The 144,179-nt window shown below is 42.7% G+C and overlaps 1 protein-coding gene across 1 annotated transcript; it reads left to right on the plus strand.

Moving 5' to 3' along the window:
• Nucleotides 1–9,486: 9,486 nt before the first annotated feature.
• SLC7A11 (solute carrier family 7 member 11) lies at nt 9,487–89,887 on the plus strand. The gene is made up of 12 exons (XM_056134499.1): nt 9,487–9,721; nt 13,173–13,299; nt 18,177–18,292; nt 28,175–28,300; nt 31,976–32,075; nt 38,923–38,967; nt 72,928–73,051; nt 76,297–76,400; nt 77,438–77,534; nt 79,556–79,705; nt 81,088–81,265; nt 88,362–89,887. Exons 1-12 carry the CDS (start codon nt 9,487–9,489, stop codon nt 88,427–88,429), a joined length of 1,470 nt encoding a protein of 489 aa, XP_055990474.1. The 3' UTR covers nt 88,430–89,887.
• The last annotated feature ends 54,292 nt before the right edge of the window (nt 89,888–144,179 follow it).

Below are 144,179 nucleotides of genomic sequence, written 5' to 3' on the forward strand. Positions count from 1 at the left end.
GAGGTGGTTGGTCTTCTCCATGATGGTGAAGACTCCAGCGAAGGCATTAGTGTGGGTTGTTCCAGGTTGAGAGTAGAGTTTACAGAGCACTGGATCCTAATTGATGAAAATTCAGGGTCTCATGGGAACACTGAGGTCTGGAGAGGTGTTGAGTTATAGCAGATGAAACTGGAGAAACTGAGGTGAAAAGAGGTTCATGGGCACTGGGTTGGCATGTTAGGACTTTGGACCGTGGAGAATGGCATGGTGGCTTTGGAATATAACTCCTGAGTGAGGAAGGCTGAAAATTCAAAGCCTCCCCTGGAGCACCTGGGTTGAGTAACGGCGAGGAGAGGGAGTGACCTGAGACTGTCCAAGGCCACTGTACTGCAAACAATGACAAATTGGCCAGTTTTAGCAGCAAGAAGCCACCTATTAGGAAAATCTATGGGAATATTGTATAATTAGTCTGAAAATATATGGAAAAAAAGCCTTCTCTAGCAGAATAAATCAGGAGTGACTAGAATGCTTCTACACAAAAACAAACAACCCCTCTCCCCCCAACGAACAAACAAAATATTCCAGCAATAACATCCAATACATATTAATTAGAAAAGATCTCCCTTTGAGGTGTAGACTGCTATTAGTCATTCTCACCCAGTCGAAATTTCTCCAGTAAAACTACTTTAAGAATTATATATAAAAGATATAGCAGCACGTGAAGAGCAATGCCACGAATTATATATAAAAGAAAGGGCATTTTCTTTGCAGAAAAGATTATTTTGGGTTATCAAGCACTTTAGAGAAAAGTGAATTCAGTTGAATGATTTCAATAGATCAAAAAGGAAGCAAAAATCTTCAGCTAGCAGGAGTGAAAAAGATGACTGAAAGATGCCAGCAATATATGTTCCCCCAATTTACCCTTCCCCTCAGTGTGCCACTGAAAATGTTCTCTCTGGAAGACTCTGAGCCACAGATGGCCTGCACTTCATCTTTTAATGCAGCAAAAATATTTTGATTCTGTCAAATCCATAATATATGCTTGTCTCCCTCTTCTTTTCCTCTTATGTTTAAAATGTGTCAGAGAAACATGAGTTATTATAATTGGATGCTTTTTTCCCCCATGGCATTTTCAATTAAAATGACCATAAAATACCCAGCGATGTACAAATATAGATGTCATCCTCCTCCCCCTCACCTCCCCCGCCCCTTTGTCCCTTCTTTCCTTAAAAAGGTGAACCAGTGTGAAATGATGGGAGATGGTACCCTCTGAACCTCCATTTCATTACGATGTTGAAGCTTCAAAGCTCTAATCGATCCAGTTTTCATACCGTTCTTATCAGGAAATCTGAACCACAAAAGTGTGGTTCAATAACCAGTTTTGGCAAAGGCACAGAGGGTGGCAGCTGGGTATTGAACCAGATTAGTGGCCTCCAGACTCGACATTAGAGGGAAGGAAAGAGTTTCCTGGTTAGAAACTCCCAGTGCAAATTTGTCATTGCCAATCATGTGGTGTTTGAGTGTGTAATCCCCACGCGGGGCAGAAATGCCTGCATGACTTCACGGTTTTCAGTGCACTCTCTTGGAATCTGCTGGACGGCGTTCCCCATCTGGTTGGCCTGCTCACGCTCACCTGTCAAGGCTTGTTGCTCTCTTGAACTCCTCTTTTTTTCCTCCGTGTTGGTTCCACTGCCATGTGTGTTTCCCATGACACCCTGTCTGTGTTTGCCTGGGGTTCTTCTCTACATGATATATTGACCTTCGCGGGTTGCCGAGGAATTCTGCTAGGTGGCTTTGTGCTTCTTACCTTGGTAGGCTGATGAGTTGAGAGTTTGGGGACAGGCAGAAAAAACGTACTTGCTGATGTGTTCTGTATGCCTGCTTCATGTTTTCAACAGACACACAGATGCACAGACACACAGACACATAGACACACACAGACACACAGACGCACACACACACACACATACACACACAGTCTTCTTGACTTCTCTGTATCAATACTGGCCCTGTCTTTCTGAGGTTTCCATTATTATTCACCTGTTAGATGGTCATGACAATTTTTTTTTTTTAGTATTTACTTTGTGTAATGTCACGCATTGGTGTTTTGTCATAAGACTGATGGTTTCACAGCCCTTGTTCTGTGCTACTTGTTAAAGAGGGTTCCCATAGAATTATCTCAATAAGGCACAGTGACTCGAAGACCAGGAGTTTCAGTCCTATTTCTCTGATAGATTTTACCTCCCAACACTCCTTGCTCTGTTTTTATACTTGTTTGCTGATTAGGTTTGATTTTGGGCCACTCCTGATACTGCTCAGGGCTTATTTCTGGTTCTGAGCTCAGGTTTCACTTCTGGTGGTACTCTGAGGAACCATTTATGGCACCAGGGATCAATCAGAACTGATGTGCAAAACAATTGCCTACCTCTATACTATTTCTCTAGCTACTTTTTTGTTGTTGTTTGATTGAATAAATAAGGTGAAATAGTCCCACCTTGTATAAAGTGAGAGACATGGTAAATATTCACTCAATGTTTGATTATGGAAGGAAGGAACGGTCAGATAGGCAGTTTAGAAAAAAGCGAAAAAATGGAATTTAATGAATCAGGTCTGTTTTTACCAAAGTTAATGTTTTCACTTAAAGTTATACACATCGAGCAGAAGTGACTTTACCAGTCATTTATATGTTTTTGAAGGTCGGTCAAATAGAAAGAAAATTTTCTTAGTGAAATTGATCCAACTCCTTATCAACCCAACATAAACAGATCGAAATAAAATGCAGTATTAGGGAAATCATTTGAATTGAATTTTTAAAACTTATTTATGATTCACTGTGATACCTGCTTTTGTGAGTTACTGATTTAGTAGAGATTTTTTCCAAAGGGAAGAGTTTCATGTAACGCCTGAGGGAATCTAACTAGGTTTGAACTCATAGTTTATTACTTGGTTAGTTTCTTAGACAAAGTGTGTGAATGTGTTTATGTGAGAGATGGGGCTTCTGTGCTCTCTTTACAGAGATGCTTCTATTTTACAATAACTATCATTTGGGAAATTCTTTTAATATGCCCTTTCCCAGTAAAAATGTGAAGTGTATGGTCTCTAACAAATTATTCTAGTGCATGTTGACATAAATCATATTGTAGGTACGTTCTCAGCAGTGCTGAAGAGTGTACCTTTCTCAGAGATTATAAGATTTCCTGCTTCTGTAAAGAACAAGGAGTGGGAATCCAAGTAGAAACTTGCCTCTTGTTCTATTGTGATGAGTCATTATTTTGACTGAAGTCAAAACACCCAATTCCTCTTATAGTTTTTTTTTTTTGAGGTGGAAATACCCTAAGAACCATGGGTTTTGGGTTGGACCCACCAATGAACCATATTTGTATTCACAACTTATAGCTATAAGTTGTTTTCATTGCCATTGAATGTTTTCTCTGGAGTGCACACATTTCCAAAACATTCTAGTACAAAAAAAAGCTAAAGAGTCTAATTACTCTGGGTGTTATGAAACTGCTCTTTTGTGAGTGATTTTGGTAGACTGTAACCACAACCATCTGTTAGGAGGGGACGTTGTCAGGCTTTCCCTGGAAGATGGATACAAATTTCTGTTACATGAATTGATTTCCAAAATCTCTTTCGTGTCACCCTGTAGGCTTAGCTGAGTAAAATCTTGCAGGGCAAGACTGGACCTGTTGTTGATTCCAAGGATGCCAGGCTTCTCCTTGGGACATGTCCTGTGAATCCTTAAGCAAGCTGAGGGAGCCCTCCGAGACAGCAGGTACAGGTGGAGACGTCGTAATCTTTGATTACATGATTCAGTTAAGTTTGATGGATGAGAGAATTTAACCATGTGGGGGTAAAGAGAAGAGAAGAGAAAACAGGGTGCAGGAATCAGACCCAATGGGTGTGCCCTCCTGCCGGGTTTCTTTGAGCCCTTTCACATTTTATTCCAAAAAAGAAATCATTTATTTATTTATTTCTTAGTGAGATACTTTTATTTATTTATTTTTTAATTAAACTAACTTTATTTTTTATTTTGATTTAAATTTTTTTTTTTATTAGTGAGACACCATGAGGTACAGTTGTAGACTTACAAGTTTTGTGCTTGGGTTTCACTTATACAATGATCAAATACCCATCCCTCCACCAGTGCCCATTTCCCACCACCACGGATCCCAGTATCCCTCCCACCCCCCATCCCCCCACCCCACCCTGCCTCTGTGGCAGGGCATTCCCCTCATTTAGGACATCAGCAAGGCCTCCTCCCTACAACAACCTCTTGCCTTCTCAAGGTCATCACTCTTCCACAAGTGCCCCGAGTGGTTTTGTCCCTTGACTCTCTATGGAATGCATTCACAAGCAACATGCAGAATTCTACTGAATTCTGACTTCAGACTTGATACAAATGGTGTCATAGGGTGACCTACTGAAAATTGCCTCCCCCACCCCAACCTGAACTTACGTTTCTGAGCTCTTCCTGTGTGCATGGAGTTCAGACAGGTGACCTGTGATTGCACGTTGAATGGAATGGATCCCTGTTTAGCTGTTTCTGGCTGATAAATAGTTTGCAAGCCCCCCCACTTTTGCTGTTAAAGACATTACTGCAGGGTAAAGTTCTGGGGCTTGTCTCCTTGGAGTACTTGTTTGGACATTTCTTTAAGACAGATTTCTGGGAGTGAAAGCTATAAGTCCTGGAGCAAGTATAATGTTAACTTTTCTAGACACTTCTGAGTTGTTCTCTAAATGTATTGTGTAAATTTATACTCTTGGGTCAATATTTAAGTTTCTCTTCCAGTTTACTCATCAACAATGTAGATGTTATTCATCTTAAATATTTGTCAACGCCACTCGGGGTGAAATGCCAACTTTGTTCATTTCACTGTGTACAGTAGCTTGACTAAGGTTTGTTACTGTGTGACCAAAAGGTAAAATTACTTCTGATTATTTTCTTTAGGGTCTCAGGAATAAGTAATTATGTTCCTTCGATACCTGGGTTAATTTTGATGTGAAATAATTATTAGTTCATTAGCCACATCTTTATTTACCTTTTTGTTTATGACTAAGGTAATCGGTATCCATAAACTCTGAAGTCCTCTACATACCTTGGCAATTCATAATTCCAAAATTTAAAATGCTTATCATTTTCTTGTCTTGTAAGAAGCATGTGTGTGTGTGTGTTTTGTTTGTTTTTGAACTTCTTAAAAATGTTTCAGATTAAGTGACTTTAGGGACTGGATTTTACTTAATACTATATAATACTCATCTGTAAGTTTACATGTTCTATAGTTTCTTCATTTTTGTCTCTACATAATCAGACATATACATGCTGTTTAAATTTTTTCCCTGTGGTTTTTAATAGTCTTTGTTTTGGTTTTCTTTTTTCCTATTATTTGAAATCACTGTATTTAAGAGATCAGATAATTTTTAGGTGCTGTCAAGCAGTGTTCCAGTGACCAAGAGTTAACTCCCAGAAGTGCTTGGCCATTGAACTGAATGGTTCTATGCCAGGCCGGGTGATTCCCACATGAGGGACCATGCAGTGCTAGGAATTGAACTTGTGTTTTGTGCACTCAAGAAATGAGCCCTAATGTCCAAGTCCTCTCCCCAGACAAGACTAGATGTTTGACTATGATATAAATACTTCATTCACATTTTATTTGGGGACTTCATATATTTCTTGTCACATGGATTTTAAAACTTAGCTCTTTTTAAAGTTATTATTTCTTGTGGCTTCTGAACTGTAGCTGTTCACTAAGCCTTTTGTACTTTCATGTTCTAAAATAACTATGTAATGTTTCATTATTGGAGGTTTTTGGTTTCATTTTCATGTTTATCTTTTAGGATTGTATTCTTGTTGTGTGGTGTGTAAAATTGATTCAACTTCATGTATTTCTAAATGATTATAGATTTCCTACATCATTATTGAATAGTCCTCCCCTAGTTGAAATGACACTCTTATCATTTTGGAAAACCATGCATGGGTCACTTTATGGGCTTTGTCTTCTGTTCTATTAGTCTGTTTTTAATTTATGAAGCCATAGAGTTTTACATCGTAAAGCGTTGCAATATATTTTGAAATTCTAATATTCCTGAAATGTTTTCATTTCAGAATTCAAAAACAGTGTTCTTGGATAACTGCAGAAACACTTTTCCTAGTTTAAAAGTAAAGCATCAAACTAATTCTTAAAATTTTCATATGGACCGTATTTATGAATATACAATAAATTGACATCTTTGTGATTTCAGTCTTCCTGTCTAAAGACATAATGTGTATTTTTGGTCAAGCTGATTTTTGTAAAATTTATATTTCAGAAATTTCTTTTAAATTATATTTTAAAATTCATTATGATAATGAGGCAAACAATTTCCAGAGGCAATTATGCATCACATCTGTTTTTTTCATGAGACACTCTCCATGAACTGGGGCTTGTCCTAGTACACAGTGAGTGCTAAAACAATATTTCTAAGCGGCACTAGAATCGTCTCCTAACTGGAGAGGATTAAAATTAGGCCTAACATCGGAGGAATTATATAATAAATGCATTTTCCAGGAAGTCATTTTTATGACATGCATATATTGGAAGACAATCTGAATTCTTAGTATATAAGTTTGAGAATGTTGGTTAAAGGGTTTGTTGACATGGAGGATAACTATATTTTCTTTACAACCTACAAAAATAAAAAAGTAAAACATTCTGGACAGAGGAATCGTCTTTGGTAATTGCAGCTTTGCACAATTGCTGAGTGGGGTCACGTTCCTTGATATAAAGACAAAATTCTTTTGGCTTATAATCGAACCTCAACAACTTCTTCTCACAGTATATGCTTTTAAATACTGCAAAGAAGGAAACTGTTATTTAATATTGAAATCACATTTTTTAAAACCGCCTTAAAATGTATCTATCTTATAGCCTGGGTGGGTCTTTCTCTACATTCATTAGGACACAGGTAAATTGTGGCATGTCTCTGTGCCATTTAGAGACAGAAAGTTGGACCCTGGAACCTTGATGTTCTACATTTTTGTTTGTTTGTTTTTTTTTTTTTTTGGGAGGGGGAGTCTCACCTGGCAGTGTTCAGGTTTTACTTCTGGCTCTGTGCTCAGGGATCATTCCTGGTGTGGATCAAAGGACCATATGTGGTGCTGGAATCAAACCTGGATCCACTCTGTGCAAGGCAAACTCCTTCCCCACTGCACTATTGCCGTGCCCAGTCACTTCTGGTTTTACATAACTCACCTCTTTGCATTTTGGGGATTTAAGGGCTCTTCTCTCCGTCAGGTGCACTGATCCTAAGGTTTGTCTGTATAATAGGAATGTAGGAAGAGAAGAGATAGAAGGAAAATCTCCCTTTGATTTCTTTCATTTTGGCTTCTCAAAAAGTGTGAGGAAAATTATCCATTCTTATTTTGGGAAAGACGCAGCATTTGGGAATATTTTGACTGGATAGATATGCTGATTCGCTATATGTAAATACAGATTCTGCGGGTTTTAGGTAAGAGGAAATGAGTTGACATGACAGACTTGTGACTACTGTCATTTTTTTGATGAGCCAACATAACAGAACATGGTTCTGACCTTCCTACATACCTTTCTAGTTCTTTCTAGTATCATCTGGAACCTTTCCCATCCCTAACACTCACACTTAAATTTTTTGTCTATTGTGTGTGTGTGTGTGTTCAAAAGTTCAGGAACATAATGAGTTGGTTTTGTTTTTGTAGCTCTAGAATTGTGATAATGTCCGTTCTTTTTACGGCGCCCAAACCACCTGTCTCCAGCATGCTATCCAAGATTTCTTTGCTTTGGATATTTGCTATATGAACACTGGGGTTGAAATGGATGTGGGGTTTAAAATGATTTTGCATTTATCAGATGATTTAATATCTCTGATGAATATATAATTATATTAAAACGAAAGATAGAGCAAAGGAATGGTAAAAAGCAAGCCAAAATAAAGTTTTGGCCTGGCTGCAGAGAAGAGGTTAACAGAGGGTGAAGCAACTCCAGGGGGAAGCTCTAATGGGCTAGGATTGAGGAATGTTGGTGCTTTGGGGGTAGGTGTGATATGACACACCTTTGAAGAGAAGTGAACCCTGTACTCCTGTCCCCCTAAAACACATCCAGTGTGTTACGCTGAGGTTATCCCAAGAAAACCTTTTCCTTCTTCCTGTTTCAAAGTAAACATTGTATTCTTAGCTTGCTCTTCTAATTCATCACAGTTATAATCACGACTTCATAGTTCATTCATGTTAGGAGAACATACATAGCATCACTTTCTCCGATCATGCTGTCTATACCTTTTTAAGCATTAGCTTCACGCCTAGTTAATGTCATTGCGTTTATTGTTTTAGTTTGAAATTTGTCTTTCGGGGACAGTTGGATGGAATCTCTTGCAAATGAAGAATGCAGACTTTGACTTCATGTCAGGAGGTAGTAACTTAGTGCTGATGAGAATCACAAAATGATTCGTTACCAGAGTCACTGGATTTTGTCATCTGTCACACACTGATGGTGCTTTTCGAAGCCAATTGGTCATGGACAGGAAGAAGCAACTTTTATCCTTTAATGCTGAGTCAGTCTCACACGCTTACCTGATCTACGTTACACATATCTACACTGCGGCGAGCCTTTCCAGCTTCGTAAATATTAGATTTGACTGTGTTGCTAGGAAACACCCCTGACCCTCCTGAAAATACACAGGAAACATAATCAAAAATTTGACTGTCACGAGGAACAGTGCAGCGTCGTCGTCGGGTGAGGTTCTCTGATCAAAACAGTGTGTCACGGGCACAGACGTGCATCAAAGAGAAGAGAAACTACTTACAGGGCGGCGATCATTTCCTGTTTCATTTTACATTTTCTTTTCGCTCAAGAGCTTTTGTCCCTGGCCAGGAGCTGCTTTCAAGCCCTGGGAAAGTCTGTTCCAAATTTCCTACTTGTGGATTGGTTCAGATCCTTTTTTAAGTGTGGGCTTTGTTCTCTGCAAAGCTCGGGCAGTTGAGCAACATGCAGCTACTGTTATAAAAAAGAGAGAGAGAGCGAGAGAGAGGGGGGAAAAAAAGCTGAGTAATGCTGGAGCCTTCTGCGGCTGATGCAAACCTGGAGAATTTGCATCATCATTTAGCTGGAATAAGTTGGTGTGACAGGCAGGAACTTAAACACAAGCCCACGAGGAGGCTGCCTGGTCTCTAATGACAGCAGAGACTCAGCTGCGGCAACAGAGGTTGGAGGAGGAGGAGTAGTAGGAGGAGGAGGAGAAGGAGGAGGAGTAGGAGGAGGTGGAGGAGGAGGAGGACGAGGAGGAGGAGGAGGACGAGGAGGACGGGAGCACCATGCCCACACAGGTGTTTCTCAGCACTGATCACTGAGCAGGCAAGGAGCAAACTTTTACCCGTCTGAGTTTTTCTCTTGCCTGCAAGACATCACCTGAAGGTCCCAGCAAGAGACCAGTCGGTCTCAGGAGCAGAGTCCAGCATTGAAGTTTGGGGAAGGGGCGTGGGGGTTTGTGGGGAGCATGGTCAGGAAGCCCAGCCTGGCCCAGGGCAGGCTCCTGGGGGGCAGTGCGAATGGGGGGCCACCCGCCGTGGCCCTGAAGAAGAAGATCACGCTGCTGCGGGGGGTGTCCATCATCATCGGGACCATCATCGGCGCGGGCATCTTCATCTCCCCCCGGGGCGTGCTGCAGAACACGGGCAGCGTGGGCCTGTCCCTCACCGTGTGGGCGCTGTGTGGGCTGCTGTCCCTGTTTGGTGAGTGTGGCCTGGGCCGGGGTGGGCGACTGGGAGGCGAGGAGAGGGGGGTTGGCTCCAGCCAAGCCAAGGAGTGAGCACATTCCTCAGCTTACCGGCTGATCTTTTGTGCATTTGGGGTGCAGGCGCCCCGCAAACCCTGTATCCACGGCAGGGGGTGCTGAATTCTTTCCAGCAGGCTGTTCTCTGGCTGACTCAGATGACCCGGTGTAACACACCGGCGAACCCTTGGGTGTGGACACAGGCACCTGCGGCAGCTGCTGGGGCGCCCTGGCAGCTGGCATATGCTGCAGGCGACTACAGGCCACTGAGTGCCCACAGCTCTAATCAAGGGACAGTCAAGGTTTCACTGGCCGGTGACTGGCAACCCCAGCTGGGGGCAGACTTTTCCTTCCTAGATTTTGCTCTGGTGCAGGCCCGTCCCTGGTGTCCTCCGAAAGTCTTTGATGTGAAGAGGACTGGGGATGCCCCTGAATGTTCCTGAGACCACAAGGGGCTGAACATTTTTCAGATGTTTCCATTCTTTCATCTCTCCCCGGTGCCTCTAAATTTTGGCACCAAGAGACCATTAACACCGGGCCTGGGCGTGAGTTGGCCCCGGCTGGCTCAGAGCTGTTTTCTTCACCTCCAGCTCTTCGGGTCTCCAGGGACACAGAGAATCTGTTCCCACATTCCTTGAGTTCAGCTGCACAAAATGGGGAGATGAAGTGGGATTGTGGATTTTTGTTTGCTTCCGAGAGTCTAGTGATTTGATTCCTCATAGAAAAGGAGGCAAATTCCTTCAGGAAAGTCAAACTGTTAGAAACCTACCTGACTTGTCCAAGTGATTAAAACTGGTGAATTGTTATTAAAAAAAGGGGGGGGTGAATTTTATTGATGCCTTGGAGTGAATGGTTCTTATATATTTGATCTTTGCTGCAAATAGTGGGTTTTAATTCCAAAAGACACTGTTGTTTAATGAGACTCACTTACTCTGTGGCATTTGGGCCCATTCAAATGTCATGAGTTTTAGGGTCTGGGCCTGAGCCTATTTCTAGAGCATCTAAATTTCCATTATTTGGAAGAAGGCATTAGAAAAAGAATCTGCCTTAAGAATCCTTATTCAAGAAAGATCTTTAGAGTTGCTTTTAGGGTTTTCAAAAGAATTAGTGATGTTCTCTATGTCCTGACATGTCCATCTACAGAGAAAGAGCAAATGAATAGTTTGTTTTAATGACCATGCGGGCTCAGCTTTGAATCTTTAACACTTGGTCTGTTCAGAAAAAATGAGTGTCTGGTAGGAAAAGCGGGAACCAGTTTCCCGACCTTGCGTCCTGGTCTGAGTGCAGCAGCTATATGGCCATCTGAGTCAAGATTATGATGACATCATGAAACGGGTCCCTCTGAGCATTGAACAAGGGATGTGGACATGTTATCTGAAACGTTAGTTCTGTATAAACCTATCATCAAGAAAAGAATGCAGAAAAGGTGAGAGGAACTAGCTAAGTTGAGTTGGTGTTCTTGATTTGGAAGGTTGGGGTGCTCCCAAGTAAAGATCAGGAAGCCTGGGGACCAACCTAAGATTTTTGGCCATCTAGTGGCTATACTATTTAGGAAGATGTCCTCCTGGATTGGAGACTACTAGAGTAATACTGGCAGTCCTAAGGGCCCCTCATGGCTGTACCCAAGATGCTTGGGGGATCATGTGGTGCCAAGAATTGAGCCCAGGCCTGTCATGCACCCTGACCACTGTACTATCTTGAGGTTTTTGAAAGAGTGCTTCCCATTAGGAAGCAAAGCAAAATGAAAAAGGAAGAAAATTCCCTTCTCTTAAAACTCAACTCTGAAGTAAAGAGTAAAGAATCTGTATATTTGTTTTACAATTGTTTTTTATAGTCCGGGTCGATACATAGATTTTTTTTCTTTTACATCCAGTTTTGAACTTTTTTCATTGGAGTAAAATAGGTATAGAGCTGGAGACCTTTAAATGAACCTCATTCCTCCAGAACTCAATTTAAACCTGGGGCAACCATCCTGGAGTTTAAACAAAGCATACACAGGTCTAAGTATCGATTTGTTGGCAATAAATTCGGCAGTACTTTTCAATAACATTTTATATTGGATGTTCTTCCATATAACCCTATCGCATGGCAGGTCTCCTTTAGAGAGTGATTACAATTAGTTACAATTAGTCATAAGTAGGCAGACTCTCTCAGTGGTTTCCAAATGTCACATCTGTGGGCATTATTTGAGAATCACTTCAGTTTATGTTAAAGTCGTAAGTTTTCTCAAATCCTGTTATTAGCATCTAGACCCTCTTGGGTAAGTGTGAGGGTGTCTGGGGTTGCCCTTAGAGTCTGTTTTTAATTTGATTGTTTTAAAATGTAATAATCTTCTCAGTGATTCTGATAATGGGGTAAATAAACAAAACCAAGATTTCACTGAATTTCTGGATTATATTCATGCTGGACAGTTCTACCCAGAGCCTTACTGATGAGTGATCATTTTTCAAGTTGAAGTAGCTCGGGGGAAAATTGTGTATTACTTTTGAGCACTTAGACTATGTTAGAACTTCTCGCAATACATTTTTTATTCTCAGTATTTAATTACTCATATTAATAGCATAACCATATTTAATGAACAAAACCTATTTCTAAACTGGAATCTATGATCACATTTATATATTTAACTTTATTAGATGAGAATTGAGTTTGGGGAAGTTACAAACCTTGTTTAAGTTTATGTGACCCAAATTACTGAATTACAAAAGTTTTGTTTTATAATTGAGTTTGCTAATACACATAAATATAATAGCATCTTTCTGTGTGGTTCTTTCAACCACACAGAGCACCGCACTTCAAAAACATCAAAGAAAACCTTTTCTAAGATAGAATACCCAAGTCATAGTTTATTTTGTTGACAGCAGAACATCCTAAAAATTAAATGAATTTTGTAAAGTCTAGCATCCACACTATTCAGGGGAAAGAGATATGTGTTACTTTTTTTTTTTTTGGTGTATCCCAAAACTATCATTTCTTAGAGAGATTCTTAATATAATAAGATGAAATCAGATTGGTTTAATTCCTCATCTTGGTGTGAAGGTATGTTCTAAAAATGGGTTAATAATGATATCTGGCTTTATTAGAATCTGTCTGCTTTACTTTCCTTGGTCTGTGTTTGAGATTCAAACTCATCAATAATATATTGTTTTAAACAACGTTTGTCTTTACTCTCTCAGTTGAACTTATGTTGATTGCATAAAATTAAATATTAAATCGAGGAAGTTACAGGGTGAGTTTGGTGGCTCTGGGCAACTAGATGACCATTAGTCATCTTGAAATAAGGTGTTGACGCCGCTCTTGATGTAGCCCCTTTCATGCAGTGCAAACATCTTTCTGTCAATTTTACTGCCTGATGAGTTTGTTATATTGTTATATTCTCACTGTCTCCTTGCATTACAAACATTTCACAGGAGCCTTGTCTTATGCTGAATTGGGAACCAGTATTAAAAAATCTGGTGGTCATTACACGTATATTCTGGAAGTCTTTGGCCCATTACCAGCTTTTGTACGCGTCTGGGTGGAGCTCCTCATAATACGGTAAGAGCTTAAATCGAATGATAGGATGGAAAAATAAACCCATTCCTTATACCCCTCTCTGGATCAACGTAATTATTTTTAACTTACTAGAAATATGTGTCACACATGGCTTTGTAGTAAACATGTCTAATTCAGGACATGAAATCCACCTTTGCTTAATGAACATCCATTATTTTTATTGGGGGGATTAAGCTGTTAAGTGGTGCTGAGAAGGTCCTGGAGTCCCTCCCAGATATTCTCAGCTTGGGGCTTGAGGATGCCATGCAGGCGAGGGTGCTAAGGATTATCCAGTACCAAGGCCAACCTTGATGATGCTTGGGGGGACTCCAGGACTGCACTGGAAATGCTCTGAAGACCATGTGTTGCAGAAGCTAGGGACGGGGGTCAACTGCAAGCTAGGCAAGCACCTTAATCTCTACACTCCAACTCCTCTGTGAGCTTCCTTAATTCTGATTTTTCCAGCAATATTCCTCCCTTGTCCAATTTTTCAGGTATGTACCTTTCCTTATTCTTCAGTTATTTTCTAGGACAAATCCAGGAAAGATAGTGGCTTGAAAGAATAGGAATATTCAAGACCCACCTTGATCTTTAAGACCTTTTGGTAGATAAGACAAAATGAAATGAGTTGGAATTCCCCTTCCATAGATGATACCATTGAAGACTCTTGACTTCCCTTAGTGACTTGAAAATTTCAGTGCCTCAAGGCATAGTGTGTCACCAAGTTCTGTACTTTGCAGAAGAAGAAACTTGATTTGATACGAATGACTCACTTCCTCTCCTTAAAGAAATCAGTGAACTATGGTTGTGAACATCTTTGTTAATCTGACTGTTGTGGGAAGAAGTCCTCTTCCTGATTTTCTTGGTCTAAAATCAATAAAATAGTGCTAAGTCATTCTGAATAGCAAATATCCTTTTGCTCTCTGGGAGACTGGTGATGATGTCACAGGGGAAGGTTCCAGTAGCTTGCTTAGTTTCTTAAGGCTGCCTGGGCTAGTAAGGATGACTTGTACTTTCTGGTTAGAGTTTGATTGAGATCACCTGAGAAATTCACTTTCACCATAAACTGAGCAGACACATTCAGCTCAGGGTACCTCTGAGCAATACCCTATCATTTGCAGCTAAGTGGCAAATGCAGAAGTGCTATGTATTGACTTAACACTAATCATTAATTTTATAGTTCTAGGAGACTTTTCACAAGGAATTTGAGAGTGGTACTTTCTTCTTTGTTAAATTTTTTTTAACATTCTTTTCTCTTTAAAACTTGTTATAATGAAATAATGATAAGAATTTTGTTCCTTTTCTGAAATCTGGGATTTTCCTGGGCTCTGCCCTTCCAATCTCTTCTGACAATTGGAAGCTTTCTTTTCAAAAAGCAACGCGAAGCATCACTTTCCCACAGTTAATCTCGCATTCACCCTAGTTTCTGACATTTCTTTGATCTCTTAATTCTTCTGAACAATGCAATTCCTGCTTTTCATCTGGCATTGACCATGATGTCTTGTGTTCTCACTGTTTTGGCTGTCTCTGTTTTCTTTTCCTGTTAAGCCACAAGCATTTCAAGCACATAAGATCAGGATTTAGGATTTGGAGACATAGTACAAGGGTTAAAGTGCTTGCCTAAGCAATCTTAGAAAACAAACATTTTTACTTTTCTACATATATAAAGGGCTGAAGTGATAGCACAGTGGGAAGGATGTCTGCCTTGCACGCAGCCGACCCAGGTTGAATTCCTCCATCCCTCTCGGAAAGCCCAGCAAGCTACTGAGAGTATCTCTCCCACACAACAAAGTCTGGCAACCTCCCCATGATGTATTCGATATGCCAAAAACAATAACAACAAGTTTCACAATGGAGACGTTACTGGTGCCAGCTCGAGCAAATTGATGAACAACGGGAGGACAGTGCTACGGTACAGTGCTACATATTTAAAAGGCACACAAGGCTCAACATTTAGCAACATGCTAGTGATCTCTTATAGAAGGGCTTAATGGTCCCTGGGTGAAATACAACAATCTTCACACCCTTTCCTCTAAGGATACTTTTTTTGGTAGCATTTTTAGTGGTTTTTCATAACAAACAATACAAAATATATTATTTTGGTTCTGCTTTGGGGCAGGGATTGGGGTTCGGGGTGGAAACACTCGAAATATGGTGCTGGGAAGGTGTAATGATGGTGGGATTGGTGTTTGAATATTAAATGTAGTCAAATATTGTGAACTTCTTTATAAATTTTTTTTTAAAAAGGGCTTACCTTGCATACAGCCAATCCCAGTTTGATTTCTGGCACTGCATATAGTTCCCTAAGTTCTGCTAGCCAAGAGCAAGCCCTGAGTACAGAGCTAGGAGAAGCCCTGAGCACTGCTAGGTGTGCTTCCCACAAAAAGAGTTAAAAGAAAAAGAATATCAGAGCACGCACGTTTTATAACTCTACACTTCTTCTTTCAGTGCCCTAATGACCATGAATAAAGGTAAAAGGTAAAGGCCCTCCCATTGATCGTTCATTTGCTCTAGCGGGCCCAGTAACGTCTCCATTGGAGACTTTGTTATTACTGTGTCTGGCATATCGAATACTCTCGGTAGCTTGCCGGGCTCTCCGAGAGGGGCGGAGGAATCGAACTCGGGTCGGCCATGTTGGCCACTTGTAAGGCGAACGCCCTACCTGCTGTGCTATCGCTCCAGCCCTATGACCATGAATATTCATTTCAAATTAGTGGCTGAATATCTATTCTTTATAAGAGTGTAAACACTGTATGTTCAGATTTAAATGGTGTACTCCTAGTATGTATAGTTTGCCCTGGACAGTGGGATATGGAGTTTTAGATAAAAGTAGATGTGAACCCCCACCGCCATCCCCATAATTATGTCTGGTATGTGTGGCTAGTGTTGATGCTTGGCATTAAGATGAGGTGAACTTTCTATTTGTCGTAGTGCATATGTGTCACTCATTCATTGATTCATTTATTTCACAAGTTGCTACTGAATGGTGAATGGCAAGTTAAAGAGATCTCAAAATGAGTCCTAATTTCCAGTTCCCTACAGTCGACCATTAAGAGCTCCTTTAATTGTAAGAGAGATGCGATATGGTGTTTATGTGTGCGTGTATTGACTGATGAAATCACCTAGAGAGATATCGTCAAAGCTTTTATAGTGATTTAATGTATTTGTTTGTACTCATATTGCTCTAGTGGTCTTTCAGACAGAGTAATGATTTTTTTTAAAGGTGACAGGATACCCAGACACTTTAACTCTTCTCTTCCTTTGTCAGTGCCCCCACTGCTCAAACCCTTACTTTTAAAACTGCCCTTCAGATTACATCACTCTTGCCAAAAGTCATCTGTAACACACAGATTTTTGGGAAAGAGATATCACCCACCTAGTACATAGCGGGGATCATGAGATTGAATTTACACTTTCACTCTAGCTGCAGTATTTATTGGGTTGCTATTCTACGATACACACTTTACTAAACACTAGGGATAAGACCATGATTAAGATGGACATCGTCTTGAACACAGAGCTCAGAGGCAAGCAAGGGGAATAGTTATCAATCAAGAAATCTCACAGGTGAACATAAAGTTGCTATTTAGGCAGTAAACACAGTGAGGACTGGGATTCAGTAGCAAGAGATGGCACTCATACAGCAAATGAGAGAAGCTTCCTTGGACAAAGGAAGATGGAGGAATTAAAAACAACTGTCCCTGAGTTGATGAGGTTCCAAGAAAAGATGATTCAGATCTTTTTATCGGAAAGAGACGAATGGAAGAGATAGGGAACACTTAGACCAGATGGAGCCTTGAATTGAAAGATCTGGGCACGTGTACGCATGTTTTGAAAGCACCAAAATGAGATGATTAGATTTTAATTTCCACATCAAAACATTTATATAGGATGGAGGCCAGGAGGAATGCGCTTGTTTGGGGGAGGAAGCAAAGTTCTCCAGGAAAAGAAAAGCAGGGAAATGATGGGGCTGCTTAGTTTCAGCAGGTTGGAACACAAAGAGGCTGGTCCATTAATGACCATCTAGGAATGGAGCATGGACTCCACAAGGAAGAAGAGTAGCTGAGGGGAAGACTGCTAGCAGAAATTATGATTCCACAGTTTATCTAGAAATATGCACTAGAAATATTTACATATCTTTTAACTTACAAGACGGACAATCTTCTAATAGAAATATTTGAAGAATTATAGTACAATCTCCTAATAGAAATATTGGAAGAATAATAGATTAGTTTATCTGTTTTACTATATCTCTAAACTCAATTCATTTTCTTGTATTTTTTTCAGTTGTATAAAATGATATAAACTTTAACTTTATAACCTATACATTGTATCTAAATATCTTCATGTAACAAAAGTCACTTGACTCTTCCAAGTTTTGTATAGGAGAACTCAGAGTAAAATACCAAATATACTTGCTTCTATTTGCAAAGGATGCTCAGTAATAAATTTTTAAGTTTCATATTCATGGTTTCTGACTATGCCTTGATTCATTGGTCTGTGAAATGGGTCCTTTCATACTATGGGTGAGTTTCACTGCTGACCGAGAAAGAAGGTGCTTCCCTGGAGGCCTAGCTCTAATCAACTAGATTTTTAGAGCAAAAGCTCAAATGTGGGAGATCAGGGACAGAGCAGGTGGTACCCATCCCCTGCTCTCTGGGATAGGCAAAGGTTTCAAAGCTGGCCACCAAAGATTCTGGGCATTATTTGGAGCATTTATGAAAATTTGTTTAGATATGAAATTCCAAAAATTATAGTTCTACTCTTCATGGTCCTCAGGCTGAGTACCATGGTCGATCATTCAAGGCAGACCAAGTTTAGTTAGGATGCTATGAATTTGTCTCCTAGTTAACCTAAACATGCTTCTTCTCTCCCCTCAGCCCTGCAGCCACTGCTGTGATATCCCTGGCTTTTGGGCACTACCTTCTGGAGCCGTTTTTTGTCCACTGTGAAATTCCTGAACTTGCCATCAAGCTTATTACAGCTGTAGGCATAAGTGAGTATCCTATGTGTAAAGGTGAAAAGGAGGGGGGAAAGACACAAACACTTTGGAGAAAATTTCTTCAGACTGTTTGCCAGTTTGGGACAGTTTCCAAACTGTCCTTTTAGCTTATAGCTCTTTGCCAAGTATGTTAGAAAAATCAAGAAAAGAATGAGGACTTGGAATAATCTCTGATAATATGCTAGTTATCAGCATTGCATTGGGTCAAGAGATTATATGTTTCATCTTTAAAAAAAAATGGGCTCTGGGGCTGGAGCAATAGTATAGCGGGTAGGACATTTGCCTTGCATGCGGCCAACCCCTGTTCAATTCCTGGCATCCCATATGGTCCCCTGAGCACCGCCAGGAGTAATTCCTGAGTGCAAAGCTGGGAATATCTCATGTGTATTGCCAGGTGTGGTCCCAAAAGATAAAACAAACTTAAAAAAAAATAAAGAAGATATGGGCTGAAGAGACAGTACAAAATTTGAGGCACCTCTCTTGCCTGTAGCCAACCTTTGGTTTGATCCTTGACACTGCATGTGGTCCATGAGCACTGAGTACAGAGCCAAGACTAAGCACAGCCATGTATGGCTCCCCAAAATGCTGAAATGTTTTATGCATGGAACCCTACCACATAATAGTATTGTAAATCACAGTGCCTAAACTAAACTAAAATTTAAAAAACTCCTATCTAAAAATGTTTTTAATTTTGGAGGGTGAAATTAAATATCTTTAATGAAATATAAAGCTCCATCGATGTCGGTTTTTGGTTTGCTTTGGGGCCGAATAAACACCTGACAGTGCTCAGTGCTTATTCCTGGGTCCGCACTCAGGAAACACTTATGGTGGGCTAGACAATGTGGGTGCCAGAGATTGAACATGGGTTGGCTGCATGAAAGGCAAGTGTCCTTCCTGCTGAACTACTGCTCCAATCCTTCTTCGATGTCATGTTTTTAGACATCTTTAATAAGTATATTTAAACAATTAAAGAAAAGCAGAGAAAAAGCATGAAAAGTAACTTTTCTGGTAAAACAGTAACTGCATAAAAAGAGAGGTTGAAGGATGAAAAACATCTCATGGAATTTTTGAATTAGAAGTTATCCTTTGGTGACTACCCTGAATTATAACTCATCTGTCCTGCTGGAGTGATGTTGACACCGTGGGTGTGTTCAGTGCTTGTACATTTTATGGCTGTCGCTGTTGTCACTTCCTCAAGGAGACATTGAGCTGTTGATTTATCATCATGATAATAATATCATTTCAAGACATGATCCTTTATTGAGAGTTTCTTTATGGCTTGCAAATTAGTAGGTAGTTCATTTTTTATCAGAGGACACTGCGATAGACAATCTGAACAACTCCAAAAAGTCCAGCGCTCCTTAGGAATCTCTGAGTTGCATACCCAGAAAGCATTTGTAGTTAGGGATGCTTAAGGAATCTGTAGAAACAGAAGAGATGGGCCAACATCTGGCAGCAGAGAGCTGAGTGCTCCATGCAGGATGAGTTTGGAATGACAAAATATCTTTGCCTAGATATGTACGTTTCTGCATTGAAATGTATTCTTCTTAGATTTCCTACTTTCTCTGCCAAAGACTTGAGCTTGATTATTCTGTGAAATTTCCGGGGGGAAAAAAAGACAAAGAAGAGAAGACATTTTTGAATTCTGGACAGCTACGGGGCCTGAACTCATCTTTCCCTTAATCCCTTAAACACTTTCCAGATGTGAGACTTGGGGTCACAGTGTTTAGCCTTTGTGTGCTCAATAGTCTCATCAGGTAACTATGCCCAGTCTCACGGGGCATTTTGTGAGGATCCAAAAATGCTAAGGAGGCACTATATGTCGAGTGTTTTGGTCATGCCTGCTACTTATAAAGAGCAAATTAAAAATGGTAGCTCTTTATATACTTTAGTGGGAAGGCAGCATCTGAGGTTCTATAAGACCGAGGGCCTATTCCCTGCTGTGTTTCGGATCCCTGTTGGGCCCCCATGTTATGTGTGCTCGGTGGATATTTGTCAGCTGACTTATGTGAGAAGAGGTTGTCGAGTTTATCTGTGGCAGAAAGATCTGTGGAAGACCTTCTTGTTCCACTTGCAGGAATCTAAGTTTTCCTGTTCCTCAGCCTGCAGGGAAATGGGGTGACTGGAAGTCTCTTTCTCAGGTCTCTTTCCATGGGACTCTGTGGCAGGGCCATCTCACAGGGGGGCCATCTCAGCTCAAGCTGAACACAAACAATGGAGCCACTTCCTGTCACTTTTTTTCTCAATTGTGTCATTTGGAGATGAACATTGCAACCCCCTTCCACAGTCGTTTTATGTATACTGAGAGGATAATCTACCTTGAATGTCTGTAGAAAGATGAAATTGTGTCTGATTTTGGAAACCTTTAGAGTGCTTTGTTCATAGGAAGTCTGGAGTTTTTCTGAGAAGTTGGGTTAACAACAATTGTACCCATTATATTTTAGTCCCTCAGTGACTTAGGCATATCCTCATATCTATTTAAAAAGAGAATGGCCGGCATAGCATTTTTTAAAAATATTTATTTATTTATTTATTTATTTCAAATACCCATCCTTCCACCAGTGCCTATTTCCCACCACCACGGATCCCAGTATCCTTCCCACACCCCATCCCCCCAATTCCACCCTGCCTTTGTGGCAGGGCATTCCCCTTTGTTCTCTCTCTCCTTTTGGGTGTTGTGGTTTGCAAAAGAGTTAAGCCTGATTTTCAGGGAGAAATATTGGAGAGCCCAGTTAGTTGACAAGAGAAGCTACCGATTACAAGCTATATCCAGCATAAATTCACAATGAACTTTGTGTAGATGTTAACAAATTCACCAATATTTCCTACTTCGGATTTCATATGAGGTGGATAATAATAATATTACTAGTTTTGATGGGTTTAGATGAATCTCTTCTCTGTTGTCATTATTAGATAGCGTGCATGCGTGCGTGCATGCGTGTGTGTGTGTGTGTGTGTGTGTGTGTGTGTATTTGTGTTTTCCAAAGCTTCCCTAGTTGAGCTTGGTGAGAGAAGAGTTAACTAAAAGCCTGAGTAAATGTTGGGTGGCTCCAGACATTTCCTTTCTGTTCTTTTCCTTTTCTTTTGCCACTGGTTATAACACACGTTTACAAAATTTGATGTTCCTTTTGTAAGTTTGAGGTCTTGAGGAAACTGAGTTCCTATAATCGGAAGCAGGGAGAGAGAAATCTGCACATTCTTATGACTCAGTGGTAGGTAATATAAATCAGTGGCCTAATTGGGAAAGTCAAACTGTCTTTGAGAAGAATTTTACTTTAATGGAGCAGCAGGGGGGAGGAAGATGGAGATGGAGAAGGAGAAATTTACCTGGGGGCAGATCTCTCTCCTGTATCCTTTCAAAGTGAGACTGGGTGGTTTTCTCCCTGAGAGGGGTGGAAGGTTAGTGAGCGGTAGAAAATAGAGTTTAATTGCCTGGATTGCTTCCCTGTATTCCCCGGGGAAGGAAACAGTTTGTGGTAGTTTGAAATCTCTAGTTCAAGTGCAGAGCAAACCTGAAGGATCTTATTAGAATCAAGTGGTGGAAAAAAGGAATGCCAAGTTTTGTAAAATAGCCACCAATCAACTCAACAGTGACAGTGGGCAAGATGGGGAGTTACTAATTACTCATTTACTCCCTCCTCTCATTTAAAGCGCTTGTCCTCTGACTCCTCCAATAAAGATGAGAGGTTTCATTGAGCCCAGTCCTGCCCTGCTCGTGTTCCTGGTGTGTGACATCAGTGGAAGGGGCTTTCTCTAGTCCAACACTGTCTTCTCTTGACCTTCAAGGAATTCCATCTTTTCCATTGCCTGTGGAGCTTCAATTAGTATCTAACAATGTTCATTATTCAAATGGTATCTAGTCTGCTCTTTTGTTCTCCTGAAACTAGAGCCTATGAAAGTAGACGCTAGAATGGCAGAGTACTAGCATATTTTAATGAAAGTACTTTAAAAAAGATTTGAGATGTTGAGCACGAGAGTTTTCATAGCCAGAAGGGATTACATATGGTAGACGTGAGTTTGATCCCCAGGACCACATACGGTCCCTGAGCCCTGTCAGGAGTGGTCTCTGAACACAGAGCCTGGAGTAAGCCCTGAGCACTGCCAGGTGTGGTCCCCTAATCGAACACCAAAACAAAACAGAATGTGAGGTGTCAGTGCAGCCTCATTTTCGAACCCTGAATTTTGGTTTCCTTGCTTGCTCTGGGGTTAGAGATGAGAGAATGCTAGCTCTGCTGCTCAGACCTCGGGAGTGGGAGTCTTCGGGGGAAATCAACAAAATAACTTTTGTGATTGCATTGGGAGAGAAGAGTAGTCAATTCTACAGAGAAAATGCATTGAGAAATGCATTGCAGTATTTTCATTTCAAAACGGTATTTTCCTGGCATCATTAAATGACTCAAAAGAAAACCTAGGATTAACTCTGGGTTGACATTTTATCAGGGCATGTGAGGTGTCTCTGTTTAAATCTCTAACCTGGACATCTCACTGTCGCTTTTCCTTTTCTCCCAGAATGAAATCAGCCAGAAAGCTCATCATTACATAGATGTGCACAGTATTAAGATAGGCAAATGCACAGATCAAAAATTTTCCCATAGGACTAAAAATAAAATGGGGATCTAGGTGTCCTGAAATCCCAGCCAAGATAAACTCCAAACCTTAGCAAAAAAAGAGAAAAGAATCTGGTATAAGAGTGAAATCATCTGTCTTTGGGGCTACTTCCTCCTTGTGCCTGGCAATTCCTGCTGAAAGTTCAACCTGGAGCCAGTTTATCTGGGCTTCAATCCTATCTTCCCAGTTACTACCTATATGTACACAAGCAAGTTAAATAGTTGCCCCGGTCTCAGGTGCTCGGTTGAAACAAGAGGGCAGTGACTGTGAACATGGCCTGAGATAGGAGGATTAGATAAGGCAGCATTAGCCTTGGAAAATCTTTGCACTGTGTCTCTGCTGCAGCCACAATTCACTTACTTAATGCTTCTAATTCTTATCCCCCTGCAGTCAGATCTCAGATATGGTGGGTCTCTGCCTGTTTAAAGGTGTTTGTGGCTATACACCTGCTTTACAATGCGTGTATCCGGGCCCTGAATGCTAATGGAGAGATAAAGGCAGCTAGAACAGCTTCGACAGCAGCAGAACCATCTACCTGAATGCACCATTCGGAAGTCATATATTTTCTCAGTTTAGCACAAAGCACTCAGAAGTCAGAAGTGAGGGCGAATTGGAGCCCGGGAGAAAGACCATTATATCCAGGCCCAGTAATCTCCCTCTGCAAAAACCAAAGGCAGGCGTGAGTTATCGAAGTGCAGGAAGAACTAGTTGCCGTCCTTAAATCTCGGGGCCAGCAGCCCCCAGCCCTCTTCTTAACATCCTCTTCGAGCCGTGCTCCTCAGCGGTCTCGGGCTTATCCCCGGGATTTATACATACAGCCTCCGTCACTGTCTTTCTGGGCTCTGCAAATGGCATCATAAATAAGGAAATAAAAACTTTCTGCCCCGTATTTCCATTTGGGTAAGATAGAAGGCACAGCCTCGAAAGAAAACAAGTAAATAAGTCAACAAGCCCAAAATGACGACTGAACCAGTCTTAATGAGTGAAATTAGCAACTGCTAGTGAAAACAAGAAATGGGTACAAAATTGGTAAAGAGTGTATGTGTGTGTGTGTGTGTGTGTCTGTGTGTCTGTGTGTGTCTGTGTGTGTCTGTGTGTGTCTGTGTGTATGTGATATTGTTTGTTCCCTAAACTCAGGAAGCTCTGACAGGTAGTATATCCTAAATCCCTCTATTCTATATTGGGTAACTACCCACACAGACTGCACACACTACCCAGAGTCTGCATATGCCCACAGCAGTGCTTCTGGGGGCCACTGCACCGACTGCCTGGTGTGACTCTTGTCTGTCAGGGTTATGGGGGCATCTCTCTACTGGCCTCTGGCATCCCAAATAATTAGCACAGGGACTGAATTCTCCGAGAAAACAGGGTTTTGAGAAACCTCTGAGAGAATTTTGATTGCACCTGTCAGTGAGGAAAGCCAGATGAGATGATCCGCTCATAACATTTGTTTGATTTTTATTTTTCATTTTTGAAAATCTAAAAGAAGTTATGGAAAATCCCCAATACCCCTTTATATATATATATTTCAGTAGGCATCAAGTATATGCACTCTTTATGGATGTTAAAAATCTGTTTTCCTCAAGTTTATAGATAAATGCCCCTCAAATAAGAAAAGTATATCTCCTATCTCTTTCCTTCCTTCCTTCCTTCCTCCCTCCCTCTCTCCCTTCCTTCCTTCCTTCCTTCCTTCCTTCCTTCCTTCCTTCCTTCCTTTTCTCCCTCCCTCCCTCCCTCCCTCCCTCCCTCCCTCCCTCCCTCCCTTCCTTCCTTCCTTCCTTCCTTCCTTCCTTCCTTCCTTCCTTCCTTCCTTTTCTCCCTCCCTCCCTCCCTCCCTCCCTCCCTCCCTCCCTTCCTTCCTTCCTTCCTTCCTTCCTTCCTTCCTTCCTTCCTTCCTTCCTTCCTTTTCTCCCTCCCTCACTCCCTCCCTCCCTCCCTCCCTCCCTCCCTCCCTCCCTCCCTCCCTCCCCCGTCCCTCCCTCCCTCTCTTCCTTCCTTCCTTCCTTCCTTCCTTCCTTCCTTCCTTCCTTCCTTCCTTCCTTCCCTCTCTTCCTTCCTTCCTTCCTTCCTTCCTTCCTTCCTTCCTTCCTTCCTTTTCCTTCCTTTTTTTATTTCCATTTTCCCTTCTTCCTTCTTACCCATTTTCCTTTTTTCCTTCCTCCATTTCCTCTTTCCCTTGTTAGATAGCACCTCTTTTCTCTTGTGGAGTACTTTTGGAATAATGTTTGGAGTTTGGGGACTTCTATTTAAAAGAAAACAGTACTCTTTTGTTGGTGGTAGGAACATGAGAACATTTTTTTTTCCCTTTCAGACTAATGCTGAACCTCCCTAAGTTTAAAAAAAAATCTTTTCATATGATGACCCATTTATCACAGAGCCATTTGCATAGAAAAAAGTCATTGGATGAAGAAGGGGGAGGAAAGTTGCATTTTTCCCTATATAAGTGCTTTATATTGGGGAGAGATCATTTTGCCTTTTATCCTTCTGAGAACAGAATGCACTTGGCCATTAGCAGGGAACCTCAGCCTTCATGTTTGCAGCTTCAAACACAGATCAGATATTCCCGTAGTCTGGCGCCGCGTGGGCTTGGGCTCAGCCATTCTGAGATGGCACACGGCCCTTTGACCCCCTTCATCGCAACCCTTTATGAGCGTGCAGGATCTAGTGGCCCTTTGTGTTTGCCACCTTTGAATTTCTTCAAAAATGACTATAGCTGCATGCATGTTCATTATAAAAATTATTAAAGGAATGCAGAATGTAGATAAGAAAAATGGAAAATGATTCCATCTGTCGCAGGTACCTTGTGTGAATGTTTTAGTGAGTTTAATATCAGATTTTTTTTTCTTTCTTTGCCTCTCTCTCTCTAACTTACTGTATTGGCCAATAATATATCATGAGCACGTGTGTATGGGGTGGATATAACTGTGTCATAATATTTAATGGCCGCATAATAGACCATTAAAATATATATACCTGAATTACCCTTCCTTTGCAGGGTGTAGGTTACATTAACGGATTTTGACATATATTTATATGTTGAAGACATTTGCACCGATCCTTAAGGTTTTTTTAGTTTGTTTTGGGCCACAGCTGGTGGTTTAGAGTGATTTCTCTTGGCTCTGTGCTCTGGAGTCACTTCTGGTGGTGCTAGGAGTTGAACCGGGGTTGACTGCATATACAGCAAGCCCCTTATCTCCTGTATTATGAGAAATCAGCTGGTGGTGAAACCAGGCAATAGAAATGAGCCTAACTCATTATGGTCTCTCAGGAAAACTCTGTATTGTAGCTCTAATTCTGAGAATTTTGTGTTCTGTTTCAGTCCCTTAGAGCTACATTTATCCATTTTGGTCATTTCCTTAGGCTGGCCATTCCTTTTTTTTTTGCTTTTTTGGGTCATACCAAGCGATGCTCAGGGGATACTCCTGGCTCTACACACAGGAATTATTCCTGGCGGTGCTCGGGGGACCATATGGGATGCTGGGAATAGAACCTGGGTTGGCCGCGTGCAAGGCAAACGCCCAACCCGCTGTGCTATTGCTCCAGTCCTGGCCATTCCTTTTTTTAAAAAACAAATTTTATTGCTGTCACAATGTCATTGTCATGTATGAAGTAACATTTGGGAAATTTGAGTCTTCTGACATGAAAAGACCCTGGAGTTGAAATCCTTCGACTAGAGTATCTCCTGCCATCTCAGCACTCACTATACGTCAGGTCTAGGGATCTCCTTTTTCATTTCCTGCCTCCCAGACGGAAGGTGTGTTTTCAGTTTGTTTGAACTTCAGATTCAGCTGAGTCATTCATTCAACAAAACCATCTGATCACCCTAGGCTAGATACAGGCTGGAGCCTCAGGTGCTAACCGGTCTGGCAGTGCATGACTCCTCTTCCCTCCAGTTCCTAAGGGTGAGGAGAGGAGGGTAAGACCTGCCCCAGGAGCTGGAGAAGCAACCTTAAGAAAAGACCTTCTGGGCTGGGGAAAGAGCTCGAACGGCTGGAGGAAATGCTTGCATGAGAGAGTCCCTCAGTTCCCTTCCTCACCCTGCATAGTCCCAGCACTATCAGATGTGACCCACCACTCCCACACAACCAACCAACAAAAAACCAGAAAACCAATTCTCTTGACCTCATACTCCCTGTGCATCCCTGTAAATGATTTTGGATTCATCATTGTGACATTTACCCCGCAAAATCAGAGCTTGGAAGTTGGTATATTTGGGATCGGTTGAAAGTCACCCCTTGAGGGACCAAAGTGATAGTACAGCGGATAGGATGTTTGCCTTGCATGCACCTGACCCTGGTTCAATCACTGACATCCCATATGGTCCCCCAAGCTCTGCCAGGAGTAATTCCTGAGTGCAGGTCCAGGAGTAACCCCTGAGCATTTCTGGGTGTGACCACCCCCCAAAAAGAAAGAAAGTCATCCCTTGAGGTCTAAGTGGGCAGTGGAGAGAAAAGGCTCAAGTGGGCTGGGCTCGGGCTGAGAGTGAAGATTGAGGTTCCAGGCCACCAGGCACCTTCTCAGCATGTTAGGCCCCACAAGTGTGATTGCAAACCCCCAAATGCGTGGATTAAGGGGCACTCCTTCTCTGGGTGGCAGGAGGGGGTGAGTGGTTCTGCCTTAGCCGGCTGGAGTCAGCAACTGGATTATGTAGTAGAAGGATTTCTGGATTTTATTCGATACTGTTATTGGAGGGGAAGGTTTCCCACCTGGTGCTTCGATGGTCCCAGGGACCTCACCAGTGGTTCTTGGCCAGCTGTGTCATCAGTTCAGTGCTAGGGCCTGAGGATGCCATGTGTCTGTGTCGGATACACCTGGGCCATCCCAGCACTGCTTGGGCCTCAAGGGCTGAAGCAGAGATGCTTGGAGCATGTGGTACAGGATGTGGGCATGACTCGCATGTCGCTGCACTGTCTCGGGCCCCTAAACTGTATTTTCACGCAGCTGTTAGGGCTCTGCTCTACGTGTCTGCTCTGACCCTCTCATTGGCATGTGCAGTGAACAAGATGTGACTTCCCACTGTCCTGAGTTCCCAAGGATCCACATTTCTCAAACTTTATGCGCAGAAACATCCCCCCAGGGGTCTTGATGAAATGCAGATTGTCTTCACTAGATCTTGTGCGATGCTCACAGGTGTTGCAAAAAAAAAAATACTCTCCCTGGCAAAGCTAACACTGCAGGTTCCTGGAAGGCACATGGGGGCCTCAAACCGAAGAGGTGTTTGTGCCAAGGAGGATGGGCCTTTTGTAACAGCGTCTGTTTTGTTTGCAGCTGTAGTGATGGTCCTAAATAGCGTGAGTGTCAGCTGGAGTGCCCGGATCCAGATTTTTCTAACCTTTTGCAAGCTCACAGCAATTCTGATAATTATAGTCCCCGGAGTTATGCAGCTAATTAAAGGTATGGACTGAAAAGTAAATGCTTTTCCAAATACCTCTCTGCTTTCGGTCTCCTCTAACTTTCGCTTGTACCAGCAGAATCCCTTAATTAGTCTCTGCTTCTAGAACTTTCACTCTTGCCTGTCATCTCAGTGATTTGAAAGGCGGCTTTTTTGGGGGGGGTGGGGCATTGGGGTAGGGCTTATTGACAGCTGAAAGGCAACAGGAGGATTGAGAGAGGCCAAGCCCCCAAGGAGTGCAGGAGAAACTCCCCTGTCAGGACTGGGAGCGTACAGAGAGGAATGCCCGGTGTGGGCTAACTCCACCTAAGTAGACGCTCACATTTTTGACTTTAGAAGAGTGCAGTGAGAGCAATTAGGATGAAAAGAGACACGTGTTATCCGAAAAATAATGAAAGGTGATCAGTCCTTCTTTGGCTTCCTGTTAATTATTCCTTTTACCTTGTACATCATCCATGGAAGAGTAGCCACGGGAAGGGAGAGTGCTGAGGATGGCCCTATAGCACAGTGCTGGGAACTTTAGTCTTATGGCTACATCCCTTGTAATGTCAGAACCTGCATCTCTAAGTCAAGGCCACGAGAGCTAAAGGTCCCTGGGCGTGCTTGTCTGAGCATTCACCGGCTAATAGGGAAAGGTGAGCCAGGAGTTCTGAGGTCCGAGGACAGAAGGCACCCGGCTCCCAGGGGCTCTGGAGAGGAGCGCATCCCTGGACAGACTGCTGGGGTGTAAAGGAGGGACCTAGCACCTGGTACGCTCAGCATTTCATGTTTGCAGTGATGCCCTCTGTTCCCAGAAAGGGAGTTCATGGCGACATTGACTGAAGTTGCCAAAGAATTACCCAAGGCCAAAGGAAAGGCCAAATTTTGACACAATCATATCATGAAGCTGGCAGATGGCGGTCACCCCTGGTGCTGGGGGACAGGGGTGCTGAGGTCCCTTTCCCGAGTCTTCCTCGAGAGCTGCTCTGTGGGTCAGTGGATGCAGCCAGTCCAGCAGCCTCGCCAGCTCCTCTGGGAAAAAAAAAAAAGAAATAGGAAGGCTTTTTAGCTTCCACTCATGAAAAGCCCGAGCCGACTGACCAGTCATCGCTGGCCTCTCAGGGCCTCCTGCCTGCTTCCAGCCGATCTGAAAGACTCTGTAGGGCCTTCCTGGCGATGCTTTCTTTGTCTGGCTTAACTCTTCTGTCTTCAAGGAGAATTTGCTTCCATTTTTGGGAATGTGCAGACACTTTGGGTCATCCACTCTGCTTTAACCCTTGCGCAAGTTCCAAAAGATGACATTCTGTTCCTTAAAACTAAGACCGTTTGCTTCTTTGTTTGCTGCAAGACTGGAGTCTGTTTTTATGACTTATTTATGCATGTGCACACGCGAGGGGTGTTTTGCTCAAATGTTATTGGATTGTAAATTTCTCAAGAGCTATCTTTGTTGGCTTTTAATAAGATACTTTAATGAGTACTTAGCTAACAATGCTTAATACTATTGGGCTTTCTCATATATTTCGCCAAATGGAGAAATGCCCTCAGAGTACTCTGATATTTAAAGAAAAATTTAATATCTGGGACAACATTCTTAGTAAGTATATTTATTAATATCCACTAGTTATTTTATTTCTCTTGATCACATATATTTTTTTCCCTTTAATTTGAAGCTCCAAGAAGAGAGAGTACTGGTTCAGATTGCACGTGTATTTCCACTCTAACTTGGAAGTAGTGATATTCTGTATTCACTTAGGGGTGGCGGCTTGGGTAAACTTTCCTTCATACTAGACTTTCATCTTCCTGAGACCTCTACTGCGTACGGGAGTATCCCTAGATGTAAAAAAAATGCCTCCTGTTTATCCTCTAATGTATTCTGAAAGGCACGAGCATGGTCAATGCCAGGACCCAGACTTTGCAAAGTTGGTTTCTTCTCTGTTTTTGTTATCCAGTGCCGTGATCTTTGGGATATTGTCCCTCCAGGCTCAGGAGACCATAGATTGAGATAATAGAATATTCAACAGATGTTTCTTATCTGAGCTCCAGCCTTTGTATTTTCTTTCTGGGAGGACACTGAGATAGTTTAGGACTATAAGATGGGTATTTCTGAATTCACCATATCATTTTAAAAAATGAGCTGTTTGGGTGAATTGGATGCTTGGAGGGAAAAAAAAACATCACTTAGTATGTAACTCAGCATTCTCCATTTTGGCTCAAAATTCACAAGCATTCCAGCAAGCTCTGTGGTCTGCTCTGGGCAACCCTGGCAGGCGCTGGCTCTGAGGCTGCACACAGGCTCTTGTAGACTTCCCTCACCTAGAGCACCTTCATTTACACCTTTGAAGACCAGTCTTGGGGTAAGTTATGGTTCCTTTTGGGGGCATCTAATTTAATGTGTTTTTTTTTTTTTGGAGAATAGAGCTTTTAAATGCCTCATTTTGATCCTGGTTGATTGACAATATTAGGATTTCTATTTTAAATTTTTGTTTGTTTTTTTAGTTTTGTGTCACACCTGGCAGCACTCAGGACCTACTCCTGGCTCTCACTCTTGGCAGTGCTGGGGTAACCATATGCTGTGCTGGGTAGTGAACTCAGGCAGGCTGGAATGGAAGCACCGCATACCGACTGTACTATTTCTCTGGTCCCTCAAATTCTTTCGGGGGGGAGGTCAACACAGGGGTTACTCCTGGTTCTGCACTCAGGAATTACCCCTGGCGGTACTCACGGTGCCATATGGGATGCTGGCAATCCAACCCAGGTTGGCCGCGTGCAAGGCAAACACCCTACCCACTGTGTTATTGCTCCAGCCCCTGAAATTTCCTTTTAAATTTATAACAGATATAAGATCAGGAAACCTATTATAATTCACACAGTAGAGAAATACATGGTGAATAAGTGTTCAGTTGACACATTGATGGAAACCTTGCTGCTCTTTCCTGATTTTAGAGCTCAATGTAATTCTCTTGGTTTCCAGAGGGATTATTTCTATTTCCTAGGACAGAGTTAGGGAACTTTCTCCGCAGAGGGCCAGACAGTAGACATTTTCAGCTTTGAGTGTCATCCGGTCTCTCTCAATTCCAACTGTGCAGTTCAATATTTGAGGGCAAAAGCAACCATAGAGAGATGCTATCAGCTGGGGTACAGGCAATCCTGGGCCGAGCCCTGCTCCATTGGAGGCTGATTCACAAAGAACCTAAAGTTCAGGGTAAGAGTTTTTCAATTCCTGCTGGTCTCTTAAGTGAGTTTAGCGTGGAAAGCATCCTGGAAGGAGGCAGTTCTGGGCCTCTTCCCTCCCCTCGCTGGAGTAGCCTTGAGGGTGTGTCTGTGCTTGTTTTCCCAATTAGCATAGTGTCTCCAGTGTTGAGAATCCTACAGCTCTCCTAGAAGCTACGGTTCATAGACTCCCCCTTCATTATCTTTCAAGGCCTAACTGTCAGGCGCAGAGGCAGGCTCCAAGAATGTTATTGTGTTAAATGCCACTTTCCACCTTGCTCTGCTTATATTGAAGATGCGATGTGAAGTAGTGATCATAGATTCTGGCCTTCCTTCTCTAGGACAGGCATAGTTTTAACTGAGTAAAATGTTATGACATCAAGACTGGAAATGGAATGACTCGTGACAAGTTCCTGCTAGTCATAGATAGAGCATGAATATGAGGCAGTTCTTCCCAGAGTCCTGAAATCCATCTTCTCTTATTGCAGGACACACACAGCACTTTAAAGACGCCTTTTCTGGAAATGATGCGAGTATTGTACGTTTGCCCTTGGCATTTTACTATGGAATGTATGCTTACGCGGGCTGGTAAGTGGATCTCTCCACTCGGGGAGGGGTGTTGTAAGGTTTGTTCACCCCTTGAGGTACACGAACCAAATGCCAATCAAGGTTCAGGGCAAATGGCTGTCACCAGAATGATCTGCCATAATCAAGGGGAAGAAGTATGTGGTCCCCTCCAGGAAGCCAGTTCCCACGTGCCCTGGAAACCTCACTGTGTTTTCTGTGCTGATTTTACAGAGGAGAAGCACACAATGGCCTATCCAACCAGTTCACATCACTTAAGTACTTAGTAGTAAGGACCTAAGGATAACATGGGCAGCATTCAAGATGTGGACTTGACTGGTCCAAAGACCTTTCAGTTAAGCTCCAGGCTATTCCACTCCCAATGCCCATCAACTGATTTTCTCCACTTTCCCTTGAGAAAGAGTTCTGGTAGAGAAATAAGATATTTCTGGGTGGTGAGTGGTACTTAAGCACAGAGAAAGGGAGACCACAAAAATCAAATCATATGAATGAGATCATTTGCCCTACCATAAAGGACATGCCTGGTCCTTCAAAGTTCCCCAATAGTTGGAAACAAAATGTACAGCAGGATGACTCGAGCATCTGCTCTGAGGTCCAGCTTGCTGTGCTGTGGTTCACGGGAAAGAGGCCTTGCCCTTCTGCCTGGCTTTGGTCAGAGTTTGCCTCACAGAGGACTGGAATTCTCTTCCTAACTTTTATTCATCAGGTAGGATGTGGTTGAAGGAACTTGCCAGAAATCCCATTGGGTGCAAGAATGGTATTAAAACATCAAAACCACGTGGTGAGATTAAATTTTCTTGTTTGGGAGTAATAACTGGCAATTCTCATTTCAAAAATTATCTTTAGAGCTAATCTGTTCAATTTTGTCTGTGAGAACATTGTTTGAGCCTAATAATAGGAATAATGATATGAGGAAACTACCTTACTTCAAAAATAAAATAAATGTGGACAGGAGATATAGTGTGGTGCTTGCCTTGTACATGGTTGATCCAGGTTCAATCCCCAGCATCTCATATGTCTCCTAAGCCCTCTCACGAATGTTCCTGACCATAGAGCCAGGAATCAGCTCTAGTAATACACTAGTAATAAGCCCTAGTACAGCCACTGGATGTAACCTAAAAACCACACACATATGCACACACACACACACACACAATCAATCAATCAATCAATCAATCAAACATAAGTACAGTTTCTTTTTCTTTTGTTTCTTTACTTTTTAAGACCTTATCTCCCAACTAATGCCTGGAATGGAGATAGTCTTTCAAATAAGTGGGAACTGTATCCTGCTCTCACTGAATTATGAAAATGTACCATGAGAAGAGTATTCGGAGATGACAGAAACTTGGGATTTTTCAAAGCAAAATTTGCTTGGAAGTGGTTAGAAGATTGTTACTCTGGGGCAGTGTCATGTGAAAAATGTGTGAGTTCCTGGGTTCTCCCTAAATAGCTGTTGTGTGTGAGGATTCATCACGGATCACTCAGTATTTCTGGAGTCTTTTGGCTTTTGTGCAGAGCACCACGTGCTTCTGGCAGAGAGAAGGGAGGAGGAGTGATCACAGGGATTCATTTCAGAACCAACCTTCCCATGGCTATTATGGCTATTTAGCCTGGATCACAGCTCAGTGCCCCGAGGCAGTGGCCAACCCACAGGACTGTCAGCGGGAGACCCCAGAGCAAAGCGGAGGTGGCAAAAAGCTTTCAGGGAGCCCAGCCTTGGGCACCAGGCAATATGCAAGGGGGCTGTGGAATGTGCGCATAGTTACAAGGGAGGTTTGATGAAGTCCCTCTGTGAAGTTGGTCTTGCCTCTGCAGCAGCCTTCTGTTCCCACGAAATCTAAGATCAGCTCCCACACCCCCTCACTGAATATCCAGGTCACTGCCTTTCTGGAGAAGAGCAAAGCGTCTCCACTTCCGCAGGTTTTGGGGGTCTACACAAGGCAGGTCTCCCTTATTGCGAGCCTGCGGGCTCTCCTTATTTTGTATTGATTTTTCCCTGGTCTTCCTCTTCCGCTTGGTGGGTGCTCAGCCCCTGGTGATGGAAAGAGACGAAGCCCCAGGTCCAAGCAGACACTAGCACTTCATGATGAAGCTGGACCCCTCCAGGGCCTGGAGTCTATTGAACTGCAAACTTGGTGTGGAAGGCTGGGAGATTTCTTCGAAGACAGAAAGGAAGCAGGGCTAGATACAGGAAAGGCATGAGGAAGTAGGAAGTGGGCGTGGAACCCAGGGTTGGCGTCCGGTCAGGGCAATGGCTGGTCAAAGCAGGCCCTGAACAGGGTCAGGGAACTCTCTAAGTCAACGTTTCTCAATCCAGAAGGCCAGATGACCTCCCATGGGCCTCAATCCCCTCACCAGATATTCCGAGGGGCCATGGGTGAAAAGTCCTATAAATGGGGGCTATGGCAGGAGACTAGTGAGCTCGCAGGACAAAGGGACCACAAGAAAGTGACAACATCATCACGGGAGGATAACGTGATGAGGAAAGGTTGAGAAATACTGATTTTAGGGGCAGTGGCCAAGAGCGACATCTAAGCAAGGCTGACTCCATCTTAGGCCTAGAAACTGAGAAACGTGAGATTCCCGTGGCCTTTGACTTATACCTTTGCCCAGAGAATCCTCCTGTCTGTATCCCATTTTAAAGAACAAGACACTCAAGGTTCTTGTGGAAATAAAAGTCCGATTTCCCATGGAGTCAGGGGCTGAGACGTGACAGACATTGTTCTGCTTCCTGAGTGAGACTTGGTGGGTGGGGAAGAAAAAAATCCAACGTTCTCCCCCCTGATTTGTATGAGAAACTGGCTGTACTGGTTGGGTGCCACAGATGAAAGGGAAATCTGCATGTAGATGGACAAAGATGGAAAGGCAAAGATTGCTGAAGCAGGACTCGATTCTCTTTCCAAGGAGGACCAGCTGCCTGACAAAGCTCTGTCGCTTCTGCTATCAATAATGAATCTGGGATGGGGAGGTTTTATATGGGATTCAGGAAATGAGCCCTCTGCTTGGGTGACTCCTGGGATTTTATTGGTGACAAAAAAAAGAAAGGAAAAAGGAAAGAAGGGGGTGAGGTGTGTGTGTGTGTGTGTGTGTGTGTGTGTGTGTGTGTGTGTGCTCACAGACACAACACAAGAGACAGAGACAGCCAGTGCCATCAGAACTGAACCCCCTACAGTTGTCTGAACCCCCTATGGGCACCTGCAGGGCCAGAGTCCTTCCCAGTGATTCAGTAGGAAAAACACTTTCCACCCTAGGGCGGGAGAGAGGAGGCTTTTGGTGAGGAGGCAGAGTGCTCAGAACCTTTTTAGAATGATAAAAACACCATCACTGAAGCCTGATTAGGACAAAAAGGGACTCATTAAGCAGGCCGGGTCACAGAGTTGGGTCAGGAGGACTGTAATAGTACTGCCAAAGCATGTGATCAGAGAAATGGGGCTGCCAGGCGGCCAGTGGCCCTGGGGAATGCAACCAATTTCAGTTCTCTCTCCTGATCCGAAGCCCAATATTGCTTGGTGGGTTTATTTATTTATTTTTTTTAAACTGTGTGATAGAAAATAGGTTTTTTTTTTTCCAGAGTCTTTTTTTCTCTCCCTTTAAAAATCCAATCGTCAGTGGATTTACTCTTTCTAAAGCACCTGCTGGGATTATTTTGTACCATTGTGTCCAATCTAATCTAAAGAATAAGCTTCTTTTAAAAATAATTCACATTGTTGGGGTTTGCGAATGCATTGCCAGCTTGCCAGAGCCTTACACACAATCATGGAAAAGCTGGAACAATAGATCTTGTGAGTATTCTCCAGGGGTCTTGAGGGGCCTGAAGCAAGAAGGATGCTCAGGCCTCACTGTTGCAGACAGGCCGGCAGGCAGAAGTGTTTCCCACGGGACTGCTCCCATGGGGCACCCAAATTCAGCGCTTTCTGCCCTCGATCCGCTTGGCCGAGACTTTCTACCCTCTGGTCTCTAGAGCTATGGCGAGTATTTGAAAGACTATTCCTCTTTTCAGAAATACTTCCTCTCTTATTCCAACATTGTTGGAAATGACCAGTTTCTTTAAAACCACTGTTCAGAAGGGACCATCTATTTTTGACTTTAAAACCCTGGAAACACTTGTGTGTGTAAATGTATATGTAGGTGTGTATGAGTGTGTCTGTATATGTGCATGTATGAATGTGCATAACTGTGTGTGTGTTTCTGAGTGTGTATCTGAGTATGTCTAATTGTGTTTGTGTGCATCTGAGTATGTATAACTATACTCAAGTGTATCTCTGTGTGTGTCTAAGTGTGTGTAAATGTGTCTGTGTGTGTCTACGTGTAACTATATGTGTGTGTTTCTGAGTGTGTGTAAATGTGTCTGTTTGTCTGAGTATGTGTAACTGTATATATGTGTGTGTTTCTGAGTGTGTGTAACTGTATGTATGTATGATGTGCGTGTGTATTGGGGCCTTGTTTTCATTTCTGTGTGCATTTTCTTCCTGTACTTCCCATTGCCTCAGGCTTATAAAAACATCAAATTTCTCAGCGCATATTCCAGACATCAGTATTGATTGTTGCTTAGTTTCCTGGTACAGCCACAACCACTATTTTTAGAAACTGACTTTCTAGTCATTAAGAAAAACATCCTTGGCAGCTAACATTTTAGATCGCCTCTATGGCCACTATTCTCTTAGTAGTTCAAATGAAAAAATAGTATACTCGAACCATTAGTTAGAAATCTTAATCTTATTAAGAGATAAAACTGAGGCATTAAAATTTTGAAAGGTATATTTGAAGGAATTTGATTTGGACCAGGAAGCATCCAATTTGTATAGAACAAAAGCCTTTTATAGACAGAGCAGGAACAGAAGGTTGTATTTGGCAGGGAGGCAGGCTGGTTCCTGCAAGCTCACCTGCCCTCAGGTAGGCAGGGGGCTGGCAGTCAGATTACCTCTCTTTGATCAGAGGGGTCCTAATGGTCTGGCTTAGGGTTTTATTTTTGGGAGAGTTGAATTCTCAGTTTGGAGATGTGAGACTCAGCATGAAGGACTCCATTTTGGACTTGCTGTCTTGTTTTAAACCACCTTGAATGGCAACCTGTGAATTTAGTTTTTGTTTTCTTTTATAAAGAAAGAGTAAGATTGATTTTTTTCAATCTTTGTTTCTGGCAAAAGAATTTGATATTCTGGCCATTTATTTTTAGAGTCTAGAGAATTATTACTCTAATTGTAGACTTTTATATAAAAAGGTAGGCTTTTATATAAAAATGTAGACTTTTTATATGTATATAAAATTATTTCATTTTCTTAGACAATTATTTATAAAGGAGTATATAAAAAGTGATTTAGAATGTGTGTGTGAGTGTGTGTGAGTGTGAGTATGTGTGTGTGAGTGTGTGTGAGTGTGTGTAAGAGTGTGAGTGTGTGTGTGTGTTTATGTCTTAAGTCTGTGAATTAGAGGAGTCAAAAGATCTATGTTTGGCTTAACTTTTTCCATTTTCATCCTTTGATTTTTCCTAATTTTAAGATCTATGATCGATGCATGCTCAGATCTGCCAGATTGATTTGAGCTGCCTCTGGCTCCAGGGGACCCTGTACCTAATGAATGACCTCTTGAGCCATAGCACACTGCTCTGTGGAGCCTTCAGAAACTCAGCTCCTTGAGGAGTGAGACTGTGGACATTCCATGTTCATCTTCCCAGTGGTTGATTGATACATGGCAATCTCCTATTTTGTTGGCAAGGATACAAAAATGGTAGAATGAGTGTAGAAAATTGCCAATAAACATGTATCTACCCATTGCCCAGTGGTTTTGAGTATATCCCCAGGAGAAATGATTGTTTGTTTTTTTTTGAGATTTAAAAAAAAAATTTTTTTTTAAAAATTTTTATTAGTGAAACACCATGAGGTACAGTTGTAGATTTACAATTTTTTGTGCTTGGGTTTCTATTATGATTGTTTGGTTTCTAAAGGGACAAACACGTTCATGGCATCTATGTTCGTAATAGTTATAATTTGGAATATATTGGGTTATACTCCTCCAATGAACATACTCAATGAAAGTAATGAATTACTGTACTATGCAACAGTCTGGATAAAACTCACAAAGTCCAGTAAAAAAGTCAAACACTAAATGCTAAAACATTTGTGATAGGCAAATACTAATATATTGTTATAAAACAAGCAAATGAATCTACGATGTTAAAAGTCAAAGTAAGAGTAACCTTTACACAGGAGAGGATGATATGAATAATATGTCATGATCTTAAAGGAAAGTCTGAGAGTGCCAGTAATGTTTTATATTTTGATGCTGCTACCGGTTATATGTGAGTCTAAATTCGGAAACATGCATCCCGATATGGACCTGAGCCATAGCATAGTGGGTAGGGCATTTGCCTTGCACGCAGCCAATGTGGCGGAACTGAGTTCGATTCCTCCGCCCCTCTCGGAGAGCCCGGCAAGCTATCGAGAGTATCTCACCCGCACGGCAGAGCCTGGCAAGCTCCCCGTGACGTATTCAATATGCCAAACACAGTAACAACAAGTCTCGAAATGGAGACATTACTGGGCCTGCTCTAGCAAATTGATGAACAACGGGAGGAAAATGACAGTGACAGTGACAGCACCCAGATACACACGAACATTATGTACCTTGCTGCTGTTGTATGTTGGACCTTTATTAAAATGTTAATAAAGAAAAACAAATATTTAATAGAAAAATTATTTCTGGGAGTTGGTGGTTATTGGAAACTTTCATCTTACTATCAATATTTGTTTACAAAAAGTTCGTGAATCTGAATTTGATTTCCATTACTTCTAATTCAAATTTTTGGATTATATATGAGCGTATTAGTAATTTAAATCCATTCATATCTCTTTAGGTTCTATCTCAACTTTGTTACTGAAGAAGTGGATAATCCTGAAAAGTAGGTGGCCATTTTTATTCTGTACTATTTGTGATAAATAAATTGTAAGCCATAGAGTTGAAGATACAGCATTAAATAATTCAGTATAGGTTTATCAATTTTGTTATCATCATCATCACCATTATTCTCTTAGGAAGATGCAACTTATTTGATTTTATTATGATTAGATGGGAATAACTCCTGCATATTTTATATCTAGTACCAAATAATCTAGTAACCTAAAATTGAGGGGGAGAGATGATAGATGAATTTTAGGTAAATTATCACATAAAAATATGCATACAACTTAGCTTAAATTCTCTCAGAAGACCCTCACTATCCTGTAAGACATGAAATCAAATGGTTGATTATTTTTTAATCATATGTGTGAATTTTTCATAACTATCAAATTAAAGATAGTAATTTAACTAGTGAACAATTAATGATGAAAGCTTAGAAAACACTGCATAATATTGTAAAAATGGTAATTTTGGTTATTAGTTGATTGCTTTTAGTATTTGCTTTAACTTTTGATGAATAGATTATTGGATGATATTTTGTATGTTTCTAAAATGTACTAACTTAGAAAAGTGAACTTTGTGGCATAGGTATAAACATTTGACCTTGTTTGGGAGAAAACCTGATCCTTCATCTATAAGAGGAAAATTTAAAGAAGTCTTGCATAATATACAGAAAGAATTAAATAGTTGTTAAATTCACCCACCTTTTATTTAGTATACAGGATGAGTAATACTTAAATTCATTGTTTTCAAGATTTGATTGCTGAGTGAGCCAAGTATGTGAATAAATAAATGGAACATGATATAATTGATAACATAACCACTTCCTGAGTTTTGCCAGAGAGGGGAAAGGGGAAAAATGTTTAAGTCTATCAAAAGAGATATTCCCCAGGTGGGATATCTCTTTTGATAGACTTAAACATTTTTAAGTGATGAGTAGATGTTTCCTAGGCGAAAGTTAAAGGGAAGAGGAGAGAAGGAGGTGTAGAGTTTTTTCGAAGAAAGGGTACAAGAAGCAGAAGGCAGAGGGCGTGAGACTGGAATGGCATGGACAGTGGAGATAACACCCGTGAGCTGGCAATTCAAAGGAAGATAAACTGAGGAATTTGGGGGGCCACCAAGGTGGATCAGGAGAGAATAAGATGGTTGCTGAGGAGAGGTGGCCAAGTGCTAGTACCAAAGGCCAGCATGGTCGCTGTGGCTAATACACACACCAGCAATGAGGTTAATAGAGGTCATACTCTGCAAATATCTATTAATCTAAGTAAGGTAAAAGGTAAAGGTAAAGGCCCTCCCGTTGATCGTCGATTTGCTCGAGCGGGCCCAGTAACGTCTCCATTGGAGACTTTGTTGTTACTGTGTCTGGCATATCGAATACTCTCGGTAGCTTGCCGGGCTCTCCGAGAGGGGCGGAGGAATTGAACTCGGGTCGGCCATGTTGGCCGCTTGTAAGGCGAACGCCCTACCCGCTGTGCTATGTGGAGAATTATCTTGTTGAGAAGTATCACAGATTTAGGACAGTTTCACCCCATCATGCCTGGAGTTGGGGTAGAAGACATATTTATTCATTAGGAACTAGTTCTGTCTAGCATCATGTTGAAATGATAAGCTGCCGTATATGCCACACCCATTGTTTAGGAAGATAAGGAGGTTGCGTGTCTTTTTCACCTTTGAAACTGTTAATGCCTAAGAGGGAACGCAGGGAAAAGCTGGATCTTTCTTTAGATTTCATATTTCTATATTCTTCATGTTAGATTATACATTCTTTTACATTCTTTAGATCCTTAGATTTTATATTCTATTTATTCAATCTACATTGTGCGAAAGAGATCACTATGATTTTTAATATCCTAATTAAAAAAGTATTAAGGAGCTCATTTAATAAAAATTTGATATAGGACTTTCTTATGGAAAATCTAGCAAGTTATATATTGACCTATCAAATTTTATTATGTGGTATAAATATACCACATATAGATGGTGGTGGTAGGTATGTGGTATATCATTAGTTAAGTGTAGTTCACATTCTATATTATTGATTTATTGGATTTATTACCTATGCCCAGTGGTGCTTAGGGCATATTATTGGCTCTATCTCTGGCGCTGCTTAGGGGACTATATGCAATGTTGGGGATTGAACTCGGCTGGACCACAGGCAAGGCAAGTGCCTTAACCCTGTACTATTTCTTTGACCCCACGTGCTCTCTGAATGTTATGAAGCCACATGAGCACAGTTATAATTGCTATTAAAACTATTTACTATTAAAGAAATTACTATTGGTAATGAGAATCTTTTTAAACACTTCACTATTACTCCAACCTGGATTTTTAGTATGCCTCTATCTGGAATACCAGTCAAGGATTCTTTCTTTCTCTCTCTTGTTCTCTTTTCTTCTTAATTTTAAGGCTTTGCTTCACACATGGATAATGTCCATGATTTGGAACATACAAACATCAAACACCACCAAGCCATGATAATTAAGTCAGTAATTTTTTTGGTTCTTGCCAAAAATATTTTTTATTCCCCCAAATAATAATAATAATAATATTTTTCTCATTAAATTGTGGTAATAAATTAACATGTAGGGATACTTGGGTTAGTGGCCACCATTTTTAAATCCATATAATTGTTTTTACTGTTATTTTATCATTATGCTAGGAACAAAGTAAAATGTTACTCCTGTACAGTTTTCTTAGCTTCTGATATCCTTATCATTTCTCTTCCTTCAGTGTTTCATAAAGGAATGTAACACAATTATTTCACACTTTATTGAAGTCTGTTTTCCTTCTAAACCTCCAGTAGCTAAATTGCTACTTTTTTTTATGATCACCCCACTTGTGTACAGATTTTATTGGATTTTTCTATTTAGATAGAATAAGCTGAATTTTAAAGAAGAAATAGAAAATATAAAAGTTTTATGACAATTTAAAAGTAACTTTCAAATCAGATTTAAATGGATTATTAGCACTGGTTATATGGAATGAAATATTTTCATTGTTGAAAATCTTGATTTATTCAAATTTCTTTACAAATCTGAGATACTATCAGCTTGATGTTATGTTTTGAGATCATAAACTGAGGAACGTCTGGAGAGATGAGGTCAAGATAAGGTGAAAGTTCTCGAACTGAAGTTAAAGAAAGAAATCTCATATTTTTGTATTCTCTCTTACTAGCCACTTAGATATTTATATTTTAAATGCAGCTTTTAAAAAATATCTTGAGGTTTATTTCTTAGTCTAAGAATATGAAACATCCACAAAATCTCCTTAATGGAAACAAAAGGTTAAATTCATATTACAAATTTATCAACTAAGACAGGGTTGTAGCAATCTTTTCCTATCTCCATTTTAAAAGTAATCTTTCTGCTTTCTGTTGACAGTCAGTGTAGGTTTTTTAAAGCTAACTCTTATTTTTTTAAACACAGAAACTCCTTTGGATAAACATTTATCTGTTCTCAAAAAATATTAGAAACAGATGGTGAAGCTATGTGGCTCCCGTCCAGATGTGTAATTCATCTTATTTGGGTGGGAGACACTGTTCCAAACACCTTGAGGAACCAGGCAGAGTCGTGACAATCCCCCCTTGTGTGTGCTAGGCAGGATGAATGTTTTTCCCGAGCACTCACAGCACCCGTGTCCAGCTGAGACACACGGTGCACTGGAAGCAGCTGGTGAAACCTCCACGGTCCACACAGTATCTCCCACTATCCTCCACCAAGGCTTGAGAATTTTGCTAACCTGTGTCTTCATGGCCAAAGTGATCATTCGTTTAGATGCATGAAATGGTAATGTGATATAAGAGATGAAGAACAAAGACCCAGGGTTTCTCACTATCACCTTTGACTGTTCTTCAGAAATCATTGAGTCTCAGTGCAGGTCTTTCCAATACCCTCTCGTTACCCTGCAGAGTAACTTTGGAACTACTCTCATGAGCGTGACTTAGAGAACAGTGCTGGACAAGGTGGGGGGTGAATCAGCAGCTCGTGGCTTCTGTGAAGTCTCACTCACTCTCTCAAGCCCATAAAGTGTTAATCCTCAAGGGTTGGTGCAGTGTCTGTGTGTGGCATTCCATTTGTCTTGGTGGCAGTGTTCCTGAGTCTTCCTGCTGAGATGTTCTTCTCTAAGAGAAGATTCATAGAAGAAATTCCTTTAAGTGACATTTCACATTGCTATGTGAAAACATGGTGATAATCATTGAAATTTCATAATAATCTAACAATATGGCATTTAAATAATGACCCCTTGTGTGTGTGACTGACTCCATAAATGAATATATTGGAGCAGGAATTGCATTTTTCTGGAACGTGAATATACAAAGTTTGAACCATGAAGGGGATCAGGACCCAAGGAATAAGTGGCTTTCAAAATATCGTTTTCCTCCCTCACCCCCATGGAATTTGTGGATAGAATGATCGCTAATGTGGACATTTGTTTTGAACAATAATAGTATTTTTATTTGCAAATCTAATGAGTTTTGCCTTTATGACATTCCTTTTGTGGTGACTATGTGATCTATCATCGTTCAAAAAGTTACACAGTGCAAAGAACGTATCATTGAGATGTATAATGTTTGTGATCCAGCTCCAAGATTGATAAATCATGTCTTGTGTTGATGAGAGCCAAGAAATGAATTGCTTTTCTTTGACCTTGGGGGTCTGAGATTAGTTGGTTTGTCTATTAGACTTGTTCCAATGTTCTTCTCACTTCATTTATTCCTTCTGTTCTAAAGAGTTAGAAATAGTAGTCCTAGAGGAACTCAGTACAGCTCGACATCATCAGTCATTTTTGAAGAGCAGGTTATCAACATGCTATGAATAATCAACTGTAATAGAAGGTTTAAATAATCAGAGTGTCATGTTTAATTAATACTTTGCCTGCTTCCAATTTATATTAATTGATGCCTGAAAGTCATCACACCTTGAGCCAATGATAACTTACAAGAGACTTGGACTGGGAAGCATGCCCAGCGTCCTCGCAGGCGGTGTGACCCGTCTCAGGGGGTCAGGAACGGTCCCAAGAACTGTCACGCTCTGTGTTGGGTTCAGAGACCGCCTTTGGGGATCTTAGCATATGTGTTCATTTCTCTTCTTGACTTGTGTCAGGACAGGATAAAGGCGGTTATGAACAACATTCTTCTGCTTTGTGTCACCTGTTGCTTGTAGAGCATGAAAAGTGGTTGATCGGATGAAAAACACAGCAAAACTCCCACAAATTAAAACATCTTGTCGGAAGATTTGAATTTCATGATAAAATCTTGAGAATTATTCTATAGTCTTTTATCTTGCCTTTTTGGCATTTTAAGATGTTTTTGTTTTGTTTTGATTTGAAATGGGAGACAAATCTTCCACTAGCCGGGAGGCGTAAGTTCATAAATGATGAGAAAATTAGCCCATCATTTTATAAATTTTGAAAACTTTACAAGTTGCATAAACATAATAAACTCCTAATAGATATCTTAATTTATGGAAATTTTGTTATATTTATTTTAGATTTCTAACAGCGCTGTAGCACTATAGCACTGTTCTCCCGCTGTTCATCGATTTGCTAGAGTGGTCCCAGTAACGTCTCCATTGCGAGACTTGTTGTTACTGTGTTTGGCATATTGAACACGTCACGAGTAGCTTGCCAGGCTTGCTGCGTGGGCGAGATACTCTTGGAAGCTTGCTGGGCTCTTTGAGAGGGGCGGAGGAATCGAACCCGGCTCAGCTGGCCTGGTCACGTGCAAGGCTAACGCCCTACCTCTGTGCTATTGATTTCTACCAGCAGTCTCTAGAAAATAGCATCTAATGTCTTATCAATTATATGGGCCAATTATAGATATATTGAATTTGTGATTTTAATTAAAAAGCAGAATTTTTAGAATATTTCTAATTTTTTATTTGAAAAACTGCTCTGTTCTAAGGCACGTAAACTCATCTTCATAGAAAGCTAACTATAAGTATCTACAGAAAAATCTGGATTATTAATCGGAATTAATCTGCAGAAGTATTTGCTGGATGGATCTCTTTAAACTGCTGACCTCTTATCAACTTAATGTGTGAAATTCAATCTATGCCCAAGTTTACAAATATCTCTTTGGAGGTAGGAGGTATCTCTTTATGAATGACAGCAGGCATTGCTAGCATTACCTTGGCAGGTAACACTGTGTCTCTTTCCGTTGTTGAAAGAACTGACATCTAAATCAAAATCATGCCATTTCATGTCTTTCTTCTGGAAATACACATAAAGTTTAAAAAGAACATCATAAACTATTTTTTGCGCCAGTAGTATAGTTTTACTGGTTGGGCCACTGTGGTAAAAACGTCCTTCTTTGGCTAGATGTCACAGAGAAGAGATGACTCTATTCAGAAGACAAGGTCACCGAATTCCTCTGCTACGCTTTTGTTCCATCTAAACCTCTTCACTAATGGAACATGTGGTTGATGTACCCGAGGATCAAAATTCTTGCATTTCTCAGCTTCACATATGCATAAAAAATACATTTGGCTCAAACACAGCCTGTTCGTGGAAACTGAGGTGTCGGAGAAGTGGAGCAGAAATTATAGGATTATATGATAATATTTTATCAGGCTGTAATCAAAGAAGACAGATATTAATCCTTCAAGTGCTTTGTGGAAGCCATTTACATTTTGTTTTAATTTTAAGAATTCTCACCCCCGTGAGGCACAAAATTGAAGGTCAGTGATTTTACTGTTTTACGGCTTTTCCTATAAGTTGCTTTCAAATTGTGATTCTAATTGTTTTGAAGTTTAGATTTTGAGTCTGGAATGATAAACTCCTATGTAGGGACAATAACAGTGACTGATATGATTTTCCTTATGTTTCTGTACCTTTAAATCATCGCCCAAAAAGAGGTCACACAGGGTCTCAAGATTAAAAGGGATTCTTGGTAGTTGGGGGAGGGGGGAGGTGCATCTAATTTAATTTTCTGCCAGAATATCAAATTGACTTTAGTATCTCCTTGAACACAAATAATTCATATGAAGTAAAATGAAGGACTAAACTAGGACATCCTGAACTAGACTAATCCTGCTCTTCCAGTTTATCCAGGTTATACTCTGTTGATTGCTTGAAGTTTGGTAAATTATTCGTTGGGTGGCATCAGTCCAACTGGTCAGATATCTTTTCTTTGATGATTGTGGTGGTGAGCAACACAGCCCGCAGAGCTCAAGGGAAAGCTGCGGTGCTGATTATTGAACCCAGGTCTGCATACAAAACCTGTGTCCAGCCTGTTGAGCTCTCTCTCCAGTGCTGGCCAGCTACCTTGACTACAACAAGTATTATCCCCCAGGATAAATTAAATAAAATATATTCAGAACCAGAATGTTCTCCATTAGGGGTTGGGGGGATTACACCCAGTGGTGGTCGAGGCTTATATCTGGCCCTGCCTTCAGGGATCATTGCTACAGGGGTTTGGGGTGCCATATGCATTTCTAAAGATCCAACCAGGTTGGGTTGCATCAAGGCAAGGGCCTTACCGGCTGTACCATCTCCCTGGCTCAGAATCAGAATGGTCTTATCTGCAAGAATATAAAAAAGGTAAAGGTAAAGGCCCTCCCGTTGATCATCGATTTGCTCGAGCGGGCCCAGTAATGTCTCCATTGGAGACTTTGTTGTTACTGTGTCTGGCATATCGAATACGTCATGGGGAGCTTGCCAGGCTCTGCCGTGCGGGCGAGATATTCTCGGTAGCTTGCAGGGCTCTCCGAGAGGGGCGGAGGAATCGAACTCGGGTCGGCCATGTTGGCTGCGTGCAAGGCAAATGCCCTACCGCTGTGCTATCGCTCCTTCCTTTAAATTCAAAGTCCTCTTCATCATTCTCCTTTACACCCCCACTCCCCATGTCTGGGTTTGGAGGTTCATGCTTGGACCACAGGAAGCTCACCATGAAAGATTTCCTTCTGGTTTCTACTTGGTACAAAAATTCTCTGACTTGTTCTTTAATTCGTGACCCACCAGGTGTCACTCTTTCAGAGTGAGGGTGATTTTAAATCCTCCCCCACAGAATCACATCCCATGTAGTTTCTTAGGGTTGAGACAAGCTTTTTATTGTGTTCATACTTGTCATGTGCAGAAATCATCTCAATAATTTTTGTCTCAACTCAACTTATCCATCTACTCAAGGAAATGAGCATGTTCTGAACTTGGATGGTCGCATGATGAAACCATATTAACATTGTAAACATCTGAAATAAACCATGGGGTATTGCTACTTCGCTGAAAGGAAAGCTTCCTTTCACGTCTAGCAACTACTAAAAAGACTTCCTTGCTAAATCTTTGAAAATCACACTGGTTCAGGACATCAGAATTCTAGTCCCGTCTCCTCTTAACTAGCTGTGTGACCTTGGGCAGACCTCTAAATTGCTTCTGAATCTTTGTTTACCACTTTGAAATGGAGGGTAATAATCCCTATATTATAGTTCTCCTGGGGTTGTGAGGATAAAATATGTGAAATTCAAAAATGTTAATGAGCTCGACAAGTAATATATAAATACCAGCTGCAACCAAAACCTATATTCTTCAAATATTAGAATATTTCATAATCTTTGGGAAAAATGAGAAGATTAGCATAATTGTTTTATGAACGAGGTACCTTTTCTACACACATGACCTATTAATCAGCTTGAACAGTTGTTCTGCACCATCAGCAATGTGCCCAGTTATTAGTAGTTCAAAGCTTCCAAAGATGATGAGAACTGCTTTTTATTTAATCGCCTCCAACTCCCTCAGGTAGTATCACACTCACGCATCAACATCAGAATGAATGTCTTGGCACGTTTTGTTTCCTTCTGAAGCAAATCTCTGCCCACACCCATGCCGCCTTTGCTTTTGGCTGATGGTGCTGATATCATGGGTGTTATTTTGTATTTCCACTGAAGTTGCCTATTTTTAGATTCTCCATCTTACCAAGAAACTCTGACAAACAAGATCTTGATCTTGATGGGCAGATATCTTGTGTTTGACTTTTAGTTCCAGAAAAGAAGCAATAGAATTGGTAATGAACAGGAGAACACAGAGAGTCTGTTGACCTCCCAATGATTTCTGTGGGGTTTTGCCTGCCTCAACCATTCTTCAGCACGTTTGTTTCTGAGTGTGGGTGGAGGGAGGAGGAGGCTGCGATGTGAAGGGCCGGGTCTCCATTCCCAAGGTTGGGACGTGACTCAATAACCAGTGTGCAAGCAGGGTTGGGTATGTTGCAGGCTTTTGGTATGTATGAAGCAATGATTGGGGACCATGATCCAGGCGATGGGTTCAACAGATTTTCTTTCTGTGTCATGATGAGAGTTTAAAGAGAGCTGTAATGAGAACAGTTCAATCATTTATATTTATTTTGAATAAAAACAAGAATTGAAAAACTCCATTGTCACCTAAACTACTTAAACCATTGATAGAGACACACAAGGTGACAAAGCATGTGACAGAAAATGCTGGCAGGTGGCACCATAATTTCTATATCTTCCCAACCCAAATCTATAAAATAAACTGCATCGAGCTAAGAGAGGGGTCAGCAGTGATCACATAATGTCTTCAAAAATTAGTCTATTTTTGCTTTTACTGAAAATGGTGCTATTATTCTCCTTTGCCAGTGGAAGAAAAATTAAGGGTAAATTAGATCAAAGAGGGCTAATTTAAAAATAAACCATATATTTTAAAAGTGTCAAAATAAAAGGATTTGGTTAGGATTTGGAGTGGTTTATTTTAGGTTGCCTGTCTAAGGAAAGAGATGGAGTGAAATTGTGTAATGCCTTTCAAAAATGTGCATTAATTACTTTATCGAACTGTGGAATATTGGAATGTTTGTCTTGCAGAGTTTTTGTGACAAAGAACTATATCTAACCATAATTTTCTCCTATGTGCATTTACATAATATTAGGTCATTTTTTATTGTTGTTATGAACAAATATCATTTTATCATTCTATTTGCTTATTTGTGACCCAATAGCAACTTGTGAACATGGGCAAGTGTTCTTCACTTTTACTGCGAGTGTTGAGTTTGAAATGTATTCTTACAAGACCAAAGACTGTCTTGATGGAAGCCTCTTGCTGTGGGAAGCTGAAATGATCTCAGGCTCAGAAATAGGCATTTCTAAACTCTGATATTGGAGATGGTTTCCCCAAAAGCCTAGAGTATATTGTAATTGATTTCCTAAGGAATCAAATTTACAGCTTTTTAAAATCACGTGTTTTCCCCAATTATTTGTAACTAACTTTTGCTCTTAAAATGATAGATGTAGAATACATATATCTGTGACAAAAGCTTAGCTCTAACCAATACTCATGGATTCAGTTGAGAATGTCATGATCAAATACCAATCACTGTATCACTGTTGTCCCGTTGTTCATCCATTTGCTCGAGCAGGTGCCAGTAATGTCTCCATTCATTCCAGTCCTGAGATTTTAGCAGCCTCTCCTTACTCATCTTTCCCGACGTATTGGAGGCTCTTTCAGGGTCAGGGGAATGAAGCCCATTATTGTTACTGTCTTTGGCATATTGGATATGCCACGGGTAGCTTGCCAGGCTCTGCCATGCAGGCGGAATACTCTCCGTAGCTTGCTGGGCTCTACGAGAGGGACGGAGGGCTAGACTATAAAACAGGAAAAACCGCATTGCTTTCTTCCGGGAGCTTTGTTTTATAGTCTATGGATCTTGGCCGTTGATGAGATTTCATGGTGCCAGGAACAGTTTGTGGGTGTGACTGCCAAACTACTGGAAAACTGGGGGTCTGGGTGGAGAAGGCCCAGCCTGGATCCGAGAAGGCTTGGAAATCTCAGCCACGGCTCCCGCATACCCGGGTTCCTCTGCTGGTTTCTTCTTCCGTGAGGCTAGTCTGAGTATGTGAAGAGTGGCCTTGGAGCATGGCTGTGGCTGGGTTCTGGAGGTTTTCGACTGCCGGGGTTCTGCTTGGGGCAGGGAGGGAGACTTAACCTGCCTCCCTCCAAGTCCAAGAGGCCCCGGTGGAGACAGCCTGGCATGGGGGCAGGATCAAATACCAAAACCACTGTTTATGTTTTAAGATTGACAATAGTGTAGGAAATGGTCTTTTAGCTTGCCCATGGCATCGTACCCTTAATTTCATCATATCCGACACACCAAAAACCATAGTATCTGTTCATATTATACCCAGTGAGAAAGAGACTAAAGATGGTCATGGATGTGGCTGGATCAATAATACAGCAGGTGGGACACTTGCCTTGCATGCAGCAAACCCAGGTTCAATTCCTAGCACCACATGTGGTCTCGTATCCCGCCAAGTAAACTCTGTGTTTACTCAAGTATAAGAAATAAGACCTGAGCACTGCCGGGTGTGGCCCTGTGTCCCCATCCACCCACAAAAGACGATAAGGCACAACTTTAATGTATGATGTATGACTTACATACAAGCAGAGTCAGTTCTAAGATATGGTAGACCACCCTAAATCTGGTACCCTTTTTGGACACCCCATGACCTGGCCTTTTATCAATCATTTCTCATCCTCCCTGGAATTCTTCTTCTATCCACATTTCATTTTCTCAAGAATAAAGAGCAACAATGTGATAAGATCTCTAAATTTCTAATTGGTTTCAATCTTCATATTGCTTATATGTACAAATTAAACTTGAGAGAATAAATCACAAAGGACTGCCATGAGAAAACTGGAAAGGAAGTAGGCTCATATTTAATAACTCTTACACTGTAGAGATAGAGAAATGGAAACTGTAGAGATCAGTTAATCCTTCTATATTTACAAGTTACAACCCTCATCCTGTTGTCCTCCTTCCAAACACAGTGTGGTTGAATATAAATCTGAGAGAGATGGATATGGCAAGATTTTAGCCTTGAAATTAGCTGGGGGAGCAAGCAATCATTAGGAGTGACCTGAATGTCACTTGAGAATAGAACAAAACTGCTTTTAAAACTGCAAAACCATTAACATTTGCCTGCATTGGACTTTCCAAAGCTGTTATTTAAACAGATAATGAAAGAGGTCTTAGGGTAGCTGAATTAAGTCATCTATTCCAAGACTTTTATTGAAGGTCATTCTGTTACAAGATTCAAACAGAAAACTTTATGATTAGGAAATGCTGAGATGTTAGCTTATTTCAGGAGAACGACTGCCTTTCCTTCTCTCTGATGTTTAGACAGGACTACTAGTTCTTAAAGTGGGCCCGATGTCTCTTTGGGGAGCAATATTTAGTTTTTCTGTATTGATACTGTCAAGCAATCGAAACTTCACTTCCTGTAGTCTAGCCTGGGGCAAACAAAACAGCACTGATAGAAAAGACAGGATGAACTGTTTTGAGCCAGAAAATGACAAATGACAGGATTGAGAAGCAGCAGCAGGAATAGGGCACAATTCTCAAGTTCTTTACTGGTTGCTGTAGGGGTTCTGGAAGAAGAAGGATTAAGTGTTTTTTTTCATGTTTGTTTGTTTTGGTTCTGGTTTGGCGGCCATACCCAGCAGTGCTCAGGGCTTAGTTCAGGCTCTGCACTTAGATTCCTTTTGATGGGGCTTGGGGGACCATGCATGATGCCAGGGATCAGCCCGGATTGACCAGACGCAATGCAAGTACCATCTGCTATACTATCATCCTGGGCCCGAGAGTCAAGTTTTTTTTTTTAATTTTTAAAATTTTTATTAGTTAGAAACCATGAGGTACAGTTCTAGACTTACAAATTTTTGTGCTTGGGTTTCAATTGTACAATGATCAAATACCCATCCCTCCACCAGTGCCCATTTCCCACCACTACGGATCCCAGTATCCCTCCCACCCCCCATTTCCCCATCCCACCGTGCCTCTCTGGCAGGGCATTCCCTCTGGTTCTCTCTCTCCTTTTGGGCGCTGTGGTTTGCAAAAGAGGCATTGAGTGGCAATCATGTTTGGTCTATAGTCTTCTTTCAGCATGCTTCTCCCATCCTGGGAGGATCCTCCCAACACCCTTTATTTGGTGTTTGTTCCCTTCTCTATCTGAGTTCCCTTTTCCCCTAGCATGTGTGGTTGGCCTCCAAGTCATGGAGTAAAACTCCTGGTACTAATCTCGGCCATTCTTGGATGTTAGTTTCCTATTTTGTTACTTTATGTTCCCCAGATGAATGCAATCTTTCTGTGTCTGTCCCTCTCTTTCTGACTCATTTCGCTTAACATGGTACTTTCGCTTAACATGGTACAAGTGGTACTTTCCATGTAGTACCACTTGTATGTAAATTTCATGACTTCATCTTTTCTAACCGTTACATAGTACTCATTGTGTAAAGTGTTTTTAAATGCACCTAATAGCACAGCGGGTAGGGCGTTCGCCTTACAAGCGGCCAACATGGCCGACCCGAGTTCGATTCCTCCGCCCCTCTCGGAGAGCCCGGCAAGCTACCGAGAGTATTCGATATGCCAGACACAGTAACAACAAAGTCTCCAATGGAGACGTTACTGGGCCTGCTCGAGCAAATCGACGATCAACGGGAGGGCCTTTACCTTACCTTACCTTACCTTGGTGCATTTAGCTACTTGGGCCTACCAATGCCTGGAATCTTGCCCGGGAGCGTCTAGCCGAACTGTGGGAAAAATAGCTGCAAATTGAACACAGGCTCATTCTCTGGACACGGAGCAATTTTGCTTAACTCTGACCCTCAGGTCAAAGCTTCCAAGCGCCAGGCAGGTGCTTTGCTTTTATTTATTTATTTATTTTTAAATTTTATTGAATCACTGTGAGATATAGTTACAAGCATTCATGTGTGAGTTACAATCACACAATGACCAAACACCCATCCCTCCACCAGTGCACATTCCCCACCACCAATATCCCCAGTATAACCCCCCTTGCCCACTGCCTCCTTCGCAGACAATAGTACCCATACTCTCTCTCTCTACTTTGGGGCATTATGGTTTGCAGTACAGATACTGAGAGGTTATCACGTTTGGTCCTTTATTTACTTTCAGCATACACCTCCCATCCCGACCAATTCCTCCAGCCATCATTTTCTTAGTGATCCCTTCTCTATTCCAGCTGCCTTCTCCCCCAGCTCATGCGGCAGGCTTCCAACCAGGGGACAATCTTCCTGGAGGCAGGTGCTTTTGCTCCCTGGGTTTCCGAGGACCTAAGTTGGCTCCTTGGTGGAGTTGGTATTTCCTGCTTCTGCTCCTGTATGGCTGTTTCTATAGCAACTTGGGAGGAGGGTGGGCGGGATATTCCTCCACTCAGTCCCACTGCCCAGCACCCTCTCCCAGCAGAATCCCCGGAAACAATCTATCCTGAAGATTGTACCCACCCATTTGTCCTAAGACAGCTGGCACGTGCCACTTTTCAATGGCTGAAAACAGAGCTCTACTTCGTGGTTGGGGCCAAGGAATGCCTGAGGGGCCGGGGAGACGCTGATCTGGCTTCATGCATGCTGTAGATACAGGCGGTCTGGGGTCCTGCGCCTGAGCACCGCCAGGAGCGCCCCCCAAACACAGCTAGGAGTAGTCCCTGAGCACCACTGGGTGTGTTCTACCTGCCCCAAAGGAAAAGAAACAAAAAGGAAAAATGTTTAAGAAATGGATGCATGGAGTGAAAAGGAGGAAACTGGTCCCTGATTGAAAACTCCAAGAAAAAACTTTATAATAATTTCCATTGTATTTTCAAAATGAATGTGTAGTTTGGGGCTGGAGCAATAGTAGAGGGGGTGCCATGCTGCTCAAACACACGACTCAGTGGCTTCCATCCATGGCACCCCAGATATCCCCTGACCCTCCAGGAGTGATTCCTGGGCACAGAGCTAGGAGTAAGTCCTAAGTACTGCCAGGTGTGTCCACCCTCCCAAAAAATACACATTAAGATTAATGTGTACTGGTTCTCTGTTATTATAGTTATAATAGATGATCAAAATTTGAAATGCCTGGAAGATATGTAGAACATTTACATCATCTGCAATATTTGGATCCAATTTGTTTTCAATTGTCTGTCTTCATCCCTATTCTCTTCCTGTAACCCCCTTGGTATCTCTGTGTTGCTGATTTGTGTAGTATTAGTTGGGATTAGACTTGAAATATATATATATATTTTTTTTTTTCCTAGTCTTGGTATTTGTTTCCTGTTTGTTTAAGTGTTTATGTCCCTGTGAGAATTCCTGATTTCCAACATTACATTCACTGCTGTGTGCCCAGTGGGGGACTCCCTCCTCCCCCCAAAAAAGGTCTTTGGCCAGCAGTGTGCCTGGTTTTGTTGTGTTTTAAGCTCACCTCTTGATTTTTAAAATACTTCTTTATTCTGGGTCTAGTCAGTTTTATTTTGTTGGTAATTTGTTTTCACTTCCCTGGAGTTTTCTAGATCATTAAAATCTTAGCAAGTAGCAAGAGCACTTTTTTTTTTTTCAAATTTTTGGGCCTTATCAGGTGATGCTCAGGAGAGACTCCTGGCTTCGTGCCCAGGAATTACTTCTGGCAGACCACAGGGGATCATACGGGATGCCAGGGGTCCAACCAGGGTTGGCCGCACGCAAGGCAAGCACCTTACCCAATGTACTGTTGCTCTGGCCACACAATGCCATTTTTAATAGTGGTGTCATATTTCCTTAATAAAGGTATAATATGCAGTCATTTTCCCGTTAGGCATTATAAATGCTTCCAATTGTTCTCAGTGTATAATTCTGTGCTATATCTTTAATATATGAACCTGTATCATATTCGATTATTTTTTTGGTAGATTACTGAAAGAAAATTGCCATGTTTAAGGCTAATGAAATCTAAAAAAGCCTCTTCTGATATTATTAAGTTGCCTTCCAACTTAGTATATCAATTTCAGCTCCTAATAGCTACAGTTTAAAATGCTTATTACTCCTCCGCCCCTCTCGGAGAGCCCGGCAAGCTACCGAGAGTATTCGATATGCCAGACACAGTAACTGCGTAACATTATTTCTAAAATATTTCATTAACTGAAAAGCAAAAATGATATCTCATTGTTTTGGACTGTATTTGTTTTGATCAGCTAGAGTTTGAGACTTCCCTCCTGCTTAGCGCTATGTGATTGCCACTTGGAGGCATGAGTGTTGGTTTTTCAATGGTATTCTTTATACCGTGCAATGCCAATGTCTTTATGTTTGCAAAACTTTCACCATGTTTTTGTACATGACTAAATTTTTCTATTTGTGCATATATGTACATTTACCACGTATGTATCCTATACAATTCTTACAGTTTTTTCATTTACATATAGTAACTTGATAAATCAACATTTAAAGTAACTATACTTTAGTACCCTTTTCTATTTATGTATATATATATATATATATATATATATATATATATGGTTCAAATCTCACTTTAAAATTTAGTTTTACTTATCATGCTAAGTGAAATGAGCCAGAAAGAGAGGGACAGACATAGAAAGATTGCATTCATCTGGGGAACATAAAGTAACAAAATAAGAGACTAACACCCAAGAACAGCTGTGATAAATACCAGGAGGTTCACTCCATGGCTTCAAGGCCAGCCGCACACTCCAGGGGTAAAGGCAGCTCAAATAGAGAAGGGAGCACCAGATAAAGGGTGCTGGGAAGATCCGCCCAGGATGGGAGATGCATGCTGAAAGTAGACTATAGACCAAACATGATTGCCACCCAATGTCTCTTCTGCAAACCACAACACCCAAAAGGAGAGAGAGAACAGAGGGGAATGCTCTGCCACAGAGGCAGGGTGGGATGGAGGATGGGGGGGTGGGAGGGATACTGGAATTGGTGGCGGTGGAGAATGGGCACTGGTGGTGGGATGGGTACTTGATCATTGTATAACTGAAACCCAAGCACAAAAACTTGTAAGTCTACAACTGTACCTCATGCTGTTTCACTAATAAAAAATTATTTTTTACTTAATCTTTTTCCATTTAACTAATCCAGAATAAATATCTTTTAGAATTATAGGCTTTTGATTTCCCCCCAAATTTATTTAGCAGCCATATAATCCACTGATTTACACATACACTACACATGCATAATTTATGATCCGTGCTCATATTATAAACTACTTAGTTATTTATAGTAGTATTTGTGAGGTGCAAAATTGTATATTAAGGCAACCTGTTCAGCTCTGCTTATCTTTATATTCCTGTATCTATTTGTACACAATTATTGTTATTAGAAGTTTGTAATACTTTCTTATTTCTGGAAAGGAAGTTAGCCTCAATGATTAATTTTTATCCTATATCACTAAATCAACATTGAATAGAAGTCATGTCTATATGGAAGTAGATTTTATTCTTATGTTTTCATTCACAATATAAGAATATGTATAATATTTAAAAATCTTTTCAAAGATTTTCAAGTAATCTTGGTTGTGTTATCTCGTAATATAAAAATATCTATTACATATATCTATTATATATAAAGTATATTTATCATATATAAAGAATACTATATAAATATATGCATTATATTATACACACATATATACGTGTATATAATATATGTATATATTATAAAATATATGTAATCGATATAGATATTTACATATTAAGTTAATATATAAATATTTATTTTCTTATTTATTTTATACTATACACATTATAAAATATAAATAATATATAAAGATATATTCCACATGTCCGGCTAACTCATAGAGTCCAGGAAATTTTTCTGTGTTAGGATTAATTATCAGCTTGATCTTTTTCTTTCAGATGTAAAAATGCTAAAGCAACCCACAAGGCATCTTCAATTATATTGATTTTATTCTTTCCCCTCTGCTATTTCTCTTTTATTTATCTGTTCATTTATTCATTCACCCATATTGTGATGTTGGAGATGAAACCCACGGCCTCCCAGATACAAGGCAGACATTCTCTGCCGACCTATATCCCTGGTCTTGCTCTTTTTTTAAGCTTAATCTCTATTAGTAAAACACTGTTTATAATGGTTTTCTGTTTTTCAGAATAGTTTTTAACAGAATAACAAATGACAAAATGTTAGTAGAACATTCAGGAAACATACAAAGACTTTTTTTTCTTTATGATCCATACAATTGTTGAAACTTCTCCATAAGGGACTAAGAATGATCAAATTTACACAGTCTATATGTTGTATTTATAGTCAGGAAAAATCATTCTTTCCCATAGAGGTTATAAAACTACCTATTTTTATATACTTACATCTGGTATACGTGTTGGTGGATCACATAAAAACAATCATTAATATTGTAAATATAATAATTTATAATCTGAGCAAGTAGCATAACTAAGTAAATATTATAACCCCTTGAGGTATAATTAATTATAATTAATAATTAATAGTGCAGTATTGGTGATAGGCACTGTTCACAAACACACACCTTAGGAAGAATAAAATGCTTTATTTCCCCTTGACATCCTACAAAGCTCCCATCCAAATGCCTGTGGGAACATGTTGAGGTCACTTTGCTCTGCCTCTTAGCCACTTACTCTTGGCCTTTCTTACTAAACGCAAGTGAGTGCCCATGTTAGACTAACTCATCACTAGACTTGCTTTCCTCTCGGTGGTGGGTGGTGGTTCCAATTTACTTCTCCATATGTTTTCTAAATGTATGAATAAAAATCCACTCCAACCCTAACTGTTGCTCCTTACAATCCCGCAGCCGGTCAGCAGAAAAGAAAGCTCAGTAAAATGCCCCCTCCTGCTGCCCCCACCCTCCAACACACACACACACACACACACACACACACACACACACACACACACACACCCTACCGCCCAGCCCACTCTTCTCTTCCGCCTTGGGGACTTCCTTTCAGTCTGGGTCACTTTCCTGCCTCTGCTCACTGTGTGATGTGACATCGTGTTTGTGTGCACAGCTGACTACACCCCTTGCTCCTGACCGCCCACACTGCCCGCTGCTTGTACCACGCTGTGTTCCTGTTTTATGGGGAAGTGTTCATATGTGGCTGCTGCGTTGGATATTAAATCTGAGATGAACTTCAGGAGGTTTCCTGCTTTTTATTAAAGATGATTTTGGCTAGGGGCTACGTTATCTGTTCATAAATCAGGTGTTCTCGGAGATTTAATAATTTAGAATTCACGCGAGGATATAGTGGAATAAACATTTCTTCTCTCTCTTAAAGCTCTGCTTAACTTTCCTCCCCCCTACCCTTTTCCCTTCTTGCTACTTCCATTTATTTATTTTATTTCTTGTGGGAGGTTTGTACAGATTAATCTCACGGCTGTGAAAATAATGTGAAAGAAAGAGCCACAACGATAGCTTGGTGGAAGTTATGTTAATCTGGTAACTTTTCATCGCAGTTGTGAAAATCTTCCCATCCACTTTGGAAACATGCTTTGATTCTAATTTTTAAAACCCCAAGTTATATTTCCTGAAGTGGATACTTTCTCTCTCTGATAAAATCAACCATTTCTTTATCAAGAGTCCTAGAAATAAAGGTTGACTGAAAAAAAAAGTGTGTGTGGGGGGCCCAGTATGCCAGAAACTTTCCATATGTGGTTACAAGCCACCTGCAGAGGAGTGAAGCAATTGTAGCACTTCTTCTTTTTTTTTTAAAATTTTTTTATTGAATCACTGTGAGATAGACCCTTACAAAGCTGTTCATAATTGGATTTCAGTCATGCAGTATTCCAGCACCCATGCCTCCACCAGTGGACATTTCCCAGCGCCAGTGTCCCCAGGTTCCCTCTTACCCCCCACCCCCTGCCTGACTCGATGGCAGTAGCTTTTCCTCTCTCTCTCTCTTTCTCTCTCTCTCTCTGGCTCTCACTCTCTGTTTCTCTCTCTGTCTCTCTCTCTCTCACTTTCCTTTTGGGCATTGTGGTTTGCAATATTGATTCTGAAAAGTTATCAAGAAATTCCCTTTACCTACTTTTAACCCTCAGATCTAGTCCAGCGGTAGCACTTATTCTTTTTTTTTTAATATTTTATTTTATTTATTTATTTAATTCATTTGGCTTTTGGGGTCATACCTGGAGATGCTCAGGGGTTACACCTGGTTCCGCACTCAGGAATTACTCCTGATGGTTTTTGGGGGACCATGTGGGGTGCTGGGAATTGAACTCGGGTTGGCCACGTACAAGGCAAATGCCTTAACCACTGTGCTATCACTCCAGCCCCTAGCACTTATTCTTGAGGGTGAGAAAATTCTCTGATGAGTCTTCTTAAGAATGGTTGCCTAGGGGGCTGGAGTGATAGCACAGTGGGTAGGGCATTTTCCTTGCACGCGGCCAACCCGGGTTTGATTCCCAGCATCCCATAGGGTCCCCTGAGCACTGCCAGGCGTGATTCCTGAGTGCAAAGCCAGCAGTAACCCCTGAGCATCGCCAGGTGTGACCCAAAAAGCAATAAATAAATGAATAAATAAAATAAAAAAAACAAAAATGGTTGCCTAGGGGCTGGAGCCATAGTACAGTGGGGAGGGCAGATGTCTTGCATGTAGCCCACCTGGATTCAATCTCCCTCATTCCAAATTGTCCCCCCGAGCATTGCCAGGAGTAGTTCCTGAGTGTAGAGTGAGGAGTAACCTCTAAGAACTGCCAGATGTGACCCCAAAACAAACAAAAAAAATGTTTGTCTAGAAGATTTAGAGGAAAAACTTGGACTACCCTTTGCAATGTCCAGTGAATAGCTTTCATTTCTTTGCGGATTGGGTTGAGTGTGATGAATTGTAAATCTGAATTGACTATTCAAACTCAGAAGAGTTTTCTTTTAATTCTGTTGAAAGTAGTGTTGTCACATTATTTTTGAAATAAGTCAGAGACAGACAAATACTGTAGTATTGCCCTCCTACCTGGAAACCATCTTCCTCTCAGAAAAACAGTAACAACCTCAGCAATTTCCTTCATCACGTTGGATTCCTGGTTGAAGGCAGAAGCGTAATGTTCAGAATCCAGGACAGAGATTGGCCCTCTAGTCTTGCTTCTGAAGGACAGAGCAAGGCGAAGATGGACATTTCCTTAGGAAACTGAAGACTATGTCCTCAGTTGAGTTTTCAGAGCACTCTGTTAAGCAACACTCAAGGATCAGTTTTCTTTGCCCAAATGATTGAATGATGTCTTCTGAAGTGAAATAAATTTTAGGCTTCCAGAAGGAACTGCCTCTTCCGCAGATGAGGAAATTTAAATCCCAAGAGATCCAGTGGCATCCCAGGTTCCTGCTGGGGACCGAGACATCAGTCACCTGTAGCTTGGCGCCCAGAGAGACTTGGCATAATTTCATAAGATCAAATGAAAACAAATACCAAAGGCAGATTTTTCAGAGAAAAGATATTTTGCAAAGATAGCTGATCTTCGGGGTGGTTAATGTGCCAGTTTTTTCTTGGCTGGGAAGATATGGAGAGAGAGGCTAGAGAAAAGAGGGTGGTAAGGGGCATCCAGAACCACTTCTGGGGTTGCTAGACCTGAGAAATCAAAGATGCCCTTGTGAGGGGTTTCCGGAGTCTTTGTCAGATGAGAAAAGGCCAGCGGTGAAGGTCTATGAGGGCACGAAAGCTTTCTTTCCTAAAAGGCTGACCATGGACACCCAGAAGAGGTCACCAATCCGATTTTTGACTGAGATGTGAATCTTTGTTAAGAGACAGCCTGGATGTTCTCAGTTATCTTTAGCATACAGAATAACAGTGTGAGGGAATGAAAGGTGTCAAAAGTGGACAAACTCTTGGCCCTAGTTTAAAGAAATAAGAATGCAAAGAAAGAGTGGTAACAAAAGATCACAGTCAGACGCTTTGGGGAAAAGGACCATCTTGGCGGGAGAGGTGGGCTTGCAGGAGAACCCGACCTTTGGTGTCCCTGACCTGGTCATCCAGCTGGGTGTCAGCTGTTGCGGCCTGGAGTCTTCAGCGGCTTGTCCTGCATAACATCCCCCTGAACCAGCCCGTGCTCAGTTCCTCAACCCACCCCCCCTTCCTTTCTCTGGCTTCCCCACTGCTCTTAAGTTCTCTGTGGTTCTTCTAAGGAATGTACCTCGTGGACTAAAGCCAGGTCAAAAACCTTGGCTCCCCTCTAACTTTGGAGTTTCCCAACTAATAATTTTCCTCTCAGTTCCTCTGAAAGTGTAAATAAAGGCTGGTTAGTGAGGAAGACTATTTTTAACTTTTTCCAGTCCAAGAGATAAGTATCTGCCATTGGAAATCCACACATAAGTGTGCAGAGAGATAGCCCAGGGGGCAACGTGCTTGTCTTGCACGTAGCCACCAGGGTCCAACCCCAGCACCATGAATGGTTCAGCCTGAGCACTTCTAGGTGTGATCCCTGAGCACAGAGTCAAGCCCAAGAAAGCCCCGGGCACTGCCAGTCATGGCCCCTCCAAAAAAAACAGATAAAATGTGCAGGATAGCTCTTTTCTAAAATCATATCGTATCATCTTTTTAAAAAATTTAAAACATTTTTTAAAATTTATAAAGTAGTTCACAATATTTGATTATATTTAATAATATTCAAACACCGATCCGCCACCATTACATCTTCCCACCACCATATTTTGGGTGTTTCCATCCTGAATCTCAATCCCTGCCCCAAAGCAAAACTATAATAATGTAAAATTTCCCTCTAAGGTTGGTTGTCATGTGGTACTCTTGGCGCCGAGTTGCATTGACTGGGAATTGAACCCGGGTCAACTGCTTGGAAGGCAGCTGTGCACACCACTATACCACCAACGTGCTGGAGTGATAGCACAGCGGTAGGGCGATTGCCTTGCAAGCCACTGGCCTGGTCGTGCCGGGTTCGATTCCTCTTTCCCTCTCGGATAGCCCGGCAAAGTACCCACAGTATCTCGCCCGCATGGCAAAGCCTGACAAGCTACCCGTGACGTATTTGACATGCCAATAATAAGTCTCACAATGGAGATGTTAGTGGGCCCGTTTGAGCAAATCGATAAACAATGGGAGGACAGTGCTACAGTGCTACAGGGGTACTCTTGGCGCATGGGTAGGTGTGTTTATGAAGTGTGGCGGAGTCCAGGAAAAAGCTCACTCGTGGGTGAGGCTTGGCCTGAATGTGTGGAGAACAGAACTGGTGGCACTTGAGTTCTGGAGGTTTTTGGCTGCCGGGGCTGGGTCCCTTGGGGCGGGGAGGGGTTTCACCCGTCCCCCTCTGGGGGGCCCTGAGCGAAACGGCTGGGCATGGGGTCTGGTGGCATGGTTATGGCAAGCATCACATATCATTTCATCATTACACTCTAGGAAGCCAGTGTTGGCCCTGCACACGAAGTATAAGACTAATATTAGAAGCACTTGTGGCACTTGTAGCAACCGTCTTAAAGCGTTTGAAAGCTCTGTACACCTCCGGCTGCACTTTCCTGGTTGCCAGGGAAAGTCGGCAGCACAGCTGCCCACTAAGAGACAGTGAAGGGTTCCTCCCGACAGGCTGGCCACCGTTGGCCATCAGTGCCGCGTCACTTCTGCTGCTCGGAGCTCATTTGCCATGATGGGCCGACTCCTTGGTCACCTGCGTTGTTTCTTCTACTGTGACGGCTCAGAAACGCAACTGGGCCTGATTTATGTGTGTGCTGGTAGGAGTGTGATCATTGGCCTCTGATTCATGTGTTGGTGGCCCGGGGGAATTTTGACTCGCACTCCCGTTTCCCTGCGCCTGCTTGGCCTCTATTTATTTTCTGTGGCCTTGTTCTTAGCATCAGAGCCTGTTTATTTAACATGGGGCCTTTATGAGGCCTTGGTGGGAACAGGGGCGGCCGCACTTTGATCTGGCTGAGCTCAGGGGCACAGGTGGCTAGATCTGCACTTAGAGTTCAAGATACAGAACAATGGGGTCTCGCTGGGCTCCCTGTGGGGGAAGTTGAGATTTATTACTTTTCCACTTTGAGCTTTGTTCAGATGTAAATGTTTTCATTTGATTTACCCCTAGGGGGCCATTCTTTTAAGGATTTTTCTCTCGGTGTGGCCCTTGTCTAGCCAATTGCATAGTATGGAAACAGAGAAGAAAACATACCTCTATAATAAATGGGGACTTACTCTGGCCACCTCCTAACAGTGCGTCCTTTGTTCTTGGACATTTTTAGGGCAGTGCTCAGCCCTTTCATACCTGCAGACCGGGCCGGCTCACATCCAGGTCTACACACGGGCAGTAAGATCAAGTTGGGAGACTGTGGTTTTTTGAACCTTTCTGAACCTGTGTCTCAGTACCACTCTGCGGATGGTGGTGGTGGTGGTGGGGGAGGGAGTGGAGGGGGGTTGAAGATCTCTGATGCGGGATCACGGCCCCCACCTTCACAAACCAACCACACTCCTTTCAGTGACCTTAATCAGGCCTGGAGAGATGACACCGCAGGCGGGGTGCCTGCCTTGCATGTAGCTGACCCGGGTTTGAGCCCTGGGCATCCCAGAGGGTCCTCCCAAAACCACGGAGAATGAGCACTGAGGAAAGCCAAGTGTGATCCCACAACCAAAACAAATTTTCTCTCCATTCACAACTCCCCACCCACAAAAATAAAATAAAATAAAATAAAATAAAATAAAATAGAAGGGCCTTTTTAATCAGAAGGTGAAATTTTAAATCATACAGTCAGCTGCAGGCCTCTTGGGCGGGGCTTTCTTCCACAGGTTCCTCTTTCCCGGGAGTGGCAACGCCCCTCCCCATGTCCTCATCAGCCCCTACTTGGCAGCGGAGGGCAGGGACCCATGGTGTTATCTGCATTTTAACCCGAGTGGCTCAAGGATTGACATGCACGAATGTGTCCCCCAGCCCTCGGGATGGAAGGGTCTGTGGGGAAGGTGCCTGATGGAGAAGTGATTGCTCTATCAGAAATCACTGCTATTGTAGACAGAGACGCACATCTGGGAGAGGGTTGTTGATTTTCTCAGCCATGCACAGAATCTCCAGAGGGCTTAGAAAGATGCTTCACTAAGATTTTGTATTACCTTGGCAGTTTTGCTTTTTGTTTCGCCAACAAATAATGAAATTTTAAGAGGGGCATTATAAAAACCACCTAGCAAAAATAAGAATGGCGCATTAATGTGTGAAATCTAATTTATTGTTATTAAAGCATGCTCGTCCCTTCCTTGTTTACTTGCTAACGTTCTATTGGAAACCAATTTTGGTTTGGTACCGGAGAACTTGTCTTTGTGTTTACTCCTGATGAAAATAGATAACTGGAATCTCTCTGGAAGACACCCTCGATGTCTTTCGAAAATGAGAAAAAATGAGATGCGGACAATGCAAATGTTTCGAGTTTCTATGAAATGCAAGCAAATGAAAATTTACTTTCAAGCTACTTTGGACGGGAGGATTTAATTTTGGCGTGCGTTTATTCTAATAGGAGGATGAAAGGAAGGTATCTTCAGGGATCCCGCTGCTGAGAAGAATGTTTCTGACTGCTTCCCGCCCTCTTTTCGGAGTTGAAAGTGTCTATTGTAGCTCACTTTTCTATGGGGCTCGGGGGCACTTTTTTCCTCGCCTTGATGTGTCTGTACACATCCCCTCCTAGGCCTGCCTCTGCCCCGCAGCCTGTCAATCTGTGCTGGTTCCTTTCTTCCAGGTCCCTCGGGCTCTCTGTCTCCTCTCGCTGTTGGTGGCGTTCTTCCTCTGTGGACAGTGGAGAGCAGCGTGGTGGTCTTGTGTTTTCAGGGGTCTTCGCAGGCTGGCCCGCTCCCTGGTCTCGGTGCCTCTGTCCCCTGGGCCTGGACATGGTCAGAACGTTAGCGCAGAAGACATGTTCCTAAACAGGTTTTCTGAAGGTATTTTTCTTCCTGCAACATTTTTTTTCTCTCACTGATAACTCATGCTTCCCGCACTACTACTGTCTGAGTCGCCTCTGTGTGTTCTTCTGTGACGTTCTTTTATTTTTCATTTTATTTTCATAAGTTTGTTCACATTGATTGCGTTCAATATTTTGACACCAATCCCATCCCCATTACACATTCCCACCACCACTATTTCAAATTTTCCCACCACCATTCAATCTGCCTGCCACAGGCAGATGCTAGATACTTTGCTTCCCATTGCATATTATGAATATCATGAGAGACCATGACTAGAATATCATGACTAGCTCCTGGAATTCTAAAGTCCGAAATGATTGGGGTCCAGAGACATCTCTGTAGGGAGCTAGTCTATTTTGAGATTCATTTGGGAGTTCATTGGGATTCATCCGGATCAAGACCATTATTGTGCCGAGATAGCACCTGGAGGCAGTTCGTGGGTGTGACAGCCGGGACCCCTAGCCAGTGGGGAGATGATAAGGGATGGCCCATCCCCACTGCCACCATGTGACCTGGCGTTTTCAGTCCCTGGCGTTTTCAGCGTAGCTGGGTTTTTCTTCTGGAAGTTTGTAGTCACTGAAGGTTCATCTGGAGTAGGTGTTCTGTGCCATTATTTTTTTTTTTTATAATTTTTATTAGTGAGACACTAGTTGTAGACTTACAAGTCTTTGTGCTTGGGTTTCAATTATACAATGATCAAACACCCATCCCTCCACCAGTGCCCATTTCCCACCACCATGGATCCCAGTATCCCTCCCACCCCCCATCCCCCCATCCCACCCTGCCTCTGTGGCAGGGCATTCCCTTTTGTTCTCTCTCTCTTTTTGGGTATTGTGGTTTGCAAAAGAGGCAATGGGTGAGGTTGCTTCTCCTACCTTGTCAGAATGAGGCAGAGATTCCAGCCTCCAGTTACAATGAGACAGAGCCTCTGAGAACACACAAAGGAATTTGTGTAACTCCAGCTGTCTGTCATCCAATTGTCTCCAGTCTGGAAAACTAGCAAGAACAGCACAACTCAGTCCTGGCTAGAAATACCAGGAGTCACTGCCGGGTCGGGAAGTTGAGGTCTATGAGATCTCTGGAGAGTTTGATTTGAACAAGGAAGTTCAGGAAACTCAAGAGGAATGAAAAAAAATACAGATACCTTTTCTTTGCAACATTTTTAAAAAATGTTTTTGTAACATAAAGGCTGAAGTTTGAGGAGGGGGATATAATTTAAAGTAGTGGTTATAAAGAGAAATTCTGAAAAAATGGTGGGTCACAGAGACGAAAAGCTCTAGACATTTCTAGGTCAGATCTATAGGAAAGCTCTTGCATCACTAAGGAGTTGTAAAGAAAATGTGAAATAAGGATGACTTTATTTTATTTTATTTTGCTTTTTGGGTCATACCCAGTGGGGCAAAGGGATTACTCCTGGCTCTGCACTCAGGAATTACTCCTGGCTGTGCTCAAGGGACCGTATGGGATGCTGGGAATCGAACCCGGGTCAGCTGCATGTAAGGCAAACACCCTACCCGTTGTGCTATCACTCTAGCCCCAAGGATGACTTTAAAACAGGTATTGAGAATGAGGGCCTGGGTAGAGTTCTGTGGTAGAGTATTCGCCTCGCAAGCGAATGTGTTGGGTTTGATTATTATGCCCCAAACACTTAGAATCAAAAGGAACTCCATTGTTTTAAAACTGTGTGCTGAGATCAGTCACGGTTATATTCCAATGACATATAAACAATCCTTAGTATACTCACAAGACAAAAAAAAAAGGGCTTTGAACAACCTGTTTTTCTTCTTTTTTTTGTATCTTATTTCAAGGCATTTGACATTTACTAGACTTAATCGCTTCTTGTTTTCTTCCCCCTTTTTTTCCCCGAACACCAAACGCACATTTTAAAATATTAATATATTTTCAACGAAAAAAATTGGAACAGCAGTTCTCTTCTCTTAGAAAAATCCAGATCGCATCAGAACAGTCTTTGCCAGACCTGAGTGTGATGTGTCCCTTCCCAGACAGATAGCTTTAGGATTTTTTTTTTTCAGGATACAGAGATGGCCACAGGTGTACGTGTAGCACAAGGGGCTGTCTGAGGCATACGTTGATCCATACATATTTCAGAGCTTGCTCAAACAATAAAACAGTTTTAGGAATAGTCTCAATCCCAGTGATCACAAATATACTCATAGGATCTGAATATCAGAAATCTCAGTAACCCTTAAATTGTCTTGAACTTTACTGGACAATGAAGCCAGATGCACTTATTCTGATTTATTTTGTCATTTTAGTGTTGGAGCGACACCCAGTAATGCTCAGGTTACTTCTGCTTCTACAACCAGAATTTACTCCTGCCAGTGCTTGGGGGACTATATGGTATTCCTGGGATCAAACCTGGGTTGGCTGCATTCAAGACAAGTACCCTGCTTGCCACTGCATCATTGCTCAGGTGTCTTCGTTTTTTAGGCAAGGTTTTTGAGTCACCAGAAGCATTGGAAGATAGAATAGTTTCTGATGCTCAGTTGCAAACACAGTTGTAAAAAGGCACACTAGAAAATGCACTCTAGGGACGGGGTGACAATATAGTGGACAAGGCACTTGCTTTGCACATAGCTGACCGGGTTCGATGACCTACATCCCATATGGTCCCCCGAGCACTGCCAGAAGTGATTGCCATGGCTGTGAGTCTCTGTCCTCCCATTGCTCATCGATTTGCTCGAGCGGGCCCAGTAACGTCTCCATTGTGAGACTTGTTGTAACTGTGTTTGGCATATCGAATATGTCACGGGTAGCTTGCCAGGCTTTCCATGTGGGCGAGATACTCTAGGTAGCTTGCTGGGCTGTGAGTAGAGTCAGGAATAAACCCTGAGCACAGATGGGTGTGGCTCACGGTGGGAAAAAAAAAATCTGGGAGTTTCTGGAACTATAGTGTGTATAGGGTGCCTGCCTTGCAGGTGGCCAACCTGAGTGTAATCGCCAGCATCCCATCTGGTCCCCTGAGCACTGCCAGGAGTGATCCCTGAGTGCAGAACCAGGAGTAAGCCATGAACACAGCCAGGCATGGCCCTCACAAAAATAAAACACTTGCTCCGTATGTTCCATTATTTTCCGTTTCATCTATGATAACCTTTAGGCATAGAGGACAATATGCTTGGCATGCCATGTTGTGACAAGCCCTTCCATATTTGTATGCTGAGTAAAATATGTGTTTGTTAGCACCTAAGGATCATGTGAACTGTGTCTCTAGAGTTAAGTGAGTACAAAATAGCTTTGCGCTCAGAATAAGAAACAGCAGAATGTGTAGCTGAGACCTGAAATATAGTTCCGGCTCCCGCCTTCTACTGAATATCCTCACGTGTGGCCGCTTTACCTCACCCAACCATGGCTCTCTGTTGAAAGAGGTCTTCCTGAAAATTTGTTTCCACGTGTCCATATTCCAACTCATTCCACAGAGGTTTTGAAATGACCTATTTTTTGGTGAAGATAAAAGAAAATGTATTTTCTAGTGAAGTATACCTGTGACATATTTGATATGCCAAACACAGTAACGAGTGTCACAATGGAGACGTTATTGGGCCCACTCGAGCAAATTGATGAACAATGGGAGGACAGTGACAGTGACAGTGACTATATAGATGTCAACTCTGCCGGGCGTGGGTTCTTGGGGAGGGTTATGCCTGAGAATCAGAGTTGATCTCAGCAGATATTTCAGACTCTCCCACTGAATTTCATTTCATTTCTTTTTTTGAAGGTGCTAGGGTTGGGGGGTCGTTAGGCATGAACTTTACCACCAAGTTTATCCCTAACTCCTGTATTTATAATAACCATAAATAAAACAAATATTAACCCCTGTGAGACAGGTGTTCTATAGGTGACAATTCAAAATAGACTAACAGGAAATGAAGATAACTCAATATCTTCTGAGTGAAAACCATTTGCAACTATTAATGCTGTGAGACTGAGATGGGGCTGCTATCAGTACAAGTGTGTAAATAGGTAACGCCCAAACTCTGATCCTTGGAAATACAAAAACAAAACAAAGTGCAAACATACAACCAACCAACCCAGATTCTTAAATACTGGACACCTATACATTGAATCGACTGCTCTTAATGACAAACAACTCTAAGGACTAAGTCATAATTTTCAGCATATTGTATTATTAATCCTAACAAAGATGCACAAACCTTTGAGAATGTGGAACTCATGGTGGTACCATTTTTATCCAGTGTCAGACCACACTTTGATTTGGATTTGGTAGACACACCTCAGTATCACAGAAGCTTTGAAATCTCATTGGCCCTCCCCAATTATTTTGTGTCCTTTGCCTCAGTCTCGGTAACGGTCACTCCCTGCCTTGATCAGCCCCGAGCATCTCCAGCACCCAGAGAGATTGCTCAAGCCTGGCCTAAGAGCTTGTACCCGCTCACCCAGTAGCTCTGAAGCTTTGATGATCGGGAGCTAGGCACTAACGATGTGGTGACAAGACCTGGCGGACAAGTTAACAGCTTTCCTTGGGAAATGGTCCCTGTTTATGCCAACACAGCCCCGAGAAGAGAAGCCCCTCCTCTTCCCCTTTCCACAGTGAAAAGAACTCTGAGGGCAGGAGATCAGGGCAATTTGCCAGGTCACTGAACAATTCTCCTGGCTCGATATTCCTGAGAGAGGAGTGACCGCTTACCTGGGAATGCCAGCTCTCTCTCTCTCTCTCTCTCTCTCTCTCTCTCTCTCTCTCTCTCTCTCTCTGTGGTCTTATATTCAGCTTCTACTTGCAGTGCTAAGGTTCCAGGCCTCATCCACACCATCTGTGCTCTATCACCGAGCCGAGTCCCCAGCCTCTTCAACATTTTAAATTCCTTTTCCTTTATTTGGCCACCCTACATCACTTCTTTGGCTCAGAGCAAAATTGTTCTCCTGGTTTCTGCTGATTTGACGAGCATGTTATTTTTCATCTTATTGGTAAATTTCCAGGGAAATGTATTAATACTAAGACTGTCTTTTGAGTAAACCCCCATCCCCAGCCCCATTCCCCTCAAAACCTAAAGGTACTTCTAAAACAATTCGAAAACATGTTCTGGATATCGCAGTTTATGGTGAAAAGTAAGAAAAATCATGAAATTTGTGTGTTCTCTCCTTGAGAGTAGGTGAGACAGCTTTTAACGTAAATGAATGTGTGAGAAATAGTTCTGATCAATTTCATTTCATTTCATTTCATCATCCTGTTAATCGTCGATTGCCTCGAGCAGGCCCCAGTAACGTCTCTTTCATCCTAGCCCTGAGATTATATTCACGGCTCTTTAGGAGAATGAGACCCATCATTGTTACTGGCATTTGGCATATTTGGTAGGCCACGGGGAGTTTGCCAGACTCTGCCCTGTGGGCAGGCTACATTCGGTAGACTGCCAGTCTGTCCAAAGTAGGAATGAGATAAGATGTCATGCAGCAGCGAATGCGGCTGTGCGCTTTCGGGAGCTGGTTTTTATAGTCTCTGAGTCTTGGCCGCTGATGGGATTACACGGCGCCAGGGGGCCAGGTGGTGGGTGTGACCCCCGCCTACTGGAATTTGGAGGATCTGGGTGGAAGATGCTCGACTCCAATTCGAGTAGGCTTGGAGGTCTCGGCCCCGGAACCCGCGTGGCTTTGTCCCTCTGCCAGTACCTTCATGTGTGCGGAGAGTGGTCTCAGCATGGTGGTGGCTCCGGCAGCCGAAGACCTCCAGGACCAGCCACCACCATGCTGAGTTCTGATCAAGCTGTCCAGTAAATTTATTTATTATGATTATGATGATGATGATGATGATTAACCGTGGTTTCTTTGAAATTTGAGACAATATGTGTGTGAGGGAGGGAAAGAGGGAGGGAGAGGGAGAGAGAGAGAAGAGAGAGAAAGGAGAGACTAGTAGTTCAGTAGTTAAATGCTTTTACTCCGGGATAGGCCGGACCTGAGCTCCAATTCTGGGTTTCCCCCCAACAGCCGTGCATCCTTGAACAGATACTTAAACTCCCTGAGACTTCATTTCCTCAGACATAAAATGGTGATGATTTCGGGCTCCTGAGACTTCCCGAGGATGAAATGAGGCAAATATGTAAAACGCCTAATCAAACGGGGGCCATAGAGCAGCGACCTTCCAGCTCAGCAGCTGCTACTATTGTTTTTGTTGTTGACATGCTGAGAAGAAGGCGCCGGGAAGGGAGCTGGGAGCTTGGAAACGTTAGGATCCGTCTGCTAAGACCGATTTAGAAATCCGCCTTAGCAAGAACCATCATCTCCGCCTGGTAAACAGACGGGGCCTGGCGGGGCTTGTGGGCTCTGGGGTGGCGGCCTCTCTCTGCCTCTGTCTGTGGATGGGGGTGGGACCCACTCTGGACAGGTCTGATGATCCCAGCGCTCCTTTGACCTGATCACAGGAGCACTGATGCTTCTTAATCTTGCTTTTCTCAAGCAATAGAATTGTGTGTGCTCTCTCTCTGTCTCTCTGCCTCTCTGCCTCTCTTCCTCTCTCCGTCTCCGTCTCTGTCTCTGTCTCTCTCTTTCTCTCTCCCCCAATTTTCCCTCCCCTCTTGGCCCTCCATCCTCTCCCATCCCCTCCTCCCCCACCCTAATAACGCAACTGGGGATGTGGTACTTGGTGATAGGAATGAACTCTAGCATCTGGACTGCTGGCAGCCATTCACAGCCCGGTTCACACCCTGTTCACACCCGCCATTGACCCAAGCTTTCCTTCCAGCCTACAGCCAGACGCCTTTCATGTACCGGAAGCTCTGCCTTACTCTGTCTCTCATTGTCCCATGACTTTCCTCTGCTTAAATTCGGCATGGATCAGTCACGACTAGGGAGGCGTGTCACAGCACTAACCAGAACCTTCCACAGGACCCTCTTCAGGCTGGGGAAGGGCACATCTGCTGATGCCCAGCAGGAGGTTGGAATTTAGAGGTCAGTGTGGTTCCCCATCAGTGCATTAGGCTTTGGGGGGTCTGAGAAGTGTCTGGGGCCCCCAGCAGCCTAGTGAGTGGCAGTCTGCTAAGTTAGGATCTGTCTGCGAAGTGGGTTGTTCTCAGGGAGAGTCACGCTCCAGCAGAAAGGGCCGGACACCATGTGCAGAACAACACCCCCAGATCGCACGAAGAGGCAGGCTGGGCCTTGCTTCTGTTTTGTCTCCTGGTCCTGTACGGCACTTTCTTTTCTTTTTTTTTTTCTTTTTGGGTCACACCCGGCAATGCACAGGGGTTCCTCCTGGCTCTGTGCTCGGGAATTATCCCTGGCGGTGCTCAGGGGACCATATGGGATGCTGGGAATCAAACCCGGGTTGGCTGCGTGCAAGGCAAATGCCCTGCCTGCTGTGCTATCGCTCCAGCCCCTGCACGTCATTTTCATCTTGGAAAAAAATTATATTGAGGTCTTCATTAGTGGCCGGCCCCTGGCTGGGCGAAGGGCCCACGAGGGCTGATAAGCTACAGAAGCCGGCAGCCTTGGTGCAGGGAGTGGAAGCTTTACACTGCTTGAGCCAGAAAGAGTGCGAGAAGTGATTATGTTATCAGGGAGGTGTGTCACTCACACGGAATCTGATGACGAGGGCCAGCAACTTCCTGGCCGGTGTGCAGTGAATGGGGAGGTAACGGGGCATTGGGTCTGTGGCTGCTCCATGTCCTGGCACGTCCTCTCTGTCCAGTCACATGGTCTGTGCGGACACCCTGATCTGGAGCTTTATTTGAACTCCCTGCTGGGCGGTGCTGAGGCCTTCTTGTGAGTGCTCGCAGCACTCCTTTTGTGTGACTTGTAGGATGGTTCTGCAAGCACCACTGAGGAAGGGGGATAGAGTCTGACTCAGATTTCCCACCGAGGGGCCAGGGGAACTCTGAACACAAAAGATGTTTTTTCTGGGGGATGTCGAGCCATTCTGAAGGTGGCAAAATTGAGGGTTTGGATTTGAAATTGGGTTCTTGGGAGTATGATACCTTGGTGAGCAAAAGTGGGACCCATGCAGGAATTGGGAAGAAATGCAGATTCTCCAGAATCAGGGATTCCTAGGTAGAGCTGAGAAGAGTCAGCATGTAGTCAGGCCTGGTGGGCATACGTGCTCGGGGCCAGGAAATGCTGGTGTTGGTGGGAGTCACACGGGGAGTCTGAGGCCCTGTGTTAAGGGCACGGGGCTGTAGAATGCCAGACCCACGGCCCACACCGTTGGAGCTCAGGAAGTCACTGAATATGGGTTTGGGTTCAGCCCTTGGCGCCTGCCAGGGTCCTGGGTGCCATTTTAGTCTTCCTCAGCATTGGCCAATGGTCTCAGAGGGCAGCTGACACAACATGAGTGATGAATGAATGAAGGGCTCCGTGGTGTGTTTCAGGACCATCCCCCTGGCCATCTGTGTTTCCATGGCCATCGTCACCGTCGGCTACGTCCTGACCAACGTGGCGTACTTCACCACCATCAGCGCCGAGGAGCTGCTGCTTTCAAAGGCTGTGGCCGTGGTGAGTTTGAGTTGGGGAGAGGCCAACTGAATTTAGGGCAATGGGCTGACACCATTTGGTGGTGACTCCCTCGGGGAGAAAGTGCTTTTGAAAATCAGTGATCTTCTCCTGACCCAAATGATCATGAGCGCTGGCAACATTTAGAACCTGCCTCTGCATATTGCACTGAACAGACGAAGTCCTGTAACCTTTGTATTTTTAGTTTGCCATGGGACATTTACTTCCACATGTGCATGCTGGAAACTTCCTCAAGATCTACCGGGTAGACGGCATTATTTTGCAATGTGTCTTTTTTTTTTCTTTTTGGGTCACACCTGGTGATGCTCATGGGTTACTCCTGGCTCATGCACTCAGGAATCATTCCTGGTGGTGCTTGGGGGACCATATGGGATGCTGGGAATCAAACCTGTGTTGGCCATGTTGGCTGCGTGCAAGGCAAACGCCCTGCCCACTGTGCTATTGCTCCAGCCCCTGCAATGTGTCTTTAAGAACTCTGGTGATTATTGCATTTAGATAAATGCATCTTGGCATGTGCAAATTGCAACTCACCCTATGTTCTTTCTGGCTTGTAAATGTTTCAAAGGCTAGCTTTGGAAATCCCTTTTCCAGGTTCCTTAATAATTTCCAGGGGAAATGTCTGCATTTGTTTTTCTCTAATATCTCCATGCGTTGGGCCAGTGAGACAGTCCAGGGGTTAAAGAGTTTGCTGTGTCTGTGGCTGACCCCGTTTGATTCCCATCGGCACATATGGCTCCCTGAGCACTGCCAGGAGTGATATGTGAGCACGAAGCCAGGAATACACCTTTAACACGGCCAGGTGTGGTCCCTAGACCAGAAACCAAACCCAACTAAGGAATCCAACACATCCATTTGAATACTAACTTTGAAATATAGTAACAGCTAATTTTGGGAAATATGGAGTTATTCAGAGTTACATACTTCTGACTCAGAATAGTACTGTACCACTGTCCTCCCATTGTTCATTGATTTGCTCAAGCGGGCCCAGTAACATCTCCATCGTGAGACTTGTTGTTACTGTGTTTGGCATATCGAATGCATCACGGGGAGCTTGCCAGGCTTTGCTGTGCAGGCAAGATACTCTCGGTAGCTTGCCAGGCTCTCCGAGAGGGGTGGAGGAATCGAACCCTGGTTGGCCAGGCCGGCTGCGTGCAAGGCAAATGCCCTACTGCTGTGCTATTACTCTGGCCCCATTAAAGATGACAAAATGCATTTCAACTCCCTTCATGATTTCACAGCTTTTCTCATAATTTATTTGACTCCAGGACCATCACTGATGCTCCAAAATTCAATGATGCAGAGTCATGTTGTGGGACTGTTAATCCGTGACACACCCTTTTACTCTTATAAGAGAATAGCCAGGGGCCAGAGAGACCATACAGCTGGGAAGACTCAGCACAGAGCAGGAGTAAGCCCTTCGAACAGCCATAGCCAACTGCACCCCCATCCACCTCCCCCCAAAGCTAAAAGGCCAGTAAGAGAACAACCCTTATAACAACCCTTATAACAACAGGAGATAAACAAAGCGTTTCCCATCACTAGGATGCCAGTAACTTTTAAAACAGTCATTTTGGACTGAAAGATTTGCTCAGTGGCTGGCCCGGGGTTTGCCTGTGCTCTGCTTGTGGTTGACCCGGGTTCAAATCAGACACCACGGGAAGCAGCCCTTGGGCACATCAAAGTGTGTGCCCAATAAATAAATAAATAAAACAGCCCCTGTTACTACCTATCAGCAACGTGCACATGGAACTTCTAGAAAATGGTTTCATTTTGTACAAACCTAGGTGCAAGTTTATCGTTTTTTTATTTTTTATTTTTATTTTTTAATTTTTTTATTAGTGAAGCACCATGAGGTACAGTTGTAGACTTACAAATTTTGTACTTGGGTTTCAGTCATACAGTGATCAAATACCCATCCCTCCACCAGTGCCCATTGCCCACCACCATGGATCCCAGTATCCCTCCCACCTCTCCCATACCCCCATCCCACCCTGCCTCTGTGACAGGGCATTCCCTTTTGTTCTCTCTCTCCTTTTGGGTGCTGTGGTTTGCAAGGCATTGAGTGGCAATCATGTTCGGTCTATAGTCTACTTTCAGCATGCTTCTCCCATCCTGGGAGGATCCTCCCAACACCCTTTATTTGGTGCTCCCTTCCCTTATCTGAGCTCCCTTTTCCCCTAGCATGTGTGGCTGGCCTCCAAGCCATGGAGCAAAATTCCTGGTACTAATCTCGGCCACTGTTGGGTGTTAGTCTCCTATTTTGTTACTTTATGTTCCCCAGATGAATGCAGTATTTCTAAGTTCATCATTTTTAAAAAACCACCACCACCAAAGACAGCCCTGCCTGCAGCTGTGAGCTGAGCAGACTGGCCAGTGTCTGAAGCACCTGCCCTGTCTGTCCCCTCATCTCAGCAGACAAAGAATGGCCCTCACTCTCCGGGCTTCATGTGGCCCATTCACGTGGCTCATTCATTCCACAGCCGGGCACTCCACATGTTTCTGGGGGAGAAAATACACCCTTCCTGGAAATTTACAAGGCTGTGCATTCCCTGAATCCAGTGGACATTTCGCAGGTTTCACCTTTCATGCTTTCCTGGTTTTTCTCTCCTCAGCCCTGCTATCTAGCCTTTTTCTAGGAAACTGCAGAAGGACCAGGTACACAGCCAGGGGACCGGGGACTCCGGGAGACACAGCTAATGCTATCTTCCAGGCCAAAGATTTTCACAATTGCTGGTGTTTCTAGCGCCACTGACTCAAGCAGCAATTATGTTTCGTGAGGCTGTTGTGTCCTTATGATGGGAGGTGCAGGTGCAATAGATACTTGCAATACTCTCCAGGCGCGTTTGTAGTTTCTTATCCAAAGGTGACTTTCTTGGCTCAAGAGGAAGCGTTGGTTGTGCAGGGTCCCTGGCTCCACAGGGGAACGTAGAGTCAGATCAGCCGAGTCCTAGGAAGATGTCCCCAGAGTGGATGAAGAGTCAGGAAATAGATCCTGGCTCTCTGAAGCCAGACAGGTGCTTGTTGAGACCTTGGTGCGGACTTTTGCAGCAAACAGAGCCCGGGTGTCTGCCACAGATGACCAACCTGTGGGGCGAGCCTGCCCCTGACCAGGGAGGGGGAGAGAACAGACCTAATGCCAGGGAGTCGCATGGCCCATGTGGCCGGAGCTGTCTCACCCTGTTCCCTCTCTGACCAAGCGCCCCTGCCCTGGCCCTGTCTCCCCCTAGACCTTTTCTGAGCGGCTCCTGGGGAATTTCTCCCTCGCGGTTCCCGGGCTGGTAGCCCTCTCCTGCTTCGGCTCCATGAACGGCGGGGTGTTTGCTGTCTCCAGGTAAGTGGCTCGTGCGTGTCCAGAAATGCATCTCTGTTGCTCGGGTAAGAGTGATAAGAGGAGCTGTAAAGGGGAAGGAGGTGGAGCCGCCCCGCCCCCCGCCCCGCATCCGTGGTTTTAGAGGGATGCAGGAGGGAGGCAGACGTCCTGGTCCAAGGAGCAAAGCGGCGCCGCCGCCTCCCGCTGCCCACTAGGGGGCGCTCCTCGTCTGCACAACACCGCTCTGAACACAGGCTGGGTGCGGGGCGGGGGGCGTTTTTCTAGAGTGTGTGTGTCCACAGGGTCCAACGGCGGCGTTTTATTTCTGGCGATAAAATATTTTGTTTCTCTAGCGGTGGCAATAAAAGAGTAGGGACATTAGAAATCTCCACTCCCAAAGCCCCGTTGCCCCTTTGCCTGATGCAAAAAAAATCTTCTTTTTTTTTTAAATGATGAGATTAAGGCATAATCAGATCTGTGTGTGTGTGTGTGTGCGTGTGCGTGTGTGTGTGTGTGTGTGTGTGTGTGTGTGTGTGTGTGTGTGATGGGCTGAATTTCACTGCCTTCCCAGCACACATACAGTGCAGCGTTAGGAAGCAAATTCACTCTCCCTCTGTGCTGACTCAAATGATGTCACTGTTTCTCCTTAAATAGGATGGCAGATTCTTGTTGGCTATTTTGTGTGTGTGTTGTTTGGGGACCACATCGGATGGTGCTCAGGGCTTATTCCCAGCTCTTCCTCAGGAATCACTCCTGGCGGGGCTCGGGGGACCACATGGGGTGCTGGGGATTGAATCCGGGTTGGCCACGTGCAGAGCAAATGCCTTCCATGCCATACAACATGTTGCTCTGCCCCAGCCGGCAGATTTTATGAAACTCTAAGTCAGATCCCCAAGAGCGTTCTCTTCCTTATCAGAAGAGTGACACCTCAGCAACGGCTTCCACTGTGTCAGACCTTTCGGTGCGAGGAAGATGCACATTTTTCTCTCCAATCGTGGATGTGCCCTTTACAGCCACTGGTCATCAGGTCAACTCTGCCCACGTTTCTCTCCCACCAGGTTGTTCTATGTGGCGTCCCGGGAGGGCCACTTGCCGGAAATCCTCTCCATGATCCACGTCCGAAAGCACACCCCGCTGCCCGCCGTGATCGTCCTGGTAATGTGTGTTGTCCGTCTGTCTGTCCAGACGGAACCCCAGGCAGCTTGGCTCAGAGGAGTCCATGCTAGCTTTAGAAATGGTTTTCCACTTCCAGCCTCCAGCGAAATCGGCTGTGCGTGTGGGTGTCGTGGCAGCGTCAGTGGGGTGGGGTGTCTTCTCTTGTTTTCCTGATTAGTCAGTATTTCAGGAGCTGGAGAGAGAGGCCAGGGGTTAAGGCTCTCACTGTGCATGCACTGACCATGGCTTGGCCCCCCAACACTGCAAGGAATTTACAGTGCCCTGAGCATCTCCAGGAGTGATCCCTGAGTACAGAGCCAGGAGAGAGCCCTGGGCACCCCTGGGTGTGGCCCTAAAACCAAAAACTCAACCAAAAGAATGCATGCTCAAAAAATCAACCAGTGGCTGAAACAATAGTCCAGCAGGGAGGGTGTTTGCCTTGCATGCAATCGACCAGGGTTCAATCCCTGGCATCCCATGTAGTCCCGCGAGCACTCCTAGAAGTAACTCCTGAGTGCAAAGCATCACCAGGTTTGACACCCCCCCCCAAAAAAAAATACAAAACCAAACCTCATCCTAAAGAATGCTCAATGAAGCGAGGAGGTTTTGTTTCCTGTTTATGGTGTGTTGGGGGCATAGTTAGCGGTGAGAGGAGCACCTGGTGGCACGCCAGGGTCCCAAAGGGGTTACTGGGGATTGAGCTGGGGCTGGCCACAGGCAAGCAAGTGCCTTAGCCTCTACAGTGAGTATTTCTGCCGTGTTCTCGGTGCTGAGGTCAGAGGCCGGATGCTGCTCTTTCCCATGTGTGGATGTGCGTGAAGTCTCAGGGGAATGGTGAGCATGGATCCGGCTGTCCACAGAAACCTTTGTGGGAAAATGGACATTTCTGTGTGGTGAGACTCAGTGCTACCCACGGACGCGGTCCGAGCAGTTAGAATCCGCCAGCACCCACGTGTCTCACCCCCGAGCCAGATCGTGAAATGCCCACATGAGCTGCTGTGAAATAAAAACCAAAAACACCCGAGGAAATCCTAGATGGTGTCGTGATTTGGTGATGGAAAGTGAGTCATTTGAGAATAACCCTGAAGGGGAAAGCATGAAAGCTCCCCAGTGGAAAAGCTCCCCGAGCTGAGGAATTCTTGAGGCAGAGCGAAGTATTTGTCAAACTGTGGGCCACAGAAAACCAGCAGGTGTAAAAGTTCTCCAACGCCCGTTGGCAATGTGACATTCATTTCCCTTCTCTTCGGAAACAGTCTGCTCAGACGAAGCCGGCCGGCCGTGGGGAGTGCTGGAGAACCCGCCAAACATGTCCTTGCATTTCATTTGATCTGAAATGTCCCCTTGGATTTTCTTTGCAAAGTCTCTGTGGCCAGTGTTTGGGACAGGCGCTTCCCTCGTGGGGACAGAATATCTGACTGCCCTGGAGAACCCTTGTGTGTGCGCCCTCGCTGTGGCAGGTCTTGCTGTCGTTGGCTTTTGTAGTGACAAACACCAGGTCCTGAGTTTTCTTCTCTGTGCTTCCATCTCAGCCCATCCGAGGGTCAGATATGGCAAGCGCCAAAGAGCAGGAGGCTATGGGGGATGCTTTGCCTCAGGGCATAGCTGGGCCCCCGAGAAGTCACGCAATAGCCCAAGCACAAGTCACTATCTGCCGTGCTTCTCTGCACATCTTCCGGGGACCCCTTTTGGTCATACGACTGGTTCTTACCCTCTCGGCCCCATCGCAGTATCTTTGCCTTTGGCGTGGCCCTGTGGGCAGCGTTTTCCTCCTTAAAAGCATCTTTCCGCTCCGAGTCAGCAACCAGATGCCCGTAACAAAATCTCATCTGAAGAAGAGGCAGCAATGTCGGTGCCGTGGTGGCATTCTCGCAGGGGGTCAAAGGGTCTATAAAAACAGGAGTGAGTGACATAGAGGGTTTCAGCGAAGCTCATTCAGCATCACTGAGGGTATCACCTGGTGTGAGTGGCCAGTTGGCGCCACCTGTGCTCTCTCTGAGCTCACCGTTTTTCTTCTCCCCCAGCACCCTCTGACGATGGTGATGCTCTTCTCCGGGGACCTCAACAGTCTTCTGAACTTCCTGAGTTTTGCCAGGTGGCTTTTTATTGGGCTGGCTGTGGCGGGGCTGATTTATCTCCGATACAAACGCCCGGATATGCACCGTCCTTTCAAGGTAAGCGCCCCTCGGCGATCGTGATGGGTTTTCATAAATCTTCCTGTGAACAGCCAGTCGTCCTTTTGTCAGCTCTGATGACGAGGGGGTGGGGTGGGGGGAGCCTCTCCAGGAATGAAGTGCTTAACTCTTGCAGGCTGGATTTCTTTGAGCAGGAAAAGGCAATTCACCATGGTTTTATTTTGTTAGTCTGATAGACTGAACTGTGTATCCCATTGAAGAAGGAGAGGGTGTTCATGTTCATGTCGGCCTTGATGCTGATTTCTCATAAATGTGTCCAGTGATTGGTCCATTGAAAGGCGCCAGGATTGGTGTCTCAGGCATGAGAAGACTGGGGAGATGTGAATGGAATCGTCACTATTTAAATCTCTACGGAGGGGCTTAAGTGCTCAGATATTATCAATCTGGGGTCAATCCTTGGCACTACATATGGTCCCCGAGAACTTCCAGGAGTGATCCCTGAGCACTGATCAATGAGTAATCCAAGAGCACAACTGCCCATAAGTAAGTAAAAAGGAGAATGCTTTTCAAAAGATATTTTAGGGCGTCCTAGATAGCCAATCTCTTTAGCACTTCTCCTTTGCACACTGTGCTCTTGAGCAATCTGTTAAAGTGAGCCACAAAACCTCCCCCTCGGAGGGCTACTGGAATATTGGGGGGTGGGAGAAGCTTTGGGGGTGATGTCCAGGGCTGCTGGGTAGGGGAGATGAGCCAACTTAATTTGGGCGTCTCTTCCCTGGAAGGAATAAAAATGTCAAATACCAGGAAAAGCTGAACGTTCTCCTCAGTAGGAAGCCCACTTAGCCCGAGGTGGCGTTTCCGTTGGGGAGAGCCGAGGAATCTGCTCCTTGTCTCCGTCATCCTAGGCCGTCCAGGGAGTGATTCCCCCCGTGCTACTGACTCACTTTTTAAATAATAGCGCACACTTGTCAAGGGCCCAGGCTTTCTTCCCGGTGGTATTCAGAGCCTATGCTGGAGACCTCCTTCCACACACCACAATACACGATGGTTCATGTTAGGGTGAAGGGCTTTGTTTTGAACCCCCGAGGAAGATCAATAGGCCCAGGAGGGCTTTTTCATGTGTGAGGCCAATCCTGCTCCTGGCTCCACCTGAAAGGGGCCCAAGCCCACAGGACCAGGTCTGTCTTGTGCAGTCAAAACCACAAATCCCGGCAGAGAGCATCTCTGGGGCACGCCCGTTGGGTGCTTCCTTCACGACAAGCCCCTGGGCTGCATAAGCCCCGTCTGTGCCCCTCCCAGTGGATTTTTGCTCTCAAGGGTAGGGCAGGAGGGGACGTGCCGGCCACCCACACTGGTCCTCCAGCAGGTGACGGAGCTGCTGGCTGGCGTGGTCTGACGAGCTACCCCGTGGTGCCTTGCAGGTGCCGCTCTTCATCCCGGCCTTGTTCTCCTTCACCTGCCTCTTCATGGTCGCACTCTCGCTCTACTCCGACCCGTTCAGCACGGGCATCGGCTTTGTCATCACGCTGACCGGCGTCCCCGCCTACTATCTCTTCATTATCTGGGACAAGAAACCCACGTGGTTCCGGACAGCATCAGGTAAGCCCTGGGGGAGGGCCTGGGCACAGAGAACCTTCTAGAAAGCCCATGTGTGGGCGCCGAAGTCTGAGCCTCTGAGTTGGCAGGCGAAGTTACTGGTGGAGCCCCCCACACCAGCCCTTCTGGGGGTGTTCGAGCCGCTCCTTGGGAGCACCACTTCCTTAGGATTTTTCATCAGCCGCCTGTTTTCTGTTTGCTCTTCTGAATCCTCTTTGGACCCAATGGTTGTCTTTGGGGTTGTGTGCGGTGTAGTGATTCCCATCATCACACACTGCTCCCTGAGTGGGATGAGTGTGGGGGACCGTGAGGGGCTGGGCAGAGAGAGAGCAGAGGTTGGTAGTGCCCAGTGGTCGAGAGACAGCGTGGAGCATGGAGAACAAGATCAGTGAGGTGCGATCACAGCTCCATCTGCTGCAGGAAGCCTCTGCCTTAGCCCCTCGCGGTGCCATGGACTCCTTCTGCCTCCTTCCAAGGTGGAAAACTCTCCCGGGCAGCAGAGACGAGCTTTAGCAGAGCCTGTGACAGTTGGGCAATGACTAGTCTGTCATTGGGGGAGCTCTGGAATGTTGACGATCTCCCTGTGGCCACAGAGGCAGGTGGGAACTGGGGTACAGACTGAAGGGGAGGTCTAGTTTGGGAAGTTCCGGTTGAGCTGGTGGAGGGATCGGATGCAAGGATGCAGGTCCCAAGGAAGGACTATATTGCAGAGGAAAAGCCCTAGGAGCCTGGAGCACAGCTGAGCTGGAGAGGAGGAAGAGAAGGAGGCCTTCTTGGCGGGGTCCCACCCTTTCCGCTACCCCTCAGGGTAGCCCTCCTCAGGGCCAGGTGTGAGGGGAGGGCACGGTTGCTCTAGGGCATGGTGCTTTGAAAGCCCAGAGCTAGGATTTGAAACCCACACCAGCTGGGCTTCTTTGCCCATGATCCTTCCAAACTGGGGTCCTGCCGTGGAGAGAGGAGAGAGGCGGGCTCTGATTCTTGCTGGTTTGCTGAGTTCTGAGAATAGCTAATTTGCTTACTTCGCCCTAATTTAATTTTTTTTTTCAAATCAACGAAAAGTTCATGGAGGTTTCTGGAAAAAATTAGCAATAAGTCATGTGTGTGTTATCTTAAAAGAAAAAAGAAATAGCCAAGCAGGATACACAGGTGGTGCCCTGAGGTGCTGCAGAAACGCACTTAGCAGACATCACTCAAAAGGGCGTCATGGTGGGGGTGAGCCGGAGGGCGTGTGTGTGTGTAGGGGGATGCTGTGAGCGCAGGCAGCCACAGGCCCTCTTGCCCCCTGTGGTCTTCTGGGCCAGGAAGCAGAGCATCCAGTAAAGCACTTTGCTCTGACTAGTTTCTAGTGGGGGGCGGGGCCCGAGAAGACAGCCCTGCAGATGCGGAGCTGGCCTTGCAGGCGGCGGCCCCCTCAGGTCCCATCCCTGGCTCCCCCATGGTCCCCTGATCCCCGCCAGGCGTGGGTGGTCCATGAGGGCAGAGCCAGGCGTGAGTCCTGAGCATCACCAAATACTTGGTACTAGGAATCTCCCGATGTTGGTACCCAAACCGTGTTTCCTAGCGGGCAGCGCGTTCCCCAGAGACTCATCCCTGTGGCCCCCGTGGAGACAGCGCGGGTGCATTTGCTGGACCCCCGCTTAACGCTCAGTAGCGCGACCCCCCGCCCTGGACACCCCCCCCCGCACACCCCCCTCCCCCCCTTGGGGCCTGGGCGCTGTGCTGCGCACCACGGCATCCCCGGAGCATCTCCGAGCGCGCTCGCCCAGCATCTTTGCGCGGGAGCGGGAGGCCAGGCGGCGCCCAGGGCGGGGGCACCCGGTCCCCGAGTCCCGGACCGCCCTGGAAAAGCGCAGGGACGTCTGGAAGAGACCGCGAGGGAGGGGTTCCTGGGCTACCGGGCCGGCCCCTGAGCGCCCCGCGGGTTGGGGTCTGCGGGGCGCGTCCCTCCAGTTCCCCGCAGCGACGCACGGGGGCGCTCTCGGCTGCAGGCGCCACGGACGCCCTCCCTGGCCCGCAGTGCGCGCGTCTGCGTGCGCGCGTGTGTGCGTGGTGTGTGCGTGTGTGTGCTCGCGCGTCTGCATGTGTGTATGCTTGTGCGTGCGTGCATGCGTGTGTATGCGTGTATGTGTGTACGTGTGTGTGCATGTATCTGTGTGTCCGTGTGTATGTGTGTTTGCGTGTGCCTGCGAGTGCATCTATATGTGTGCGCGGGTGTGTATAATGTGTGCTTGCATGCGTGTGTGCGTGTGTGCACGCGTGTGTCTGTGCGAGCGTGCATGTGTGTGTGCATATGTATATGTGCATTGTGTGTGTGCACGTGTGAATGCATGTCTGTGTGCTTGTGTGTTCGTGCTCTTGTTTGTGTGTGTACAGGTGCGCGTGTGCGTGTGTGTGCCTGTGTGTGTGCGCATATGTGTGTGTGTGTGTGTGTACCTGTGTGTGTGTGTTTCCCTGCTCCTGCCTCTGGCGTGCTGCATCTCTGAGGGCTGAGAGCCAGCAGGAGCCTCGGTAGCCTGGCAGCCCTGTGATTGCAGAAATGCCCTCAGGCCTGGGGGCAGAGCCCGGAAACCCCCCAAGGCTGGGCCAGCTCAGCCACTCTGCTTGACTGTCCTCCTAGGCCATATTCTCTTGGTGAAATCCAGAGTGTGCATAGCGTTTAGCATTTATCACAGAGTCTGTTTACCTGGCCGTGGGCCACAAGACCCTCACAGGCAGATACACATCGCTTGGGGGGAAGAGCCTGGTAGCCCCCATCCTGTGCCCCTGTGCCCCTGGGTCCCTCCTTGTCAGAGTGAAACCTGGGGTGGGGACCGTTTGGGCAGCCACTTCGCCTTCAGTTTTGTCAGGTAATGCCTCTGCACTCTGGCCTCATTTACTCTCACCGTTATCCTGGAGCATGTTGGCTCCGTGAGACCCACGGAGGCCGCTGGCGTACAGAACAGAAGCTCTTCAGCCGGCTCCGAGCCGCCAGGAAGGTGCAGGACCCGGAGGAGCGAGGTTTCCCAAGATCCCAGGAATTTCTCTGGCCACAGGATGCCAGTATTGAACCGCATTTTGTCTGATGTCTTCCGCGAGCAGAAAGCGTGCACTGCAAGGGAATATTCCAGCGCTGCTTGGCTTTTTGCTGCCCTCCCCGGCAGGCAGGGAGCTAACTCTGCTGGCTGCTTGTCTGTCCAGCTTCCGACTGTTAAGCTAAGCGGCCATCCATCCCCTCTCTCTCTCCCATCTGGCTATTATTTATCTCTCTGATCATCGATCGGTCATTTCTCTATCAATCAACGCTTCGCTATTGCCTTGCTCCCTCTCAGAACGTGGTCACAGCCAGGGGTAGGCATCCCGCGTGCATGCACACACACACACATGCACATGCACCTGGAGGTGACTGGACCTTACAGAGCAGGGCTTGCAGCCTTTCAATCCCGTCTCTCAACCCCATCCCCGCGGTGAGCCCCAGGGTAGGCTGCGTTCAGCCCTTGCCTTGTGAGCGCTGAAGGACAGTTCTCTTTAGCCCGCAGCTGTTGGCGCTGCAGTTGGTGTTAACTGGACCACTGCCTGTTGGAGTCCCCAGGTGTGAGTAGTGCTGGGCAACGATGTGTTAAACCCGACTCCCCCATTACAAATAGCCCCTCTGGGCAAGCCCAGCAGGGTGCTGCTGGCCACTGGGCAGTCACCTGTCTGCTCTAGAGCCTTCTGGGTTCACCTGGGAAGCTTCATTATGACCCCGCGGGGAAGGCGCCCAGATCTTCTTCTCCTCCAAGTCAGGCCACACCTGGTCAGCAGGCCCAGGGAGGGGGTGTGCGGCTCAGAGGAGCCACATGCAGGTGTGTTCTTCCCGTGACTTGTTCGGAGGCTCCTTCACAGGTGCACTTAGTTCTTGGCTCACAGCACCATGCTCTGGCCAGGTGTGGGTAAGTGCAAGGCTGTGAGTTGAATTGATTTCAAGGACCGGGTGAAGCAGGAAGGAGATTGCTCAGGGCCCTGAACTTACAGTTCCTGAAAGTCCAGGATGGAGATGAGTGCTTGGAATTTTATTTAAAGAGAGAACATTAGGGGTGGGATGTCCCCACCTGCCAACCCATGGTGGCCACAGGGGGTGTGGATGCCATGGGCACTGCACATTTTCAGGCCTGCCGAGTGTCCATTTCTGACCCATGGCTGCAGGGAACCTGCAAAGAAAGGAGACAAAGTTCTAACAGATTCACACACAGTACCTCCGTTCTGAGGACGATCCCAACCTCAAGGTCCTCAGTGCTCAGCCAAGAGGATCCCGAGAGAGAACATTCACCCACGAGAGCCTTAGGAGAGTCTGCAGGACTGACCGACCATAGAGGAGAAAGGGCCAGGCAGAAGGAGTAGAGGGGAGAAGCGGATGGATCTGTGAGACAGGAGACCAGCGCGGTCGGGACAGAGCAGGACCCCTAAGTTGGTCCTGAGGGATGGGGTGGTGTGTGCTAGGAAGGCAAAAGTCCTCTAGTTGGAATTATCCCCAGCCCCTTCTTTCCATGCAAAAACAAAACAAAACAAAACAAAATTTAAAAAAAGCAAAAATCCCACAACTTTCTATCAATGGTACTTTCGCACACATCTGTTTTGCGTGGAAAATATCGCCTTCTCCCTTTTGTATAAACAGACACTTTAATGGCCCCCGAGAGCATCATTCTGTGCTCGGTGCTTATTTCCATGTAAGGAGTGGGCTGGCATAGAATATCATTTATTCAAGAAGCATTTATATGTACAGTTTACCATTTGCCTGGCTGGGCTGGATGCTTTATAATTAGTGTGTACTAGGAAAATAGTGGAGGAAAACAAACTTGAGGAACCGTGTTAAAAGAGCAAAGATTTAAAACTCTTTTTAGTAATGCAGGGTAATGTTTCGAAGGGGCTATTGGTGGTGGCAGGTCATAAATTCGAGAGACTGTGTCTTTCTGTAGCCCATTGCTGGGCTTGAACTGTCGGGACCCAAGGTCCAGAGCTTCCGGAACTGGGGCGGGTGCCAAGGGGGGTCTGTCGCAGCTGATTTTGAAGAGGACCTGTAGGCAGGGACTAGTGTCCTGTGGACGGAGAGTCGCAGGATTCTCTGACTGCTGAGGTATACCGAGCTTTGAAACCTTGCAGCTGTGGGCTTCTCCCTTCTGTGTCCTGCAGGACCAAGAGATCCTGACTCCTTCCTTTTTTTTTTTTCTGTGTTTTGTTGGGCATCGCACTCAATGGCACTCAGGACTGACTCCTGGTTCTGTGCTCAGGGATCACTCCTGGCAGGGCTTGGAGGTCCATCTGGCTTGCAAGAAGTTGACCCCTGGTTGGCTGTGTGTTAGGCAAGAGCCCTGTGCTGTTGCTTTGGCCCTATGGCACCTTTTCTGGTTGACTGAGTCTTGGGTGAGGTTGGAATGATGCACTGCTGATATCTTAGACACTGCCCATGGGGTTGGTCCAGGGATTACATTTATGAGTCTAACTGCCTCATCAAAAACATTTTTTAAAAGCTGTGATCCAGTTGCCATAAGACATTTCTAAGTGTGAGGTGCTGGCTCCACAGGTTTATGTACTGCAACATGCCTATTGCTGTAGCCTTTCTACATCACAACATGTTTCAGTTCTTCTGTGTATGTACTGGACCACGGTGCCTTAGTGTCTGAGCAGCTCTGGAGTTTATAATACAGTATTGCATAGAGCCCCAACCTTCTGTCACTTAGCTACTCACAAGACATCCAACCTTACTCCTCTACTAATTCCACACTTTTACCCTTAAAAACCATCTCCCCCCTCCACCCCCTGCTCCCCGGCCCCCACTGTTCTGTTTCACAGGCCAGTCTTTCACACCCCACAGGAAAGGGAGACCACACACCGTGTTTTTTGTGGCTTGCCTCTTGGCCCGTGTCTTGCTGGGATACCCCTGTTGTGACGGTTGCAGGATTCCCGGGGTTTCTTCCTGGGGCTCAATAGTGAGATCCACTGTCCAGTGTCTGTCATGCGACTTCTTCATTCACTCAGGCACTTCAGCAGTTCCCCTATCATGGTGACTATGAGTAATGCATCAAGGTGCGAAGATCCCTAGAGAGGCAGGAATCCCCAGAGAGACTGATTTCACGCCTCAGTGTGAGAATTGCTGGAGAAAGTGGTTAATTCAGTGTTCCATTTGGGGGAAAATCATGACCCTATTTTCCATAAAGGCTATACCAGTCAGAGTGCTTATGGGAGTTCTCTCCTACATCAGTGTTTACCTTCATGATAAAAGATGACCAAACTGGGGCCCTATGTGGCCCTGTTGGCCGGTGTTGCCGTGTGCACCTCACGGACCTACTAGTCACGTGTACGTTTTCTTTGGAAAAATGTCTCTGTCAGGGTTTGGGGGGAGCGGGGGCCTGTTTTAAAATCAGATGGTTTTCTTTTGAGATTGAGTTTTGTGATTCTTAATGTCTTTCATCTATTAATTGTTCCTAATCACACGCATGTTTGGGACCTGTTTGCCCCCATACTGAGATCGTCATTTTAATTGTTTTCCTGCTGTGCTGAAGTGCCTGAGTTGATTGTAGCCAGTCTTATAGTAGCTTGAGCTGCCTAAATTTGTGCTCCCTGAGCACTTCATCTGCTGACACCACCCCCCAGACCCTTGCTTCACAGCGTCAGCAAATGAGCCTCACAGAGATAAGGGGTTTCTTAAGAATCCACAATAGTTTGGGGCTGGCAATTAGTTTCATTCTTTTCCTGTTTTTCTTAAGGAATTGATCATAATCTCTGAGGTACAAAAAGAGCAAATCTTTAAATTGAGTATGAGGTGTAGCTTTAAACATTTTTATTGTGGTCTGATTGTCTCAAAATACTTTTCAGCCTTCTTGGTTCATGAATAAAGGCTCATCTTTGAATACAAAATATTAATGTATTTTCATTGAGAAACCATCAGGGAAAGTTAAGGAAGTGACAAATAAGTTAATCAAGCATGATAGGATTCTAAATGAAGTAAATAATTCTTGAAAGTGCTCTATGAAATGGGTGGTTGTATGTTTACAGAATTCTATCCCAAATAATATATATTTTGCAGGTTTTTTTATGCATTTCTGATTGCCATGCATTTTAATATCTCTTCTTTATTTCCCTGTAGACAGAGTAACCAGAACATTGCAGATAATACTGGAAGTTGTACCAGAAGAAGATTGTCATAAATTATGAATTATGTGAAATCTTGGCAGTCTATTTCCAGATTCCAATGGGCAAAAATGCACTTTGGAGCTTCACTTCATTTTCTGAAAATTCAGGATTGCAACTTTGGCGATGGACAAAAGGAATCAGTTTCTATTTCTGTTCAAACTGGTTTCCCAGAGACTTAGTTGTGACTCCGTTATCTGTCGCGTTCCTGTGCAAATGAACCATGAGTTCACAAGGTTCTGAAGTCCTTGTCACCTCCTGCCAAGGAGAGAATGCACAAGTACTTGAGTGGTGGTTCTCTGCATCACGTTTTCCCATGACGAAAAGCCTTTAGATTGAAGATGAGGTCTTTTCTATATGTGATAGTTTTTATAAAAATGAACATTTGTATAGCGTGGATGACGCTACTGTGAAAAGTGTTTCCTACTTGTATTGAAAAAAAAAAAACCAAGTTTATCCTCATGATAACCCCAAGGTAGGGCATTTATTTAACATTGACATTGCTTTGCTTTGCTTTAGTAATTTGGAGCACACCTACCTTTTAATGGGTGATGCCCAGAATATTTTTTGAACAAAAGACAGAGGAAACTATGCCTGATTTTCTTGAGAACATGAAACAAGAGCTTGTAGGAGCTATTCTTTAGGAGACAAAACTAGGAGATAGTTGCAGATACCTTGGAGAATTAGTGATGCTAGAAGTATTTCCACTCATTATTACCAAGTCTATGGTTTTATGCCATTTTGTTTTCATTTTGGACCATTTGATCAGGAAAGTTAGTAACCAACCTTCTTGGAGTGAAGCAATAGTCAGGTAGTTAATCTCCTTAAACACCATCAACTGTTTCACTACATAAACCTGAATCGTGCAATTAAAAATGGTCAGAGTACAACAAAATAGAAGACAGAAATCACCACGCTAGGAGCCTCACTATTATGTGGATTTCTGTAATCTATCCATAGGCTATGTTGTAATTCTGAACTTAAAAAAAATGTAGCTATTTTTACATGCTGATAAATTTTGACAGTTTGTATATTTCCTTTATACATTTTATATTCTGTTAAAATATCTCTATGGCTGAAACTGTCCAGATCAATTAGGAAAAGGAATATATTTACATAAATATTGAGGCAGAAATGTCACTGCTAAGTAAGATTTACTACTGATATTTCTAAAAGTTTTCCATTTGTCTAGGCTTTGTCAGTAACTTCTTCACTTTAATTATCATTCAACTTGCCAAAGAGATATCTAATGCACACATTCATGCATTTTCTCTCTTTTTTTATTATCAGACAGGTGGCATTTTGCTAGGTTTAGAAAATAGTGTGAACTTTTCAAAAGAGAGTAACATATATCTAAGGTTAAAGGTTTGTTATAGCCAGAGTTTATGTCATTCTTTAATTTTTGCCCATTTGAAATAATGTTTTAGAAGAATTATCCCGAATAAAATTATTAAGAACAGATGCTAGAGTTCATAAACAATTGATCAGGGTGAAAGTTATATGTAATTTGAAGAATATCCAATTGACTAATTTCAAAATTTGCACTTGATATATGTGTGTGTACATATATATGTGGATATATATATATACACACACTATAGACTTTTTGACAGAAGATTCTTTTGGGGTCTATCAATAAATTCATAAAGATTACATTCCTGTTCCCTTATTGTAGGGGTCTAAAAATTTGACCTGTATTCTCTACAACCTATATTCATTTGTCTGCATTTCTCTATGTTGTTGCTAGAGATAAAAATAGATTTTGTTAAAATTCCCATTTATAATGGTCTATGTCCATATGATTTAAATCAACGAACTGAATGTGCTTGTGCCTGCCCAGTGAAAGCTTATGAAGTCTCCTGGAGAAGTCTGTGTGGTTCCTGATGATTCCAGAGGTTGATGTGTTTCTAACAGCAGTGGTGGCAGTTTGGGCTCCTAGTTGTATTTTTTGGTTATTTTGGTCATAATTTATATTTATATTTTATGACCTAACTAGACTATTTGTTGTTCTTTCCACCAGTTTCAAAAATCAGTTTCGCATTGTTAATTCATGCTATCATTGTACTATATTTTTTTCTAAATCAGTCATTTAAGAAAAAGTGATACAGATTTGAGGTATATGTCAGTCTTTTGTTTATTTTTTTGTCAGTCTATTTTTTTTAAAGATTGAGTCATGGAAAGATAAAGGCTTCATGAAATTGAGGAATCAAAATTCATAATTTTTTTTGGTAGAATGCTATCCTGCTCAATCATTTGAATTGGGCAGGATAGAACTCTCCTATGCACACACACATGTATACTTTTATATTCTGTAAAATATTTGTTCAAGATCAGAGAGATCATCCAGGGAATTTGGGAACTTGTCTGGCATGCAGCTGACCTTGGTCCAGTCCTTGGCACTGTCCGTGGTACCCCGAGTACCACTACGAGTGATCCCTAAGCACAAAGCAAGCACGAAGCTCTTAGCATTGCCACAGGTGACTGAAAACGAACAAACCTACTCATTCATGTATTTGGAATACAGATTTATTGTAGCACAAATGTAAAAGTGGTCGTTATAGCATAAGAAAATTAATATCCTATTTCTAAGCATCCTGGATTTGGTGGCATACAGAATTCCTAGTATTTAGTTAGATCGAGGTAAGACTTCCAAAGTCAAAATAAATGGTAGAAATATAGACTGATACTCCACATAGTATTATAAAGTATTTTATTGAATGTTTTGGACCTCATTTTATATATTTATAGGAGATCAAATTGCCATTTAAAAAGTCTTCCAAACATTTAAATAAACCTTTTAATTATTTAAAAGATGAGGTTATATTGCTGAGACATTTGTTGGATTAAATGAACAAAATCAGACTTTTTAAAATTGTGATTTGATCTCCTTGTCTTTCTTGAGACTAGAGAGTTGTCCTGGGAAGAATGATGGCAAAGTAACTAACAGGTGTGTGCATGCACCGTGTACACACATGCCCGTGTGCTGTTCCTCTTTCACTTCATGATGAAAAAACATGAGGACAGGTGATTTGGTTACATAGCAGTTATTGGTAATTTAACACTAAAACGTGTCAGTGCCAAATGTGCATATTGTCTCATGTGCCTGGCAAAGTTGTCAGCCCACTGCTGCTGTCGCCAGATAAATAGCCTGAGTCTGGTCATCTCACTCACCATAATCCTTCGTGAGCTGTCATCGGTCTTCAGATAGTCCTTACTTTATCCCTGTTTGCAGATGAATGTATTGCTCAGAAAGGGGGCATCCTTTGACCTGGAGTTGCTCTCTCATAATTGAAGGATGGGTTATGAAAAGCAAGAACACTGGAGATAAGAGTAGCTGAAATAAAAGGCATTGTGTGATTGGAGGTGACAGTATTTTGCTATAATTTACTGTGTGCTGTAATCAGATACTATAATTGCTGGGCACAGATAACTTTCCCAGGAAGCAGGTGGGACAGAAGCTTCAGGCTTCTTAACTTAGACCTGTCCCTTTCAAGTCCTCTCCCTCGATTTGCATTAGGAAGTTTGCACTAACTTTCATGTAGACCAGCGAAATTATATTACACTCTTGATCCCACTAAGTCCCTAACTGACCCATCAGACATGGGAAATGACTCCAGTTATGAGCTTCATTTCTCATATGAATAGATAAGAAATAAGTGGAAAATTTTGGGAATATTAAAAAATAATGTAGTGAGCTGAGGTATCTATATGTAAGTATAAGTGGTTTTCTTCATAATGTGCATTATGAAATATACAAGGACAGGGTTTTGTCTTTGACATCTTCTATGAGTGAGTTTTGAGTTATACTAACACAATGGGCTTTTGACCATAGTTATTTTTATTAGTTTGTAAAAGAAAGTGATTTGGAACTTGAACGCAGATGACTCAAGAGATTTCTATTTTACCTGAGTATAATCTTGCTTCCTCCTACTGTACATAATGCGGAATGTGTAAGTGATGGTAATGTTTACAGAGTTATATCTTTCCTAACTATCAAAGGCAGGGATTTGATAATAGGAAAGATAAAGTTCTACAAATGGCATTGTAGAACTGGTAAGAAGTAGGTGGAGGCTACAAATTAGAGACGCTAATGAATCATCTTGACAGCTTCCATTTACGTTTAACTTAATCACTTAATCACTTAAATGTAAGTTAAATGTAAGTGATTACATTTAACATATAGGAAAAATAACTACAATTATTTTAGGTTAATTTCCCCCTAAATAGTGTTTTTAATTTTTCTCAGTATATATAACACGTAATGGTGTTATCTCTAGGTGGTATTCATACTAAAGATCTTCTCGATGGCCAATTGGAAGATCCTCCTTTTATCCCTTTTTGCATTTTCAAATTACTTGGCATCTAAAAATAAATGCTTGGTCTATTTTTAGAGCTTATAGAAAAATCACAAAGGCGTAAATCATGTTCTCATGGAGAATTAACCAATTTTCCATCTGCGGTGAAATACTTCCTTACAACCTCATAGGGCTATTGACTCAATTTTTTCTTTAGAGGGAATCAACAATTCTTTTTGTTTTATTTTTAACATTTTGACATAGCCTCAATAGAGGCGGGAGACTGCAATTTGATGCGATTAACTTGGTTCTTTATATGAAGAAGCTGCCAGTTAGGGTTACTTCCTAGGGAGGCCCCCTTCACTCGCTTACTATTGGATTTCTGATAATGATGATAATGATGAGTGTTTCCGAATAGTTAACGGTTAGATGTGCACGTCACAGATGCTTGGATCAAGGGTACGTTCACAGTGCCACAGTCTCCCAACAGTTGCATAGATCAAAGTGCTCTTATGAGTAACAGTTCTCTCAAGGAATTCTCATGGCATTGGAGCTCTGCCATATACCGCCCCCCCCACCCCCCAGGGACCTTCGGGCTTGAAAGCAGACATCTTTCCTCTCTGCCTGGGCACTCCTGCTTTTCTGTTTCTCAGAATAACTTTCGACTGGATTTCCTTATTTGTTTGAAGACTTGCTTGCCAAGTCCTCATGAGCGCTGTGGACACCGTGAAGGTGGCACAGAGAGCTGGAGAGGGAGTGTAGACTGAGAGGCTCTTTGCTCTTCTGGCAGCTGTAACATTGTCGGGATGCAGTCTCTTAGAGGAATACTGAGCTTTAGGGTGTCACAGCTGTGTCACCAGTGCGTAGCCTGGAAGCACATTCCTATCAACCAGGAAGCAATACAGTGCGCTTCCCTGGGTTTGGGTTGGACTGTCTTAGGCTCAGGGTTTCTGGATTATTATTATTTTTTTTTGTCCTGGAATTTCCCCTTCATTCCAATCTTGTATTTACTGACTATAATAATATAAAGTATGTTGTGTTGAGTAATACTACTCTGAGCCTTTAGACTTGTTTCAAATGAATGCATGCTACGGCAGTAGCAGAAACTACTGTGTACATTAGTAATTTCAAACACTACCATGTAGCACTTTTTATTGTACTTTTGTGTGTTATACACAGAAACTACAAGAATCATCCCAAAATGTTTAGTGTCAGATTATTTTTATCCTCTCCTTGGAGAAATGAGTTACCTAATAGTTTTTCCTTGTGAATATTTTAACTACTGCTGAACATCTGTTAAATGTTGATACTTAGATTTTGTGAACAGGAGTATCTGCCCAAAAAGTGTATATCACCTTGGTGGCGGGGGAGGGAGAAAGGGGAAGAAAGGAGATGCTAGCATTGAAAACAACCAGGCACAAATGACCAGGTTATTTATTTGAAATAGTCATCGGCCCCAAGTATCTCTCTATAGATGGGTTTGCATCCGGTGGTACCTCTCAGCCTTTTGAGGATTACGTGGACATAGACTCCAGATGGGTTAAGAGTACATCCCTCACTAGTATGATGTTCTCTGTCTTCTCCATACTGAACAGATGAGCGAGTGTGTAGTTGTGTTTTACAGATGCTAATGTTGGCTCCCCGTAGTTTTATAATAAGCACAAGTCAGAGAAAGGCAAGACAAATGGTCTCTTGTACTGACTGCTTGGAGGACCTAATTTGTCTTACTTTCTCTACAAAGATTTGACTCTAGTTTCTGAGGGCATGATTTCTACTTCTCACGAGGTGGAACAGATGGTGGTGATGCATTGGTAGACCAAGCTTTTCAGTTCTTGACTCAGAATACATCTCCTGAGTGGACTGTCATGCCTTTCTATGAGATGTATACTTGTGTTTACTTTGGAAAGTGGTTTTAGTGAGCTGGGCGGTCAAAACTTTACTAGGAAACACAATTTTTTTTCATTATCAGAAGGTAGAACAACCTGTATGTGAGTGGCTATGTTGATGGTGACATGTTATTAGATACTTAAGAGTGTGTGTAGGTGAGTGCCTTTTACAGTGTGTGGCAAGAACTTTTGTAGCACAATGGCGACAGTGGCCAGGATTAAGTGGAAGTGGTCATTTCTGGCACACTGTTTTTTTTTTTCAGACACCTGTGCGAAAATAGCGATTTCCAGGCCAGCTATGTATTTTTCACTCGGATCTGGGATGTATTTTCCATTCCCTTGTAATGGCATTCTTTAAATAGAGGTGTTGGCAGGAGTGGGTTGGGCCTGGTGGTCTAAAATACAGAAGAGACCCAGCCCAGAAATCCAAAGCTTCACTGTCCTCTCGTTTGTGGTGGCAGAGGGTTTCTTCATGCATCATTGTGATGCTGCAACATTCCTCTAAGTGTCCCTACAAACTTCACACAGGGTCTTCAGTTCCTAAAATACAGAAATCCTCAGCTGCATCTACACTCCTATTATCTTAGGTGTACGATATTTAGATAAGATGCTTAACTATGAAAACATAAACAGTGCAAAGGGACGGTTGATGATTTGTGTTGCGTTTCTTAGGGTTCTCTGGCATGGATGCCCATACCAGCATGTGACATGTGAAATAAAATGCATTTTTCTACAGTTTAATGATTTCCCTCTGGGGAGTGTTCTGGTGCCGCAATCACACTGCCAGATGGTGTTTATGGGCGATTTGTGTAAGTGGTAAGATGCTATGAAATAAGTGTACTTTCATCTGATGGAAATGCTTGACGTGTGTGTTTTCGTATGCAATAAATTTTGGTGCAATATGATGTCACTCAATTTTGGACTGAATTTATTTTTAGTTGTACTTTTTACGCATATGTATACCTGTCATACTTCTAGTTGCCTTAATCTCTGTATATCTATTTTTGTACATATTTTTACTGGAAAATAATTGAATGTTTAAATAAACCTTTGATAGTTTACATAATCATATAGAAGCTTTGCCTGTTTCTCAGTATATTATTTTCCTGAATGTTTTGGTTTTAATGATTAGATTCATCTACCATTGATTCTGTGGATTTATTATCATCTGCTATTGATTCTGTGAGCTTGTTGGCGTATTCCACTTCAGTTTCTATCTCGTACTAAAACTGAGGCAGATTCAGGAAACCCCGTAGAAGAACCGCATCTTCCTCGTGGCTTGCATTTATATAGCCTCTGGTTGGAAACATCTAATAACTTCTGTCTTCAATTTTCCTCTGTTCCAGTTCAACCATCTTATTTCTTTCCTCTGAACAAAAATCTTGTCTCTTGTCCAGCTCCAATTCAGCTTCCACACATTTTCTCAGAATGTTCTTGCTGAAACACAAATATAAAACTTCCATGTTTTCTCATTTATGAATAAAACCCAGATTCATTTCTATAATATACTGAAATTTTTCCATAAATGTCCCACTTCGTTTCCCTCTATCAGTGACGACTTCTGTATCCTATGGCCGCTATATCAAGTGTTTTTTTGGTAAATTAAAAGTAATTGCTGTTTGCTTTTCTGAAAGTATCCTGATTTGTGGAGAAGGTGGGGGTGGAAGGGACCTGGAGGTGGAGGCGGGGGTGCCTGGTGCTGCTCAGGGGATGTTTCTGGCTCTGAGTTCAGCAGCAACCCGTGTTTTGCTCAGGGAACCATATGTGGTGCCTTGGATGGAACCAGCCATTGTGGCCACATGCAAAGCAAGAGTCAGATCTTTCTACCCTAGTCCAAGCTCTTATTCTCCACATGGAAAACTTATGCTTAACATTCCAGGCTAAGATCCAAAGTCACCATTTGAACAGATCCCTTCCCCTCGCTGGTTCAGGCCCGGGTTAATTCATCACCCAGTGACCATTTTTGTGCAGTCCATTGCCCACCATTGGAACTGATTTGCCTCTTTGTGCCTGTATTTTCACATTGCGGGGGTATTTTTCACTAAGGCATCATAGATATTGATGTTCGCCAAGTTTGTCTATTCATTATGTCAATGAACAAATCATAAGTTAGGTTTTATAGCAAACTTCTCTTGGGAGCCTTCTTAAAATTCTCTCTCAGCAATCTAATAGATCCTATCAAGCTATTTCATGAGCCTCATTAAGGTAAGAAAACTGAAGAATTTCTGCCCTCCACCCTTCTCTTCTCTCCTTTATTTCTCTCCCTACCTCCTCCCCAACTATATTTACCCTCTTCTCCCCTCTCACTCACCGCCCCCCACCATTGGCCTTTTCCTACCCCACACCTAGCATTCATGTAGGTACATATTGATGGGGGAAATGAACACTCAAGTGAATGACTATGAACTCTTCCTGTGAAGGGACATTGAGGTTCCTACATTCTGGGCATACTTTTTTTTCTTTGTCTTTTTTGGGTCACACCCCGCAATGCTCAGGGGTTACTTCTGGCTCTGCACTCAGAAATTACCCCTGACGGTGCTCAGGGAACCATATGGGATGATGGGAATCGAATCTGGGTTGACCTCGTGCAAGGCAACAGATCTTTATAAGTGAGGCAGAACCTAAAATAAATCACTGTATTATAGCTCCAGTCCCTAAACATACTTTTTTTTTTTAATAATAAAGACTTTCCAGATAGCATGGTGGGTAGGGCATTTGCCTTGCATGCGGCCAACCCGGCCGACCCAGGTTTGATTCCTTGGCCCCTCTAGGAGAGCCTGGCAAGATACAGAAAGTATCTTGCCTCCACGGCAAAGCCTGGCAAGCTATCCGTGATGTATTCGATATGCCAAACACAGAAACAACAAATCTCACAATGGAGACGTTACTGGGCCCACTGGAGCTACAATGAACAACGGAGGACAGTGCTACAGTGGTAAAGACTTTCAAAAAAATGTTTGGAAAAATGGAACAGGAGAAATTCTAAACTGTTGACACCTCAGTGTCCCCTTGGAATAGACATGGGAAATATTTTGTAAGAGCAATAAATAAACTGTTAACTTTGTCACAAGCTAAAGTTTTGAAAATAATATAAACCAGGTGATATGTAAGCTTACTTACTTAAAAAAAGCAATACCTAGAACCAGAAATGTGATTAATGAAAATGTTGAAAAAGTATATAATATACAATGGCTAGTAATTTGTTTTTCAACTGCCACTGAAGTCTTAAACACTTCAGTTTAGCCTCACAAAGACTCTTGAAATTTAAATAGATCTATTAATTTCTACTTGATATTTTAGGTTCTGCCTCACTTATAAAGATCTGAGATGATTGTGTATGCAGGGTTAGATTGGACAGGCTGTCAGCGGATAGATTTGCCATTGCTTTTGCTTCTAAGTACCCTAAAATTATATTTGCAGACTTCCTGGAGATCTGTCTTTGAAGGTCAGGTTTCCATAGGCATTTTATTGTTTTCACGGTCTAAAGCTTAAGAACGTCAGGTCATCAGCAAACACCGGCTAGAGCTGTGATCTAAAAGTGTTTGATGTTGGAAAGAATTCAGAAATAAAAATATAATTAGGATTCAGTATCCTTTAAAATTGTAGCTTTGAGGATTTATTATTTTCTGTAAGACATAAAACAGGATTTCAGAGGCATTAATTTGGGTTAAATATTACAGAAATTGAAATACCTGCCAGCTATAATATAATCAGTAAGTACAAATGAAGGAAATCAAAAGAAATGTCTTGGCAAACCAGTGATTTTCCTCTCACTTTGAGTTTTTTTTAAATACAAGAAGCTTATCTTCCTTTGTCATAGAATCTAGCATTGTGGTTATATCACAACATACCATTATTATCGTGTATTCCATTCTTTAGACCTGAAGACACCATAAACATTTATTTTATGTTCTAAGTTTTTGCATAGAGATATATTTCTTATCACCACGTTGTTTCTTTTTGTTTGTTGGTTTTTACTTGTTTGTTTTGGGGCCATGCCCTGCGGTGCTCAGGACTTGCTCCTTTCTCAGGGGACCATATGTGGTGCAGGAGATCAGCGTGGAACAGCCTCATGCAAGGCAAATGCCCTACCTACTCTACTGTCTCTTTGGCTCCACCGTTGTTCTTTTCTGGACTGGTTACTCAAATAGCTAAAGTCAGAGGCTACTTACTCTTTACAGCTTCAACAAAAATTAGCTAAATCCTTTCCTAATTCCGAGCACTATGGGAGATATTAGAGTGATGAAAGTTGTATCTGTTTTCTCTAGCTGGAGAGAGATTCTAATCACTCAAACATATCATTCAAAAGTTGAATAAGTCAAGTGCTCAGAGACAGGATAGCCAGGACTGCATGAGTCCTGGAGGTTGGGGAAGGTTTGCCTGAGGAAGAATAGATGCACATTCACCAGTTGAGGTGGGCATAGGGTAAGGAGTTAAAGGCAAAGAGAACCGTGTGATCAAACCACAGGCCAGAATAAACATTAAGGAAATAAGTCAGACCAAGACCACTGGAACAAAGTATGTGTTCACTTTAAGAGGGGAAAATTGTACAGATCTTACTAGTTTAAGGCTCAATATTTGGGACCCTACCAGCTAAATGGATATGATACGGATACATGAAATTAACATGTAATATGAACATTGAACTTGCTCAAAACTTCAAGTCCTTTCTCTGAACACCTTCTCAATATAATTTTTTTTCAAATGCTAAAAAACAATTTGTTTTGCTTGTTTATTTTCTTTTTTTTAACCTAACTAGTTCACACTGTGAAAGGTATTTGTAAACTACAATAGGCCCAGACTTATATTGTGAACTAGAAAGGACTTGCATTACTCAGTCAATTATAAGTGAGGGAAATAATCTTTTCAGGATTTTTACTTTGGTTTCTTCTTAGCGTTTTTTCTCTCTTCTCTTCCCAGTTATATGATTTCTGATTTACACTGTTGAACACTCACCAACTATCATCTCTGAAATGGTTGGTGAGAACTATTCTTCTACTCCCTAAACCTAATTACGTTTTTTTTTGTCAGAATAAAAAACATTAAATTATTTCATGTTAAGTTAATGGAAAGTTATTGTCTTACAAGTAAAGGTATCTTTCATTTCACTAGAAAAGCTTAATATTTAGAAAGTATTAATGCAAGGAATATTGAAATAATTATGGTTTTGTAGATATGATCAGAAAAATGTTCATTTTCTCCTTTATGATTTATAATGGGTGAAAAGTGGCTCTTATAGCAAGAGAACAAGAATTTTAGTTGAATAACTAGGGACTAAAATAATGATTCATGGAAACTTTCCAAGGAAAATGGGGAATTTTCAGATCCAGTCCTCCGCCCCTTCCATTTTATTGAGATTTAATTGGCATAATTGTGTTTCACATGTACAAGATGATATGAATAGTGGAATAATATTTGAATTCAACACGTCTTTCACATTGATGTTGCAGCTTTTTTGTGTGCGCTGACATTTAAGATCTATTCAGCAAATTTCAAATACAGAATACAGTGTTGTTAACCATAGCCACTGGACTTTCCGTTCTCAGAATGGATTTGTCTTATCATTTTTCATCTTCCCATTTCTCCCTTCCACCAGTTCTGGTGCCTAACAACCAAATCTATTTCTTTGAGTCCTTCAATTCCACATAAAGTCTTCACAGAAATGATATTTCTTTGAAATATTGGTTTCATATCCTTTGTATATATTCATAAGTGAGATTGTTGGATCAGATTATATTTTCAGTTTGAATTTTTTTGTGGAACCAAAACATTTTTCCATAGTGGATGCAATTTGCATTTCTATCAACCACGTGCCAGGATATCCTTTGCCCCACATCATTGCCAACACTTGTCATTTATTTTTAGTAAAAAAAGTATTCTAACAAGTATGAGTTAATATCTCATGCGATTTTAACTGTCATTTTCCTGATGATTAGTAACATTGAATACCTTTTTATGTATCTGTCGACGATTTGTATATGATTTTGAAAATATCTAAATTCTTTTCTCATTTTAAATATTTTTTTTGCTATTGAGTAGTATAATTTTCCTACATATTTTGGATTTAAATTCTTCATCAAATATACAGTTTGTGGTATATTTTTCATAAAATATATCTGCCTTTTCTGCCTTTCCACTTTTTTTCTTGTTCAGAGCTTTTTTGCTCCAAGTAGGTCTACTTATTTTTGATTTTGTTGCTACTTTCATTGTCATCTCAAAAAAGTCACATCCAAAACTAATATCAGGCATATCTTCTGTTATTTCTTCAAATGTTTTATGGTTGCTGTCACTACATAGGAGTCTTTTATCCATATTGAGGTAACTTTTTGTGAGGGGTAGAGGTAAGTTTGGACATGTGTGGGTTTAGAGCTTAATAATATTTTAAAGATTATGCTCTGTAAATCCCTGTCTTTTTTTATTAAAATGCCAATACATTACCATATGTTTTTTATAACTTTGTGACATAATTTGAAAATAGGAAATGAGATCTTTGAAGTGTTTTTCTTTTTCAGGATTTGTTTTGCTATTTGGGGTCATTTGTGATTTCATGAATTTAAAATTTTTTTTTAAAGAAAAATGCTATTGGAATTTTGATGTGTAAAACTTTGAAGCTATGGGTTGCTTTGGTACGTACTGATATTTTAATTCCCCCATCTGTGTATACTTTGGATATCTTTTTTTTAATTTTATTTTTATTTTTTTTGCTTTTTGGGTCACACCTGGCAATACACAGGGATTACTCCTGGCTCTACACTCAGGAATTACTCCTGGTGGTGCTGGCAGACCATATTGGGTGCTGGGAATCAAAACTGAGTCAGCTGTGTGCAAGACAAATGCCCTACCCGCTGTACTATCGCTCCAGCCCCCTAGATATCTTTATAGGTGTGTGTGTGTGTGTGCGTGTGTGTGTGTGTGTGTGTGCATGCATATGTGCACTTGTGTATTCTTTGGTTTCTTCATTACCTCATGGTTTTCAATGTATAGAACCATAAGCTCCTTGGTGAAATTTCTAATTGTTTTATAATTTTGGTGATTTTGTGAATGGCATAGGATTTCTTTTTCTCAGATAGCTTGTTGTTAGTGTGTAAAAATACAGCTACCATTTGTATTAGCACTGGCAGTGCTCAGGGTACCAAATAGGGTGCTGGGCTGGAATCAAGGTTGTTCACATGTGAGACAAACACCTTAACCCCTAGAGTATTTCTCCAGCCCCTGATTGTGCATTTTATCATGTGCATTCGAATCTATCCCATCAGGCCAATTTGCAGCCCAGGTAGAACTCAGGTCAGGCTCCACTGAGCTCTGTGATTGGGCAATGTCTAGGCAACACCCTGGCAAGTCCCTGACTGGAGGTTCTGGTGGAGCAGTTCACCAGTGGAAATTGTACTTGCGCAGATTATCAGACTATGCTCCCTTGCTTTTTCACCTGTGAAGGGCTAAACAATATACTGCACAGTGCTAGGATCCTTGGCTCTCTTGGCAGCTCACACAAGATCTTGTTCAGTAGTTGAGGCAGAAAGTTAATTTCCTCTGTTCCTGGGTGTGAGCTGGGCTACTGTGGTTCCTGGCCAACCTTCCTGGACGGGTGGGGCTGACACACCTGCAGTTGTCAGGTGGAGATGCTGACGTTTCCTATCTGGGTGGGTCATGGAACAGCCCTGCTGGCTTTGCGGCCAACAAGACATAAACTGCCAACCCAGCTCTGTACCAAGACCAGGGCAGATGAGGCCACTAGAAAGAGTCTCCCAGTGGACCACACTTTTATCTGCTCTCTTTATTCAGACACTGTTTCCGAAAAGGAAAACTGCTTACCAATTCCTTCCAGATCATTACTGTGAACCCTGCCCCCTCTCCCTCTCTAGCTGAATTTCCCATTTATTCTCCTGGGAAATTTCTAGAACTGATGGGGAAACTGGGTCCTAACATGCATTTCTCTCTTTCATTCTGCCCAGGATTTTCCTTGGTGCAGCATTGTGCCAGCCTTTGGGAAAGAAAGGCAGCGACCAAGGGAAGCCTTCTCTCTGACACTTTTTTAAAAAATTTATTTATTTATTTATTTATTTTATTAGTGAAACACCATGAGGTACAGTTGTAGATTTACAATTTTTTGTGCTTGGGTTTCGATTATACAATGATCAGATACCCATCCCTCCACCAGTGCCCATTTTCCACCACCATGGATAATATCCCCCCCACCCGCATCCCCCTATCCCCCTCTGCCTCTGTGGCAGGGCAATCCCCTGTGTTCTCTCTCTCCTTTTGGGTGTTGTGGTCTGCAAAAGAGGCATTGATTGACAAACATGTTCAGACCCTGACACTTTCAATGCACATTTCCTTGAGATTAGTGCTCCGTGTGTAGTACAGCCCACCCCAGGTTCTGTGATTTTCATGCTTGGACCTTATCTCAACACCATTGCTCTTTCTAAGCACACAGGTGCTCTTTCTGTGAGGGGGAAACTGAGGTTGAAATCATGCAGCTTGGCCATTTTTGTTACAGCTACGTTTTTCATTCCTGGGTTTCCCTTACCTGAAGTTGCATTATCAGATGTTTCTCATTCACTTATCGTGACGTATTGATTTCCTTAAAAGAATAATTTGCCATCATCCAGGTATGCCTAATGATAAGAAAAGGTTAATGTAGAAAGTCCATTATTATTAGTAAAATACTCTCTCAAATTAAAGCTCTCAGATTTCAGTGAGAGAATATTGAATCAAAGGACTGAAAGGGCAGAAGAAATTGAACAATGGCTCAATTTTATAATAGATGTTATGTATCATTTTTATTAAACTTTGTATTAGCCATGTGCTTTGCATTGACTGGGCTACTCTTCAGCCCTCTCTATGAATAAGACAGATGACAGTCTTGCTTCCAGTTTTGCATTGATAAAACGAGTCCAAAATAGCTAAAATGACTTGCCTAGAGCATCAGACAAAGTCAAAAAGGTCATAGAAGAAATTCTGATGAGAAAATCACTCTTAAATTTTATGCTATTGAATCAAACCATTACATAGGTGAAGGCAGGTACTTCATTTTATTTATAAGTCAATCAGTCATTAAATATTTATTTTTATCTACTATGTGATTAACAATGAATTTTATGATATGGGAAATGTACCATGATCCTTCAGCTTTAGAAACTCGCCATAACTCAGCTTGGATAAAGAAAAATCTATAATAAACCACAGGAAAACACAATTTAGTACAGTGTGATTAACTATGAAGCTGTTATAACTGAAAATGCAATAAAGAATAAGAAATGTTGAGTTCTGCATTCACCCATAAGCTTTTGGAGTAGATGACCAAAGAAGCGAGCAGATGGTTTTGGGTGATGAATGATATGGGTGGCCCATAATTGGAGAAATGGTCTGTATTAAAGACATATTGCACTTTTGGTTCATAAAGGCAGAATTTCAGAGTAGAAACAAGGAGAATGCATTCAGAGAAGATGCTTGTGTTATGCACACCTATGGCAGAACCTTTCAATCAGGAAAATAGTTTGATTTGGAGACGGATGCCCCCAAAGACTTTCAGAAGGAAATAATATGGTCGAAGTGGAAGCAGCCAGGTAAAGCTATAGAGGGTTTAAGAGATAAATCTGGCATCAGCAAAATTTAGCTGATGAACTTGGCCTAGAGAAGCCTAGATTGGAACTGGAGATGAAAGAGAAGATGGATGGGAAATTTTGTAAAATGAATATCGGATTTATGTTGTGCCTTACTAACCATAGAGGATGAAATGGGAGGGGTGCTCAAAGGTACCTCCGATGTTTCAAATCTGAATGAGGAATGGATAGTGGAGTATGTGGCTGTAACAGACACGTTGGGAGATAACTAACAGTTTCCCTTTGTGTGGTGATGGGAGATTGGATGTTTATCCCATTTGGCAAATGCTGAATTTGAGGCGGTGTAAACCCTATGTAGATACATCCTCTGATCACGAGATTATGGACCAGAGTCTAGTTAGAGGATTAATGAAAGTCACACATTAATGCTCTTGGAGGGGGGGGACTCAATGCAAATAACTTCTCCTGCCAATTTGACTAAGAAATAACTTTAAATCATAAGGCAAAATTGTAAGACAAATTATCACCTTAGCACAGCAGGTAGGGCATTTGTCTTGCACACGGCAAACCTGGTCAACCCGAGTTCTGTTCCTCTGTCGTCTCTAAGAGCCCAGCAAGCTACTGAGAGTATCTCACCTGCACGGCAAAGCCTGGCAAGCTACCCGTGATGTAGTCGATGTGCCAAACACAGTAACAGCAAGTCTCACAATGGAGATGTTACTGGGCCTGCTCGAGCAAATCGATGAACAATGGGAGGACAGTGCTGGAGTGCTACAGTCCTGATATGACTGATAAATAATTATATGCTTTATTAAGATGAGTAGGTGGGCTTCAATACTGACCCCAGGAACTGGGGAGAATTGTGCATCTCATCACAGTCTCGTGTCACATCAGTTATCATCCCTTGAGTTTTTGACTGTCAAAGCGAAGCATGAAAGAGTAGCCTAACAGAATTAATGTCCTCTGAGCTCATGATGGCTCCCAAGAGAAAAAAATATATTGGCCTTTGCCTTTCAAACTTACCAAGAAGATTAGGTTTTAGCTGATTTTGTATGTTCCCCTAATGATACTGCTACATAGATGGGGGGGCAATAGAAGGTACTGGAAGAACCTCTGTCCACTCCCCCCATCCCCCACCTCCCATTCCTCATCAATCACAGCATTAAGTAATGCAGTATATGGTGAAGTACCTGGAATTAAGAAAGCAGCTCTTTGGCACTTCGTTTCTCCAATTTAATTCAAACTTGGTGCCTGGAAAATATCAAGCCCTTAACTAATCCTTTTTGATTGAATCCGTAAACAACATTGGCAGTTGAAGATGAAATAAATTGATGAGTTTCCATGGAGACAGTGAAAAGAGCTCCATGGAGTCAGTTCACGGGAGCCAGGAAGGAAATGGAACCAGGCAGGAAGACCAACGGGAGAACAGGAGCGAGTACCAGCCAAGGCACTTTTGATTGAAGATTTTGTCTGTTTTGGACAAGGGCACAATATATTGTAGTTTCAGAATACTTACACTGTTGTCAACCTCTATTTCCCATATTTTGTCCAAGTTGTATATATGGCAGCTTCGTGGGTCTGGATATGTGTTAAGTAGAAAGATGTCAAGCGATGATGATTGTGTTATATTCTCATCCCAAATGTGGGCCAGGACACAAGTTTCAGCTTTAACCTGCTTAGTAAGCTTGTTGTGATCTATCATATTCCACCATTTCTATATACTACGTAAGAATAGTGTTGTGCTACGTTGGACTCTGGATACAAGGAATAGAATCCAAGCCAAGTAATTGGAACAAAAGTAGAGTTATGAGCAGGAATAGCTATGTCCTAAAGAAACATTTGACAGATGGGAAGTCTGGTCTCAGAAAGGGTCCGAGGAGGTCAGGAATTGGGGAAACTCTGGGAAACAAGATGCAATTCTTCTATCTATGTGTCTTTCACTCTCTGATCTTCTATTCTTTCTTGTACTAATTCTACTTGTACAATGAGTGGGTTTAGATGCATGCAACTCTCAAGTCAAACATTCGAGGACTCAACTCTTTTAGTCACTGTAACTGATAGCAGATTTTAATCTTGAGGAGTACCCCATCACTGTCTTCAGGTAAAAATGGAAGGGAAAATAGGTGAATAGTTTTGAGGAGATGGAATTCCCAAACTGTACTGCAGTTGAGGTTGACCACACACACACACACACACACACACACACACACACACACACACATGCTCATAAATTCTAATACTCACCACAAACACAGTCACACAAGCACCTAGGACAGGTATAAATCAAGAATTGGAAACAATGAGAATGGCAAAAGCTTGTGATAAGATAAGAATAGCTGCTGTTTTTCCCCCCTTTTTAATGAAGCAAGATAGTTTTTAATTGAACGGAATTTGCTTAGAAAGGGGTGAGACGAGAGAAAGAGGAGAAATGTGTTCAAGAGAGAACATGGGCTTCCGGCAGAGACACATAGAGACAAGCAAGCGAGATACATATTCAAGGGAGAACATGGGCATGATGAACAAGACTAGCTGTTGCTTTTCAAATGCGCATTCGAAGTCTTTGACACAGGAAGGAGTCCTAAGAAAGAATAAGCTGCAAACCCATTTAGCCTTCAAACAACTCTGCTGTGTCCACGTTGGGAAGAAATAGACGCTACTTGGAGTTAATTTTTTTTTCCTAGTTCACAGATCATGTGCCACACTTCAGATGTCTCTGCAATACGCATCACAGTATCAAGCTCTATTCTTACCCTGCAGATATTTTCATTTTAGCCTATCTATAAATAGTGGACTTTCTTACTGAGAAAAAGCAGAAGATGAATGAGATGATCACTGGTTCTCAGGGTCTCTGTGGGGCACAAGGAATGCTGTGATTACCTGGGTGACACTCCCAGCTGTGGGAATCTGTCGAGAATGGAAGTATAATTTGGGGGCTTCATTGACAATGGGAAAATCCTGCAAATAGTAAGACAATTGAAGTAAAATTATAGACCTTATTTCAACTACCTTGCCATAAGGATGCAGCTGGTTAAAATCATTCTAATTCTAGTTAATGATTCCACTTTCCCCCAGTTTCAGAACATTTTAATTTAGTCGTGATAGAGTAGGTGGGTGGGGATCAATGGACGGACAACAGGAGATATGGATAAATTGCCAATTTTAGTTTGACCTTACAACACTCCACAGAAACTAGCTCAAACCAATAAGAACAAACATATATATATGACTGAAGAAATAGTACAGTGGGTAGGCACTTGCCTTGTATGCAACTGACCCAGATTTGATCCTACATATGGTCTCTTGAATCACCAGAAGTGATTCCTGAGTACAGAGGTAGGAGTAATCACAGAGCACTGCTGGAGATAGCCCCAACACACACAAAAGTGTATATGTAAAGTTTAAAATCATTATTGTTTGTAATATATATATGTATATATCGTACCCAATAAGCAAACACTTTTGACTATGGATTTTTAAGAACACATAGGTTTATATTGGGACCTAGCATAAAACATTTAAATATTAAGAAGTTAATATCTTATACTCTTTGATAATAAAGAAAATTATGAATCAATGGATATCTTTAAATAATCTGTATATAATTAAAGAATTTTATGATATAAAATAACTGTGAAGAAACTTCTGGATAAAAAGATTATGATGAGGATGAAGAAAATTACCAGCTAGCATTTTAAGATTACACTAATGCATTTCTAAGAGGGCAATTCATGGGACCAGGAGAACATAGATGTGAATGCAGGGAAAAATAAGTGTGAACATAATATCACAGCAACACCAGGAAACCAACTGCACAAGTTGTTATAGATGAAAGTTCCAGAATAGAGGAACTGATTTATTCCATTTTTAAAGGAAAATGTTTTTGAACAAATTAACTGCAATAATGAATCCATTACAAATCAGTGTGTGTTCAGAGTTCCATCTATCTGGGTTGGGCCTCTGGGCCTAGGCTGCATTGCTGCAGGTCTGAGAATCAAAAACCTTCTTCCTGCTGGCTGAGTATTGCAGGGAGTGACCACAGACCCTTTGAGCAGTTCTTGGAAAACCAGCTATTGCCAAATCAAAAAATCAAAGATTTAGAAGGTTACAGAAATGCATGTGCCAATGACATAATCATGAGTACCTCTTGCAAAACCTCATGAACACATTAATAACATTTATGAAATTCCATGAAAGATAGAGAGAAAAACTAAGATGAAAAAGGATTGTTAATCAGATTAGCAAGAAAATTTCACCTAATGTATAGATTATTGCAGTGATCCAGGTAATTCAAAATTGTTTTCTAGATTGCACAAAAAAGATAAGCATAGAACATATTTTATCACTTCTCAGCTTTATTGGTGGAATCTCTGACCAAATAGATATAAAATTTGTAGATGGCATAATTTTTTCTATATATTTACATGACATGTATATTTTACTATTATTATTATCAGGTTACTTGAATAATTGAGTCAAGTATCTGTGTATAATAAAATGGTTCCTCAGTGGGCTTCTGATAGGAATAATAATCTTTTTTAAATTTAATTTTTACATTTTTTATTTTATAAAGTTCATGATGAGCAAATGAACTGCAATAATGAGTCCATTCAATATTCCAATATCAATCCACCAACCATTGTACTCTCCTACCACCATTATTTTCAATTTTCCCAGCCACCTCAAACCTGCTACGAGGTCCTGAGTAATTTATTTTATATTGCTTGTTATGAATAATGCACTAGAAATGATCAAAATATGTTTCTTTAGAAGAAAGTGTATGAAGACTGTTGTATCTCACCATGGTGTCATTAAGCCCTTGTAGAAGAGGTTACTAATATGTTGTTACAGAATAAGCCTTGTGTGCTCATATTTTGTTAATCGAGATAGGTTACCTTCTACTTTGCATCCCATCCACTGTGGTGGGCTATTCCTGGTTTATCAGTGGTACAGAGTTTGAGATGTAGAGTTTGAGATGTCAGGAATTCAAAAATTTTTAATGGTGTGATACAGCTGGAGATAAATTTTTAACTGGCTGGTGACCTTGGGTTTCCTGGATGACTCTGCCTGGCTCAGGGTCCAGAAGATCTTTGCAACTTGTTGATCTCTTTTGAGATTTATTTATGAGTCTCTGGACCATGGATGAGTTTATTTTCACCAGAGGCAGTTCATGGACATGACTGCTGAGGCTTCCAAAAGAACAGGGAGATGGGGGGAGATCACGCATCCTGATTCTGTGAGAAATAAGTGGAATAATTTTATTTATTTATTTTTAAAATTTTTATTAGTGGAACACCATGAGGTACAGTTGTCGATTTATAAATTTTTGTGCTTGGGTTTTAATTATACAATGATCAAACACCCATCCCTCTACCTGTGCCCATTTTACACCACCACGGGTCCCAGTATCCCTCCCATCCTTCATCCTCCCATCCCACCCTGCCTCTGTGGCAGGGTATTCCCTTTTGTTCTCTCTCTCCTTTTGTTTTTGTAATTTGAAAAAGAGGCATTGAGTGGCAATCATGTTTGGTCTATAGTCTACTTTCAGCATGCTTCTCCCATCCTGGGAGGATCCTCCCAACACCCTTTATTTGGTGCTCCCTTCTCTTATCTGAGCTCCCTTTTCCCCTAGCATGTGTGGTTGGCCTCCAAGCCATGGAGCTAACCTCCTGGTACCACCTGGTACCACAATCTCGGCCACTCTTGGGTGTCAGTCTCCTATTTTGTTACTTTATGTTCCCCAGATGAATGCAATCTTTCTATGTCTATCCCTCTCTTTCTGACTCATTTCGCTTAACATGATACTTTCCATGTAGTACCACTTGTATGTAAATTTCATGACTTCAATTTAAATGCTAGTACCACATGACTTCGAAAATATTCCTTTCCACAATTTACCTTTCACTCTAAAGCAAATGAAGCTACAAAAAGAAGGTTTAAGATGAGTTTATTATATTTTATCTATGTAAGAAGGTATCTTACATAGAAAAGCATTGCAGGGGCTTATCTTTGATTCTCAAATGAATACAAATTTCAAATCAGTGCTTTATCCTATAAAATCTTTCCCCTTCATTTAACATCCACAATTCTTATTTCTATCCAACAGGGCAGTATAGTTGATGCTTTTAAACTGGGAATTTACTATTACAACTCTCATTTGTTTTATACATGTCTTATATTGAATGTGATTTTCCATATGAAAGAATATGAATAAGTTGTCATATTTTAAGAACGTGCATTCAAAATTCCTTCACAGGTTACCTGTTTCTTATGGCTCCCTCAATACTGTTTTTTTAAAATTTGTTTATTTAAATGTCTTTCCTTTGTTAGAAACTGACCTTTCTATGATATATAATATTCTCTTTTTTGCGGGGGGGGGGGGGATCACACCTAGTGGTGTTCAGGGCTTACTCCTGGCTCAGTATTCAGGGGTCACTCCTAGAGGGATGTGGGACCACTTAGGAGCCAGGGATTGAACTCGGGTCAGCCACTTGCAAGGCAAGCACCCTGCTTCCTGTATTATCTCTTCTGCTGCAGTATATAATATTAGGTCATTTTATTCAAGAATTCAATTCATTCAAAAGTTTAACCAGTAAGATGAGGAAACTCTTCCAGGGTGAGACCAAGAGTGCAGAGACAGTATAGCAAGGAAAGTGCCAGCTTTGATGCACACAGTTTGATCCCACGTACCTCTGAGGGTCCCTTGAGTCCACCAGGAGTGACGCGTGTGTAGCAATAGAAGTGAGCCCTGAGTAGTGTGCCAGGTGTGAACCCTAAACAAAAAAGCAAACAAAATCCTAGAATAAGACCAAGAGTGCTTTCTTAATGCGTCACCTTCTTCCCGGAAGTAAACCTCAATTCTGGGAAGGAATCCCCTTTACTCTACACCCTCTGCACAGGGTTTTAGTAAACTGCTCTTTGGAACTTTTTGTCCATAATCTAATTCAAGACCTGGAAAATGTCAGGTACTGAAATACTTGGGACCTGGAAAATGTCAGGTACTGAATGTCAGGCACTGAAATACTTCTTCATCAAATGAGTACATGAATTGGCAGTTGAAGATAGTATGGGCTGGTGACATTCTCCCAGGACTAATTCAATGGGATGTGTTGCTAATACTCCCATCAAAGTAAAACCCTGCACAACTGTATTATCTGGAACTTCTGGGAGTCAGAGATCTGAGAGGTTTTCCAGGGTTCAAACCAAGAGATGACAAGAGTCAGCTTCCTTTGGCTGCTTGGGCAGGACTTGAATGTATATTTGTTTTTTTCTAGCTCCATTGGCCTTGTGTCTTCTTTCTTCCATCAGTCTGAGTTTCTGTTGTCCCATCTTCTGGGTCGGTGACCCTCCTGTGCTCTCTGAGATATCTGTGATGACTTTGCCTTTGGCCCACTTGGGTGAAACAATACCTAGATCTCAAAGCCCTGAAATGCTTCCTTAACCATGTAAGAAATCCTTGTCTTAGTTCGGAGGACTTGGATGTTCTGAAGGGCTATTGTTTCCTTTTCCAGGATGGATAACTATTAAAGTACCTGGGAGGAGTTGGTAATTCATAAAGTTGATGAGAATGAATGAAAGAGAAAACAGAGTCCTCCCTGGCATTTCACTGAGCTGATGGAGAGAACGCATAAGGAGATGCTGATGCCGGAGAGGACCCCAGGGTTGTGGCTTCTCACTCAGGCATGGGTGTCAAGCTGTAGAGTTCAGGTCCCTGAGAATTTGTAGCTGACATCCAATGGGCTTGTTGCCACCTACACTGAGCCTGGAGGAGATCCGAGCTGCAGCCTTAGATGTGAATATTCCCGCTTTGGAAGCAGACTGGAAACGTGTTGGATGAAAACACACAGGGCTGATGGGGAGTGAGAGGAAGGACAGGAAGTCCCTGTCAGGGAGCCCTCACTGAGTGGGTAAAAATTGCTAGAAACAGGAAATGGGGAGAAGAGTGTCTGGGAGCAATATGACTCACACCGAGCACTCCTCCTCTTGCTAAGATGACCCTATTTCCCACCAGCTGAGAGGAGTAGAATGGTGGGACCGCATCAGAGTGATGAGGTAGTGTACTGCCCAAATCGCTGAGTGCTCACAGGTGGTGCTCGTGACTCCAAAGAAAGCAATCTGAGGTAAGAGGCAGAACTTGTTGTTTAAGGATGGAACAGCTGTTTGCACAGGCAGATCCAGAGAGTCCTGGCCAGGCGTTATTAAGAGGGATGTATAAATATACGAGGAAAAATCACAGTCAGCTTGCAATATAGATCAAAGCTACTCAGCCCAGTGTATCCTGGGCTTCCTGCCCAAGAGGGTAGGTACAAGGAGATTCACATCCATTTTTCAGTTACCCCATACCAGGCTTTTAATATGGCTTTATGTCTTTGCATCACTTGACTTCCCGTCTTTGCATGGGGTTTTATTTAGATCAGGGTTTTGTCATAAAAACAACATTCAAATTTTGGAAATCTCTGGAGTAGAATAGAGGGAGAGAAAACCTGGGCTCTGGCCTGAAGCTACTGTGGACGTGTACCCATTTCCCGGTGGCAGAGGTAGCTGCTGCAGACTTTTCTATGTTGGCGCTGGGCCTGGTGGGCCCCAGTGCTCCCTGAGCACTGTGACGGAGCTCAGTCATGACACCTGCCACTCTCCAGTTTCACGCTTGTTTTCCTTTGAACTCTCTGCATCCTCTTCTAGACCTTGAACCCACCAGTGTCCTCTCTGGTGATGTTCACCCTATATTGCAAGTTAAATAGGTTATAACAAATTTCCTCTTAGCTCTTCTTAAGGAGAAAAGGTCTTGTCTTCAGGTCGAGGGCCACTGGCCTCAAAAGCACACTCAGATTACATTGGATGCACACTAACTTGTTCTGCAGGAATAAAAGAGATAAATTGTTTTGTTCCCAAGGAGAGGAGAGTCAAAGCAAGAAGGCACAGAGAATAAAAGAAGGTAAAAAGCAGCAAAGAGAAAGCAGAAAACAACAAAGAGAAGGCAAGTCCAGCCTAGAAGTGGTCAATAATGTTCCTTCACTTACAAGTCATGTTCTGTAAATTAGTAGTTGATAAAGGTTATGAATTTGTGGCTGAGCAATTATAGAACACAACAGAGACAGTGTTCAGAGGAGGTTTTTGATGAAAATTCCATAAAAATGTAATAACTGGGAATTTGAGATCATGAAGAGGCTTTGGATAGTAACAAGTGAAGGGTATTTAAAATAGGAACTTTCACACCCATGGCAATAGAAACACAATGGGAGTCAAAAAAGGCAAGTCACATATGTAATTAGAAAAGTTTTTGATAGGCACATTTAAAAAGTACTAATGTATCATAGAAATATTTTTTGTGTGTGAGGATCACACCTTGCAGTCCTCAGGCCTTACTCCTGGCTCTGCACGCAGAGATCACTCCTGGGTGGGACCATGTGGGATATTGGGGATTGAACCTGGCCTGGCCACATACAAGGCACATGCTCTACCCACTGTACTATCTATCACTCTGTCCCCTGTAAAATTAATAGTCCATTTCTACTGAATCCAATATAGTAAAATTATTTTTAAGCATTTCAACATTCTAGTAATTGTTAATGAAAAATTTTGCATTTCTTTCTTGACTAAGTCTATAAGACATGGATGTTCCTTTTCTACATACACACCGTCTCAAACAAGCCACATTTCAAGAAAGAGCTATTGGCCTTCATACTCAACTTCAGGAACTGGATCTCTAGGGTAGAAATGATCTGTAGCCAATATTAAAATTTCACTTGCTCAAGTGCTCTAGGATTGTTGTACTCAGACCCAGTAGGGAGCTACTCATCAGATGATAGTAATATTTTCTCATGGAATTTGTCTGGAAGTTTGATGCTTGTTTAAGTTAGTAGTTAGTTTGGTATCAGTGAATAAACATACAGTATTTTTGAGCAGGAATGGAATGCAAAAGCTATATATTTTTGGTCCGTTTTATCCTCTCTCCTAGAAAATACCTCCCACAAAGGGCAGAGGTAACCTGGTCATTCATATAGCCTAGCTGCAGAATTTTTGGGTCATCCTTAGAACTGGGGCTGGAGCGATAGCACAGCGGGTAGGGCGTTTGCCTTGCACGCGGCCAACATGGCCGACCAGAGTTCGATTCCTCTGCCCCTCTCGGAGAGCCCGGCAAGCTACCGAGAGTATTCGATATGCCAGACACAGTAACAACAAAGTCTCCAATGGAGACGTTACTGGGCCCGCTCGAGCAAATCGACGATCAGCGGGAGGGCCTTTACCTTTACCTTTACCTTAGAAGAGGGAGCCCTTTTGAGTGGACACCCTTGAGTAGATGCACCGGTGTATCAATTACAGCTACAGAGTGTCTAAAGATGTGGGGTAACTACATGTGTGCATGTGGGAAAATTAATTTGTAGGACTAGGACAGGCTATGGACACTGTCTAGGCAGAAAATGGAACTTTGCATCTTTGGAGTAGACACCTGGCTGTGAGTAGCGTGGTTGCAGAAATAACTGTGTCATTAATCAAGGCCAGGAAGGGAAGTTCAGTAATGGGGAACTGCATGGTGAATGGGAGGCTGCTCCTTACTAGTCTTAGTGGATTATTCTATAATTATTTCTAAAACTTGAAACTCGGATTGATAGAAGTCTGGTTTTATAATTCAGTACTTTGTGTTTTTATTTCGTATTTGGTATGATGAAAGTGAGATATATGAAAAGATATGCTTACTAATGTGGTTAAAATATCACATGCTAATTATTCCTGGTTATTAATCAAGTGTTTGAATATCTGGGAAAGAAACTTTATCCAGATTGGTGATGTTTTATATAGATCCATTGGGCTCTACATTTAAATCAATTAAAAATAAGTAAAAGTTGGTTTCTCACTTGAGTATCATACTTAACATAGCCATATAAGGCTAGTGAATATTTTATGAATAAACTAAATAATGAAAATTTCTATTTATGCAGAAAATTCTGTTGAACAACCTACCTCTGGAAATCAGAGTCAATCTTGGAAAATAGAGTGTCGTGAACTAGAGGGAGACTGTTATATATTAGAGCACTGGACTTAGGATAGTACTGGGATTAAGGCACTTGCTGTCCATGGACTGACCCAGTTCAATCCCTGACACCACCAATGATCCCTTAACTTCCAGGGGTGAGGTTGAACACAGAGCAAAGAGTAAGCCCTGAGAGTCACAAGGCATGGCTCTCAAACAAATATATTAGAGCATCCATGTAAAATAAGGCAGAAATGTCAGTTCTACATCTTGGAAAATAATTTGTGCGAGTCTTGAGAGATTAGGAGTAAAGAAAAGGTAAGAGGGAGAGGTTTTTTGTTTGTTTGTTTTTTGTTTATTTTTGTGGAGAAAGGTAGGGAACTAGGCAGGGTAAGCTGTGCATACTGTCATGTACCTCTATACCAGAGCACTACATTTTTCATAGCATCACTGAACTTGAGAATAGCTAGGGATAGTGTGTGTGTTTTGACATTCTCACAAAGGTCTAATTTATAGATGTGGATAGGTCTAAAAGCAAAGGACTCTAAGATAAAGGACTTGGGCCTCAGTAATTCTGAGAAAGGCTTTAGCCTTCCAACATTCTATAATATTGGAAGAAACCGATCAAGATAGTTTCTTGTGAAACTTACCAAGTTAGGGAAGATGCACTTTTAAATTGTATTAGCATATGACGTCCTGTTTGATTTAAAGTAGAACCTCAATAAAATGGCCACAAAAACAAATTAATCTAGTGCCAACTGACTTCCTTGAAACAGCTTTTGTGCATAAACAGCTCTTGCTACATAGATGATAAACATAATCTTTGACTTTCTTTGATTTTCACAGTGACATTATAAGCATATAGTTCAGATAGAACTAAGAGATAAAATATGTAAACACTTCCATTCGTGTAGGGAAGCCTACATGTTTCATTAACTTAGATTTATTATTGTTTTCAAATCTCCAAGGTAATTTAATGTGATCTGCCGCACTTTTTAAACTCCAGAATAAAGATTACACATCAAAAAGGGTTTGAAGGCATTTTAAGTTTTAAAATAATGCAAAAAATGTATCTCTGGCACTGAATGCGATTCCTGAGCTCTGGCCATGGTGATCTCTGAGCACAGACCCAGGAGTAATCCCAAAACACAGCTGGTTGTGTCTCAAGCCTCTCTTCCTGAGGCAGATTACACAGAAAATTGACCCTTCTCATTTGTTCTAATGAAGATGATTCTAGAAGTGCATTGAAGTCTGATCCCAGCAAATCAATCTCGCGGACTGACTTGAGGCTGAAACTTCCCTGTCTAGAAACTGGATTAAATTCACTCTTCCTAAAGTGAATAAAAAAGGACTTCATTAAGTTGCCTTTCCTGCTATCTCTGCCTTTGTCATTTCCTTCCATGTTTAAGTTAAAATAACACACAAGAAATCATTGCTGACAGGCCTGGAATTTATCTTCTATTATTTACTGTGATAGCCTCTCTCCACCCACCATTGCACTCCAATAAGTCAACTCTCAGTTAAGGGGATGGCTAAGACCCTGTAATTCACAGCACGCTATCTGTTTTGACTATATTTAATGGCCAGCACTTACTCCAAATGAGTTAAAGCATATTATTGTGTAAGCATTTATTTTCACTACTTTACTGCTGTAGCAAAACATTTTCCTCTCTTTCCACTGCTCCTCTCTTCTCTCGTAAGTTTAAATCACAGGGTGTAGCCAGCTAATGAACAACATTAGATATTAACCAACAAGGATGATGAGTACAGAAAATCACCACCGCAGACAAATGGACAGATATATTGAGACACAGCAAGCTTTCTGCTTCCACATCTTTCCATCACGACGTGATATTTTTCCTTTTTGACTCAGGCCGTTCAACTTGGCTCAGGCCCTCCCCCGCCCCTGTCTCTCTCAGTACTGAAATTGTCCTTTATCTTGTGTTGAAGAGGAAACTTTGACTATCTTCTTCAACTATTGCTCCTCTTCCTCCCACATTCATACATCTGCCTAATGTAAAGAACGACTGTATAGAATACAGCTCGTTTTGTGGGAAGCTCCATTTACTTCCCTTATCCTTGTTAAGAATTATTTGAATGGAGATGGTGTTGGAATTATATGCGTGAGAAACCGTTATGAGTAGTATACTGTAAACCAAAGAATCTCAACTACTAAAAATATTTTTAAAAAGAATTATCTGGATGCTCTGCATAAATGTGAATAATTCAAAGATGACTAATTTATAGACTTGTTTTTATTTCATTAATAGCATTTCTCTACAGAATTCGTAAATTTTGTGTTTAATAGCTTTTAGTTATTGAATAAGAGGCTTGGGATTTGGAAACATTAAAGTACTGGTTTTGCCATTTTCCTTAAATTGTCTTCTGAAGAACTCTGAGGTGAGTTTGGCCACCTCCATCACATAAAACCAATTTTACATGCTAACATTTGCAGTTTTTCTGTAAATAATGTAGTTGGCTTATTCATCCTGTGGGGCTCTCAAGAAAATGTCCCACTATTCTACCAGTTATTTCTTTAAGAGTCAGAGAAAAGCTATTTGGCTAGTTGGCTAGTTATAATGATTATGTTTCAGCTCTGTATAATGCACCAAAATAAGTATCAAGGGAAATTAAGTGAAAATAATAAACATAATAATAAACATTGTGTGTATAATGAGCTACAATCAAATACATGGAACAAAATAAAAGCATATTTTAAACAAGTAAAATTCATTCATAGTCCAGGGATGTGGTCAAGTTGCTCAAATTTTGAGATTCAAGGTGAAAAGGTTTTGCAAAATTTCACTGATAATGGAAAACATAGATAGTATGAATGGCAATACCACAGGAAGTAAAGAAATGGGTTAGAACATAAACATTAAAAATTTTAATTTACAAAAATGTAGCACTGTCCTCTGTAGCACTGTCCTCCCGTTTTTCATCCATTTGCTTGAGCGGGCATCAGTAACATCTCACAACAAATTGTGAGACTTGTTGTTACTGATTTTGGCATATCAAATACATCACAGGTAGCTTGCCAGGATTTGCTGTGTGGGTGAGATACTCTCGGTAGCTTGTGGGGCTCTCAGAGAGGGGCAGAGGAATCAAACCTGGGTTGGCTGCATGCAAGGCAAACGCACTACCCACTGTGCTATTGCTCCAGCCCCTCAAAAAATGTAAAAAACTTTAAAAATGCTTCCTTATATTATAGTTCTGGAAATAAAGCATGAAATCATATATGTTGATGAAAATCGAATGCATGGTGAGAAAATGAAGTCTTAAACAGCCTCCAGAAATTTACCTTTCACTCTTGTATAAAATAGATAGTCGATCTTTTTCAGTCTTCTCTGAATGAAGCATTGGGAACTGGTTGTACTTACAGAATAGATTATCCGCCATTTCATTAATAACACCAAATCATATAAGCCTGTTGATAGATGTTTGCCTTTTTCTTTTTTCTTTATTTTTCTTGGTCACTTCTTTTTATTTATTTATTTTTAATTGGAGATCTTGGCCCTGGAACCCACGTGGCTTTGTCCCTCTGCCGGTACCTTCAGGTGTGCGGAGAGTGGTCTCAGCATGGTGGTGGCTGGTCCTGGAGGTCTTCAGCTGTCGGGGCCCTGGCCAGGGCGGGGAGGAAAGCTCAACCCGCTCCCCTCCAAGGGCCCCGGCGAGGAATAGCCAGGCACGGGGGCAGGAGACTGCGCTCTTCTCCTCTGGGAGCTGGTTTTTATAGTCTCAGAGTCTTGGCCACCCAGATCCTCCAAATTCCAATAGGCTGGGGTCACACCCACCAGCTGGCCCCCTGGCGCTGTGTAATCCCATCAGCGGCCAAGACTCTGAGACTATAAAAACCAGCTCCCGGAACTGCGTGGCTGCATTCGCGGCCGCGCAACATCTTATGATGACATCTAATTCCTACTTTGACAAACTGGCAGGCTACCGAATGTAGCCTGCCCACACGGCAGAGTCTGGCAAACTCCCCGTGGCGTACCCAATATGCCAAATACCAGTAACAATGATGGGTCTCATTCTCCTAAAGAGCCTTGAATATAATCTCAGGGCTAGGATGAAGGAGATGTTACTGGGGACTGCTCGAGGCAATCGACGAATAACAGGATGATCTGTGATCTGTGATTTTTAATTAGCGAATCACCATGAGGTATATTTACAGACTTACAAACTTTCGTGCTTGTGTTTCAGTCACACAATACTCGAGTACCCATCCCTCCACCAGTGCCCATTCTCCACCATCAATGTTCCTGGTATCCCTCCCACCCCCACCTCATCCACCCCCACCCCACCTCTGTGACAGGGCATTCCCTTTTGTTCTCTCTCTCCTTTTGGGTGTTGTGGTTTGCAATAGAGGTATTGAGTGACCATCATGTTTGATCTATAGTCTACTTTAAGCATGCATCTCCCATCCTGAGCGGGTCCTCCAAACACCCTTTACTTGGTGTTCCCTTCTCTATCTGAGCTCCCTTTTTCACCTGCAGAGACATTTAGCTCTGTCCCCAGTCCTTGCCATTCCCAGAGTCAGGTGATGGAACCTCTGTCTCTGGAACATTATCATTGCAGAGTTTAGCAGAATGGGAACTCGGGAGCAATCCTCCAGGAAGGTCTCTTAAAGAAGAGAAGAGATCATCTTTGATGACATCACTTCCACCCTCACCTTCCAGTTTCTCTTCAGTGTATTATACTTCAAATGATTTCCAGATCTATTCCATGTTAGCCAGGCTTATACATTTCACAGCCAGGCTGATGATTTTCCCCTCCCAAAGAGTTCAAATCTTGTTTCCCTGCACAGCCTTTTGACTCGTTATAAATAGTCACTTCATGACCCTTTCAGCAATATGTTACTCAAAATGAAAATTGCATTACCATCCACTTGAAAAATGACAGTAGCGTTCTGTGGTCTGATCTCTAAAACTTTGAAACTTTTTTTCTTCTTTTTTTATTAGTGAAACACCATGAGGTACAGTTATAGGCTTACAAATTTTGTGCTTGGGTTTCAGTTATACAATGATCAAGTGCCCATCCCTCCACCAGTGCCCGTCATCCATCACCACGGGTCCCAGCATCCCCCCACCCCCCATCCCCCCGTCCCATCCTGCCTCTGTGGCAGGGTATTCCCCCTTGTTCTCTCTCTCTTCTTTTGGGTACTGTGTTTTGCAAGAGAGGCTTTGAGTGGCAATCATGTTTGTTCTATAGACTACATTTAGCATGCTTCTCCCACCCTGGGAGGGTCCTCACAACACCCTTCATTTGGTGCTCTCTTCTCTGTCTGAGCTTCTTTTCACCTAGAACGTGTGGCTGGCCTTCCATTCATGGAGCAAAATTCCTGGTACTAATCTCAGCCATTCCTGGGTGTTAATCTCCCTTTTTGTTGCTTTATGTTCCCCAGATGAATGCAATATTTCTGTGTCTATCCCGCTCTTTCTGACTCATTTCGCTTAACATGATACTTTCCATGTAGTACCACTTGTATGTAAATTTCATAACTTCATCTTTTCTAACAGCTACATAGTGTTCCATTGTGTAAATGTACCAAAGTTTCTTTAACCAGTCATCTGTTCTTGGGCACTCAGGTTTTATCCAGATTCTGGCTATTGTAGAGTGCTGCAATGAACAAACAATTGCAGATGTCACTTCGACTATACCTTTTTGCCTCTCTGGGATATATTCCCAGGAGTGCTATAGCTGGGTCAAATGGCAGATCAAATTCTAATTTTTTGAGAGTCGTCCATACTGTTTTCCAAAAGGGTTGGACCAGCCGGCATTCCCACCAGCAGTGAAGGAGGGTCCCTTCTCGCCACATCCGCGCCAGCACTGGTTGCTTTTGTTCTTGTGGATGTGGGCCAGTCTCTGTGGTGTGAAATGATATCTCATTGTGGTTTTGATCTGCATCTCTCTGATGATTAGTGATGTAGAGCATTTTCTCATGTGCCTTTTTGCCATTCGAATTTCTTCTTTGCGAAAGTTTCTGTTCATTTCCTCACCCCATTTTTTGATGGGGTTGGGTGATTTCTTCTTGTGGATTTTAACCAGTACCTTGTATATCCTTGATATCAACCCCTTGTCGGATGTGTACTTGGTGAATATCCTTTCCGATTCTGTAGGCTATCTTTGTATTTTGGTCACTGTTTCTTTGGAGGTGCAGAAGCTTCTTAGTTTAAGATAGTCCCATTTGTCTAGCTCTGTTTTCACTTGCTCGGCCAGTGGCGTGACATCTTTGAAGATACCATTAGCTTCAATATCAAATTTCAGGAGTGTTTGCTCCATTTCTTTGAAGAATGTCATGGGTATCCTTATAGGGATTGCATTGAATTTGTACAGTGCTTTGGGAAGTATTGCCATTTTGATGATGTTGATTCTCCCCATCCATGAACAGGGGATATTTTTCCATTTCCTTGTGTCCTCTTTTATTTCCTGAAGTAGCATTTTGTAGTTTTCTTTGTACAGGTCCTTTACTTCCTTAGTTAAGCTGATTCCTAGATACTTGATTTTCTGTGGCACAATTGTAAATGGGATTGTTTTCTTGATGTCACTTTCTTCTCTTTCACTATTTGCGTATAGGAATGCCATGGATTTTTGGGTATTGATTTTATAGCCTGCCACTTTACTATACAAGCCTATTGTTTCTAGGAGTTTCTTGGTAGAGGTTTTAGGGTTCTCTAAGTATAGTATCATGTCATCTGCGAATAGTGAGAGCTTAATTTCTTCTTTCCCTATCTGGTTGCCCTTAATATCTTTTTCTTGCCTAATCGCTATTGCAAGTACTTCCAGTACTATATTGAACAGTAGTGGAGAGAGTGGGCATCCTTGTCTCGTCCCTGACCTTAGGGGGAAGGGTCTCAGGTTTTCCCCATTGAGGATGATGTTTGCTGTAGGTTTGTGGTAGATGGTTTTAACTATATTGAGGAAAGTCCCCTCTATCCCCATTTTGGCAAGGGTTTTCATCATGAATGGTTGCTGGCTCTTGTCAAAAGCTTTCTCTGCGTCTATTGATATGATCATATGATTTTTATCTTTTCATTTGTTGATATGATGGATTATGTTGATTGATTTCCGAATGTTAAACCATCCTTGCATCCCTGGGATGAATCCCACTTGGTCATGATGTATGATCTTTTTGATGAGTTGTTGTATTCTATTGGCTAGTATTTTGTTGAGAATCTTTGCATCCGTGTTCATCAGGGATATTGGCCTGTAGTTTTCTTTTCTTGCAGTGTCTTTGTTTCCTTTTGGTATTAGAGAGATATGGGCTTCATAGAAGCTGTTTGGGAGAGTTTCTGTTTTTTCAATTTCCTGGAAAAGCTTGAGAAGAATTGGCAATAGGTCCTCTTTAAATGTTTGGAAAAATTCGCTAGTAAATCCGTCTGGGCCTGGGCTTTTGTTTTTGGGAAGACTTTTGATTACAGTTTCAATTTCCTTGATGTGAATAGGTCTATTCAGGTACTCTATATCTTCTTGATTCAGCTTTGGGAGGTGGTAGGAATCCAGGAATTTATCCATTTGTTCCAGGTTCTCGTGTTTCGTGGCATAGAGACTTTCAAAGTAGTCTCTGATGATCTCTTGAATTTCTTTAGTTTCTGTTGTGATATCCCCATTTTTATTTCTGATTCGATTTATTAGGGTTCTCTCTCTCTGTTTCTTTGTGAGTGTTGCTAGTGTTTTATCTATCTTATTTATTTTCTCGAAGAACCAGCTCTTGGTTTCATTGATCTTTCGGATTGTTTCTTTGTTTTCCATGTCGTTGATTTCTGCTCTATGTTTTATGATCTCTTTCCTTCTGCCTGATTTAGGCTCTTTCTGTTGATCCTTTTCTAAGGTCTTGAGCTGTGAGGTCAAATTGTTTATGTGCATCGTTTCTATCGACTTAAGATATGCTTGCAGAGCTATAAATTTTCCCCTTAATACAGCTTTCGCTGCATCCCATAAGTTCTGGTAGTTTGTGTCTTCATTCTCATTTGTTTCCAGGTATCTTTTGATTTCATCCTTGACTTCATTCTTGACCCACTCATTGTGCAGCATCGAGTTGTTTAATTTCCAGGTGTTTGATTTGGTTCTCCGTGTCTTTGTGTGATTCACTTCTATCCTCAGTGCATCATGGTCTGAAAAGATGGCTGATACTATTTCTATCTTCTTGATTCTGTTGAGGTATGTTTTGTGTCCTAGCACATGGTCTATTTTGGAAAATGTTCCATGCATGCTGGAGGAGAATGTGTATTCTTTCTTTTTGGGGTGTAAAGCCCTGTATAAGTCCATAAGCCCTTTCTCTTCTATTACTTCTTTCAAAGCCAATAATTCCTTGCTGGGTTTTGTTCTTGTTGATCTATCCAGAGGTGATAAGGCGATGTTGAAGTCTCCAAGTACTATTGTGTTGGTAGTGATGTCCTTCTTAAAATCTGTTAGCAGTTGTTTTAAATATTTAGCTGTTCCCTCATTAGGTGCGTATACATTTAAGAGTGTGATTTCTTCCTGTTGTACATATCCCTTGATGAAGAGAAAATAGCCTTCACTGTCCCTTCTAATCTTTTTCAAGGTGAAATTAATGTTGTCGGATACTAGTATGGACACCCCAGCTTTTTTGAGGGAGTTGTGTGCTTGCAGGATTGTTTTCCATCCTTTGACTTTGAGTCTGTGTTTGCTCTGGCTGTTGAGGTGAGGTTCTTGTAGGCAGCAGAATGTTGGGTTCTGTCTCTGTATCCATTTTGCCACTCTGTGTCTCTTAACTGGTGAATTTAGACCGTTGACATTGAGAGAGAGAATGGTTATGGGGTTTTGTGTCATCTTTCTGTGCGGGTGTGTTGTGGTTGTAGGGTTTGTCTTTTCTTATAGTAGCCCCTTTAGACCTTGCTTTAGGTTTGGTTTTGAGTCTATGAAGTTCCTGAGCTGCTGTTTATCTATAAAATAGTGTACCGTTCCTTCGATTTTGAGGGAGAGTTTAGCCGGATAAAGTATTCTTGGGGAAGCATTCATTTCCGTGAGTTTTTTGACTATATCTCGCCACTGCCTTCGGAATTGTAGGGTTTCCTCTGATAGGTCTGCTGTGAATCTAAGGGATGCTCCTTTGTATGTGATTTCCTTCTTTGCTCTTGCTGCTTGCAGTATTGTGTCTCTATCAGCAGTATCGATCATTCTAACTATAATATGTCTTGGAGTGTTTTTGTTGGGGTCTCTTTTAGCTGGCACCCTTTGGGCTCCTTGAACCTGAATGACTGCATTGTGCAGCTCTGGGAAGTTTTCAGCAATGATTTGTTTGATGGTGTTTTTTTCGTTGGGATTGTTTCCCTGAGGTTCAGGTAGTCCCATGATTCTAATATTGTTCCTCTTGGAATCATCTGCTAGGACTCTGATTCTCTGTAGAGCCATTTTGAGGTCCCTTGCCACTGTTTGTTGTTGCGTGTTGGCTTGTTGCAGCTGATCTTCCAGCTCACTGATTCTCTCTTCAGCTGTGGTCATTCTATTTTTAAGAGAAGAAACCGAGTTTCTTATTTCATCTATGGAATCTTTTAATCATGACATTTCTGCTCTCATTTCTCCTCGTAATTTGTCGATTTTTTCTGTGGTATTACTGGCTGTCTGTCTGACTGTTTCATTGAGTTGATTGAACATCTTCATGACTTCGTATCTGAATTCTATGTCAGAAAGGTCCCTTAGGTGAGCTGTATTGTTGGTATGGTCTAGATTGTTTTCATTGTTCTCCCCTTGTGTTGGAGATTTTCTTTGTTTCTTCATATTGCTGAGTAGGTTGGGAACTAGATTCCTTGGGGACTAGGTTCCTTAGTATGGGAAAACCGCCGGAAATTAAGCCACGCCCACTTTGAGGCCATGCCCACTTTTGAGGAGGCCACACCTCTACAGAACCCTGGGTTTGGGATGAGATGGGCGCCGCTGTCAGGAATGAAGAGGGCAGGGCAGACGCTCAAAACTGCTTCTCTTCAGGCATCTCGGGGGATACCTGGGGTCCTGCAGGGAAAGATGGAGGTCCCAGGGTCACGAGCCGGCAGCTGTGCTGACCTGGATCTAAGATGAGATGGGCGCTGCCGTCAGGAGTGAAGAGGGCAGGGCAGACGCTCAAAACTGCTTCTCTTCAGGCATCTCGGGCTAAAACTTTGAAGCTTTGTGTCTGGAATTTGGTGGCCTGAAGCATTCTCTAAGGCCAATTGTCCTCCTCCCCCCCTCCCTGATTCTCCCTTTTGGGTCATTTCTCCTGTGGCTCTAAGATAGGTGAGTGAAATGAGGATTGGGTGATTCCCCTCTTAACAAAAACCTAGGTAACTATTCTCTATCTCTTGATGATCTGTTGTGGTTTGATATAAGCTCTTCTTGCTACTTTTGAAATGGTAGCCTCTTCTCTGGGATATGAAAAGCATGACACCATTATATGTCTTTGGTCTAATGTATGGAATATCACGTTTCACTCAAATGAGAGAGAGAATCCGGAGTTCTGACATCCGTCGACGGTCAAGAATCAGGGACGCTGTCTCATTTGCCAAGGTGTCGAAAATCAGATGGGCTGGTCACGTAATGAGATTTAAAGATGACCGCTGGACTAGAGCTGTTACCGACTGGATTCCACAGGATGTCAAAAGACCGTGTGGCCGCCCACCTTCCAGATGGTCAGAATTCTTCGTCAAGATCATGAACAATCGGTTTGAGGCTCTTCATGTTCCTGGAGCGAACAGATGTCATTGGGCTACACTAGCACGCGACAGGGACAAATGGAGACGTTACTGGCGCCCGCTCGAGCAAATCGATGATTAACAGGAAGTTAAGTGATTAAGTGATTAAGTGGTCTAAAGTAGAAAAAGAATTCTCATTTAATGGATCAATTCTAGAACATTTAGACTTATCTAGAAGTCTCTGTCTCAAATACACTGCTTGTTTCTGCTTAGTAGGGTTAAGCATGTTTTACCATTTTATTATTGTAGTTTGCCAGTTTTTCCAAATTTTAATTTTTTATAAGGCCACACTTGGCAGTGCTCAGAGATCACTCTTGGTGGCCCTTAGGGGACCATATGGGGTACCAGGGATTAAACTTGGGTCAGATGTGTGGAAATCAAGAGCCTGACCTCCTATTCTATTTCTCTGCCCCCTCAATTTTTACAATAATCAGAAAATGCCATACTTATACAAATTATAGTGAAATTATTTTCAAAGAAAATTTTGGCACCAGTACAGGGCAAAGCTAGAGAAGACTTGTATCACAGGAGTCATGGCCAATCCATGCATGCCTTGGAGTTGTGTCACGACTGAATCAGTTTTGTATTTCTATGTTTTATATTTGTCTTTTTGTATTTCTAATGGACTGGAGCGATAGCACAGTGGTAGGGCATTTGCCTTGCGTGCAGCCAGCTCGGCCGAGCCGGGTTTGATTCCTCTGCCCCTCTCGGAGAGCCTGGCAAGCTACCGAGAGTATCTTGCCTGCATGGCAAAGCCTGGCAAGTTACCTGTGTTGTGTTCGATATGCCAAACACAGTAACAAGTCTCAAAAAAATGGAGATGTTACTGGGCCAGCTCGAGCAAATCGATGAACAACAGGAGGACAGTGACAGTATTTCTAACAGCTCCTACTGTTTCAAGGTGTTGGGTGCGAATTTTGTACCTACAGATGACCAAATCTGCACTAGCACTAAGCTGCCTCTGTTGTTTGCTTTGATTTACATTTCTGAACAAAGCTGAAGGGGGAAGGGACTGCGGGTTAAGGACAGGACAGACGTCTCTGGGGCCTTAGTTTCCTCCTTCAAGAGAAAACTCTGGAGAGGTATCTGAGCCAAAGGATGGTGGACAATTTAGATGGATTTTTAAAAAAATTTTTATTAGTGAAACACTATGAGGTACAGTTGTAGACTTACAAATTTTTGTGCTTTGGTTTCAGTTCTACAATGATCGAGTACCCATCCCTCCACCAGTGCCCATTCTCCACCGCCAATGATCCCAGTATCCCTCCCACCCCCCAACCCCCCCTCCCACCCTGTCTCTGTGACAGGGCATTCCCTTTTGTTCTCTGTTTCCTTTTGGGTGCTGTGGTTTGCAAAAGAGGCATTGAGTGGCAATCATGTTCGGTCTATAGTCTGCTTTCAGCATGCTTCTCCCATCCTGGGAGGATCCTCCCAACACCCTTTACTTGGTGCTCACCCAAGTTCACCCTTCTCTATCTGAGCTGCCTTTTCCCTTAGCATGTGCAGCTGACCTCCAAGACATGGAATAAACCTCTTGGTACTTATCTTGACTATTCTTGGGTGTTAGTCTCCTATTTTGTTACTTTATATTCCCCAGATGAATGCAATCTTTTGTTGGATTTCTTGATCTGAGCCATCGAGAGTGCAAATACCAAGAATCACAAATAGACACCCCTGTTCTAGATTGGTGTTTCTTTACCAAAACACAAATGTGTAAGAATTTCTAATTCAAAGCTCAGGCAGCAGTAAGCAGGTGAGTGCTCAGGAGTGAGCTGCCAGGAGAAACCTCCAAGGATGGCCAGCGTTTGAAAGCTCTCTGAGAGAAGCTCGCCACCTTGGGCCCATTTACCTGCCAGAGAGATAGAGGCCCAGGAAAGCAGATCAACCTATGGTGACTGATATGACATGAGAGAGAGACAGAGACAGAGAGAGATAGAGACAGAGACAGAGACAGACAAAGAGAGAGAAAACAGACTTTTCAAAGGTTCCAGGTCAAGGATGATTACTCCATAATTCTAGAAAAGACCTGACTTTCAGGAATCCACTAGTAAAATGCCTTATGCAATGTAATATGATTTAAGCATTTCATACAACACCATTTTTGTTTAAAAAAATAGTAAATCTTATTCCAGGAATTTGGTGGCCAGTACTTTACAGTAAACGACAGGGGCCTGTCATGAATATTAAAATGAGCGATGGGTGTGATGATGCATGAACCTTTATGAACCTTTGGATTTTCCCATGAGCAGATGGTAGACTGAGGTCTCAGGATACCCTTAAAGATATTTTTATAGAGATACATTATCTGATCTTTACTCATCACTGTATTAAGTTTTACTCTGACCAAATGAACAACCTATCATCAAATTTCCATACAGGAGCAGGAGGGGTTGGGTGACACATTGTGGTATTCGGAGGTTGCTCATGTTTCAGTGCTCAGGAGTCCTCATGGTGCTCAGGTACTGGGGATTGAACTTCAGACAGTGTAATGCGGGGTAACCCCCTTAGCCTCTTGTACCTCCTCTCCCATATAGACCACCCATACGCAATTTCGGTTTTTGTTTTGGGGCTGGAGATGTTCAGGACTTACTCCAGATCTTCACTTAGGAATCACTCCTGGCAGTGCTCAGGCAGATATTATGGGATGGCGGATACTGAACCTGGGTTGGCTGTGTGTAAGGCAAATGCCCTGACCACTGTATTATCGCTCTAGTTCTCTGCAAAAAAATTTAATAAATTCTAACATGTAACAGATCTTCTAGGAAGCATGCATTTTAATTTTCAAATTGATAGTCACAAAGTGGTAAACCTATCACTTCAATCCTATAATTCTTTGTCATAGTGACACCTTTATGAAATATTATTTGCCTTATTTTTCAAATAGTTTGTAGGTTATTGCAGGTTTGCTGGAGCAATACATTATATCATCATGGCATTTCTGGCTGTTACAAAATTTTCTCTGAAAGTACTTCAAGAGATACTTTTGATTAAGTAGAAGTCAGGTCAAATTATAAACATGCAGTGATTCTAAAATCAAGCATCACTCACCTTGCAAGGAGCAAGTGAAATTTGAGAACAGAAGAAAAGTTAAAGCAATCTCCGAAAGTTTAAAAGAAAAAAATGCATTTTGTATAAAATGAGAATTCTTTACCACCTTAATTCATTATTAAGGGTGACCATTCATCCCTAGCAATCAGATCAATTTGTGCTAAAAATTTAGTTCTATATGTGTGAATTGGAAGTGATCTTATTAGTGTTCTACTACATCAAGTCTGATAAAATCCCCAATCCATTTCGGTTAAGTTTCTATTGATCCATTTAAAAGATCAATTTGGACTTGTTCGATTCTTTTGTCAAGAGATTTCATCTGGCTTGAGTTTAACGTTATGAAATAAATGTGATTTAGAAATGTAAGATGGAATATAAAAGTTCAGCTGAGTGTTGACAATTATTTGCACTCAAAGTTTTTTGATTTGAGCACTTGATAGGAGGTTGCCACTTAGAAAAGGACTTGAGAAACCACTGAAGAAAGGAATCAGCTTGGCTCTCCAAGTGGGTTAATGGGTATGCCCTAATACTTGTGGTTCTAGTTCCAAGTGGCACCGGGAAATTTGAAATCTACTTGTCAATCGAAATTAATTTTTGGTTTGATTCTTAAATGCACTCTACCTCTGCTCATGCTGACCTTCGTTGATTTTATATTCCTTTATTACTACCTTTCAATTTCTTATATTCACCCCAGTTGTTCTTGGAAGAAGGACGGATTTTCAGTCTCATGGTCATTTCAGAGAGATAGTGTGGAGAGCAGTCAGACCCTTGCCTCATGGGCAGTCACTATACCAGAACCACTGAGTACCAGCAAGGGTCCATTAGGAGCACAGAACCAGGAATAGCCCCCGAATATCACCAGGTATGGCCAAATCCCCAACCCTTCCCTTCAAAAGTCTCTAAGTCTCATGATCTACCAACTGAGTTAAGGAATGGGTTTTAAAATGTGTGAAGATCATGGGAACATTGGACTCTGCCCAAAGAACATTTTTTTCTCTCTCATCAGAAGAGTTTCAGAAGGGGCTTTAGAACTGTGCTCTTTTCATTGCTAGTTATATTCTTCTAGAATAATCTAGGAGGATCTTTTAGCAGGAACTAGTCCCGAGGCCTCCTGCTTTGCCTGGAATGGGGTAGGTTTGCAGGATGCTGTAAGTCTACATGTGTTACATTAGATTTCAAGGTGAAGTAAGGAGAAAGAGTTGAAGGTAGAGATTAAACAGAATGTGATGAAGTCTGAGGCTCAGTTGAACATCGCATGTGCCTCCAGCCTCCATGTTAGCTTCAGGTAGGAGAACTGAGCCACTGCAGCTCTATCGGAATAACTCATTCATTAGAATCGTGGAAAAAAAAAACTGACTACAGAAAATATAGACTTGCCAGAAAGCGCTGTTCTGGAAGAGAGGATGCTGAGGGTTTAGAGAAACAGTTACTCAATCATGAAAATTCAGCGCCAGTCAGGCAGATGGGATCTAGCAGAAAATCTGAAAAACTAACCTGCCTGTTAACCAAAGTGGAACCAGGGAGGCACTCTCAACACCCACCAGGGCTGACAGCATAAGTCAGAGGAGGAAGAAATGAAGAAAGGAGAGGTCCTGGCGCAGAGTGAAGTCAGACACAATTCTAGCCATATTTTCACTTGAGTTTATTATTAAATACTAAGAGGGTAAATCTTAAAGACCTTCCTTATGCCCTTTCTCTAGTTTGTTTACTAGATGAAAGGCAATATGTTAGTTACAAAATTCATCCTGACATACATAGAAGATCTGGGAATTCAGTTTGCCTCACAGCAATGATGAGTTGATCGAAGCTAGTAAGTTGAAGATGCTCATTCCAGCGACACACTGTGTCCAGCTAGAGCTCTGCAGGCTAGCTTTGGCCTCGCCTTCTCACGTCTGCTGACTCCATCGTGCTGGGCGCGTCTCCCTTGAGTACTTGGGTCCGGGAGCTGCTCTGGCCTTTGCTGAGCTTTGGTCACCTTCAAAGCTCAGTACTGAGAGGCAGGGTGGGACTCTTGCTTCACTGAGACCAGAAAGCAAGAAGAGGGTCACAAGACATGATGGACAGTATTCTGATGCCATAAAATGCTCATCTTTGTGTGTGTGTGTGTGTGTGTGTGTGTGTGTGTGCATGTTTGTGTTTTGGTGGTGGTGGGGGGGGGGCACTCCTGGCAATACTTGGGCTTACTCCTGATTTTGTATTCAAGAATCATCCTGGTAGTGCTTGGAGGATATGTGGGATACTAGGAATTGAAGTCGGGTCACCTGCTTGCAAGGTGAGCACCCACCTGCTGCTCTCTTTTGCGGGGCCTTTGCTTTGTGTTTGTACTTCACCCAGTAGAGCTCAGGGCCTACCCTTACCCTCCTACTCTGGGTTCTGTGCTCAGGAATCACTCCTGGTGGTGTTCAGGGGACCCTAGACTGTGCTGGTGGTCCAACTGGGCTAGCCACAGGTAATGGAAGTAGCTTACTCCCTGTGCCACCTCTCTGACCCAGAATCTTTTTTCTTTTTTTTTAGTTTGGTTTACTGGTTTAGAACATGACCAGGTTTCAGGAGTACAGATTTATAGATGCTACATACCACTCCTCACTGACACCACTTTCATCCATCATCATACAATTTACCCTTTTTTGTCTTTTATACCTTTCTATTCTGGTACCTACCTTTCTATTCTGGTAACTACTATATTCTTCTTAAAATTTTGTTTTGCTCATTCATTTGTCTCATGTATTGAACACAGAAATGGTGAGGTTTTTTTTAGCATCTGGGTTATCTCACTTAGAAATTCTAACAACTTATTCCATAATAATCAAAAGCTCTAGTAGGGTAGCTGAAGAGTTGCAAAAGAGATCTGAGATCTGAGATTGTCCTTGTGCTTTGGGAAGATGCAAGTTACAGATTATTTTACAGGATCATTCTTGTATTGCATTCACTTTCCATCATTTTATAATGATTGAAAAGACAACAGAATGAATGCATATATATATACATATATACACATATATACATATATATTACTCTTGGATGAAAAAATGGAGGTTGAGAAAAGGTGATAAATCAAAAATTTTTTCAAAGATACATTTAAGAAAGGGAAACGAGTTGCATTCATTGCAAGCTATGTTTGGCATATGAAAACTTTCAGACTTTGCAAAGTAGAACATGTGATGGACCAAACTCTACTCTAAAATTTTATATAACTTGAAATCAAACTCTACTGGGGCAATGATAATGAATAAAGAATGCCTAGAGCCTTGTAGCATCCAACACCTGCTTTGGCTTCCATTTTCTTTCAGGATTCTGAGCCACTTTACAAGGATCTTGAGTGGTGATTGCTAGCTTCTCTCTTTTGTTCTGTTCACAAGTGTGGAAAATTGTAAAATTGTTGATTCTCTTGATGAGTCATGAGAGCAGGAGGTGGTCTGGAGACATCATCAATCTCCAGAATACTTTATGAACGGGGCAGTTGACAGCCGGGACTGTAGCAGAGATTTTCTCTTCAGACCCTCACGGTCACAGAGGAGACAGGGTCTTCCTCCTTCGGGTTGGTGGGCTGTTTGTGAGAAGCAGAAGATTCCTCAGTATGATCATAGAAAACGGGAATGTGAGATGCAGCTAGCTCACCTCTTACTCTGGTCGTAAAAGTTGTAGGGGGCAGCTCAGGCCAAGAGGGATAAATGATTTAACTGGGTTAACTAGTTTACAGCAACAGACCCAGAGAAGCTCTTGCAGGAACATAAGGCCAGGAAAGGAATTTCAAAGAAGACCATTCCCAATCCCCCTGGTAACTTCCTTAGTAACGGACTTTTGTCTAGGTAGAAGCCCACGTGGGGGCAGGTTGGAGGAACCCTATAAAGGCCACCCTGAAGGGCACACATATGCTACTCAAGCCCATGTGCTGCTTGTGCCCACGTGACCGAGCACATGTGCCTGAGCACATGTGTTGCCCGCATGTCCCCTCTTGAGATGTGTACTTTCATGCTTTCATGTCTAGCTGATAAGATGCTTTCTTTGATGTATGGGCATTGGGAATGTCTCTTAATTGGGAATGTTTTTTTTCTTGATAATTTGCTTTTGTATGCCTTTGTTCACTTTGAACTCTTTTTAAGTTGCTTTTGCTTTTGGAATTGTTTTTCGTCGAACTCCGACCTGAGTCAGGATGTCTCAGGCCCCAGCTAGCTGGTAAAATAAAATTTCGATGTGTGGTTTGCATTCCCGCTGAATTCTTTGTCTCTCTGAATACTGAGGGGTGGTCTCGGTCCTAACACTGTTCACATGTCTCTTTCTGGAAACCTTGGTGGGGATGAGTAACAGTCAAACTCTCCACAGACTTCGGAGGGTGGCATTTACTTAGGAGGACAGAAACCATCTCCTCTCCTTGTTTCTTATGTCAGTAGCTTTGCTGGCAGGAGGTTTGGTAAACGAGGTGGATATGTGGAAGGGCCCCATCTCCTCTCTTTGTCCCTGAATGAGTAGAGGCCTTGGACTGGAGCTCTTGAGTCCAGACCTGAGGCGTTGCCCTGGGGTTGGCTGGTCCACCAAATAGGAGAAGCAAGGACAAATGTGTGTGTGGGGGGTCCCCTGTGACCAGAACCTCCCTCTTTCCTCTGTCTCTTGGAATCATTTCAGCTGATTTTGTGTGACACCTCTGTGGTATCTTCTCAGAACTTTGCAGGATGTTTAACTGTGCTTTGTAAAGGAAAAGGGTAACCAGTGGTCTTAATTTTGTTTGTTTTGGTTTCTTTTGTGGAGGAAGGCGTCCACTCCCAGATCAGTGCTAAGGGGTTGCTTAGCAACTTGAGCACTTGAGTGCTCAGGAGACCATATAGAGTCAGAGATTAGACCTGGGCTTCCTGCATGCAAAGCCTGTACTCTAGCCCTATGGGTCATCTTCCTGACCTTGGGTAGCCAACTTTCAGGTTTCTGTTTTATTATTTTAAAAGTTTTTCTTCTTAGTAGAGGAGATAAGTCATTTCTATGTCTTTGACACAGCTAATCCCAATTCAACCCCCCTGACACCACACATGCTTTGCCAAGTTCACCCAAGGATCACTTCCGAGCACAGAGCCACGAATAGTCCCTGATTAGAGCTGGATGTGGCTCAAAACCAATCAACCAACAAAATTTGCTCTTTCCCTTATTTCCTTTCTTCTTTTGGATTTTGTTACGTGCCCAGAGACCATATTGTTTGTTTGTTGTGCCTTTGGGTGCCCATTTGTCCTGTGGGCATTTCAGGATCCTATTTTAGACTCGTGCTTACAAGGCAAGTACTCTACGGTGGAGACACATCCTCGGACTCATTTTGTTTCTGCACAGCCGGCACTTCTCAGGGTTTCTGGTGTGACTCCTTAGAGAACACGCACCATTGCAGTGAACTTAGAGAGCTTATGAGTGCTTATAGAAATGGAGTCATTAACACCACACAAATGAGTGAAGAGCATGGGTGACGAGCACATGATCATAAAAACTAGCAGCAACCACTTGATCATGCAGAGACACACAGCTAGAAGTGCATAGGACACAGCTAGAACCCCCAGATGCATTTCAGTTACTGAGGTTACTGAAGGGACCCTGGTTCTCACTCATCAAATGACATTTTGCAATATATATATATATAGGGCTGGAGCGATAGCACAGCGGGTAGGGCGTCTGCCTTGCATGCAACCAACATGGCCGACCAGAGTTCGATTCCTCCGCCCCTCTCGGAGAGCCCGGCAAGCTACCGAGAGTATTTGATATGCCAGACACAGTAACAACAAAGTCTCCAATGGAGACGTTACTGGGCCCGCTCAAGCAAATCGGTGATCAACGGGAGGGCCTTTACTTTACTTTATATATACAAATATATATATTATATCTCCAGGAATCAGACTAAAGTTTCCTGTCTGCAAGAAATGTGCTCTACCTCTCAGCATATCCCCAGAAAAATGTGAAATTATCACTTTTTCACCTTCCCTCCAATGCCCCTTTCCTCAGTTATCCCTTCATCTTATGTCTTGAGACTCTTTCATCTCTTCGACTTAAATCAATCCCTGGTAGTCACAGAAAATTCTATTCATAAGTGTTGCTTTCAAATTCAGTGTGACTTTAACAAGCACCCTGGTTTTTGAAAGCAAGAATCGTATTCTTTTAATGGTTTTACCATTGAAATTATAGCACATAATTACCCAGTGTATAATTGGCACTCAATTGGTGGACTGACGGTTTAAGTCCTCTGATGGGGCCTCTGGAGAAATCTGACTGTGCACTAAAGATGTTTGCAGAAAAGGTGTAATGAGTGTTGATCTTTGTGTGGCGAGAGCGGAGGAACAGCCGGCTGGTCCCGCCCAACATCACAGCTCTGCCCCTCACCCCCAGCTTCTGGCTCCTTGTCCATACTTTTACCCGCTATAGAAACAGCATCATTAACCACCAGGATGTCTCCAGCCACTCATTTTGAAAGCGCATATGAAGGCAAAGAGTGGGAAGACAGTGGCAAGATCTCCTGCTATTCACTGACTTGATTCCTTGATGTTTTGGCAGCCTCTAGATGTGCAGAATAAGCAAGGAAAGCCCCCAGACTCATGACCTTCAAGAACAAGCAGTTCCTGGCAGGTTTCCATGGAAGGCTGATCCAGGAGGTCAGAAAGTGCCTGTTAGTTCCCAACTCAGTTTTATTTGGTGTGTGTGTGTGTGTGTGTGTGTGTGTGTGTGTGTGTGTGTATACAGTGCTGGGGACGCTCCAGAGCCATGCCTGGTGATGCTTAAAGGACTATGTGGTGCAGGGAACAGAACTCAGACCAGGTATCCCCCTGGGCAAGAGCTCTAACCACTGTAGCTAACTCCTGCGCCTCCCCTTCCGGTTATTTTTATGACCAACCCTGCATGTAGCCATAGCCAAAGCGGTCTCTCATCCTTCCCCGGGACACAAGGAGGGTGCTGCCATCAGCAAAAAGCGAAGGAGAGACCAAAGCCATTGACCCGTGGAGCTCGTCTCAGGCAAATGTCAGTATCTCCTTTCTCTGATATTGCCCACCTCGGGTCCTCCGGTTCTTCCAAACTTGACCACCCACCAGCATGAAAGCAGAATCTTTTTGCATAAAGCGGTTTAATCCTGAGGCCTTATTGAGCAGAGATCTGTCCTATTCCTTTGTAAAGGATTTTGGGTGAAGAATGAAAGAATTCAGCTTTCTGGGAACACACAAAGGAGGAAACAGCTTCTTGCCACGGGGTGAGGCATTCATTCAACAGCCCTGGAGAATGCCTATAGAGGTGAGCCCTGACTCCCCAGGTAGGCTGGACATTTGCCAGCAGAGGATGCAGAAAGAAGCATGATTTTGAAATATTTGTTCAAGTTTAATGGCTGATTCATTGCCCTGAATAATTGGTTTCTTAAAGAAGTTTTTAATCTGAGTCTTATTGTGTCCTGACATGAAGGGCTGTGAGCCCCTTGGTAGATAAATAGTCTTCTTGTGCTCGCGAGGAGTGGAGTATTGACCCCGACTCTCTCCAGTGGGGCGGTGGAGCCCGGTGCCGGCGATGACTTATGAGGCGAGTCGACCACATTAATTTAGGTGACACTCTCTTCCTTCACAAATAGCTCCCGGTTCTCTGCCCACACAGCCAGAGCCTTCTTTGCAGTCAGCAGTTATACCGCCGATGCCCACGGTCTCACATTTCAGCAGCTACTTCTGCAGAAACCGTGTTGAGTTTTATTTACCTATATTCAAAATAGCCGAGACGTGGCCAAAGTTCCCTTTTGGCTCTGACTTTGCAATGACCTCATTTATGTTTGACATTGTGTGGGGGTTGGGTGAAGGCCCAGCCTGACAGTGCTCAGGACTCGTTTCTGACTCTGAGCTCAGGGGTCGCTCTTCGTGGTGTTTGGGGGAGCCTTATACAATGTTGGGGGATTAAACCAGACTTGGGTGCATGCAGGCAAGTGCTATGTTGCTGATCCTGCCTGATATTTTTAAAATTTTTTTCCAGCCAATCTATTAATTTGGGGAACATTTTAATTGGAGATGAAAATCTACAAATAAAAACAAAATATATGTCATACCATTACTGAGTTAGAGTGATAGCACAACGGGCAAGGCGTTTGCCTTGCACACTGACGAAATGGCCGACCCAGGTTCTATTCCTCCCCCCCTCTCGGAGAACCCGGCAAGCTACTGAGAGTATCTCGCCCGCAAGGCCAAGCCTGGCAAGCTCCCTGTGACTTAACAACAAGTCCCATAATTTGTTGTGAGACGTTACTGGTGCCCGCTCGAGCAAATTGATGAACAACGGGAGGACAGTACATTCAGTGCAGTGCAACATTACTGAGATCGTGGGCATTGTGGAAACAAAATGAGGGAGATAGCATAGGCTTGAGGGGTAATCTCTGCAAGTTGGGGTTGCTGGTGCCACGCCTGGGCACTGCCTGGTTCCCTGAACATCTCCAGGGAACTCTGAGCACTGCTGCTCATGGAGGATCCAGAACATCCTGGGGTGTAGCCCTGGGAATCCCACACCAGCACTAATACTGGTGCTTGAACCTGAGTATTGAACCACCAGGCCTCTGGCCACTTCCCTAGGAGTAGCCCTTGGGCCTCTGAGCAGTGCTGGGGAGAGGCTCCCCAAAAAAGTTCTGATGGAATTTTATTACATTTGCAATTACATTGGAGTTAATCAGCTTTAAGTTCTCAGTGCTCATTTTATTTTAGAGAAAGAACTCCATGTTTTAAAAATATAGTCCTCCAGGAAAGCCTTTGGAGTGCTGAATAGTCAGCAATGCATCATGTTTATGCTTCTTTTCTCGAAGCATTCCTGGAGCTTTGGAAAGCCAGCTCCTTAATGAATACGACCACTCTGCATTTCTTATATCTTTCTACCTCTGTAAATAGCTGAAGATATTTGGGGAGCCAAGATTTTTCACTTCTTTCATAGTTTGTGATGGAATTATAAAAGTGAGGGAGGAGAGCAAGCAAGACTTTTATTTACCTGACAGTTCACAGGAGGGAATAAGAAATAAAATGAATAAATGGTTTCCCTCAACCTTAGGAGCAAATTAGGAGATAGATTCCATACCCTTCCCCCCAACGGTTAGTTACAAAATCTTCCACTTTTAAGAAAATGTATCTAAAAATGGCAATTTCTTTTTTTTTTATTTCACAATATTATACTACTGTGCAACAAATTTGACTTAGGATATTGAAGTATAAATCGAGTGGACCACTTTAATTTTATGTGTTTATTAGTTATATTCTGCATTGTTAAAATGGAAATGAATGTAAGGGTCTCATACGATACCATCTTTGAAAATGAGAAGATTGCAGAAGAGGAAAATAAGAATAAGTCTGGGGATCATATTTAACAGAGTCTTTCATATGTTCAGAATGTTCAGTAGATTTTGCTATAGCTTGACTGAAAATTTCACCTCAATCTTCCCAGCAGCTAATATACGTAACATTAAAAGACTATTTTGATTCCTGATGTAGAGAGATTTTTTCCTGTTATGATTAGTTTAGATGAAATATTCATTTCAATCACATATTTCCAAAGCGATGAACTTCACAATGGGATAATATTGTTAAATTAAGAAGGCAAAATAAATTTTCATCAAAGCAGTATGTAAATTAGTCTTGGTATCAAACTTATAGGTGGATAAAATAATAGTTTCCTGGTTGTACACAAAACTGAAGAGAATATTAAAATGGACACAGTTTTGTTTTTCTGTGATTTTTTTCAACATCTCCACATAAGTTTAGGATATAATGAAACGTTTTAGTATGACAGATTAGCATGAGGAATCGTAAAGTAACTCCCTGCCACTGTGGAATTTAGCTAGTTATCTCTGCCATGAATGGCTGGTAATCCTCTTGGTCAACCAGGAGAACATCCAAAGATCACATCTGACCTGGAAACCTTTTTCCTTCATTATGCAATCATGAGTCTGCCTTCTGGATACTAGTTGGACAATATTGACAATGAATTCATCCAACGTGGCCCAAGGTAAAAGTAAATTTATACTTGAATCATTCACGTAGCAGTTCCCCCTAAAAACAAATGGGAAATTAAACAGAAGGAAAGAGATTTTTGGTGTATTTTTAAGGTTTCCCCGAATTCTCTGCAGTTTTGGGGGGAGGGGAGAGCCTATGCTCAGGGCTTGCTTGGTGCTCCAGGATCATGCCTGGTGTGCTCAGGGACACAGCAATTAAGCCCAGACCTGCCGTACACCAGATAAGCACCCAAACCCCTGTCTCCCTCTGGTGGCCCAATTCTCTGTAGTTTCATATTCAACAAATAAAAGAGCAACGTATATACATTAAAAAATACATAATGTTGACCACACAAATTGAGTGACCATTATGCATCAGGATGACAGGAAGCTCTAGAAGAATGAAGAAATTGATAATCTACAGTGTTAGCCCAGGAAGTAAAGGTGAGGGACAGTCAAGGGGAGTCTGCCTTGCCCTAAGGCGGGCCACACCGAGGTGCCCACCGCGTGTAGAGGCATGTGAGTGGATAAGGAGCCAGACTCCCTCGGATGGTGCAAACAGGTAGCGCAGAGAAACCAATGTTTGAAGAAGGGATGATTGACACTAGTGGAAGAAGACTTTGCTGCCCGAAGAACGCCCAGATGGCCAATCCTGAGAGGGCATTCAATGCCCTTTTGTGTCTGTAGCCACCACAGCAGGGCCATTGCGTTGCTCTCGGTACCTATGCAACTCTCTGCGCTTTCATCTCTCCACCTGGGCTACTGTTCCCACCTGATCAGACTTCCTGGTTTCACCTGCGATCCCTGATTCCCTCCCCCACCCCACTCCCTGCACTGGAAGTGGTAATTTGCCTGGATGTTCCTCCTTAGCCACCTTGAGAGGTGCTCTCACTCAGATTGCTGCCTGCAGCCTTAAGAGACCCGAGTCCCCTTCCTGAAGTGCACTCAGCCTCCCCTGAAGCCACGTCTCAGAACTCCCGGGCTCCGCTCTCCTCTGATGTAGAAGCTGGGGCACTTCTGCTGGAGGCGCCAGTAATAGGTTCCGGCAGGAGGCTGGGATGTAGATTCGGGAGATGGAGAAGTAAAGGAGGCTCATGGAGTGAAGGTCTTTGAATGGCAGGTGGAGAAATTTGTGCTTGAGATGCACAGAAATGGAAAGTGAGGGGAGAGTGTAAGGTTTACTATGGCATTCACTTTGCTTCTCTAAAGTGTGTGTGTGTGTGTGTGTGTGTGTGTGTGTGTGTGTGTGTGTGTGTATGTTCCATGTTCCACCCAGATACCAGGAAAATATGAGTCAGTTTGACTGTTCATAGCATCTCCACAACCGTGTCTATGAGCAAGGCTTTGTGGGCTGGACTCGAGGAGGAGGGGGAGGAGGATGAGAGCCAACCTGGGTCCATTTCCCCTCAGTGCCATGTTCTTTCCAGGCACAAGCCCCCTTGAGAGGGGACTGTTCTGCTTATGAAAGTGAAAGCTGACATATAGACTCAGAATGGATCTACGACTCTCCCCTTCTCTTCTGTTTTTTTTTTTTTCAACAGAGACTGCATTGGAAATGGAAGCAAATCTCTATGTTTCATGCTCTGCTGATAGCAGAGCTGTGCTTCAGTTAGCTTCTAGCCGAGTGTTTAGGGGATGCTGAAACCCTTCCAGCTTCTAGGTCATTTGCCAGCTCTCTGTTGGCTCATTTTTTAAAAAATGTGTCTCCTATTAGCTAGTCAGTTGTACACCCATTATTTTAAGTAGTATTTAAAAAAATCTGTGGCTGTGTTAATTATAACAAGAATAGCAGCAACACGATCAAGGACTGATGTGAGTATTTTATCCAATGAACCAAAGAAATATCCATGAGGGCTGTAGGGAAACTGCAGTGAACTGAAAAAATTCCAATATGAATGGGGGTCGGAAGCCAGTGGCATTGGCAGCTGATGAAGCTGAACGCTAGTTGGATTTTTTCTTTTCTTTTCTTATTTTTTAGCTGCTGCAGTTTATAGGAGATTCATTGAAGAAAGAAACTGTTGGCATGATTATATTTTCTTGTGGAATATAACTAATTTCACAGTGAAATAATTTTGACAAGTGCTCTTAGTCTCCTTCCACATGTTCTATTTCATCTCTAGAAAGGGGCCCTTGCCTGCCCCCCTGGAGTACTGTTGAGTGCCATAGGAAGACTGTTGGGTTCGTGTGTGTGTGTGTGTGTGTGTGTGTGTGTGTGTGTGTGCAATCTTCAATAACTGAAAAATAAATGAAAAGAAGAGATACAAAAGGGAAGTTGAGTCAGAGTGAATTGCTCTATGTAATTGCTGGCTGACCACACACCTCAAAGCCAGAGAAAGCAAGGGGACTTCTTGGCTCTTCACCAGGGTCTGAACCAAAGAGACAATCACCAAGTACATTGAGTTACACACCTTTCTGTGCCTGAGGACTGAGTCAGTAACAATCTCTGTTTTAGAGCAGTGGAGGGGAGGAGACACTGTTTTGTTCAACTTCAGAAACACACAAAAGGAGAATAATGGAGTGATTCCAGGCAATTAAGTTTCCACTTTTTTTCTAGAATTAGATATTCTATCTAGGTCATGTAAGGAGGAAATTTAAAAAAAAAAATAAACAGATGCACTAGTACTCATAGTTGTTGGATTCCATGAAGGGTGGGTCTCCAGTTTCTTTTAAATTTCTATTGAGTTACTTCAAATCTATTGTTCCTAAGTAGATTTCTGGGACTAGAGATCTTGGTACAAAGCCTTCAATGTATTCTAGGAAACTTTGGCACTTTTTTGTTTAGTAGATTAAAAAAAAAGGAATTGGCCCTTCAGTAGTTATGTGAGCTTGCCTCTTGTGCATGCACGCATGCACACACACACACACATACACACACACACACACACACACACTTTTATTTTATCTCCACTCAGATAAAAATTGTTGAATAATTTCTGCTTGTTGTAACTGAAATCAGTAGCAGTATAGAAAGAAAAACTAGAAGTCAGAGAAAATACACAAACGTTGAGGTGAAGGACTTGCATGTGGTTGATCCCATGCATCGATTCCCACCATAACATGGTCCCCAGAATATTGCCAAGAACAGTCCTGAAGGCCTCTGAGCACTGCCTCTTGGGGCTCTCCCGCTGAATTCGTTCCCAGTTGACAGATAACATCAGGGAGGTACCCCTGGGCCTTCTGTCTAGCACTTGGGTACTCTGCCCCATCAAAAAAGTAACGAAGCAGTAGATTCACAGCAAAATAATGCTGTAAATGTTCTTGTTTGCCACGAACACTGCATCATTTCAATTACAAACACATGCTGAGTCACTCACAGAAAACTTATCCCCGAGCTAGTTGCCTCCTATTGATGCTGATATACAATTAGAAAGTTCAGTGAAAAATGTTATTTGTTGTTGAGAGTCTCAGCCAAATATTGAACAATAAAAGTTTAGGATGCTAAGAGTTTTCATAAGTAAATGTTTAAAGGGTAACTTGAAAGCATGGAGAGTTGCGGTCTAAAGCAGAGTCTAAAGCAAACAGTACAAAGAATTTTAGGTAATTTAAAAGAAAAGCGACTTTTTAATATGTAAAGAGCATTTACAAATGAATGATAATACCTGGTAGGAAACTGTGGAAATAACTTAAACAAACCAAACTATCAAATTAAAAAGGAGATCCTGAGAACATTTAAAATATGAATACTCAACCTTAACATTATTAAAAATGGCATTAATATTGCACTTAAGTAGCATCTATTACCTACTAAGACGGACAAAGATTCTTACATTTGATTGTTTGATGTTACCCAAAATGGGGGCAAACAAGCCCTTCACATTTTGCTTGAGGATGCATAAACAGTCTACGTCTGCAGGACACTTGGAAGTGTTTCTCAAAATTTCACACTTTCTGATGGAACAATTTCAGTTTATGGAACTATATAATGGTACACTTTGCAGAAACATATCATGAGGCTGTATTACTCGCATCATTGCTCATAAAAGCTAAGTTAGATTCAATCGAAAGTCCCATCAACAGGAGATTGATCAGACACACTAAACCCTATGGAAAGATACCAACAATTGTCAGCAGATAATGCTATATTCCAGCAGTTCCCACACTTACTTCACCTTCCACTCCTTTTTCAGAAAAAAAAATTGCTTGCTATCCCTTGGAAATTTACTTTCCTTAGACAAACAGAAGGCACCTCCTTTTGAAGAATTCTGGGATCATTCCAGCACCACTCTGGGGGACTGTTTAACCCTCTTCAGAAAACACTTCTCTAGTCTATCTTAAAGAAAAGCCTGTGCAGGAGCATGTGCAATGAAGCCACCCTTGGGGTGAAAGCAGACAACAGTTATGCTTGTCTTTGCTTGTTCATGCTCATATCTCTCTGGAAGCACAAAAGTCTGAACCTTGGTGTCAGAAACCACATCTCAGCACGCCAGGGTAGACTTTTGACCTGGAACCAGGTGATTGTATTGACATGTTTGAAAATCTAGACATGTGTTGACAGCCAAGAAATGAGGAAGGAACAAAAATTTCTCTTATGGCTTAGGAAAGACCTGGGAAGAGAAATGGAATTTGATTCTTGGAGGATGAGAAATTGCAGCAGATAGGAAGGGAGAAGAAAATGTCATGAGCTAAAACTCAAAAGCATGAAAATCGGCAGAACCACCTTCCCTCTAAGGGGTCTCAAGCACTCCTGAGGGAGGAAATGGTGCACAGAAAATAAGAGGAATGGAAGGTTCCAGAAGGAGGGCTTGAATGGATCATGAGCATCAACGCGGTGGGGAGGCCTCTCAACATCTCTGCTATTGATCCGGCATCTTGGTGCTCAGAATCATGTGAAAGGGCTGGTTTTCTTTAGTTTCACTTATCAGCAATTTGCGCACTGGTTTCTCCAAAGATGAAAATCACAGGATAAAAAAAAAATCACAGGAGGCCTAACGGGTGAGTTCAAGACATTGGTGGCATCTTTTGTGAGAGAAGTCGCACGTGCTAGTGAGGGCTAACCCCAAAGCTTTGTACTGAAGCCTCACTTGACAGAGCTCTGCACTGCCCAGGCCCCTGCCAGTAAAAGACAATGGCTGGATGCAGGCCCACAAGGAGCATTTCTCAGCAGTGAAGTGTTTGTACCTGACCATGTACATTGTTTTACTACATAATGCTGCTGCTCTCGAAGTCTGCATAGATTGTGGATGACTTTCCTATGCCTTGGAACCCCAAAGCCTTCCGGTGACTCTCTTTTCTGCTATGGATGGACCCAAACCTGCCAGAACTCCTGAGTGTCTGTATCTAAAGGTACAAAGTCGCTCCCATTCTCAATTTCCACCCAGCTCCTCTTTACTAAGTTACTCTGTAATTGTTGACTAGTCCCCGAAGGAAGTC

This window comes from Sorex fumeus, unplaced genomic scaffold (assembly GCF_029834395.1).
Source record: "Sorex fumeus unplaced genomic scaffold, SorFum_2.1 ptg000099l, whole genome shotgun sequence".
NCBI lineage: Eukaryota > Metazoa > Chordata > Mammalia > Eulipotyphla > Soricidae > Sorex > Sorex fumeus.

What these genes read in the sequence shown, in the direction of transcription:
- SLC7A11 (XM_056134499.1), top strand. Translation starts at nt 9,487, where the DNA reads ATGGTCAGGAAGCCCAGCCTGGCCCAGGGCAGGCTCCTGGGGGGCAGT. An exon ending in AGTTATGCAGCTAATTAAAG is followed by an intron (nt 28,301 to 31,975) that starts GTATGGACTGAA and finishes CTCTTATTGCAG; the next exon opens with GACACACACAGCACTTTAAA. An exon ending in TTTCAAAGGCTGTGGCCGTG is followed by an intron (nt 73,052 to 76,296) that starts GTGAGTTTGAGT and finishes GTCTCCCCCTAG; the next exon opens with ACCTTTTCTGAGCGGCTCCT.